Source organism: Parus major, chromosome 15, assembly GCF_001522545.3.
Source record: "Parus major isolate Abel chromosome 15, Parus_major1.1, whole genome shotgun sequence".
In the NCBI taxonomy this organism is placed as follows: Eukaryota; Metazoa; Chordata; class Aves; order Passeriformes; family Paridae; genus Parus; species Parus major.
In genome coordinates this window covers 8955319-9094606 of record NC_031784.1, presented here as the reverse complement: position 1 = coordinate 9094606, position 139288 = coordinate 8955319, and the positions used below count along the sequence as shown (strand labels likewise).

The 139288-nt window shown below is 44.3% G+C and overlaps 1 long non-coding RNA gene across 2 annotated transcripts; it reads right to left on the bottom strand.

The window, feature by feature from the left end:
* Positions 1–19295: 19295 nt before the first annotated feature.
* On the bottom strand, positions 19296–86064 carry LOC117245210. Of its 2 annotated transcripts, none has more exons than XR_004499622.1 (4): positions 85961–86064; positions 73803–73981; positions 36445–36515; positions 19296–19450 (listed from the first exon to the last, which is right to left on the bottom strand). It is a non-coding gene; the product is annotated as an uncharacterized LOC117245210 (long non-coding RNA). The 2 variants fall into 2 exon arrangements; XR_004499623.1 differs by lacking the exon at positions 85961–86064 and adding an exon at positions 76105–76330.
* Between the last annotated feature and the right edge of the window lie 53224 nt (positions 86065–139288).

Below are 139288 nucleotides of genomic sequence, written 5' to 3'. Positions count from 1 at the left end.
GGACAGACAGACAGACTGCCAGGCATCAGCACAGCCAGGTACCTGTGTGGCTCTGGGATGCTGTCTGTGGGATCTCAGCCAGCCAGGCTCAGAACCTCCTGCCAGGAGGAGCCCTGGGAGCACTGCCATTGCAAACTGTGCAGAGAGGAGTAAACAGGCATGAAAAACTGGGTTCATTTTCCCTGCTATCTCCTTTTTGTTCCTGTGGAGTGTGATCAGCTCTCTCCTGAGCTCTGAGCAGGCTCAGGTTTAGGAGCAGTCTCTCCTCCAAGCACTGAAGCAGCACAGTGGCCCTGCATCCCAATGGGATCAACCAAGGAGCTTTTTTTAGTGCAGACCAAGATAATTTGGTGGCCAAGACTTTTCTCTGGGGCCAGGTCCTGAGCAAGCTGTAAACATAGATTTTTTGACTATGCTGACATAGATTGAAAGGAGCTGAGGCTCTGGCTTCAAGCCCACTGTGCTGGGGCAGCCCACACCTGCAGCAAGGGCTGTGGAGCTTGAATAACATCGATTGCTTTGGATGTTCTGGCCCATTAGATGTCATTTAAAATACTGAAGTATCAGAGAACAGGAAGATCTATAAGATCAGTGGTAGCAGATGGATCTTCTCACTCATAAAAGTTGTTTGTTTGACTCCAGTGCTTACTCAAGGTTGTATTTAGCAACTAGCAAATGTGAGGCTTTTATTTATCCTGTTCTTCTGAGAGCTTCATGCAGCCAGCTCTTTGTTTCTTGATGCATTTGATAACATAGAAGATGCAAACAAGTCATTCCAGGCTCACTTTCTTCCTTGAACTCTTCAGATTGCAAAAAAATATATCCCAGGTGGGAAATCACAATAGAAAAGCCAAACCAGAATTAGACTGGGATGACCCAAACATGGAGCTCTGCCCAGACAGAGCTCCCTCTCATCACCATTTCTCAAACAGAACTTCAGGATCAGGGAAGTCAGACTCACTCTTCCTCTAGTGATTTATCTTTAAATATATATACTTAATGGTAGTATTTTAGAAATCACTCATCACTGCCCTAAAATGTGATGTTGTTTGAGGTCAGTGTTGTATTTTCCATTGGGGACAGTTTGACCAACGTTGAGTACTCTAAAATTTCCACCCCTACACACATATATGGAGAGAGAGGAAAAGAGACTGTAGGATGATACATGTATCTTAATGTACCATAGACAGAGACAAAACCCACATTTTTAATAGCTTTCTCTATTGATTTCAGGAGTATTTATCATGTGACTGCAATAACACACATTTGCCGACTTTAAAAACTCAAGCACTACTTCAAGAATGCTGGGCTTGACTCTAATCTCACTGTAAAATGGTAATATCTCCAATGAAGATAATTACCCCCATGTCAATGGGATCAGAAATGGGAAATTTTGCCTCATTGTGTTTAATTTTTAACTTTCTTTAAGGCAGGAAAGCATGTGGAGATGCAGTTTAGAACTGCTCATGCCTTTTGCAAGTTGGTCAGAAAAACATTTTGGAGATGTTTGTGCCCATCTCAGATCTGAATTTACTCTTCTTCCTGTACCTTCACCTTCTCTGCTGTCACACATCCTCACTCCTTTCAGGTTTTGTCTCTCCTGCTCACCCTGCACCCTGTACTTTGTATTGTTACAAAAGGAAGAATTCAGCTCAGATGAACTGAAGATTATCATGAGCAAACTCCCCTTTTGCTGCAGAACCCACCTGAGGGTGGTGGAACCCTCCTCTCTGTCACCCTCTCCAGTAGCAGAAATGTCCCACTCAGGTGCTCAAGCTGATCTGGAACACAGGCTGCTGGCTCCTATTCCCTCTAAGTTTATTTTTCAAAGGATGGGCCCTTTACCTATATTGCCTTAGAGAACAGACAGGGTTACATAAAAAACTGCACAGCAGCAGGATGATGAATTGCTATGGTTAATTAGTAATTTGCTAATTGCATATTCTAGCAACCAACCAGGATCTACACTCTACCAAAGTAAACCATTACTAAAAAGAGAAAAGTATAAAGAGAATGAATGGAGCAAAGTATTCCAGATTCCAAGATCCCTGGCTTGGACAAGATCCTACAAACACCATGGAAAGGGTAATTTTCCTAATGCTATAAATGAGAGAGTGACAATGACAAGATTTCCAGCAGACGTTTCCTCTTTCTGTAAGGAAAAAATGGCCACATATGTGAGGTGAGACTGTTTTCTCCTGCCATCAAACACAGAGCACAGGCTCTGGGACCACTTCTAAAGGGACCAAAACTGATAGCAGAAAACAAGGCAAAAAGCAGAACCACGGCCCTGGGGTTCAGCAGACTTTGGGCTTTTCAAGGATCTGCTCAGAGGAATTGCAAGGGTTACAGAGCTGGAGAAAAGAGAGGCCCAGAAATGCTTGTTGATTTGCACCCCTTTGAAAACACTGTGTGTTCTGTTGCTGTGGAGGAAACAGGGCCTGAATAAAGGAGGTGCTTGCACAGAGAAGGATGCAGGATTTGGGAGATGTGAATCACCTTTTCCTTAGTTCACACAGAAGCAGACAAAAGCCAAGATAGCTCTGATTAGACACTCCCAAGGTAGTCTCATCTCCTGGTGCTGCATGTTGTGTTAGTGGAATGCCAAGGGAAGCTGGAGGAACTAAAACACAAAAAGCCCTTTAAAACACAGGGTCCATTGTCTCCCCTGGCCAAATTTGCTTTAATCAGGTGCTGGCTCCATTTCACCTCTTGAACATGAGCTCCCAGATCTGCAAGGCAGACTGAACCAGTGAGCAGGCACAGCAGGAGGGGAAAATAACCAAACCTAAACTTCACCTGGCCTGAGATTACTCTTTCGCTTTAGTCTCTTTGCCAAGGTGATGAGATGCTCTCACCCAGCCAGAAAGCAAAAGAACAGAAATAGAAAAATCAAATGCTACCAGGAGGAAGAGGGAGCAATGTAAACTGCCTGTTGTTCTGTCCATGCTTTCTCCCCCCCTTATTTAATTTCAATTTGCAAAGACAGTGAAATGGAAAATGTGCCTCTAATTATTACCCCTCTGTTCTTCCTAAAAGCCTCTCTCTGAACTTTTAAGTCTCCTCAAGTTTCAGGTCCTCTTTTTCTCCCTCTCTCTTTCTCTCTTTCTCTCTCCCCCTTTTTTATTTAAACTAATCTAAAAAAGCTATAAAAAGCCTCTGACACTATAAATTCCCTTGTAAACCCCGGTTTTATAGGTTTAATTGCCTCATTTTACAGCCTTGCATGCTTTGTTCCTTCAGTATTTTAGAGAGCTGCCCCAGTATTTAGTACAAGCAGGCAACTTGGGGAAAGAGAGATCAGCTCAGAGCCCTGGACCAGAATTTGGCTGTGGTCAGAGCTCTGGCATGGTCAGCACCCTACAGAGACCGAGTCTGGACGTGGCTCCACTCAGGCTCTCGTGTGGGGGACACTGACCCAGCCAAAAGCAGAGACAAACCTCAGCACTGGGGAGTTCAAGTCCCCCCTGACAGGGTAAAATCAGGCTCACAGGCCTGGAGGGTATGAGAAAACCCACACAAAGAATCTCTCACAGGGGAAGGGGTGCTGGGGAGGATTCTTCTTTTTCTGTTACAGAAATAGATTCTCCCCTGAGCATCAGCAAAGCACAGTGCAAGAATCCCCCAGATTCCCAAGCAAGCAGCAAGGGCTCTCCTGTGGTAGGTGCAGTACAAACATGGACAAACAAGTGAGATCCCAGTCCAGGGAGCTCCCCATACAAATAATTATCCTCTTCAAATAAAGCAAGGGGATGAGTGTGCAAATCCTACCAAGATTCCTCCTGGATCCTTCATAATCTCTCAGTCACACTTTTGATCCCAAAGCCTTAATGCCCAAGCAATCAGCAAAATCCACCTTTGCTTCAGACACACACATTTCCTAATTATGCCACCCTCTGCTGAATGGCTTCCACAGATCTTAACCAGACACTGTTGCTGTTCCTCACCCTGAGGGGTAAAAGAGGAGAAAAGATACACAGGGACTTCATTTGGGGAGTTAAAGGAGCCTCTGTTTTTATTTCGGGGTTAGAACTGACAAATGGACCTGGAGAAATGGCCCATGTTCACAATTCAAGATTTTTTTTCTCATTAAAGAACATACACAACATGTTTCTGTGCAGGTATTGCCTCCACAGCCATCCTTACCGATGGCATGGAAGTTTCACTCCATGTCTTAAGTCAAAAAGTTGAATAATCAAGATTATTCATCTTGATCCAAGACCCTGATGTCCAGCAAAATGGAACAGCACAGACACTGCAGACCTTTCACCAACAGGCTGGGGTGCTTTTCTCCTCAGTGTTTCCAGAATCCATTTCCTGGCTCCCAGAGAACATGAAATGACACCCTTGGTTCCATCTGACTCTAGAGATTTTTTTTGCCTATTACATCCAGGTGATGTGTTAAGAAGAGCAGACCCTGCAGGATTTTATTCCTGAACTCCTTTTACCAGCTCTAATTCAAGCATGGGAAATAAAAAATACTAGAAAGAAGGGAGAAATAAATGAAAGCCTAAAAGCTTTCAAACAGTTTGGTTTTGGCTTAACTGAGGAAATGATAAAGGCATCCAAATGTGGGTTTTGTTGGCAAATTAAGGGTTTTATTTTTTTCTCTGTTTTCCTAAAGAGGCAAGGCTCCTGAATCCTGACGTGTGTGCAGCTTGCAGTACATTCTGGTTTATGGCAACTTCAGAAGATGTTGAGCATTCTTCACCAAATATGTCAGAGAGAAAGAAGTCTCAAGATTATTAAGTGTCTGTAAGTTTTATAAATACAAGTCAGCCAGTAAGGGAGCAAGATACAAATTTGTTTCCCCATCCTTAATCTAAACCATACATTAGATTTCTTTCTGCTGTTCACCAAGTTGCCATTCACTGAAATGCTTCCTCCAGCTCAGGGAAAGGGACATACACATTACATGAAGAACTCAATCTGCTTTTTGTACAAGCCAAGGTAAAAGTGTAACAACCTCTTTATTTTTCCGGACCACTTATGATTTTATAGACCTGTATTGTATCTCTCCTCAGCTACCTCACAGATCCCTGTTCTGTTTAACTGCCCTTCATAAATATGATGGTTTTTCCTCTCTTGCCTCTGCATTTCTTTTCGTAGCTGGGTCCTGTGGAGAAGTAAGAAGAAACATTCCCTATTTGTGAAAAGGGAATTTAAAAGTATGTTCACACACAGGTTACTCCCTGTGAACAAGCAGATCCTGAAAAAATACCCTGCTTGTTTTAGCCATTAAACTGCTGGCAGCAGGGCAGGCAAGAGGGATGGTGATGGGAGAGGCACTCAGAGGATCAAAATCTGCAAGAAAAGGAGGTTTAAAACAAATGAACTGAAGAAAGAACTTGTTGTTGGTGAAGTTGATCCTTCATGCTGCTCTGCTATCTTGTAAAAGGAGTTTTATTTGCCTTTTTGTGGGAGTCCTGGGAGGAAACTATTAAAGCCCCAGGCTTTAGGCAGTTTGTGGGGATGTGGATGCAGGCACAGGGGTGGGTGCGTGTGTTTGGGCGCGCACGGCTGGGTTTTCTCCCTCCCTTTTACAAGGGCCGGTCAGGTCACAAGGTTAAAGCCAGGGGGGACTTATTTTGTGTCATAAGAATTTTTACAAAGTGTAAAGGATCAAAGTAATTAGCTGAGGGTGAGAGCCCAGGACTGTCAGAGAAGCAATGCAGTCCCTGCCCGGGAGTTCTGATCGCAGCCGGCCGGCCTCAAACTCCAGATCCTGGGAATAACCTCACCCAGCAGGTCTGCACAGCACGGGGGGTGCTGCTCCATACCAAACTTGTAAGGAAGAAGAAAGGCAAAATTTTGGATGGAGCAACTGGAGAATGTTCCAGCAATGTGGCTGAATGAAACCCAGGAGCTTTGAGGTGTGAACATTTTAAAGCCAGCTGTCTGTGCTGCTGTGAGAGCTGCCAAACCTTGCTGGCACTCTTTGGAGAGCAGATCATTGCTTCCTGCTCCCAGCTGGCCAGCAAAAAGCATCCCAAAGTGAGTCAGGACTCTCAGTCCCTCAGTTTGATCCATTCAAAGCAAACAAGCAAGAAGGGAAGAAGCACACAGAATGATAAAGCATTAGCATCAGTGGATCCTAGGGGTGGATCAAAGCTACCTTCAAGTGTTAGCCAAGAACTTCCTGCTGGAAATCTCTAGTCTCTGTGCTGGCTCTCCTGCTGCCTGTTGTTCTTGGGATGCTCCTGATGCAATTCAAGTCCATCTGGCAGCACTGGCACTAAAACAAGCCAGGCCACAGCACATCTGCAGTGTCTGGGCAAAGAAACCCTCTATTGCACCATTGGCCTGGGCTTCCAAAGTGGACAGGCTGAGAAGATCTGAGTCACTCCCTTCCAGATGTTCACAGGAAGGAGCTTTGCCTCTAAGCCACATTGGTCATCTTGGGAAAGATCCTTTGATAACATTGATCCCCTGTGTCCCTTGAGGTAACTCAGGGTTTTATTCCTAGAATGACACGAGCCCAGCATCCACTGCACAGCAAGAAAATCAATTGCTCCTGACATTGCATAATCCATCCAGAGTGCTCCAGGATCCCTTTTTTCCTCTTGTTCAGACAAATATCCAATCCTGGGAAACATAAGCTTTTTTTGGAGAAGTTTTTTAGGAGGATTGGGATGAGATCTCTAACCAAAGAGACTGCCCTACTTATGCATGACTGCCACAGCTCCAGGGGTGGCTCACATGTGTAAAATGCCAAACTACACAGCACATGAACACAGAGTGCAGCCCTGGAGAGCCTCCAAGGCCCTGGAGTCACCCATGGTTTGGACTGGCACTGGTAACTGAGAAGAATTAGTTGTGTTTGAAATATAGACCAAGCTCTTCCAGATGGCCACAGAAGGACTTGCTGGGCACTGGCCAAGGCCACCAGATCCCTCGCCTCTCCCAGACTCATTCAGCAAGAAGCTAATTAGCTACCACTCTTAGAAATCAAGGGGATAGGGAGGAATTAGAGAGAGAGACTAGAAATCCCAGTTATCCCTGTATCACAGCTGGAAATGAACTGTGCATCCTCCTTCCCTGGAGCACTGAGAAGACAGAAGGAGGAGGCACTTCTACACCCTACCTGCAGCTGCTGTGTGGAAGGAGAATATTGACTTACACAAAAGCTTCTTTTTTAATCTACTGCATTAGTTTTATTAAATGTTTGGAATCTATGTTTCACCTTTCCTCCCCAAATTACACTCATCTTTGTGAAAGAATAAAAATTAGCTGCCTAACCACAGCTTTGGCTGCGAGCCGCCTCCAGCCCCGGCGAGGATGAGTTAGTGCTCGTGGTGTTATTGATCTCCAGGCACAGATTGTCTGGCTCACAAGCCTCATGTCTCCTATCCCACGCTGAGACCTGCCTCCCCTTGGCATCCCCCTGATCTGAGCCTACTTGAGATGCAAAATGCAGAGCTGGCAGGTGTGGCTGCACCATGGCCCACAGCCATTTATCACACACTTCTCAATAAGCTAATAGCCCTAATGTGTGAAAATTGATTTCTGGGGCGAATGCAAAAGTCCCAGTGATTTACACTCTATTTCCAATTGATGAGGCTCAATTGATTTCAACGAGTACTAAAATATTTACCGTAGTGGGAGGCAGAGGGAGGGGGTGTGGGGAAGGCTGGGAACAGGGTCATCACTCATGGAAAGTATCCCAGCAGTGCTGGTGAGCAGCACCATCAGCCTCTGGAGGGGCCCAGCAGAACATGAAGCTTTTGGTGGAGCAGGAAAACTACTTGGTCAGCCACAAGGAAAGCAATGACAAAAGAGAAGGAAAAACTGAGGTGTCAAACACAGCATTGCAGCATTGAGGTGAGCTAAGACTCATAAAACTCCCCTGATTTCTTGGAGGAATAACTCTGGGAAGCACCTTTGATGCTGTGTCCTGCCCAGGGCAGTTTGAACTCAGCTGCCTTTGTTCTCCAAGTCCCAGGGGCTCTGTGGGCTGCAGGACAGCACAGCTGCACTCCAGGTTAACAAGAAAAGCTCCAGTGGCTTTCCCAAAGCCACCACCTGCCCTGGCAGCAAAACCTGTCCAGCTACAGCTGCCCATAACACACACTTGTACTTCACAGTTTGATGGCTGGGACAGCCCAGGCTGAGTGGGACAATTCCAGCACTGACCCTAAGTGCCAATGTCCTCCCCAGTCACCCTGGCAAAGCAAACCAGGACTTCCAGGAGAAGGCAGACAAGGGCATGGGGGAGGCATGGAAGTTGAAGCACTCTCACCATCTACAGTATTTTCCTGAGCCCCCTCAGCTTCCAGCTGAGCTTCATGCAACAAGATCAGGTCTCAGGTCCCATTGACCTTTCCCAAGTCATCCTCCCCTTCCCCTATTTATTAATCCTCCCTTCTCCTCCCCTTCCCTCACCTCCATAGGGTAAAGTTCTCATTTACCAGATCAAAGGTTAGCCCTTGTCAGACCAAAAGCTTTGAAATACATCTCAGCAATGAATAATTTCCATGTTCAGAGGAGCCCCCATCTCTATGTAACTCATAAGCAGTTCAGAGTAGAGGTTTGCAAGCATTTCACACTGAATGCCAAACCCCAGTCTTTCAGAAGTGGGGTCAAGAAACAAAATGTTCAGATCCAAGTTGATGAAAAGCCCAGCAGTTTTGGTTCCCTGCCCCAAAACACTGCCCAATCTGACACCTAAGGAATGCTCAGTGTCCAACTGCACACAGATCTTTGTGCTAACACCAAAACTCAGCCCTTCATCAACAGACCAAGTGCAAACAGATTCCCCTGTGGCTGTTTTCTTCTCATCCTGGCATGCTAAGGCTGATCCTTCTGCAAGAAGAAGTTATTCACTCAAGCAAAAATACTTCTTGCTGCTGGAAAAGGTGTCCTGCTGGCAGGTTTGCTCTGCTCATTTCACTGCACTTGAAATGAGAAAGAGAAAAGGAGAGATAATAATGCTGTCACCAAAGGCTTTTTGGTAGTGATGAGCTAAATGCAACCGCTCATCTCGCTCATCCTACGATTTTTCAGTTCTCTGTTTCAAGTATTTCCTTACTCTTCTTCTTAGCTTACACAATTCAGTTCAGTCCTTCCAGAGAGACTAGGATGTGTCACAAAAGAAAAAAACAAGTCCACAGTTAAACCACATGCCAAGTGGGCAAACCCAAAGCAATTCTGCTTCCAGAGTTCCTTTTCCTCTGCCACTGTCCTATCCATCAGCCTCTGCTTTTTCTCACCTTGCTGAGAAGCTCCAAAGGTGCTGCTCTTGGAAAACCTGGGAGTTCTCATAGCACAAAACAGCATTAATTGTTAGTCACCTTCACGAGAAGATGATGCAGTGTTTAATCAGCAAATGTCCCCATTTGTGTTCTCCAGGTGAAAAATGATATGCAAGTGCAAAGTATTTCTTAAAAATATTGGAAATACATTTTATAAATAATGAAAGAGGAGAAACTTCCATTTTAGCCTGTGTCTGTTCCTCTGGCCATCCCCATTCCCCTCTCTCCTGCTCACTCTGCAGAGCTGTATAGAAAATCAGAATCCAATCTCAGCAAATCCTATTGACTGTCTCCTGTCACTCACCTGATTAAAGGTTCCACTTACATCCAAATGCTTCAAGCTCACTCTGAGCCATTCATAAAACTCCTATTGAAGGATTAGCTTTCACAAACTTTGCCTTAATGATTATGCATTCTATTGATCAGCGGGGGAAACTATAAAAATTGACACCAGAATAAACTTTGAAGGACTGCTCTCGCTCAGCAGAACTCGGATCAATTGGAATCGACCAGGATGATAGGGAAGGGGGGAAAAAACCTCTCTCCATTAGCTGGGTGTAATCCTGATTAGCTAAATGGTGAAGTTTTTTCCTAGCTGTCTCTGTTTAACTGCTGAAATCCAACAGCATCTCAGTGTGGTGCAGATTATCAGACCTTGAGGATAACAACAAATGCATTGGTGTGTGTTCATTCCACCTTTGCTCCACAGATAAGCCCTCCTTCACCACTGCTTTGATGTTCAGATTTCCTTATCCCTGCTCCCCCGTTAAAAACCATCCAACACACCACAGAGATTATTTTGTTCATGGAGGGAACAGGTATTAGTCACTGATAACAAAAGGAAACAGTGTTAATGTGGCATTCCTAGGGTCAGTCAGGAATTCTTTGGTTTTTACCCTTGGAATTCTTTTCCAAACCTTTTTGGGACAACACATGCATGCATGCAGGTATCCAGCTTTGGTGAGTCTGCCTGAAAAAGGTAACAACTCAAGAGAACTGAGACCAAAACTTTGTTTGCTTTTCTAAATATATCACTGGGTTTAACAACAGAAAAAAAAACCATAATCCTCTTTTGCCCATAAAATCTGTCCCTCACATCCTTAGACCATCATAGCTCCAGAGCAATAATGATTCCTTGTGTTCACTCTGCTGAGCAGTGTTATCCAACTTGCAGCTGGGTTGCACAGATATGGATACAAACAGCTCTCAAAAGGCAACTGCAAGTTACCTGAGGGTACCCAGCTCCAGTTCATGCTCTCTGCATTTTACTGCCTAATCCCAACCACTGAGGTTCATTTCAACAGAGCCCCCAGTTCCTCCCACCTGAGCATTCAGCACTGCCAGACTCCAGCAGGAGCTTCCTGAGAGGGTGTACAAGCAGAGCTGGTTCCAGAACTTGGCTAACATCTCCCATGAGTAGCTGTCCTATTCCAAGGAGGATGGATAACATCCAGCCTAGGAAAGCAGATGTTTTTAGTCCCAGAACTGACCTTCTCTAAAGTCCAGCCTTACAACCACTGTAGTCCAGCTCAAGTTCACATTATGGTGAGATATTTTCCCAGACTCTGTTCCAGGTGGTCACTGAAATCCAGGTTTCCTTCTTACTGGGAAATTACTCACAGGATGAGTGATCCATTTTCTGTTTAACAACCATGTACCCTTTCCTGCAAGGAATCCCAGAAAGCTGGGACCATCTTAGAAGGGGTAATTGAAAAAGAAAGCTGACAGTAATGGCTAATTTGAAGAAGATTCTTTCAATAAAATCATATAGCCAAGATATACTTTTCCATAAAGATATTTCTAGGGCTATAGAAACTTATAACTACGAGCAGCATACATCTCAGTTAATTTTAGCAGTCAGGAAATGAGGTCTAGCCTAGATAATCCTCCGGGCTCTTAGCTGAGCCAATGGCACAGGCACATCCCAAGGTAATATATCCCATCTGTCCCAGAGAACTTCTGGGGATGAAATAGCTCACCCTGTCAGGCTAAACACCACCTCAGAGTGCCAGGTATGGCCACCTGCATGGACATATACTCAAGGATATAGAAAGAGAAACCCAAGATGATGTCCTCGGTAAAAAATGTGGTCTGCTCCAAAGATAAAGTCAGAAGTAAAGCTGATCCTTGAAGGAAAACCCTGAGTGGATTAATTTGTCAGAAGCCACACCCAGACATACTCAAATTAGCAGTTAATTGCTCCAAAGCCATGGTAATTAACTACCACCACTTTTCTGGAAGTTATAAAGAAGCAGATTCAAAGGGCTTGGCTTCCTTTGCAGAATTCAGACTACACAGCACGTCCCACTGACCTCACATTTTTTTAATCTATGAGAAGAGGGTTATTTCCATGATTGGAAGAGAATGGCCAACTAAGAGAAGCTACTCTCTAATAAATGCAATTTCAATAAAGGCATAAAAAAAGGAACTAGGAGAAAGAGCTTCCATAAACAACAGTATTAACTGCATTGAGTTGTTAGTAAAGATCCAGTCAGTGTTTTTTAATACACCCTCTGAATGTTATTTACGTAAAAGTTCTGTCCAGCATTTGTTTGACTCCCAGAGTTTTCTAACAGTTTCTGATTTTTGAGTGGATAACATTCTCATTTAGATTGGAGGCCTGAAAAAATATATGGGAAATCATTAAGTTTTGCAGAAGACCAAAGAAAGAAATCTATGTTTGAACTTGAAAAAATAATAATAAATTATATTCCTAATAGAAGTGATCCATAATGGATGTGAGTTGGGTAAAAATGACCTAATTGCTGATCTAGGGAAAACAGAAACAATACTTGAAGTGTTTACTCCACACAGCAAAGCAGAGAGAAAGAGATATATAGGGATAATAAACTGATTTGGCAAAATTCATTCCAAATCTATACATGATCAATAAGTGCTTGTGGAAATTGTTGAAATATGAGGTTGCTGGCATTCAGCAAAAAGACATTAATAGACATCTAAGTGGCTAAAATCATTTATTAACAAGGTTGTTTCAGAATCTCATAACATGACTAAGGCTGTTGGAACAAAAGCTCCGCTCCATGCTGGCCCAAAGTATCCATCAGACTTGAAAGGAATTTCCAAAAGTGCTTCTTGTCTGAGCTTAACACACCCTGGGGCTGGCACAAAGGTGCTGACAGGGCAGAGTCCCTTGGATTGTCAGGAAGAGGAGGCAGGAAGGGCTCCAAGGGATGAGTTGCACAGAAAGCCAACAGGACAACACAGATGCAGGAGTCCTAAAACCAACCAGCTGTTCTGCTTCCAGCTCTTTTGGGAACCTCAAGACTTCTCCATCTTGGAACCCCAAACAAATTTTCTGTTTCCAGGTGTTCCTTGGCTAACCTCTGCTTACCTCAAACTACTGAAAAAGGATCTATTCAATAAAGAGCTGGGAATGCTGACCCTCCAGACTCTTATCAACAGCCCTGGATCCCCAGACTTGGGCCAAGAATGGAAGTTGTTAGGGAATGATCACAAGGAGATCATGTAAGCTTTTGGGACATCAGTGGATAGCCAGGTGAATATTATCTTTCTAAAGAGCAACAAGAAAAAAAAGCACATTCCCTTTGCAGTTGCCAGTGATAATGGATGCTGTGTTAGCTAAAAACCCAGCAGTTAAAAGCTACATTTATTATCACTCTATCTCACACCAGCAAATTTATGATCCCTTCCAGACCTAAAACATCAAAGCAGAGCAGGAGTCAGAGCCTTTTCAGACTGTTGGGTTTTTTTTTCCTTCTTCTTCTTTTCACATAGATTGCTTTATTTATTTTTTAAAAGGAGGTGGGCATTAAAACCAAAATCTGACCTTTGATCCCCTGAGGCAACTCATTACTTACAAGGGCAAATAGGGAGCTGAAAGTTTTTCCTGCATGAAACCGTAAATAATTCTTCCATACGCCCACAAATCACTCTAGGTTGGTAAAGTAAATAGTAATTGGTGGGTTTCTCCCTAGAGGCAGGTCTGAAGGGGGTTGTAGATTAGAGTTAGGGATTTTTTGGTAAAAAAAAACCTTTAGAAACCATGTTTCCCTCAGCTCAGTGCTCCAGATGCTCAGGTAATACATGAAGTTTTGGAGGGGTGCGTATGGGCAGGGGTGTGGGGAGAGGAAGGGTTTGCTGGTTTTCTTATGTTTAGTAATTTCTCATGCTGGAGTTTAAGAGATTCACAACCTTAGGGAAAAGGGGAGTATTAAAAAAAATTAAATGCCAGGTATGTGCAACAACCTTTTCTTGTACAACAGAAAAAGAATGTTTAAAGAAAGAACCTTCTTCCCAGCTCCTCCTGCAGCTCCAGTGGTTACTGGGAAGGAATAGCAGACTTGTCTCCCTGTTTTCTTAATGTGTTACTACATCACACATTATCAGCTTTCTCCGTTAGGTGAATTTTACCCAAAACACCTGAACTCTCCCTCACTTCAAACATCTTTTCAGCCATCCCTGTCTCAACTGTTATCAAAATGCTTTTATTCAGTAACAGTCATACAGGAATATCTACATAAAAGGAAACTCCCCATGCTTGGTACTGAAAGCAGTTGTTAGAGCAGCCCAGGGAATGGAGTGAGAAGCACATTGTTATTATCAACACCAGTGGAGAAGTTCCCATGCTGGAGCCACCAGACCTGGCTGTCATCAAACCAGGACTGCCCAGGACTGTCACAGTGCAGGGATTTTCTCTACTGGGAAGTTCTGCAAGAGCTGGCTGAGAGCCTGCCAAAGAAAAGCCATCAAATGCAGATTAGTCCTGTGTAAAACACAATAATCCCAGAAAAAGGGACATGGGATTGTTACACTTCAATGAGAGAGGTCCGAGCCATGAGGATAGAGAGAGAGAAAACCAGTAGGAAACTCAGAATTTATAAACACAAGTCTACCTGCATGAACTGACTGTAGCCACAGTTATTTGCAAGGAGAAAACTGGTCCCAAGCCTGGTTCCATTTCCAACAAAAACAACAGGTCATAAATCTGTATTTAATAATTGAAACAAACGGCCTGACTCCCAGCCCGGCTGAGCACAACACAGGGAAGAAACTTAAAAATATTGATTAAGATATGGGATTTTTCTACCTGGCCCCTGACTTCTTTGAGACCTTCGAAGTTCAGTGCTTAAGCCACAGGGAGTTTAATCTTAGACAAGATTATGTTGGAAATTCTTCATGTTTGCCTTCACAGCTCCTCAGTGCCAGGATCCAAGGGAACACCGAGGGAACACCGAGGGAACACTGAGGGAACACCGAGGGAACACTGAGGGCCCAGCAGACACAGCACCAGGGTAAGAGCTGCTCTGACCCCCTTCACAGCAGCCTCCCTTTTACACATCCTACATCAGACCCAGCTGGGAAAGGAAATGGCAGGAACTACTGAAGCTTGGAGCAGTGGCAACATTTGTTGTTCCACCTCTCTGAGCTCCAGCTTTCCACAAAGGATCCATGTCCCTGGGGCAGGGATGGCAAAGCCGTGCAGGAGTCACAGAGTCACTGAGGTTGGAAAAGCCCTCCAAGAACATCAACAGTTCCCTTGCCCTGCCAAGGCCACCACTGCCCCATGTCCCCAGGTGCCACATTCACATGGCTGTTAAATGCCTCCAGGGACAGGGACACCACCACCTTTCTGGGCAGCCCCTGCAATGTTTCACAACCCTTTCCATGCAGAAATTCCTCCTGGTGTCCATCCTGAGCCTGCCCTGGCACAGCCTGAGGCTGTTCCCTCTCCTCCTGTCCCTGTTCCCTGGGAGCAGAGCCTGACCCCCCCGGCTGTCCCCTCCTGTCAGGGACTTGTGCAGAGCCAGAAGGGCCCCCTGAGCCTCCTTTTCTCCAGGCTGAGCCCCTTCCCAGCTCCCTCAGCCGCTCCCGGGGCTCCAGACTTTTCCCTGGACCTCTGAAGCTGGTCCTGGGTGGCTGCAGTTCACACACAGAATTAGTCAGGTAAAACAAGCCAAGAATTGGTTTTAATAAGCTGGGTTGAAAAACACCATCCATTCCAAGTATTCTTCACAAGGAGTTCAGTCACTCCTCCTGAAATAATGGCTATGCAGGCCTTTATTTTTTAACTATTTAACAATAAAGTGATTTATTTTCAATCTCCCAGTTGAATCAGGAAATTGTTGCTATTCCTAGACAGGGAACAGAGACAAAGGAAGATTAAACACCCAAATATCACACTAGAAGCCTTTGGCAGAGTAGGAAACTGAACTCACCCCTCCTTTCTGAAACGTAGCTCAACTTCTTAACCATCAGCCCATCATTCCAGCCTCACGTGATGGGGAGACAAACCCTTCTGCGGGGCTCCAAAGCACAAAGGCAGCAGCCAGTAAAAGATTCCTGCTGGCCCAGGCTCAGATCCTGTCTGGACTGAGGAAACAGGTTTCTGGTTTCAAAAGGAGCAGAGTTGGAGTTGCTTTCCTTCAGTTGCAACCTTTTTAACAAAACAGAGATTTTTCTCCAGCAACTAAAGCCATAAATCAGGACATCTCCTGAGGTTCTTTTTTTCTTTCTTTCCTTTTTTTTTTCCCTAGTTAGTGTGCCCTGCCTCCCCTTTCCATCCCTCCAGACTTACTTCATAAACATTAGCTTTCAAGCATCTCTTCCCCCAGAGGACATATCATAAACATCATGTTAAATATTTAGAACAGGAAACCACCTCACTTTTCTAGCTACATAAAAGCTATCTTGGGAGGGTGCATTTTCTGTTCTTATGGCTTTTATTTATTTATTTCCTGGTGCAGACCAGTCCAACAATCACAACATTTACCAGGGATGTTTGACAACAGTGGTAAGAAGTTCCCCTGTACTTGGGCAAAGGAAAATACTATAGGATACTTCAGGGATATGCATTTCCAAAGCATCCTGATCCTTGAAGGACTTCCCCAGGACTTGGAGAGTCACTGGTGCAACCACAGAGCTGGGAAGAGGGACTGAGCTATAACAAACCTTGCAGCACTCCCATCACCCACTTTAATTTCCAGCTTGTTTTCCTTAACTCCTCCGAGTGTCCCCAGAAACCACTAAGTTAACACACAGGAAAGATATTTAATAACAGCCAAGCATTAAACACCACCGAGCACCATAAACACTGCAAGCCCTAGGCTTGGTTCAAAGCCAGGGGAGTCAAAGGGATATGGCACAAAAGCCTTTTTGACAACTCTCCTGTGAAATGCCTCGTGCCCTCGCCCTGGCTGGATTTATTTATTCAGATCCAAGGAAAAGGGTCCAGTCCCAGTTTCAGGGTGTCCCATCATGTCCCTGTCGTTCCCCACACACACACACACAGCAGCACCTCGGGACTTTGGGCAACTCTCTGAAATCAGCAATCCTCAGGACAAGGGAGAATGGCTTCAAATGGAAAAAGGGGAAATTTAGGTTAAATATATGGAAAAAAATTGTTCTTTGTGAGGGTGGGGAGTCCCTGGCAGGTTCCCAGAGAAGCTGTGGCTGCCCCATTCCTGGAAGTATCCAAGGCCAGGTTTGACTGTGGCCATACTTTCCACACCACCCCGGATTTGGTTCAGTCTCCCTTTGAAAACTCCTACTAGTACAGAGACCCCTCCAGCAGACAAATCCATGCCCAGAAAAACATCACCCTTTCCACATCAAGTCACATCAAGTCACCATTCTCAGCTCTTCTTGCAGCCTCTTATTCTGTCCATATTGCTCATCTAAACTAAATCTCCTGAACTCAAAACTCTTCCCCAGAAACTGAGCTTTGTAGACCTTCAGTATTAATTTACTTTCTCCTAAGCTTTCAGTTTTTGGTAACAGATTGCCCCAAATGGGATGCAATTGTTCAAGCAGAATCCAAAGCAGGAAAGCCATGGAGGAAAGAAAGCAATAATCAGCACTGCAGCCCCAAAACACCTTTTTCTTTCACAGCACATTGCAAGGCCACAGTAATTCATTCTCCACCCTCACCCCCTTTATTCTGCCTGGCTGAAACTCAGTCCAGCTTCAGGGGAAGGCAGTGCAACGGTCTGGCAAACCATAATGTCCTGCTTCAGTCCTGTTTTGAAGATTTAAAAGGTGCAAAGGGCTTGATGTTGCCTTTTCAGACACGGACAAATCTCACCCATTGTACATAGGTGAATCAAATTTTCAATGATGCAAACTGGAAATGCTTGCCAAGTATGCATGCAAGAGAAAGAAAAACAAAGATCATAAAGATTTATAGGTTGCTTTAAAATGCATTCACCCTAAACCATGAGCTGCTCTGAAAAGCACTACCAACCTGGCTGAGAAGTTGTACTTACATGAAGGACTCACTCTGCTGGAACGAGTGCTTTTGTGAAGATCGACAGAATTAACGAGCTAAAAACTTCAGGGTATTAGTTCAGTACCTCACAACAACAATAAAATTAAAAGTTTTATGCCTTTGATTTATATGTTTAAAATTAAGAGGGATATTTCAGGCTCTAAGGGCATGTGGGAACACAGTGCTCCAGTTCTTTATGCTCATGCATGACACTTCTCACAGAATTATACTGCCTGGTTTCTGTGAGGTTCCACCTCTGCCACTTCAAAAACAGAAATCCAGCAGAGCAAAACTTCAGTTTTGCAAGGCTCTAGATCTACTTTAATCAAACTCCATGCTGGAACAGAGATAAAAACCCTCTTTCCAGGAACAAATCCCCTTGCCACAGCTTTTTATTAGGCTAAAAATGACAAGAAACTGCAGTCTCTGCAGCATCACAGGCATGTCCACTTCCACTAAGTGGGATCATGAATAGAAGTGTGTGAAAATACAACAAGCAGACATGAAAAACAACAACAGATCATATTTTGTGATCAGTTTGTCTTGCACAGGAGGGCTGAGGCTGGTTCTAATTTGAATCGAACCAGTTGGCCAGGCCCTACCTTGTATATTATCTTTGGAATGTGAGTCATTTTGTTGGCTTAGTTATTTCTTCTTCTGTAACATGGCACTCCTGACTGCAGTGGTATGTGGGAGCTATTTTTATTGGGTAGTAGTGAAAGGAAGTGATGGATAGAGCTGGTTGGGAACATTTCACCATTTTTTCATTAGAATTTCCTAGCTGCTCCAGTGTGAAGTTGTTTACTCTGAAGCAGCTGATTTCAGATAATCTTTTAATTTGAAAATAATATAATAAAAAAAACCAAAATAGCCCATTCTGGTGTTTTGAAATAGAAATGTTCAACTGATTTGGCCAAAATAATTTAATTTTTACATTAAAGAGGAAAATTAAGCTGAAATATTATTTGAGCCAGGCCTGATGAAGGAGCCATCCCAAGCATGCAAAGCCAACTCTCTTCCCTGCACAAGTATGCACTTGATTTTTTTTTCTTCCTTTAAATTTTAACTTCTCTAAAGTTTTCATTTCAATTCAGAACAGTAGCTCCTTTTTCACAGCCTCTTCTAGAATTTCAGGAATATCAAAACCTTCCACTGTTTTTTGGGTTTTATTTTTTTGCAGAACAAGCAGCACACTGTATGAGCTTGGAAAGGCAGAATCCTTGGAGCACCTCCTGATCAAGGTCCTCCTGATACTGCAGCCTGCAGCCCCTACATGATGTGGTCAAATGGAGATGGTAAACCACATGCTGGAAACCTCCCAGTCCCAGGTGCCCACAAAAGCCAAAAATTAAAAGTGGGTATCCTCAATGGATGACCAGCCACTCCTGAGACCCTGCCTTTCCCTCTGGGGTTTTCCTAACAGCTTTCACAGGCACGGCCAGCTACAACTTAAGCAAAGCTGGCCAGTGATCTAGGAAACTCTTCAATTATAGATGAGCACCAATAAACAGCCAGTGATTTGCTGGAAATTATGAAGTATAAATAATTGAGAAGCAGGGAGCTGGCCCAGAGGTCCCTTCTCTCTTGCTGATTCGTCTTAATGCATTTCCTTGATGCAGCTCCCTGCTGTGTTCCTAAGACTGAGGGAGCACAGCAGGATAATGGCCCTGGCAGAATGTGCTGACCTGCTCGTGCAGAGTTAGAGATCTGTGAACACCCACCAGCCTCAAAGGTGCAGCTGAGGAAAGGGGTTTTACCCACCCCACTTCCAATATGGGAATCAGGGATTTTACCTGAGCATGCAGGGACTCTCCAGACACAGTGGGCGATGGTCTGGCAGCAGCTTGTGTGGAAGAATTTCACTCTGCATTTCCTGCTGCTTCTTCCTGGTGCCATTAAAGAGGAGATTCCACCACTGCAGCACAGGAGCTGCCTGAGGATGCTCTGAGCTGTGCTGGGAGAGGAGAGAGTTAACCTGAGATCCTGATTTCCAGCCTGGATAGCACTGGTCTGCAGTGGCTTTCCAAACAGCTGAGTGCCAAATGAGTCTCAGCTCTTGGGGAGGGCATGAAACCAAATCCAAACACCAGCCCTAAAGCTCAGCAGGACCCAAAAACAACAACACTGCAGTGAAATTCCTCTCTAGGAGAACACAGCTTCACCCAGAGCTTCACCCTTAAGGCCAAGGGAAAAATCCTTTGGGAAAATGGACCACAAGAGAGGATGTAATAGGATCATTTTCTTCTGTGCCACTAGGCCAAGGATAATGAAAAAAAGCCAAGGGGATGTACAACAAAGCCCACAAAGAACACCTCTGAGGGGATTTCACTGTTAAGATCCATCAGTTAACAGCTATCTCACATCTTCATGCTGATGCACTTTTAGTCTGTTTAATACAACTGTGGATGCTGCCACAAACCATATAAAATCTTCCATACTACAAAAATTGAAGTATCACTGGAGACTGGTAGCAATGGTTCCCACTCAGTAAACAAGCACTAGGCCTTAACCACATTTATTTTCATGAGTTTTAAATGTGTCACTGTTAACTTTAATGAAAATATTTTGGCTTTTGCACTGAAAATGAAATGCCTGATCTATCTGAGGCGTAAAAGATGGGAACCAGGAAAGAAAGATACTGGAAGATATAAAAGAAGGTACTTCATCAGAAGACTTTCAAAGCTGCTAAGGACACTGGCAATTAAAGCATGGGATGAGTCAAGTCTAATTCAGATGTATGAACCAAGGTTCAGAACTAACTCCCCTCTCTTTTCCTCATAGCCCTGGTAAATGAACGATTTACCTTCTTGTAAAATAAATATTTAAGACTTTATTAAGACTGTGCATATGAAGTGCCCTCTGGACATGTCAGGTTGTCCCCACTGACTCAAAAGAAATACCATAAAAAATGCTCACTCTGACTTTGAATTTTTTCAGGTAAAGGAGGACAGCAAACAAGATTATCTAAATACTCTAAAGACACATTTCCAGTTTTAACATGACAGACAGGTAAATGCTGTACTGCTCCTTTTCTGTCCATAAAACTCATCCACTGGGGAAAGGAAGAAAAATGGAAAGAGAGAGAAGGAAAGAAAGAAGGGGGAAATAACATATAAAAAAAAAACAGAACCAGAAAGCAAATGGGAGAGAGGCTGGGGATGGTGACTGCTTGTGACACTCGGGTCCATCTGACAGCAACCCCTTTTTACCAAGGAAAGCTCACCAAAAAAAAAAAGGGAATTTCAAGACACACACAGAATTGGTTGGCATGTAAGGAAACAGGGCTTCAAAGGTGTTTCCATTCATTTGTGGCATTTTTTTAACACGAAAAAGATGCCAATAATTTTAAAACACTCATCACCTCTTCACCCCATCTGCATGCCCCACACCTTACTGAACAAAGCCAGCAGGGTGAATTTAGCTCTTTTCCAGCATTTCTGATTACAGCAAAGAGAATCCATCCTGCCTCCACAAAGGCAGAAGTGGTCCCTGGCTCCCTCCTGCCCCACAGCACCGGAGCAGCCTGGGCAGCACAGAACGCTCCCGGTGCGAGGAGGTGGCTGCGGAGCAGCGGGAGCTGGCAGTGTCTGCAAGGCCAGCATCAGGGCAGGATGGGCTGATGAAGTCTGAGTAGATGCCACAGCTCGTAGCTTTTAAGATCTCAGTAAACAGTGTAAAGGGACATGGAACCAGGGCTCAGTATGCAGATTTTGCTCCATTATATTTTTGAGCTGCTTTTTCTCTTTTCACTCCCAGCTATGGAAGACGCCAAAGCTGTTAAATATCAAGCGTGTATAATGGGAATCCCATAAGCTGGGGGAATGGCCAGGATTCAAGGATATGTCCAGAGCAGAAAAAAAAAGTATCAGTAAGAAAGGAAAAATAAGAAAGAGAGAAATAAGCATAGAGACGTGGGTGGAGAGGGAGGAGGGGGAGAGATCAGGCCCACGACTTCTCATGGGCCATTCTCGTTTTTAGGTCACAGCTTAACAGCACTGCAATGACTTTTATTATTGTTGCTGTTACTATTATTGTTGTTATTAATTATAGTCCTTATCCCTTGTCCTAAGGATCTTTAAATAACACAGGTCATTTTATGACACACACTTCAGGGCACAATGTGCTCCCAGCCCAGCACTGAGGGAAGTGTCTCTCAGCACCTCCTACAACCCCTCCACCACAGGAATGTCACCCTAAACACTGAATGCACTCAAGGTCAAGGTGGACAGGGTTTGGAGCAACCTGGTCCAGTGGAAGGTGTCCCTTCTTGAAACTACTCCCCCCTGTGTCAGGCAAAAGCCTGCAAGAAATCCTTTTTCATAAAATAATCCATTTTGCTGCTTCAGACAAGCTATTGTTCATTTTGAACCAGTCCATCCCTCCCACTGGGAGCTCCAGATGGATTTACCAGCTAATCCAGTTAATAGGTCCTGCCAGCCATGACATTCCAACATCCCCTGATACAAAGCTGGGGAAAGTTGCCACGTCCATGTGTCTTTATGCACCTGTGTGTGTTCAGGCCAGGAAGGGAGAGAGTGACCAAGAAATTACATTAACCCAAAATCCCCTTCCCACTCTCCCAGCTGAGCTAAATTTCCAAGCTGAGTGGAGAAGCTCTGTCAGAAGCAGCTAAATAATGGGAAATTATACTAACAGCAAAGTAGCATCAGCCCAGCACCTCTTCTCTGTGACTCTAAAATTTCTGGTACTGGTGTGATGACAAATGTCTGCTATCATCAGTATTCTCACGAGACAGAAAATACAGGCAGCCACTGCAGAGGTTCATAGACTTTGACCACCAAGTCTGGTTCTGGTGGTATTCACTGACAGCCGTGGTCCCCTCACCCCCTGCCCACCAGCAGTTCCCTCTTCCTTCCCTTCGGCTCAGGCAGCTGGTTGCATTAATAATAATAATAATAATAATAATAATAATAATAATAATAATAATAATAATAATAATGTGGGTAAAATCAGAACTGATGTTGCCACAGCTGTTCAAAGGGAATAAAGTCACAACCAAGGGAAAAAAAACAGGCTGATGCTGCCTGTGCAGTGTTGTTGTGGCGCTGCTTTGGCCCACAGTGCAACTGAACGTAAAGCTACTGCTTTAATAGTGACAGTGCAACACTGGGGCCATACCTCCAAAAAAGCATCACTTCTCTAGGAAGACTATTTGGATAGCCCTGCCTCCAGATTCTTCCAGCTGGACAGCAGGACAAGACTGATGGAGAGGCTAGGGGAGCAAAGGAGGTTTTGGAAGACCACCTAAGGAGCCCAGGTACAGACACGGAGAGGCTGCATGTGCACATGAGTGAGAAAAGCACCTGGAAGTGTCTCCTTGGTGAGTGTGGAGATGTGCTGGAGTGTTCGTGCGCTGTTGCAAGCACCAAGAGTCGCTTCCAAAATGGCTCCATTTGGCTGGATGAAGCCATCAGCTGCTCAGCCCCTGCCACTCCCGGTCACTGCTCCTCCTCGGAGAGCCGCTGCAGCCGGAGCGGGAAGGTACCGCAGCGAGAAGCACTAAGTGGGAAATGAGCAAGTGTCACGGAACAAAATCAATAGCCTGGAGCCAAAGCTATTTCTCTGCCTTTCCTGTCTCTGATTTGTGTGCGCGTGTGACTCCAGGGCTTCTTTACCTCCTCCATCCCTTCTTCCCCCGCCGCAGCGAAGGCTGCGGAGCGCGATAATGAGCGCTGGTGTCCGAGCCACCAGACAGCCCCATCACCGCAATCAGCGCAAGCCGAGAGATCGGGGCCCGCGGGCTCATCAGCCTGTCCCGGCACTGGCCAGCCCCCTGCACATGAAGATGCCAATCTCGCCTCTCCTCCGGCCCTCCTCCTCCTCCTCCTCTTCGGCAGCCCGGTCTCCTCACCCTCCTCCCCCTTCCCTCCACCCCTGCTCAGCACCAGAGGAACGCCAGCCTGGGCCACATCCCAGCCCTTCTCCCTTAACGATTCTGATAGGAAATGCCCAGCAGGCTGAAGCTTTCCTAGAAAAGCAAGGGCAGGTCGGAAGGCATATGGTTGCTGTCCTCTAAGCTCCGGGTGACAAGGTCTGTGATGCTGCATCCTTCCCAGGCGGAAAGGGGGGAAAAAGAGAGAGAGAAAGAGAGAAAAATCGCCTGCTTGGGCTTTGGGAAATTACAGGCTGCTCCCTGTGGGGAGTGAACCTCTCCGACCCTGCGCCACACTGCTGGGCACAGATCACACCACACTGGCGTGGCAGAGGCTGGCCTTATCTTAAAATGAGAAAAGGAAAATGGAGAGTTGGAAATAGCTCAGTGGTTTTTAACACACTCCTGGTCCATAACAAATCTCTCTCTGACTCTTCTCCCTGACCCAGAATCACAGCATTTTAGGCATGTTTGCTATTAAAGCTGAAGAGCAAAGAGGACAGAAAAATACGTTGGTATTTTCCCAAATTTTACTGCTGCCATTGGCAAATGTTTTGCTCAGCTCCACTCCCAAGGTTACTTAAAGCCTGCTGGAACCAGGAGTTCCCCCTGGTTCACTCAGTGAGCTGTGCTGGATGCTTGGGCTGCTCCTCCTGGCAAGAGCAGTGTGATCCCTGGAGAACAAGACAACCCCACCCAGGAGGGTGAAGACTCCTCTTGGAGACTCTAGACAGCCAAATCCAATGGCTGGGAGGCAGCAGGATAATATTTCCTCCACTTGCTCTATAGAGTCCACTCCACATCCTCAGCCCTGGCCATCTCTGCTATCGGTATGAAGGGAAATCTGTAATTCCAGGTTGTGTCTTGCCCCGAGGTACAGGATCAGTTTAGAATATTACAGTGCAGGATTTTTACAGGGTTGTCTTTCAACAGCAGTGTGTTCCCATAAAACACAAAATGGAACAACACATATTTCCTCCTTAAATGAGCATGAGGGCTCTTCTTTCATACAAATTACTTCCTTCAACATATGAATTCACTGATCTCTCTTACTACACCAACATAAGGTTTCTTTCCAAACCATAGACCTCACCTTTAATAATCAATATTTCCTTTCCACTTGCTCAGCTTTCAAGGTCATACGTTGAACAGATTAATCACACTTTCAGAACTCTCTTCCTCTTGGGCTGATGCTAGCACTGGCATTATGTGGAATTTGAAGCAAAAACATTCTGAACAGGGCTTGGGTTTGTCTTCCTAATGGAATGTTAGGCCAAGAAAAAGAAACTGCTGTTTGTCCAGAGTAAAAGGGCAAATAAAATCATTTCCAGGCTCTTAAAGAAGCTATTACATACAGTGAATTAAATGAAAAATTACTTGATGACAGTGGCCTTTTAAAATGCTACTGAGAGCAGGAGCAATGAGCAGTTAGCCAAAGGCTATCTATATCCTGCTACTCCTCCATGTGCTCGTAGCTCCTGCTTTAGACAAGTCCATTCTCAATCATGACACTGTATTCATAACACAGAACAATTACCTGTAATCCTACATGCCATCATCTCCACTGATTCCACACGGGAGCTTTTAAAAATATTCCCCTAAATGGGATCCTAGCATGCCCTAACACTGCATTGGAATGCAGGGTGAGCTATAAGCAAAGTGAAACAGAAGAAAAGTTTGGAAACTTTTTTTGTCATCTTGCAAAGAAAAAAAAAAAAGCTTCTGTTTTCATGACGATTTGTGTGCTAGAAAGAGAGAAATTGAAAGAAAACCATTCTGGGAAAGCTGTGGCCACAGCACTGCACAAGATTATCTGCTACTGATGGGCTTGAGCCAGAACCTTCACACCTGAACTGGGAATGGTTGGTTTGGACAGCACTGGTTCTAGTGGGAAAACCCAGGAGCTTGCCAACAAAAACACCCCCAGTTTGTTCAGCCTCAGTCTAAGGTAGACTTCAGATTGGAATCTTCAAGCTCTGATACAAAACTGGAGGTTGCACCTGAAAATGCTCTGAATGGAGCTTACCCCACTGGAAATCCTCAGTGAGATTTTCCTTGTGAGATCTGACATTTTAACAGGCCGACATCTCTCAAGACCTCACTGGCTCCCCAACAAGGTTTGGCCTTAAGCCTGGGGTTTAAACTTGCAGCCTGACCACTGACTGCTCCGCTGTTAACCACTGCTTTACCTTCACCAGCCTTTCCACCCAAGGATCCAGAGCAACCCAGCAATCCCAGAGACAATAATTCCAATCATCTTCAGTCTTGGAGGCAAGTACGGCTTATTGCCCTGCTGTGGCAGAGAGATACATTACTCAGGGAGTTGACATGAGCTGGAGAAGGTCAGGCAGTAATGAAGTGGCCGTGATTTGGAGCAGAACCCAGGAGTCCAATAGCCCAGATCTCCATTTAATCTACTCAACTTGGCTCTAACCAGCTTTTGTTTCAGAAGGAAAAGCAGAAGAGTAACGACTGTGACTTCCCAAATGTCTAAACACGAGTGGGGGTTGGAAAGAAGCGTGTGAGGCTGCCAGACTATTCCAATGTGGGGAGCACTTCTGTGCTCATTTCTCTTGCCGTGTCACTAAGAATTACAACCTGCCTAAATGCCTAAGCACATTGAGAACATATAACAATAATTAGAGTGTCAGAATTCCCTTCGAGAGCTGAGCGAGATCTTGTTTCCTGGAGCAGCTCAGGGAGAAGAGATTGCAACTACAATTTGCCCATTCTTTGCTAAGCAAAAAATTTGGGATGTGTTTTCAGTTGCAGCTGAAGAGGCAGACAGGAGCCACCTGCACAGTGCTCCTGACAGTCATGACGTGTTCGTGACACCACAGCAAGGGCGAGTGACGATAGGTTCTGACATCGCTCCATAATGGAAACTCCAATTTGTGTCCAGAGCTCTTGGAAAGATGCACAATGAAAGTCTCAAATATATGAATGTTTTTGACCAATGCAGGTCACTGCACCTTCCCTCAGCCTGGCAAGCTTGTGGCTTATTTCATGCCCAGTCTCCTATTCTCATGATTTCTCCCTTTCATGCTCTGCTGGAGAGTGAGGCCATCCCTTGCCAAGGAATTTCAGCTCCCCTTATTCTCAGTGGGAAGCAAGCCCTTTCTCCTTCCCCATACACTGCCTGGAGAAGTGCTCCCTGAAAGGCCACGAAAAGAAGCCTTCCAGCCATGTGCAGTGTCTTATATCTGCTGTTTCCTGCCCAGGAATGGGTTAAAGCCATCAGGGCAACAACAAAAGCAAAGATCCTGAACATCATTTCATGCAAATGACCTTTCAGTGGCTTCCTGTGCTTCACTGTGCTCTTGTCTGCCAGGGCCCGGGGCCCTTCAAAACCTGGGGCTAGATTTTAACTCATCTTCCCTTATCTGCTTGACTGACTGTCAGCCTCGCACATCTCCCTGCTTGTGATGAAGGCCTTAATTAGTGCTTGTCTGTTTACCCTTTTCCTATTGCCACCTCTCTTTTCCTCTCCCTCTCGATGTTCCTCTCCTTTCTCTCTCCCTCTCCCATCACCCTGGGGCTTGTTTGCTTAGCTGGGCATCTCTTGTTTACTCAGTAGGGAGGTTATAATATATGTAAATAAAGTAAGTCCAAAACTCTATAAAAATATATCACATACATGATACAAAAATACCAGCACAGAAACATATTTTTGCTTTCAGAGACATTGCTAAAGCTGACCTTGCTTTTCTTCAACAAACTAAACCCTTTTGTTTTCTTCTGAATTCAGTGGCAATAAGGAAACAGAGCTGCTTTTTTCCTTCTCCTTTCTTCAGAGTCTTTAGCCCCACAAAGCACACAAGCAGTGTTTAGGGATCATCCAGCACTGCTGATTTGATGTCTTGGAGCAATCACCTGATTGCTCACCAGAGTCCAGAGCTCTCTATCCATAGAAGGGATTAAAAATGAAAAATTTGTTCAGCTTTCATAAGAAGCAGGAATAAGGGAAGGAAGAACCATCTCTTACATCCACTGAAAATAGAATGCAGTGTGCATTCCTACTGGGAAATCTTCACTGCAAGGTTTTCCCTGCCACGTCCCTCCCTAATAAAACCTGCTTCATACCCATAATGTGGCTCATAAAATTCATTTTGTAGCTGGATGTTCAGGGAAAGCTCTGCAGGGCTTTCAGGACTGAACTGTGACAGTGTGTAGGTGTGATGATCCAAGAGGAGCTATGAGTATCCACTCAAACACATGGAGCAGGCGAGCCCTGTGCTACTCCAGTGCTTGCCAAAGGAGTTTCCAGACTTATCAAACACCACAGGAAATAGAAAAGTTCAGGGGCTGCCAAGAGCAAAGGACAGGAGAGAACACCTTTCCCATTAGCAGGTAAAAGCCATTGGTTTTAACAGGAGTAATGTATTCAGGAGAAACAGGGAAAAGGAGCAGAGGTTTGATAAAGGAAAGCAGCAAAGAAAGCATGAAGAAAAAGTGGGAAGAGAAAAAACAGAAAAAAAAAAATTCTCTCTCTGGCAGGGAATTATCAGAATAAGATCATTCCTATTTGGGAATAAGGCACACACCGCAGTGATGTCTGAGGGAAGGGAGAGGGGAGCCACATGTCCACATAAAAATAGGAAGGAATGTGGAAATGCAGGGATACACGGAGACAGGGCTGGGGGATGTCTGGCAGACAGTCACAGACCTGGCCAAACATGTCCTGGCCCATCCAGCAGCCAGGTCCAGTGCAGAGCCAGCTGTGCCAGATGCCAGGCTGGAACAGGCCAGCGAGGCCAGCGGTCCTCAGGCCATGCAAGTGCTTGCTCCACTCACTGCCAGATCCCTCCAGCACTGCTGCCTCTCCCTTTCTGGGACTTCTTGGGGATTAGGATTCCCAAAACAGATTCAGAGATTCATGAAAAAATAGTAAAAAGTCAAGGGGAAGAAAAAAGCTGATAATGTCTCCTGTGACAGTTGTAGATATTTCTGGGTTAGTTCTTGGAGATCTGACATTTTTACACCTACATTTGCAGATGGATCTACTCCCAGCTAGAGTCAGATGACCCAAGAGCCAGAGACCCAAGGTCATTTTGAAATGGGTTCAGAGCCATTTCAGCACCGATTTGCAAGGAAAATGTGAATTTCAGAGAGTGTGCACTCATTAAGAGGGTGTGTGCAGGCACAGCATTCCCTGCCCTTCAGGTGATCAGGATCACCAGCTGCCTGTTGGGGCCTGAGCTCCAAGATCTCCTGTTTGTCCTGATGGTATCTCCCAGGCCTGCAGGTTGCAGGATTGCGTCACTGCAGAGCCATAAACCCCAGTGACACACCAGGAGAAACACCACACCTCGATCCCAGCAGGAACGGGGGTGTGAGCCCTCGCACGGAGGAGGTTCATCATCCAAGGTAAAGGGACGGGGGTCTCCTCACCACAAACCCCACGTGGGTCAGGACCAACATCCTGCAACCACTAAGGAGCAAACTGCATGAGCTGGTCCTTCTGCAGATGCTCCTTCTAGAGCAGGGGCCTTAGGGCACAGCTGACCCTGAACAAAAGCCCAGCAGGGATGAAACACCAGGATCTATTTCACAAACAGATCTGGGTGGCCCGAGAACAGAGCAGAGAGCAAAGGGAGTAGAAAAGGCCTGTTGGTTGGTTCCTCCTCTCTGCTCAGCTCCCCTGGAAGGAAAGGAAGCCACTGTGGGATGTTGGAGTGATCAGCAGGTCCACACAGGGGTTCTTGTGACACACTAATTATTACCTGGGCACAATCACTCGATGTGGGTCAGGGTCACCATGAGCTGCACTGGCAGCCAATAAAGGCTGACTCCAAGAGCTGCTCTTACATATTTCGCTTTCCAAAAAAATAAAAGTAAATAGGAAATTGCAGATAAAACACAGCATCAAACAAAAACAGCAAACCCAGACCGATACAGGTAATTAAGAATAGAATTAACAGATGTGGGCATCTACATCATAAAACAAGGCAGCAGTCCTAAAACCCACCATCCTGTCTCCATGACAGATAATATAATTGTTCTGCCTTTTATTGGGCATCTGCCAATACCTACTACCTCTGAAGCAAACATCAATGGCTTTCTGACCACAAAGCCATTTTTAGTTACCAGGTACTGAAATATAGCCCAGGAGCCAGTAATTTCTAAGACAACACACAGCACTCAACTGTACAGCTCAGTACAATCCTGTCTGACCCAACCCTGCCTTCTCCCATCTGTAAAAAGTTTGCCAAAAACGAAAAGAAACAACCAGCCAAGAAACCCAAACAAAAACTTTCAGAAATTACAATTTTGATTATTACTTGAAGAGCTAGAACAAACTGTCTCTAATAAACCACTAGTAAACCTCACAGAGTGTGCTTGTTTAAGTCATACCATGGATCTTTTATTTCTCCATAGCTCTTGGAGGTGATCCTTTTAATCCATCCGTATCCCCACTTCTTGGCACCTTCCCACCTTTATTACCTGAAAGAGTTGCAGCAGGAACCACTGCAAGGATTTACTGCAAAAGAAGAAAGATGGAGCAAAGGAATACTGAGCTGCTCTGGAGTTTTCCCTTTGATTGCCTCCCTTTCTTCTCCAGTGATTCAAAATACACCTTTAACTCCTTGATGTACCTCCTGCCCCTGAGAACCGTAAGGAGTTCTGGGACACACTTCATCCTTCCTATGCATTCCTAGTAAGTATTCCAGACAAAACAGGAACATTTTCCTCCACAAAATTTCCTCTTCCACCAAGGGTGAAGAGGGTTGTATCCCAGGTAATGTGATCATCACACTGCAACCCAAGTGTTTTATATGTATTTTACCTAGGTCCTCTTCTTGTTCTAAATTGCATGGAAAGATAAAATTGTGTCCCCACAGTTAAAATGCTTCTAAAGCAGACTTTGGTGAAACTGGTCTGGAAGCAGTTTCCATAGGAATCTTCATAATCAAAGAAATAAACTTCTTAACTACACTGAACCAGAACCTGAAAATTGTGAATTTCCCAAATCCAGCAACCCTGAGGGAATGACAGCTTGTCCCGTAGAGCTCAAAGGTTTCATTTTGATATCAACAGTTATGTTTTTACTGGATTTAATATTGACATAATAATAAATATAATACAAACAAATGGAATGTTTCCATCTTGGAGTTAGAAATTTACCATCCCATAAAAAACCTGAAATAGAATTACTATTGATATGTTTCAACACTGCCAACATTTACCATTCTGCTACTTGTTAAAATTAAGGATTTAGACTTTTCCTGCTGAAATCTCTCACTGAGAGTGACTGCTCCCCAGAGTCTTGGATTTCCACAGAACCCCACATTTTGTCAACAACTTGCTTCACTGGCCTTTTCTCCTTCAACAGTTTTTACTTGGGAAAATACATTTTTCACCCACCTCCTCACCTGCCATCCCCTCCCTCACGTGGGAGCTGTTCCAAAGGGAGCTGCAGTCAAGACACCGAGACTCTTTTGTTTGCACTCCCATGCCAGCCTTGCTGATGCCATGGCCCTGGCTTTGGGAATGGAGGTTGGGATCTCAGCCAGCTGGAGCTGCCTCAGCAGCATTTTCCTTCCTGGAGCCTGGCATACACCACACCAAAAAGACACTCTCCTCTCTTCGGAAGGTTGCAACACTTTGTGGGAAAATCAAATTACTTGACAACGTCCCTTTCAAGTTCACAATGGCTCACACTGAAACCTCAATTCAATATTTTCTTCCTGCCACATGCAATCAAGGATCACAAACTGCCTGCTTTGTTTCTGGCTTCTGGGTTTGGTTGGGGATGAAGGGAAGGTTCATTTTTTTATTATTTTTTTTGTTGTTAAAAAAAAAATCAAATTTATATTTTTTGTAAAATAACCAAATCAAACAAACAACAGCAAAGCCCCAAATCAATGAGCCAACAACAGCATAATGTAGGGAAAAAACAGGAGGAACCATCCTGGGGACAGGAGAGTCTCTCCACATGGACTGACATTCACTGCTATGTACAAGTCCATGCAATAACTCCTCTTGGGAAGTCAGCAGTGAGAACTTCTCCTTTGGGAAGAAGAATTGTTCCAGCAGCACAAATCCATCCTGCCTCTGTAAATGGGTCTTCAAGCCGACATTGAATCTGTCCTAGCACGTTAGTGCCTGTCCAGATCAGTCACAGAAGCATAGAATGGTATGGGTTGGAAGGGACTTTAAAGCCATCTCATTCCACCACCTGTCATGGGCAGGAACACCTTCCACTATCCCAGGCGGCTCCAAACCCCCTCCAGGCTGGCTTGGACTCCTCCAGGGTTATTTTCCTGCTGCCTCTGAGTCCCAGCATTGCAGTGCCACCGGCTGCAGGCAGAGGAGAGGGAGGAGGAGGGAAAGCTGTGAGTGTATCGGTGGAAGCAGCAGTCCCAGGAGCTCTGGTGGCTGGGTGTGATGCTCTGAGTGCAGCTGACAATGCGGGCGCAGGAGGGCCGGGCTGTTCTGTCACCCCCTAGAGCAGCGAGTGCCCTATATCTCACAGAGCCACGAGCCAGGGCTCTCAGAGCACGGTGCCAGCCTGAGCCAGGAACACACAAGTCTGACAATGAAAGCAGCTCAGAGAGGGCATTGCAAAAATCCAGCACATGCAGCCATTTCCTGAGCACATGGAACAGCTCTGCCAACCTAAAAAAGCCAAACCAGTGAAAGCAGATGGGAGAAACGTGGGATCCCCACCGATCACCACCAGCCTGAGTGCAGGGGTGTGATTAAAAGCTGTGGCTGTGACTAAAATCACTGCTGCCTGCTGGCTCCAGTGAGATCTCTGCTGCCTCTCATTCCCAGGGGATAACCGGCCCATGCAATCCTGACCCCCTGCCTCAAGTGAAGGTCAAATGGAGAGTGGAACAAGGACTGGCTGTCCTCCCCAGAGCAATGCTCTGACAGAAAGAAAAAGACTAATCAAGACAAAAAGAAAAAACGCCCAAGGAAAAAACAGGAAGAAATCCCAGGTAGGAAGGCACCTTCTGTGCTTTGAACAGAGGGCTGGAACTGTCAGATGTGCCTAAATCTACAGTGGCTTTTAATTCCCACTAAAAGGAGTTCTACAAATCCCAAGGGATTCTCTAAGCCTCAAATTTACTGGAGAAATATTTAATTGACTAGCAGCTACTGGAATAAGAGAGTTAGAAAACATAAACTGTGTTTAGGAGCTCCATCAATAATAAAATCCATATAAATGTTTTTCACTTCATCCTGTCAGGATGTAGCCAGTGACTGTATTTAGGAATAAGTAAATAATTTCCTTGGTAATTTTGCTGTAACTGAATAAAAATAAATTAAAATAATTCCAGGTTAACTGAATTGCCTTAAATATAGAGGCTGTGAAACACAGAAATAACAGCCAGGTCAGGATAGATCAGCACTTGGCAGGTTCTGAACTCACCTACTCCTGTTAAAAGTTGACACCATGTTCATTTTAGATTATATTCCTTTAAAGCTTCAATTAAATAAGCAGCTGCCAGAGTTAATCCTCTTGGCCCTTATTCTAATAAGTTGTATGTGGATATATTTGTCTTTTAACCTGATACAATAATACAATTCTCATAACTCCTAGTCTAGAGTTTTCTCTAAGGAACTACAGTAGATGCTAAATATCTAAAATGATATTCCCACACAGATTATTCCTGATCTGCTTCTGATAAAAAATAATGAAGATTCAAGTGCTGATATCAGGAACTGCTAATTCAACATTCATCTCCTATAACGCTGCAACATTCTGTAATTAGATTTTGCTGCCTCCATGTTTGTTGTCTAGAATAATGCTGGAAGATAGCAATGAAGAAATGAAGAAAGAAAACTGAAACTAAGCAAATTAGGAGAAAATACAGAGAAAAGTTCTGGGTATTAAGGTGGTGCAAGACACTTTAATTACCTGCTTCAAGTGTGTCAGTGCAGACTAACCCATAGCCCATACTACAAGACAGGTGGTCTAATGCCATGCTCATCTCCAAATACCCAAGTTCTTAATTAACACTGTTATTTGGGAGAGCTGCCTATCCAAACCCCAAGGGGACATCCTTATTGTCCTCATTTTCTATCAAACAGAGCACCCCAAGAGCCCAATCCAGCAGTCATTGTTACCTTCAACCTCCAGTGCACAGCCATCTCCTTCCTAGAGCAGAGTGTTTGCCAGAGGCCAATGTCCCTGTGTCTCCATGGGGGCTGCACTTCTCTGTGCCTAAAACTGGCCAGATCAAGGCTCCTGGGCCATTTACATTTAGCTGGGCTTGTGCAGACAGACTGTGCTGCCTTTTCTGAGAGGGTCTGGACTCCACCCCACAACCTGAACCCCAAGAGCGGGGAGGTGCAGGACCAAATTCATCCCAAGACCGAGGCATTTGCCCAGCACTGGAAGTCTAGGTCAAACGCAGAGCAGAACTGCCTGCTGCCTGATTTAAATATTCAGTGAACACTGCAAAGATTAACATTTCCTCTCTTGAATATCTAAATATTTCCCCACAATCCCCCTGCTAATGAGCAAAGACAAGTGCTGGTAAGTGGCAAGCAGCATCAAGCCTCGAGTCAATCAAACGCTCCAGCGGGCCCTTCAGCACCACCGCAAGGCCCAGCGAGTGACATTCGGAGCTGGTGGCTTGCAAATGGCCCTTCTCTCCCGCTAACTCTCCCCCCACCACACATCCACACACATTCCTCCCTTTCCTTCCCTCTCCACCCCCGTTTCTGCTCCATGACCCACTCGGGGGCATAAAAAACTGGTACTGAGAAACCTGCCAACTGCTTTAGACTTTGGAACATGAGCTCGGCTCTTGTCAGCTCTAAGCCTGCCACACAATGGAAAACATTACACATTTCTCTCGCTAACAACTGCGCTGCTCATTTACATGTCTTAGGCAAACACCAACAAGGTCGCAGCCAGAGAAGTGCGGTCAGGAGCGCTACTGCTCCTGGCAAGAGGCTGGTGCCTGGAAAAGGGCCGCACGGGAAGCTCTTTAAACACCTTGGAACATGTGCTAAGCTGCTGAAGTATGAGGTGTGGTGACAGCAAGGTGTTGAAACAGGGCTTTTAAAAGCTGCCAGTCATAATTAACACCTCTCCGCAGAGCACTGGCAGCCGAGCAAAGCCAACACCCAGAGCATCTTCTTGGAGGGTGGGTGGGGAGAGCGGAAGAGAAGAGGGAGCAGGTGTGGGGAAGACAAAGGAGGAATATAGAGTCATCCACAGGGGGTTTTCCCTCTTGGCCTCACGCTCAGAAATTGCCACCCTTGCTCCTCAAAGAGGTGATTTGGTTGCCGCTCTTCAGGAGCTCCTCTGCCACATGCCTGGACACCTGCAAGGTGTCCTTGTCCTCGCTCCTCTGGGGATCAGGTATTCCTATCGCTGCTGGGCTTTGGGAAGCAGCCACCACAAAGCCAAGGCACTGCAGAGCAGGGAGAACACACCAGCAGCCCCTTGCTGCAGATCCAGAGCAAGAGCCACGTTCAGATTTCCTGTTCTCCTGTTACTCCTGGGCCCCCTGCAAAGAGGCACAATCCGAATTCTGCAATAATGTCACCTTGTCCAAATGTTATACTTACTCATTTTTTGACAAAATTTTTATTAGTAATTTTTCCAGTTGCATGCACATCTTAACATTAGTCCAAACTTTCGAAAGAAAATGTTTATGACTTTTCTTGTCCAGCTACTTTATAGAAAGCCCAAATCACCACTGCAGACAAAATATTGAGCAAAACAGCACCAGCCCATATCTTTTCCTCAAAATGAAGTTCTTTTTTTAATAGTATACAGCACTATAAAGTAGCTGGATAGGAAAGTTTGTGTGAATTAGAAGAAAACAGCCCTGTTCAAATATGATTCAATCTCCTAAGAGTCTAAAACTGTATCACACATCAAAATCTTAAATATTTATTTGAAATTATGCACCCTAGTTATTCCATATTCTAAATCTCTGCAGCAGAGAGGCTGTAATTGTAATGGATTTAATAAAAGCTATCATATTTCATAATTCAGAAGGAAAGATTATGCAGAGCCCTGAAATGTAACTAAGAATAGCTAAGTTTCTTCTTGTTGGTGATTGTTCTAAGAACTAAAAGAAAAAAAATTTATACATTTCTCTTCTGCTCCTTTTTCTGTCTGAAGTACTCAAGAACCACCATGTCCCACCAAGGTGCAGAATACTCTGTTCCCCTCTTTTATGAGCTTCATTATTTCATTAACCCATAACAAACACACCATTCCTCAGCATCTTGCAGTTTTTATTGCCAGGTTTCCAGGAGGGAAGTGAATCCCTATGCAAACCTAACTCCCCCTAAAAATCCCACCTTCTGTGTCATGCTGATCTTACAACTTGAGGGCCCACAGTCCAGTCTTGGATAAACCTGATTGAGGGGCAGAGGTTTCAAATGAGTTTCCAAATGAAGGAGAGACATTGAAAACTCAGCATTTTCCCTGGCAGGAGCAGCAGCAGGACTTAAAAGCTCCAAATAAGACATTCCATACCTTTCCTGGGTGGTGGGGACACAGCAAGGACAGGAATGTCATGAGCTGGCTGGGTTGTAAGACACAAAATACAAGTCCATGGGGACACCAGGCTTCATTAAACCTGCTGCTCATGCAAAAACTTACTTTATCTTTTGCTTTTCTATGCACACAGGTTAAGTAAAACTGAAGCACTAAAAGGTAAAAAAGCACTATACTTTTAAAGACTTATTTTGGGGTCTAGGTACTGAATTACCTTTCAGAAAAGTCTAAGTAGAAGTGACTTGCGTAAAGATAGCGAAGAGATTATTGAATCACATCTTTCAGCACCCAGAATTTTAGCGAAACCACTAAAATGCTCTGTTAATTCTTATCTTACCTGTGGATAATCATTACTGGAGAAGAAAGGTGAGAATAAAAATAATTAATACAAAAAGTGGAGCTCCTTCTTCACTTTAGAAGGGGAGCCAGGGAGATGAAAAGTGACATCCAACTTTCCCCTTCTCCTGCTGTTTCTCCTGCACTTGCCCACACTTACACATCCAGTAAACAGCTTCATCAGGTTGATGGATATGTGCCACACCTGTTCCCAGCCCCCTTTAGGGAGGTTTTCCTCACTCACCTTCAAGGCAGGGGCTGTGCCTTCATTTTGTCTGCAGAGTCCTCAGCACAACGAGGCTGGGCCTTTAGGCACTGTAAAGACAATAAATAATCATAATTCAAGAGTGGGATGCTTTCAAATCTCAGACTCGCATTCTTCCGAGCTTCCCAGCACACATAAACACCCCCCTACACCCTTTTCCCTTTGTGAATGTGACCTCTGCTCCTCTTTAGAGCTGAAACCCTCAGTTCCTGCAGGCTCCAGCTCAGAGGGGGATTCCCCAGAAAGCCCAGTAGGCCAGGTGGGATGGGATGGCCATTAATCTGTTCACACCTTGTCAACAAGGGGCCTGATCTGAACACATCCTCCTTTAGCTCAGGAAATTCCCACAGAGGATGGCACAGGAAAACAGGGGAAGCTGTGCAGAGCTGAGGAGACAGTGAGGAACACCTGAGAGTGCAGGACACAGCTCATTAAAATCCTGGGACACAGCGTGACCAAGAGGAGTCTTCTCCTGCCTTTAGATTTGGGGCCACCCTAAGCACTTGGAAGGTGTTGATAGTGAGTCCCAGAAGAGCCACAGTCTCCTTTGTGTCTGCAGAGGGAGATGACAAACCCCAATGCCTTTGATAAGATTATGCCCTGTAAATGCACAATTGCTGCTTCAGCAATGCCTCCACTGCACCCTGCAAGTCCTCTCCTCTCTCCCCGTAATTCCAGCACTATTCTTGGTCCCTCTCTGCTCTTTTCTCTCTCTTAAAACTAATGGCTTTACCACATGTTGGAAGGCAGCAAAAGGAAGCGGTGAAGTGACAAATGGGAATGTTCATGCTTTAATTTATTATGACAGTCGTGCCCGGGTCCACAAAGTAAACTGAGTCAACAGAGAAGGACTTTGTGCCAAGTTATTTATCCACTTCACTAACTGGGGGATCTTTTTTTCCCTAGCCAGCCATGAGACTGGTTAAACTCATCAACTTTATTGATGAGCAGAAGCAGCAGGGAATTTTCTCACAAAATATGTTGCTGTTGAAAAACTTAGATTTGTCCAAACCAAAACCTTTTTTCTAGGAATGGTTTGGTGTCATTAAATTTCCAGACGCAAGGGGGAAAAAAAAAGAAAAAAAAATGATTTGTGGAAAAAAAAATCTCAAATAAGCAAAACACTCTGCTTGAACAGCCAGTGAACATTTGCTTTCTGTTCAAATGAGCTTTCTGTGCAGTTTAATTAAATTTTGAAATGTTTAGTTTTGATTTTTCCCTTTTTCTCAGCTATACATAGAGATGACAAAACATTTCAGCTGAGCAAAACTTAACATTTTTTCCTCTTAGTGTGTCAGCACACAACATTTTTCAGGATTTTTCACTCCAGCTTGGCATAAGGCAGTTTTCCAGCATCTCCAAATTTCCCATCCAACCACACTGAGGAATGCATCCCATTAACCCCAGTGAATTTTACCCAGCTACACAGGGCTGGCCAGGATGACTGGTGGACAAATCGGTCCAAACCCTTGACTCTTCTTCTTTGCAGGAAGGCCATGAGACTAAATCCTGCCCAGCCCACCAGAGCAGAACACAGCACTCATTCCTCAGTGTCCCTGTCTCCTTTATTTCTCAAACCATGTGAAATCATTTTGGGGGAGGCCACAGTTCAGCTCATCATCTGTACCCAACTGTGATAATGTCTAGGAAAGACCCGGTAACAGGAGAAGCAAGAATTGTCATTTCAGTTTTCAGAGGCAGTAGAGGTTCCTTTGGATTTAACTGCTTGCAAAAGATGTTTTTATAAGGAGTTTATTTTTTCCCTGCTTTACCCCTGTTTTTCTCTCATTATTACAGTCAGACTCAGGAGATATTCCCAGGGGCACCATACTCAATGGAGGTCATGGAATGACTTTTTCTGGTACAGGTAACTTCTCAGCTAACTAGAGATCTAATTTTCAGATATAGTGCATGTCAAAGGGTAAGGTAGACAAGAGTGGATAAACCCCACCAGAGATTAAAAAATGCTGAAGACCTTTAGAAAACAAACCCTCCACACGCAGGCTGAGAGAAGAGCGTTCCTGCACATGGAATACATGCCCTGCAGCCTTCCCCTCCCATCCCCGAGCAGGGCCCTGCACAGCACCCCTGTAAAACACTGCTGAGTCTTTCACACCGAATCACATTCCAACACCATGACACAGCCTCCAAAACAGCGTCTTAACCTGCTGGGCAAAACAAGCAGGCATTGTTTGCTCTGGAGCTGGAACGTGCCCACATCCGGGTGGACACAGGACTTCCACACACACATCACACCCCAGAGAGGACAACAGGCTCTGATCCCTGTCAGTCACCAGAACCAGAGTAGCCAACGCAGACTGACAGTCCCCAGATGATTTCTGTGCTCTCCCAGGGTATTTTTCAGAGGTTACAAACATTTCTGTTGTGGAGCCCTTTCTTGCTACACTGCATCAGCTGCTGAGCCCACTTGCAGTCCCTCTGAGTGCACTGAGTGGGATGGCTGAAGGGCTGGTCCATGGGTATGTGGGTCATCCTTGGGTTTTGGTTCTTCAATAAATAAAGCTTGGCTCATGGGCCTCAAATGATAATTCCTCAACACCCACGACAGAGAGTACTGTGGTGTTCACAGTGTGCAATTTGCCCTTAACAGGGTTCCAGACCTGAGTGAACCCTCCTGAGTTCAACTGAGCTCAGCTCCTACTCATTTTTCCTCAAATGACATTCCCCCAGGTTTTATGTGGCCAATCCACTACTGGCATTAAGGACACGGTGTTTGACAGGTGTATGTGGAGATCCCCTCATTGTCCCTGGGCTGAAGCAAAGCCAAGCTACATTCCAGGGAGAACCTCCATGGTCCTGCCATATACACATCTTTGTTATCTTGTCTCCAGGACAGGCCAGGAGGGCCGTGGTTTGCATTTGTTGAAGTTTGTGTTTCAGACAGGCTAACAGGCAAACACCACTCAGGCCATATTTTCAAACTTTATATCTGTGACAGTTGGAAATCTTGGAGTGTCTGTGACAAGGAAAGGAAAATGAAGTTGACTGCTGAGATCCATTGCTGTTGGATCACTACAGGTGAGACAATAAACTCCATTCCATTTTATCATAAATGGAAAGAAATTGGCATTTCCAAGCCATCTGATTGTTTTGGATGGCTCCTTTAAGGTAAATTGCCTCAGCATTGTCTTTTCACTGTTGCCAGTGAGGTTGGTCCAGATGAGACACTACAGGGGGTTGAGCAAAGCTGGGCAGCTGAAACCCAACCAGGTGTGAGGGCCTTGGATGATACTTCAGTTGGGGCTACAGCTCCTTCTCAGCATCCTCACCAACCCCAGAGCTACATCCTCAGAAACACTCCAGGGCCGCTGTTTAGTACAGCCCTAGGGGTTTTGCTCCATCTCTGCAAAACACATGTGCTATTGCCCCTTCCCAGATTTGTTTTGGGAATACTGTGATGTAACAGGTTTGATCTATGAGGGATTAAGATGAGGTAAAATGGGGAGGCAGATTATACAAGTAGTAAGGACCACACTAGGGAACCAGGCAGACCCCAGTGACAGCTCCTTTATTCCAAAATAAGGGCCTTTCTCAGTCTCCTTTTATTACTTCTGTAACTTGCTGTCCTCTGGAGGAGATGCTGGACTTCATCCAGTCAGTTCACCTGCAGCCCAACCTATGGAGCTGCTACACTGGCACGTGCACCAAGTGGCAAAATTTACCTTAGCTGCAACATCCTTCAAGCTGCAGCTCATATGGTGAAAAAACAAACCACTGCAATAAGATTTTCCTCTCTCCAATAACACTAAGGAGTTATAGTTCATAACTTCCAACTGACTTCACTGTACAGCCAAGCGTTCCTAATGAATTCCCCTAATGATCATGGCCTAATGTTTGACTTCATTATGTCACTTTTGCAATAGCTAAAGTACAGAAGAATGTGTCTTTCTTTCAGTAAGGATCACTCAACACTCTCCCTCCTCTTAAAGTGTATGAAAGTGTTGGCCCTGGGGAAGCCCCCTCCTTCCCATCCCCTGCCAGAAGGAAGTGACCTAGAGAACAATATCCCAGAGGAGGGGCTGCCAACTGGTCTTGCCCAAGCCTTTTCCCAAAAGGTTTCTTTCCTTCACATATCCTAAACAATACCCTTCAGATATCAGACAATGCCCCAGGAAACTTGGCTACTCATGTCCTTGCCTTTCCATCAGGGATGGTGCAGAAATGCATTCCTAGCTATTTCCAGCTTGGAAGTGCTGAGGTAGAAAAGCTCAAGGCACTTAAAGAGTTTCTTAAAAAAGAAAAATAAAAGTAAAAAAAGAAAAAAAGACCATTGTAGGGTTGAGAGACTCAGAATTAGAGATGCTCCTGACATTTTTTCCTGTGCATTACTCAGCCCAATCTGTTTAATGGGTCTTCATCAGAGACTGTGATTGCTGATTCGGGCTGGCGACATCATTCAATTGGACATGGCTTTGAAGCAGAAGAATAATTATTTCCCATCTTCCAAAAGACCATTTAATTCATGCTCCCCAATCTCTGGGAACAGATAACCCGCAGCCCTTTTAGTTCATTAACTCTCTGGGGCTGTCATCAAAGGATTGTCAGCTGTTTGGGAATTTGCACGAGAAGTGGCTGAAAGATGCAGTACCCCTTTTACCCATGGATTCAGCATCTCCTGCCATGGATCCTGCAACACCCAAACAGCTTCCCAGAAAGGAGAAGGAAAAAAGGGGAGAGACACATGACTTTAACTGCCTCCCCCTCTTCTCCCAGACCAGGATTAAAGCAGTGTAACCCAGCAGCTGCTGTGCTGAGGAGAATTCAATGCCAACAGAGAGAGAAACCAAAAGCAAACGCCAAAAAGGCCCTGGGGAAGACAGAGGGAATGACCAGCAGGAGCAATCACTGTGCTGGTGTTTAGGATTCAGCAGGACAGGCTCAGTGGGAAGATGACACCATGGCTCACAGGGAAATCCAGAATCCAGGCCATGGAATCACAGCAGGGGAGCTATCAGAGCTGGGCCATCTGCACCAAATCCAGAGGTCAAATAAGTGAAATTTAGCAGAAGATTATTTTTCTTATTTCCTTCCCCCTCTTCACAAATATCTGAATGGTTTGAAAAAAAAGGAAGACAATAAAAAAGTGAAAATTCTGCTAGCAGACAAGAGCAGAGATTAGTTCTGGGAGGAGCCAACACATATGAACCTAGTTCTTACTATGTGTTTTTCAAGAGTAGATTTAAAAACACTCTGCAAAGGAGGGAAGTGCCATCCTTCCACATTTGTGAAACAGGGGACTGAAGCTTCAAATGATGGGAAAGTACAAACCCAGTCAAGGCCTAACAGCAGGTGGGGACACACCTCATGTGTCCTGCACCCTTATCAACATCTGTCTCTGACTTCAGACACCTCCATCCCAGAAGCTTTGAGCCCTGAGTGCACTTGGAGCTTTTTTGTGTAAAATGGGATATGAACAGGCATTGCAGAGCAAAAGCTCCACCTCTAGCAGAGTCTGAGTGGAAAGAATTTAGCTAAGAGGCTCCAGTAAATCAGCCTGAAGCCTCCTTTCCTCAGTTTGTATTATTTATCTCCCTATCCCCTTGACCACACTAAATTCTGAAAGGCATCTTGGCAGTATGCAAACACAGAGGGGGAGTTTATTGAAAGTACTAAACATGTTCTAATTGTTTTCTTCTGCACTACTCTGCTAAAACTCACTCTGCCGTGAGCGGAAGCCGAGTTGGACAATTACTGGGGCACTTGAAGCAATCATGCCCTTGATATATGGGAAGTGGGGAAGTTTAGCAGAGTGAGGACCTCTTCAATTCCTATCTTTGCTTTGCAACCATTTTTCCAGTTGAAAAAGACATTGTCTCACTTCTCCAGCAGCAGCAGAACACAATAACCTTGTGTGTCCCTAATCACAGGATACTGTGAGCTTCGCTTGAACAATACTCACTAAAAAGCTTTGAAAGTGATAAAGTGCTATATAAATATTCAGTTGGACTGCAATTAAATTTTTGGCATGTGGTTTACATGTAAGTGCAGAAATACCATCAATAAAAGTCAATACACTCCTTTTCCCCTTTCTCTCCCTCTGCCTTTCCTTTGCTATTCTCCAGATCTCTGTCAGTGTTCACTGAATTTTCATAAGGGAAAAAAATCACTTCCTAAAATGTTCAAAAGCTTTCCCTTGGTTTGTTATTAGAGCAATTATCTAGCATAACACAGTGAAATAGCACAAAGTATTCTAATGGGAAACAAATGTGCCAAAGAAGTGACCAAACTTGGAATCTTTATTGAAAAATGAGGGGAAAGCGATTAGTTGAAGAGGCAGCAACGGAAAGATTTTCCACCTGGCCTTGGGCAACACATCAAACAGAGCTCAAAAGGGTGCTATTTATAATTGTTGTCTGGCTGTCTATGGAGCCCTGTCTGTCTGTCTGTCTGTCAGTCTAGGCCCTTTTCTCCCCTCTCCTCTGCCACGTGTTCCATCCCTGATGTGTTTATGCAGTGCAGGAAGGATGCTGCTCTCAGCCCTCTGCACTCCAGAACAGCTCCATGGGGTTCAGGGGAGGTAGAGGGGTGTAAACAACCACAAAACTCTGCCCCACACACGGTGGTCTCTTTTCCCCACAAGTGCTCAGCTTCTCCTGGAGTACAGAGGTTTTAGGGCTGCTTGTGTTAGGACTGCAGAAGGAGACACAGGCAGAGCGAGGGCTCACTGAATCCCAGACAATGGACAGTACCTTGCCTGGTCATTTCCTTACCACAAAATCAGTTCAAAGTGGAGACAAAAATGTTGCCAGATCAAGAAGGTCCAATTCCACCTCCACTCCACTGTGACATAAACACCTATGCAGCTTACAGGTCAAAGGCCCATCAATCTCAATGAGTTTGTTTTGGTGTAATTCAAGAAGCAAAGACATTTTGCAAATACTGTGATGATTTATAAGCACATCCAGAAAAAAATTTAGGACCTCTGGTATAACAGACAAAGGATGAGAAAAACTCATAGCAGCAATTTCTCACTACTCACTAATGCTCATTTAACACTCTCCTTTAACTGTTCCACTTAATTTAAATTGAGGAATTAAAAAAAAACCCCATTGAGAATCTAAATCCTCAGCTAGAAATCAGAAATCATCCTAATTTCTTACAGCTTCATTGAGGCCTTTGGAATGATAATATTTTACAGCAGCTGAAGAACTGCTTTTCTAGTGAGAGATAATAAACCTCACAATGCAAACAGAAATGGACCAGGAACTGAAAAGAGGGTCTGAATCAGTAAACAACGCTGTGGGCTAAAATTCACTCCCATAAGATATCCAGTAAAGTAAGGAGAACATTTCTATCTGAATAGAAAACAGAGTTGTTTAATGATGGAGCTGTGAAAAACAGTGGGCAACACATTGGCAAGGAGCACCACTCTCAGCAAGAGATTTGGACCTGCTCAGAGACCCCAGAGGCACACAAGCCCCATGGGCATGCCACAGCTTCATTAACCAAAACAGGCACTTTTGAAGTTCAGGCATGAAAAATAAAGCCTGATTTTATCTCTGCTAGATTCCATTTGCCCAAAGATGCCCAAACCTCAAAAGGGGTCAGATGTTCAGTACAGATAATCACACAAAGTTTGGGTGTGTAGTTGAAGTCTATCCAAATTCTCCCAGGCTCTTGAGGATGAAGGATGGGAAACCTCGTGAGAAGAGTTAAGAGACACCAACAGAAGCTATCTGGTACATTCTGCTTTCACTCTGATCATAAATACTGCATGAGCAACCTTCGCTGTGGTATTTTAATGTTTCCAATCTCCAAGTTCCCTCAGCTCTACTTAGGACAATGTGTTTCTAAGTGCCCACACTCTGCAGGTGAAATTCCATGCCTCTGTTGGAGAGCACTGTGCAGCAGGAAGCATCTCTCCTCTCCCTCACTCCATTTCCCACACAATCCCAGTGACTCAGGGATCACACAGTATCTCAAGTTGGAAGAGACCCATAAGCATCACCAAGTCCAGCTCCTTGCTCCCTGCAGGACCACCTTAAAGCTAAACCTGGCTGGGAGCGTTGTCCAGATGCTCCTTGGGGCTTGGTGCAGTGACCACTTTCCCTCAGGATCCTGTTCCAGTGCCTGATCAGCCCCTGGGTGAAGGACCTTTCCCTACTGCCCAATCTGAGCTTCCCTTGATGTAGCTTCACTCCATTTCCTTGTGTCCTATCCCAGGGGGGCATTGTGCCTATGCCACCATGAGGAGCAGGACAGCAAGACCAAAGCTCACCTTGATGCTCTGTGATCATGAGGGTGAACACAGTCCTCTGCCCATTTTGGTGCCTATTTAAGTATTCAAAGAAAGACAAAAACCTGGAATCAATCTCTGACCTCACAGAATCACTCTCTGAATAATATGGCTGCAGAAGAGAATCCAGGGGTCAAGAAATCTGGAAAAGAACCATCTGTTCACAATCTTCCTTCAGCTACAGGCCAAAACCTGTTTTTGTGAGTAACCTCCAGCTTCTTTATCTCCTTTCCTTACTGACACACCCCAAGGCCTTCTCCTTTCCCCAAAACCAACCTCAACAGCCCCCAGCTACACCTCACACTGAAACAGTCACATATTCATGCCTGGCACTGAAGGGTGACTGCACAGGCAGAGTTTGCCAGGAGACAATGGCTTTATTTTCTCTTCTCCTGACAGAGTTCATTATGGGATGGAATACGTCGTGTGAAGCAGAACAAATGTCAGCAGCACAAACCCCAGTGGAAACCATAAATCTTGAACTCATTGTCTGGATTCTTAATTCCAGTTGCAGGAGAGCAGCTCTGGCTGTGTAACTGCCTTGAGATGCTCATACTGTCTTAATCAGCCTTCTGACCACTATGTGTGCTCAGAGGAATGGTTCTACACCCAAAAAAAAGCACCTTTCTAGCTTTCAGAATTATTTTGGAACAAACAAGCATGGTCACAAAGGAGCTATAGGTCTCCCAAGCAGATGAAATGCTGTGAGAACAGCTCAACTAATGCCATGACCAGTCTGGAGTTGTTCTGTGATGTGGAACAGCTACTTCCTGCTTTCCTGGTCATCTCTGCTCAGGGCAAAGCTGTTTCATCTTGTCTTTCTTCTGACAGATCCACCTTTTATAAGGCCATCACTTGTGTGATGTTACAGCAAAGCTGCACTGGGGTCACCCCAGGTCCCCTCCAGTGAAGGAACACTCAGTAAAGAGGGACCCTGGGCCCGTACATGAGCACACCTCACTGAAGGCCACTAACTGCATCGGGGCCCAAGCTCCACCACAGGCTTGGTGACTATGGTTGGCTGAGCAACTGCAGCTTCTGTTTTCCTTCAGACTCCCCCATTGCTTCTGGTCTGTTGGGACTGCAAGCTCTGTAGGACAAGAAAAATGTTTCCCTGAGTGTTTACTCAGCAGCCAGGCTCCATCGAGGCAGGGCCTGGAGTCCCAAGGAAGGCAGAGAACTGTTATCTCACCAAGCTGTCCTCAACCTGCTGGGGACGGTGATTTACTGTCTGCAAGGGAGGTTCTGCTAGAGTGCACAGGCTCTGAACTGACTCCACACAGGGCCATTACCTCATGTGCTGGGCCCTGACTAGATCAGGAGTGCAGACAGCAAACCGTAAGTAGCTCAATAACTAAATAAATAGAGGAGCAGTATTTCAGTCACCGTGAATGTTTGTCTTTAGGGGAAACCTCCAGCTTCCTCTCCTGTTTAGGGCCATGAGAATGAATAGCAAACATCTATATTTTATTCGTTGTGGGATTTTTGGTATGTTGAATGTACCTGGTAACTTCTATGCCTGGTTCTCAAAGCACACTCCAGGCATTCACAAACACATACCCAACACTTCCATAAATGAAAGTTTCATCATGGTTCCCAGCATGTGTGTTTGAATGGAAGTGTCTCAGCACGCACATGGAAATCAGGAGTCACCTCACTGCTCTTTGCCAAATCAGAAGCAGGTAATAACTACTTAGTTAATACAAGGCCTTAACTTAGGAAATCAGGGGAACAATTAGCTCAGTTAATCAACTCTTTATGAGTAACTCCTACACTGTGTCTCCTCCTGAAAGGCACAGAAAAGGCCGGAAAGTTCCAACAATGCCATGACAAGATAAGGGAACTGTCACAATGCTGCCTCCAGCAACAAATCCACTTCAGCCACACTTTCCCAAGGGACAGTGCTGTGGGAAGAACAGACTGAGGAAAACCAGGGAGTGAGGAGAAGAAAAGGACATTTTTTTTCTTACACAGACACAAAGACTGAGGTCCCTCAGCTGCCAAGTCTGGGGAGAAGAGCAGAAACAGGCTCCTAAAATCTTTCCATGTGCAGAGAAGGCACAGCAGTTCCATCGGTTTTCCAGCATGCACCTAAGATGTTCTCACTGCTTTTCCTCCTTTCCCTCCATGGCTGCAACCGCTGAAGAGCTCACAAAGAGTAGCTCATTGGAAAGTGTCTCCCTTTGGGATGCTACAGGTTCTCCCTCCTCCTTTTCCCCCATTTATTTCACAGGTAAACTTCTAACAGCAATACATAAAGTGAATGGCCCCTCCCAGGAAACCAGAGAGACCAGTAAGGAATTAGAGCTGCAGGCAGAGCAGAGAGCTGCCTCCACACAGCCCTTCCCAGCCACGCTCCCACTCTTACTCCCAGCAGCAGAAATCCTGCTTTTTCCATCCCTGCTTTCTGATGGAAATGAACCCTGCTGGGTTACACAAACACAGGGAGCTCAGAAGATGTCACAAGTCTGACCTCTGCCTTCCTTTGCTGGATTTCTCAGCGTCTGACGCTGGCTGTCGAACAGAATAAATGACGGGATGCACAGAGAACAACATCAATGAGCCCAAAGGAATTCTGGCCAGACACAGAAGACAACAAAAGCCTGTGGAAATGATCTAAGGATGTCACTTGGCAACCTTACGATTATTGTCTTGTTTTGTATGTATTGGGTTTGAAAAGCTGATAATTGTTCTCGTGTGCCAGTGGAGATTAGAAGACCATTTGTGTTGGTATCAAAGGAGACAAAATCTTTTTCCAGTGTCTCTAAGAAGAGGGGCAACACCATCTTTCTACCAAGCAATGTCTCTTCTTGTGAGAGTCCAGTAAAACAATGGCGTTTTATTGGTGATGAATTTGGTCCGTTGTTTTCACAGGATTAATGCCAAAATGGGGAAAGCTGTGCTGCTGTTGTTTGCATCTCTAGTGTGAGCTATAAGGTAAATAATGCCCCAGCATGGTCTCCCTTCAGACAAACATCTGGATTTCTGCTGATTGCAATTATCTGCATAGAAAATGAAGGCATTATTGTTGCAAAAAGCATTAGAGGCTTCTATAGCACTGGCTATATTCAACTGACCTTGGGCAGAACCAACTTTAAAAGGTGGTTTTAGTGCACACAGAAAAAAACTTGAGAGGCACCTCATCAGTGCTACTTTTTATGCCACTTACTGGAGGGAAGTTCTGCTACATCAGCTACCAGACAGTTCTGTAGGATTTGGTGGTGAATGCAGCCAGTCTCTGGAGGGGTTAGAGGTCTGATACAGGGAAAAGAACAAAGTCTTACAAGTCTTGATGCCAGCAAACACACAAAGAGCTGATGTGCTGTACAGCTGCTTTGCTTGTGTGATAGGAACAGCCTCGTGCTGGAAGCTGAGCCCTCCAGGCCAACTTCAGGAGCACTTTTGTGTCAGGGGAGTTCATTCCCCATCAGCTGTTCCAGCTCCAGCCACAGCAGTAGCAAGGTCACTGCTGGTTTTCCATGCTATAAGCTCTGATCTAATTAGATTTGGACTGAGATCACCAACTCCTCTCACTCAAGTTACAGATCAACAGTCATTCATTTTTATCAGCTCTTACTATTTTTCTATTAGCTCTGTGCTGAGAATCCCACCCAGAAACTAGCCAGATACTGCATTTTCAACCTTCTGACAGGGTTATTTTTGGTTTTTTCTCTATGGAATAACACTGAACCAAGAATTCTCTTAAAGACACCATGCCTGACCCATGCTCAGACTGTAAACTTTACAAGAGAAATATGTTTTCTTTCAGTTGTACTCTTTCTTTTCCTTTCCTATTTTGAGGTCTTTGCATAGAGGTCAAAGACTGGGGGCCTCCCACGTGCTGGAGAGCTGCAGTGACAGTGCTACTGCTGGCAGCTCTGCTCCCCAGGAATGGCTCCACCATTCACGCCTGGGATTAATCCATGACTCCAAGCAGTCTCCAGGGTTTGCAAATTCAGCCTCCTCATTTTTCTCCCAAGACACTAAGTAGCAGTGTCCATCTTCCCAACAGCCAGGATATCAGCACTGTCCCCACACTCCTCCAGTTCAGTGCCTTGCAGATGTTTCTGACCAGAAAAGGACCTTTGGGGACTGGTGTCTAAACTTCCTGTTGGGGTGAGAATGAGATAAAAGAACTGGCCTGATCTGGACTGCTCTAATTTGATTCCCAAGGAGGGAAATCCCTTTTTATTTAATGCATCCTTATGGCCCCAAGCAGTGCAGCTGTGCAGTGGAATTAACCTTGGAGGACAGTGGGAGTTACACAGAGGAGCATCCTGCATGGGACTGCCCACAGCTGGACTTTCCCACTGCTTCTCTCCCACCAGCCACGGGAAGATGCTGCTTCCCCCCTTGACACTGCTCTGAGGTCAGGACTGGTTCCAGCATGAAGAGGAAGCAAGTTGTCGGCATTAAAACATAAACCATCTTAACTTATCACAATCACAGCATGCTGTTAAGTCTTCAGCAAGTTTTTTGACTTCACACTGAAGTTGTGAAAGATAATCTTCAGACTTCTGAAGTACTTTATGGGGACTATGAAAGGGACTCACTAGATCTTGTCTGCTTGGCTAAATATTCAGGTTCTGCCTTCAAACACAGATTTCTGTAAGACCTAAGCTGCTGCTAAAACACTCAAGATCATCTTTTTTACTTGCATTCTCAAATAGTACAAAGGTCTGTCAGGTCTGTTAGCAGCACACAGAACCAGGGACTTTAAAACCATAGTACGTCTGTCATAGATGTAATTGGGAAAAAAAAAAAAAAAAGAGAGGATACTAAGAAGCAAGTTCCGCTCCTGATTGTCACAAACATTATTCTTAGCCATGGAGTTCTTTGCCTCACCACTTTGCTTCTTTCTTCAGTGTTCAGTGGCAGTCCTGGTTTCCAGGGAGAACCTCTCTTCCCAAAAAAAGAGCCACATCACACTGTGGCTAGATCAGGAGAGACATTTCCTTCTTTCTGACACAGCCAGGGACAGTCACAGCTCCCAGACAAAGGCCAGGCCATGTACAAGTGATGGAAGAAGCATGTGGCTGTTCCAGTTTGGAAACGGTGGCTTAGCAGGATCAGGGGTGCCGTGGACTCACATGACTTTGAGCCCCACAAACAAGGCGTGCAAGACATTCAGCCAGTGGAAAGCAAAGTGAATTAACTGGCAGTGCTTGGCTTAAATTAAACTAATGCCACAATGTCAGGCTGACATTTTAAAATATCTACAGTCATCTGTTCTGTCCTGTCTTTGAGGGAAGCAGAACATGTAGGAACAATAACTACACTGGGGTCAAGAGTTGAGATTGTTGTTCTTTATAGGACTGGGACAGAGATCCCTGCAAGTCCCTGTTTAGAGAGAGCACATCCCAAAGGGAAGATGGGGAAAGAGAGGAGAGGACAAGGGCAGGACAGCAGGAGGGTCTCAGGAACAACCACTAACTCACAACCTGCCTGTTGGACAGGTCAATGAGAGGAGGACACACCTTGCTTCCTTCCCAGATGAACCTATTTAATTTTTTTTCTCTCATTCAAAATACAAACATGTAGCCTTTGTGCTTTAATCGTATTTTTGGGGAAGGAAAAAACACTCTAAATTTTTTGTTTCCCTGTATACTGCTCTGCTTTCCCCAGTTGGGAGAAAAAAATATCCACCTTGAGAAAATAACACCTTGTTCCTGCACATATTGGCACTTGTGCTGCTTCCGTGTCATGTTTGCTCTGTCAAAACAAGTTTTCCTCGCCCCTCAGGGTCAACCCAGCTTTTGAAAACCAAGCTGTCGTCTCCAGGCATCATCACTAGCAGTAGCCAGATAACAGACTACGAGTTCACATTCCAGAATGGTTATGACTAGTGATGAATGAGCCAGCTCAGAGACAGCAGGAATTTCCTACAGGTTACACTGACCTTCCAAGGAACACGTTTGTCTGACTTGGGGAAGGCGGCAAAGAGGACACATTAGGCCAGGGGGTTGAAAGAGGAAGGGAGAAAACCCTAATTACAAAGGAGGGGATGTACAGCACAAATCACTGCAGCTCGGGGGATCTATCTGCTCCCAGAATGCTGCAGGTGCCTTGTGCAAGGGTAAGTGAAATAATTATGTATTAAAACAAGGTAAAGAGACTAAAAAGACTTTGCCATTGTTAACAGAGAATGATTGAGGTAAATGTAGATTACAGGTAAATAGAGAAAACCCATGCTAAATGTATAATGGTTTATGGATAAATGCTTGGTCTAAAGATCACCAGCAGCAGGGTGACAAAATATCACTCCAATCAAAGCACCAAACCAAGTGTTCACTCTACATTGTCATAATCCTAATTGTACAGCTACAGAGACCCTTCCTGCCTGAGGCAGGAACCAGATTTTGGAGCCTGGAAAAAGCCAGAACCCATTGCTCGAGCTGTGTTTGGTACCTTTGGTGTGTCTGAACACAAAACAGACCAAATAAGCAATGAAATCCACCCCAAATGTTACATTTCAAACAGCCCAGTCCTACAGTGCTTGTATAAGATTATGACTAATCCATCAATTGATAGGGTCTGCATTCCCAGGATTTCAGCTGCAGTTCTAAACCATTCAGCATAGCTAATAAGCATTAATTCACCATTTATCACTTGCACTTGTAAATATGAAAACCCAGCCTTCCTCCATCAGTCAGCCTGAAGTAAATTTTGTCTCTACCCTACTCCAGGTACAGCCAGTGCTTGCAGCCTGCTGTGAGGTTTTGGGATGCTGAGAGAACCCCTAAAGGCATTTTGCTCTGCAGAGCCATGATGAGGGAACCCCATGAAAGAGAAGATATCACTAAGAGATACTACATTAAACTACAGATGCTGCAGAAAGCCCAGGACAAGATATTCCGAGGGTGTCGATCTGCAGAGTTTTCCTGATCCTGTATCAGCCATCAGCCTGAGCCTTCTCATTCATTGGCCCATTTATTAGAGACAATGTGGATGGAGCAGCCACTGAAAATGGAAAAATTATCTTTAGGGCTGGTAAGTTTATAATGTTTGGTACAGGCTGAGTTTTTGCCAAATTAAATTTGCTTATTTAACTGGGGACAGAAATGGAGACTTCAGGAAACAGTACCTGCTTCAGTCAGCTGCCAGAGCTGTATGTAAGACTCTGAAATTTGAAAATACCTTTAAAACTTCAGAGAAATTAGGAAGGAGAAAAATTAGGAAAGTATTTTTTCTTAAAAATTGCATTTTCCCACCCGTTATGACTCAATAATTCTAATTCCTCACTGAACAAGAAACATGCTGAGAAAAAAAGTTCTGACTGCTATTTTAGGATTTCCTTCCAGCAAGAAGCAGGGAGTGAGAAAAACCCCTTGAACTTCAATAAACATCTCTGAGGGAAAGTTCAGATCTGTTTTCATTGTTTGCTGACTTGATGCCTATAATGCCTGGTTTTAGTTTCATATTTAAAAAAAAAAAAACCAACAAAAAACCAAAAAAGCAGCAACTTGTTTTCAATCCAAAGAGACAGCATTAGAAATAAACAGATTTGTTACCATAAGCAAAGTTTGTCCTGAGATGTAACACAACATCTAGAATTTTTGAACTTCCTCCTGTAATGAAAGCACTTTTTAAACTATTGATGTGCTTTTAATGGATTTATATTCAGGCAGTTCATTAATGACAGGGTGACATCTATTTGTGACCATTCCTGCTGAAGTCCAGGCATTACCCAAATACCCCTCCCAGGAATTTAGTGACCACCTTGCCCCCAGCCTGGCACCAGGGCAGCTGCCTGTGCTGCTCCTGCTCCCAAGACTCATGGAAAAGTCCCCATGACAGTGTGACCATCCCAGAACTTTTCCTTAGGCTCTCACTGAGCGAGAGGAATGAATGTGTGGGCTGTGAATGAGCATTCTCTCCCTTGTTATCTCTCGAGTTTGTGCTTCATCACTTGCCATGGTCAACAAAGACCCTTTGAAGTCCCTCTGCACATGAGTGGAAAGTTCATTTGGAGTCTTGCTGCATGAGGAAAACACAGTTTGAGAAGCCCCTACTACAAATAGGAGGGAGCATCAGTTTGTGAAGGACAGATGTTTTGGAGCAGCAACAGCTCTGCAGGGACCCCTGACTTGAGTCCCTGTGTGCTACAAACACTAAATATAGCCAGCTCTCATGGATGCTGAATAAGCTGTAAAGAACGAAAGTATAAAACCCCATCCCAAAGTGAGAAAGGGGAGAGGATGAAAGGCCAGGATGTTGTCCTTACCCCCAGAAGTCACACTGCAGCACAGCACTCAGGTCAGCTGTGGTAACATCCATTTTTGCAGCGCTGTAACTGTTTCCACTCCTCTTAACCCTCCAAGCATCTCCCCCTCCCCACATTCTACATCCCATCATATGACAAATGAGTTTGACCCTTCTCCAACCCCTCTCTGCAGTCTCTCATGGCTCCGGCACCATTTGCTTCCTGCCTTTATTAAATCAGATGAGCTGTGTGTGCTCCAAGGCTGAGCCAGAGGAACACAGAGAGACAGGGAATTAAGGGCCATCCTCTCCCGGCCTCCAGGGCTGTGTGTCCTCCATTTCCTCACTCTCTTGCTTCATGATCGTGCCATTCCATCATTTTTTCTCACTCTCCTAATAAAATCACTCCTTCCACCCACTAGGAGAGAAATGCAGGGCTCTTTTCAGTGTCATTCTACACTCCAGGACTGCATTGTGGACTTTCCAAGGTATTTATTATTGTCATGCCTTATTTTGAAAAGGGTGATTCCTTATTTCTCTGCTTTTATATCTGCTTATTTCTCTTCTTCTTTCTCTTTCATTTCCCTGCACCTTTGACCTTTTTGTTCCTTCTCCCTGCCCAACACCCTCTGACAATTTGCCCCTCCTAACACCAGCTACCTGTCTCTCAAAGGGAGACCATTACCAAATCTCTGGTCACTAGAGATTTCTAAAATTTTAACTCTGACTTTTGAAGACCTTATTTGCTTCTTATCTCACTGTGTTGGAACAGTTGGAACCCTTTGCTTTCTCACTTGTGTTTGGATGGGATGAAGATTGAGAGACCAATTCAAGACAAACATTTCTTTTGGAAATTAATAAACAAAGATTCAGTGGTTATGGGTTGTTCTGCCTCACTTCTCATTTTTCTTTGAGAGCCTTGGCTGAGACTTCTGCAGCCATGAGGACCTGAACATTCCCAGCTGTGGTCTCTTAAGAAGAGCCCCATCACTGGGCCTGTTCCTGCTGATGGTCTTAATGCCTGTTAGTGATGATTTTCCAAACGTGGGTATTTCATTTCTAAACTGAACAAAACCAAATGCAAAAATATCTGCATCCTTCACAAGAGCTGAGTTACTTCTCTCTCCAAGCCAGGCAGCCCAGTGCTCTCACCACTCTGGTAGAACAGCACCAGACCCTCATGCACCTGAGGACAGCACTCACCTCTTGCCAGCCCTCACAATTTCTGACAGTTCAACATTCCAAAGTGAGAGATTTGTGTCCCCCATTAGAGTAAGTGGGACTTGAAAGCAGATCCTGGAATTGAATTCCACACTTTCTAGGGTGGCGGATGTATAAATACTGCATGGAAGCTCAATAAATGATTACTAGCTCTGTTAACAAGTGGCTAATGTCTTGTTACAGACTTTTACAGAGTCCAGTTGGTCAATAGGTTGCATTTAACCATGACTTATGATCACCTATATCACATAATAGCCATGCCTGTAATATGCTTACACAGTCTATTCATCATGCATTAATCCTTTTAAATTTATTTATGAATATACTCTTACTCTAATGTTTCACCAAATGGAGTAACAACAACTGGCCAAAGAAGCAGCAGAAGAGCTGTGCATTTTGCAGCCATGTTTTACCTGGCCCAAGGAACTGATTTTGACTCACAGGTTCAGTTCAAACCTACTCCTGGAGATTACATCTGATGCATTAGTTCAGCCTAAAAGTATTTTGAGACTCCCTGAATTCTGTGGGAGGGAAAACCATCAGCCATTTCAGACCTGGACAACAAGGGTGGAAAAACACCAAGATGTCCAGAGAAGCTGTGGCTGCTGTGCCCCATCCCTGGAAGTGTCCAAGGCCAAGTTGGATGGGACTTGGGGCAACCTGGGGTAGTGGAAGGTGTCCCTGCCCATGGCAGGGGGTGGAAATGGATGGGCTTTAAGGTCCTTCCCAATCCAACCCTTTCTAGAATTCTCTAACTTGATGATTCCTGGGGAAAAAAAAACTTAACCATTAATGAAGAAATTGAGGCACAGACTCCATTAATGAAACAAACTATTGCAAATTTTCTGTTTAGTGTTTTTGGAGTAGAAACTCCAAGTGTCTATGTGACAACTCCAGCTCTGCCTAGAAAGTCCTTCACTGATGTACCCAGCCACTTAAAATGAACCTTGTAACTCAGTGGGTCTCCCTTACTCCCTTCTATCATTACTCTTTCCCATCCTTACACTTTTTCCATCCCCAGCTTCCATGTCAATCATTTTAGGTTGATTTTGTTTTTAGGTTAATTGATTTAAATTTTAGTCTTATTTTTTTCTCAGTGCTTTCACCACCTAGTAAGTAGGAGAGTGAACCTAGCCAACAAACTCTGCTGTACTTTCCCTTAACTGTTAAACTTGATTTTGCTGATACCTTTGCTCTGAGTGACCTAAACCACTCATATGTGACAAATTGGTGACACAGCTGTGGCAGTGCAGAGGAACCCCTGGACTATCATCTCCAGCAATGGGGCCTTTTCCACACAAAGTAGATCTTTGTTTTAAGAGCTCCAGCTCATATCTCTTGATTCACTGTTCCACCTGTAAGGGATCCTGGACTGACTCATCCCAGTGTATTTTCACAGAACAGAACAGGTTCAAAGATTCAGTAATTTATATTAAAATCAGGGCACTCCACACCCTCCACTCAGCAAAGCCATTAAAACACAAGACTCAATATCTACTTTTTTCCCCTTCACATCTCCAAACTGGTGAGTGCACCAGCTATTGTACATATAATTGTGAGGAGTGTTAAGTTTTGCCTATCATCTTAAAAAACAAGTAGTTAAAGGGTATTTCAGAAATACTTAATGGGATTTTCCCACCAGTAAACCCTGTGCTCAATGGTACATTTTAATAATAGCAGAATCAAAATCTCATTTATGGACTAAGAAGGTTGTACTGAGGGTAACATTAGGGGAGGCTTTGCCAGAGAAAACAGAAGATTTAATAAGAGAAGGGCTCAAGAGTATTAGTAAGAAAAGTTGTGAGCTGCCTACAGGCTTTTTCTCTTCTGGTATCAGAGGGGAAGAAAAGCCCCTGTGGTTGATTCATTATGCCATTTCATTTCTTCATATATAATTTACATGCAATGTAAATACAGTAAATTATTATTTCTGGATTGCATTCTTGGGCCCTGATCCAAAGCCCACTGAAGCTGAGAGAAAGATTTCTAGGTTGCAAAAAATCAAACATTATTGAGAAACAGGCCTGTTCTATGCCAACACTCATTAGAAAGGGGTCCCAGCAAGGGTTAAAGACTCAGGACCCCGCTCAGCAAAATGTTAAGTACATGCTTAACTCTAAGGTTATGCTCAAATCCCAAGTGGATCTAAAGCACATGGTTAATTGCTTTGCTGAATCAAAGCAAGTACAGATTTTTATCTGAATTTAACTGCTGCATAATCTGGAATACAGCATGGCTGACACCACAAGGAACTTTCTTGAAGAGCTTTGGAACATTCTTATTCTGGATCCATCCAACCACACAAAAACCCCATCAGGAATAATCACAATGACTAAAATAATTTTCCAAGTCAGGGGAAGAAAAAAAAATAGTTCTGTATCAGCTTACTTATTAGAGGAAGATTTGCATCTGTTTTTCTTTTACATTAACTTCTTTGCTGTTTGTCTTTTCCCATCATGCTGCTCCAGGAGCTCAGTGGGTAAATCCTCCTACCTCAGAAGCAGCAAAGATTCTTTATTTGGGTGGCAAAGCAGAGCCAAGTCTCTGAAATCTCCCTGCCTTCTGATCCCAATAATCCCGTGTTGGAGCAGGATGACCTCAAAGGTCTTTTCAATTAAAATCTCACAGATGTAACAATTCTGTGTAAAAGCAGCAATTCAGATGCTGCTCATGGCCTATTCCCCACCACCTCTGGTTTACCTTCATTGTCTTGCAGCAAGGTAGAGAATATCCCCATGGACGAATGAAAGAGCTCCCTTCACCTCTGTAATTCCATGTGTTATATCCAGGGTCTCTATCATTTCATTCTCCCCACACCTGAATTTAAAGGCAACTTCACAACCTTTCATCCTCTCAATGCTTTTTGTCAGGTGACAAAAAACAATTAGTCCTGTTTCTGAGGTGAGGAACTCAAAGTCTGGCAAGTTTAGCTACAGCAGAACCAGTTGCTGCTCAAGTTACTGTGCAAGTACAAACAGGCTGGCCTGCTCCAACACGGTGGCCTTGGTTTGTAATGGTCTTTTTAAAACATACATTTCAAAACTCACAATCCCAATCACAGGAACTTTTAGCATTTTGCATGAGATCACAAAGAAAGTTTGTGGCAAAGCAGTAACAACCACTTAGTCATAAATCCACCAATTCCCAGGTTTGCATCTCAACATTGAATCATCCAGTCCATGTCCCTTGGGTTCAAACTACTGCCAGCAGGGCTTCCTCAGAAGGACAGGAGCATGTCCTGTATCCCAAGGGCTCCCAGATTCCTTGGTTTTCTCTCTACGGTGCTCTCAGAGCAATTTCAAGGTTTTTTCCCTGCTAATTTGCAAGTAAACACCAAGTTTGAAAAGCACAAAGGGCTGCAAATAAATGTTAAATAAACTTCCCATTTCACCTGTGAGCCCCAGGATTTCACTGCAGGTTCCCTGCCCAGGCATTTCTGTCCCCCTGGGAACACACAGTGCCCTGATATTTCAGCTCTCCTCAGATGGCCACGGCTGCTGCTGTTGCTTTGGGGAATCTCTGGAGAAATCCTCCAGAGCTGTACAAGGATTTGGTAACGTCACCAGCAATGAGGAAAAATTGCAGGGGAGAATTCACACATATTAAAACCAGAGAGACAACTCTGATATAGGTGCTGGAGGTCTTTCAAGGTTACCATATGCCACTGGATTAATCCCAACAGTCTTAAGGTAGAGGTGAGAAATGTTCAAATTATTTGATTAACTTCAAAAGGAAAGATTTCTACGCCTCTACCTCTTGGCAGCCCACCTCTGCTCTCAAGCCAAGAAGAACTAGAAACCTCACGAGAAAGCCAGCTCCATACCTCTGACCAACAGATTCCAAAAGTGTTGCAATCTTGGCTCACTTAAATCAGTCAGATTTGAGAAGAAAAAATCTGTGCCAGTGTTACAATAATTGCGTGTCAGGAACTTCTTTATCGAAAAGCCTATTTGTTTTCCTTTTAAGTGGAAATTGGGACAGCCATGGAGAAATATCAAAGCTCTATTTTGCACCACTGAGAGCTCCTGACAAGCAGACAACAACCAATTCCCTTCCAGTTTCACATTTGCTGTAACAGCCTGTCAGAAACACACTGGGGCTGTCAATGGGAGCCCACAGAAAATGATTTGTACTGACCCACTGCAGCTGACCAGGAGTCAGCATCTGCCATGAGACTGCAGGATTGTATTCCAAGTATTCCCATTGAATTTCTTTTCTCCCTTCTTGCCCAAATGAAAGTGAAGCAGAAGCTGTCTCAGCTGCTGGCACTTCTCCTGCATGGAGCACTCCAGGGCAGGGCAAGCTCTCTGAATGGGGCAGAGCTTCCGACCTCAGGAAGCCACAGTGTGAATAATTCTCCTTCCAAGTATTCCAGCAGAACTGGGAGCCTGGAAGCACCAGCCACTGGATTAAAACTCCTCTTGGAAATTTCTCTCTGTTGTACAATCAGGGACTATAACTGCTCTAAACCCCCAATGTATCCCATGGCATCTTTTAGCTGTTCAAAAGGAGCAGCAATCCCACTGTAGTCCAATCTGTTCCCAAAACTCTACTCTGCAATCTTCCATAGCCACAGGTTTTCCTCCAGCTGCCAATGAAGAAGGGAGAAAGAGCATTCCCCTTTTACAGGAACAGCAGATAATACTCCATCCCTGAAGGTGCAAGAAGCTCAAACCAATAAATCAGGGAAATTAAACGCGGAGGTTTGTGTAGGTGCATGGTTCATATCCCATAATGCCACTCCAAAGGGAGCTTTCCTGCTGCCACTCCTTAGCAACCCAACAAGCAGCTTGTTTTATGAGTCCCTGGGTGCCTTCAGGTGTGCAGGGCTGAGCAGGGTGTTGTGTGGGCCATGGCACGATGAACACTTGGGCTCTGAGGGGCTGCAGGTGAAGTCAGGGCACAGACACACCCCGAGGAATGTTCTCCATGGGCAGGAATCCCACAGCACGGGGCACAATCCAAGTAGTTTCCAACCTGAATGGCTGCCTCACGCTCCCAGGGAATGATGCAATGTAACACACTGGTTTCCAATTTCAAAAACCTGGAAAAGAACCTTCACTGAGGTATTTTGAATTCAGCTGTCTATAGTGTAAATAACATTCCACCTAAATGTGCATTTTAATTCTCATGGCAGCTGATCAGTCTGTTCAGATGGTGTAATTCTCAAGTAATCTGTGAGGCAGTATGTGTTATAAATTTGTTATTTTTATGTAGTAGAGTATTTTTTCCTATTGAATTGTAAAAAAAAAAATCCACACAAGCTAAATCAGAGGTGTACAGAGGGCTAAGCCAGGAATTATTATTTAATTACTGGTGCACAACCTGCGGGTCCTTGGAAATAAATTCTTTCTTCACAGGAAAGTATGAAAAGCATGAAAATTGGGGGATTACTGAACAGAACAAAGATTTCAAAACAAGAAGTGCACACAACCTAGAAATTTAGCTTGGCAAAGCTCCTTCAAAGCCCACCCTCCCCAGCTGCTCCTCCCAGGCCAGTTTTCCAATGCATGTCACAAGAAACTGCTGTTCAAGAAACTGCTCGGAGGAGAAAACACTGGGCTGATGCCATGTCCTGGTGCTATTTTGGCCACCAAAAGAGGCTGTTGTAAGCAGCAGTTCCAGGATAACACTCACACCTGCTGCTCCCTGGTCTCACCATGAAGCACTTTTAAACTACTCCAGAAATCCTTTCTATGTGCAGACACGTTGTCATACAGTGTGGTGTGTCAGACAATAATCCAGGTGCTTATTTGTAGGTGTTTTATGGATTCCAAGTTCTTCCTACAGAAGCACAGGAACCATGCACCTCTTGAAGGATCCTGTGTGCAAACCCTGTACTGGAACAAGCAGGTTTGAACTCACAATTTCCCTTCATTCCGTGCCTGGCTCACACTGAGCTGCTGGTCCCAGATCCATGCCAGCTGGGGAGGAAATCACACTGTACTTCTCTCGTGCCAGCTTTTAGGTGTTGCAGATTTACTCATCCTCATACCATCATGCTGACACGTTCATGATTTGCCCAGACTAGAGCTGGCATGGCTTGGGGAAAGACTTTACTGGTCAGCTCTAGTTGACTCATTCCCAGTGGCTGTGAAGTCAACAGAACTGACACACAGACATCCAACACTGAGCTTCAGCTTTGCTTTACCTCTGCTGGAACAGAAGTGCTTTCTCATCCCTGCAATTGTGCACACTCCAGTCATCCCTTCACACTGCTGGGACACCTGGTTTCTTATATTACGTATTTTAGCAGATTTCCTGTTATGGGAAACTCATTTTCATTCAGTGTTCTGGCCCCTTAACAAGGGGCATCATACAAAATAGTCCTTGACTCCACTCTATAATGGAGGTGGTAGAGTCACCATCCCTGAAGGTGTTTAAGGAGAGACTGGATGTGGCACCCAGTGCTTTGGTCTGATTGACATGGTGGTGTTGGGTCACAAGTTGGACTCAAATCTCAGAGGTCTTTTTGAATCTAATTGATTCTGGGATTCTCTCTAGCCTGTTCCCACCCTCATCAAGCATAGATCTCTCAAACTTCCCCCTTCATTTCATTCCCCACAAAAGTGTTATGCCCCTTCAAAATCCCTGTGGGTACACTAGCCAAGAACATTCCCATTAACTATCCAAGCTCCAGTGGACACTTGAAGTCTATTTGGACCTTTTGGCAACACCACTCTCATGCTAATTGTGTTTCCATACAGTACTAGAAATACAGAGACCCTGAGCTCACAGAGAGGGGGGACAGATGCCAGCAGTCCTTTCAACCATGCAGGGAACACCCTTGATGCCAATTTTTCAGGGTGCAATTCCTAACACCCAACTAGTGAACAGGGAAGCATATGCAGATAACTCCCCTCATCATGCCCAAAGTGAGACAAATGCCCCTCATGAATCCACCCCTCTGCCAACTGAGACAGCAGAAAAGCCTCCCTGGTGACAAGGGGAAGCTGGAACCACTGCTGACCCTGCAAGATCCATTCATCATCTGAAGATTCGAATCCTTGTTCAAACATTAGGGCTCAGGAATACCAACTAAAGTTAATGGAAGGAAAAAATGCATTTTGTGTACAGGTTGCAGAGCTTCATTATGGTGAATTTACATGCAATGCCCATCTTCTTGGAGTGAACTGTCACTTACTGTTTCCTAAGACAGTATCAAGCCCAGTGTAAAAGCTGGATCAGCCAGACTCCCCAGCTCTGCAGGACAATGGATCACAAGGAGAAATAAATCCTCATCTGCAGCACAAGTTAATAACAAAGCAAAAGCCAGGATCAATATCTCCAACACCCAACGCTGCATGAACCAAGACACCAAAAAGCATTTCAAGGTTAACATCTGTCACTCTGAACTCTGTCCAAAACTGAAACATGGAGTCAGACTATTGAATGAGCTGAGAGTCAGGTTCTTAAAGGACTCAAACCCATCAAATCAGCACCAGACTTCCAATAACTGAACATCTACTGAATCTCTTAAAGGGCAGATTTCCAGAACAGGGCTGGATACATAACAGTCTTCTCATGTATTCAGATGGCTAAACAGGAATCAGCACTTCTGAAACATCCCACTCTCATGTCTGGCAGTCATGAAGAGATGCCAAAGAGACAACCTAATTAGTGACAGGAATCAGTTAGTGATGCAGTGATGGGATTCATCAAATCAAACCAAGACTCACTAAACTACACCCAATGGAAACAAGTAAAAAGTGACCCCTGAATTCTTCTTTATCTCATACTTGTGAAAACAGTGAGACACTTCATGGCCTCAGTTTTAGACGCCCACCAATACCATGTTGCTGGGATTTTAAGCCCAGTCCTAGCCTCATGTGCCTGGAGAAATTCATACTCCAACTATTTGTTTGCCAGCCCAGCCTGACAGCAGCTGTGAAGATGCAGGGAGATGACACAGTGAGACTGTCAGTGGTGCTGAGCATGGTGGAAGGAAGCAATCCAAAAGGTGTAACTTCTGAAGAGCAGAAATTAATAAAGGCAACTGTAATTTTTTCAGTCCCCCATACTTGATTAAATCCAGTGATGCCAATGCTTACATGAAAGCAACTGAACTGCACATTTATAGCACACTTCTCCACAGGATGCACTTCTCTGAGGCATGAGACTTGCAGGAGAAGAGTCCTTAAACACCTATCTAATAGTCAGGAATTCTGTGATGCAGGGATGGACCTTTCCACTGCTCCCTCCAGATTCCACCAACTGCAGAGAAGGTCAGAGGGCCAAAGACCCCATTCCAGGGATCTAAGCTCAAGGTGCAAAGTTTAAATCAATATATCTGCCCCCGGCAGAGCTTTCAGATGGGTTCAAATGCAGCAGGTGAGGAACTCTCTGTACTCAATCATCCTTAGGTGTGTAAATGCTTTTGGCTTTGCTATTACTCACCTGACTCAGTGCTTTGTGCTCTCCCCAATACATCAATATATAAACAGAGGTCACAGACAGATGGGTGTTACACTGCTTCCCCAAATATTAGTGATTTATTCCCAGTCCCTCGGATATTATTTTAATACATCTTACTTTGTCAATATAATGGTGATGGAATGCACCTCCAGGTGAAAAGCAAAGCACCTCTATTCAAAGCAGCAGAGAAATGAGGGAAAGCAAACGAGCAAGATGTGTTAGATGCTGTCTCAGGAACACCTGTGAGCAACAGGAGTTAAATGGATGTAGGTACAAGGTCTCTCAGGCTTGGATCTCACAGGGCTCTCCCACCACACGCCAACACACTGCACAGCCACAGCAGGCCATGCACAGGAACAGACACTGGGCTGTGCTTCTGTGAGGAATAAAATCTACACTCATTAAACTATTTGCCTTACATATTTTAGAACAATACCTGGAGAAATCTTCTGGAAAGTGAAGGCTTCTTGCGTGCTTTAGTTCTAAGGTGACACATATTAACCTAGATATTACAACATATATTTTATAAATGTGAACAAGAATGTCAGGTAAAAAATCCCAACCACACAAAAAAGCAACAGATATAGTGATACAATTTCACCATTTTAAAAGATCCCAATGGAAGGAAATGCAAACACTGCTAATAACTATAACATTCATTCTTTCCTACAGCATGAGTTGTCTTACACATTCCTGCGTTTTCTGCTAAGTACAGGACTTAATATAGTATTCTCTCCATGAAAAGATGTTTATCAGAAGACAGACATGACACACAGTCAGCCTGAGTAAACATCAGGGTTCATAATTTGTATTTTTTGACATTTTGTGCAGCCTTAATGTTAAATTAATCTTGTTTTATTGCATTTAACTGAGCAGTAGTTGGAGCTGACAGCTAAGTTGCTACCACCATCAGAGCTCTGGGAACTGAATTTCTTTTCTCTTCATTTAAGCCAACCCTCTGCAAGCTTCACTGATTTGGTAGAGGAACTACCAGATCATACCTTCACGGTGACAGAAAATGAGGCTCAAAGTCTTTCTGAGAGACTTTCACCAAGTGACAGCTCACTCATTTCATTAGAGAGAAGCAGAGTAAGTACCTTAAAATCTCTGGGCTTCCCTTGTGGCTTCTCCCAGCTCCAAACCCTAAGGACTTCCCGAGCATCTCCAGATCCAAGTAATGGCCATCGAAGTCAACAGCATCTTATGGGAAAACAGCCCCAACTGCCTTGATCTGCAAATTGGACCCCGAAGTTCACCTGCCCTGAGCACGGGGCTGCATGGCCCAGGGCAGAGCAACACTGACCCTCTCACAAAGCCCTGTTTTGTTTTGATTTCTCGTTCAGTGGATTGCTAATGGACAAGGATATGCAGTAAGGGATAAGAAGAAGAATATAAAATGTAAATGCACATATATAGTTTTTCGTTAGATTCTGCCCCCCCCCTCCATTTCACCCTTTATAAACACAGCCTCCCTCTATATAAATATATAACCATGCATCTTTGTGTACTGGAGCCCAGGGCTAATGTTGAGCTGACAATAGTGGCACTAATGCTAATGAATTCTGATTATTCGGATCGGTCATTAAACTAATAAGCCCATCTCCAAATTAGCGTGGCTGCTTCAGCCAGTGAAAATTTAATCAAATCTGCTTCATTATTTCAGACGTGGTGCACTTGGCAAAAGTGACTGCAGGAAAGGAGAATGGGACCCTCATCTGATAATTTTATCACTTGACTGCCAGACCATGAAAAAATCGGTGTGATGAATTTTTTTTCTCTGGGGGGTGAGGGTGTGGAGCAGAGGGTGTGTGCATGCGTGTGTGTGCGAGTGCTCTTGGAGCTTTCGCTCATGTTCCCTCCTAATTAAATGGAACCATCCTCCCTTCCTCTGCCCTGGAACTGTTTTGGTTTTTCCACATCTTCCCCCACCCCCTTCAACATCTTCTCGCTCTTCCTTCCCCCAGGTCCTCCTCTGCCTCCATCTCATCCCCTTTGCACGCATGACCAAGGAGCAGCTTTCAGCATGAGACAGAGGTTGATGAGACTTTCTTGAGCTGCACAGCAGTGCAGCCTCTGTCTTCCCCAGCCCAAGCCTCCTTAGGCACAGATTTTCCCCCCTTTGCCTCCTCATCCTTTTTTTTCTCTTCATTTCTAAAGAAAACAAAAGCAAATATATGTCCTGGGGAAAAAACCCCAAATTTCTGTTTTATTTTTATTTGGACTGTGAGCATTTCAAATGGAGGTTCACAATCACTCTAAAAACAAAACCAAGCCCACCTTATCAAAGAATCCCAGAATGGTTTGGACTGGAAAGGACCTCAAAGCCCATCCAGCTCCACCCTCTGCCATGGGACACCTTCCATTATCCCATTATTTGCTCCAAGCCCCATCCAACCTGGCCTTTGGATGAACTTCCACGGATGGGGCAGCCACAACTGCTCTGGGCAACTTGTGCCAGGGGCCTCACCACCTTGGCAAGAAAGACTCACCCTCTACAGAAATCTATTCCCTCATATGTCCATAAGGCAGAGATCCATTAATTCCTCCAGTTACTAAAGCTAAAAAAACAACAAAGTATTCCCCAAACTAAATATGGATATAAAAACAACATTCCAAAGTCAGAATACAAATAAATTATTAAAAAAAGGATCGGTCCTCACAAATGCATGAACTTCATCAATGTGCAGCCATGTTCAGTGCTCTTTTCTCAGTAACAAAGGTTAGTGTTTTGTTTAGAAAGACAAATCTCACTTTTAGTACTTGATGGCCCTGCTGGCAATGAAATAGGACAAGACATCTTGTAAGTACAAACACAGTAAAGCAGTGGCCATCCCAATAGCCAGGAACAGCAAAGGAGCCAAGGCAAAACACCCTTCTCCAACAAAGAGCCAACATCCAAAATCTGGGAGTATATGTGAAGAAAAGCAATTTCAAACAGCAACAAATATTTCTGCCACAGAACACGGTAGATGTCTCAGGACTTTACTGGCAGTGATCTGAAGGCACCTGGAGGTCTTGCATTATTCCCAGACATACTCAGTCTTCAACCTCTGGCACAGATTTCCTCTCAAAAGTTGGGATTCATTTCCCATGGCTCACAGCACCCCAGATCTAAATTAATCACCTAGGTTCCCTTTATCTGCAAAGCACAGAACAGCTTCCAAAGGGCTACTCTTTGATTTCAATCACAATCTTCCATTTCAAGACAGACAGAACACTCCCCACAGAACAGCCTGGTTTTCTCCCATGGCTATATTAAAAACACAGACAGTTCTCTTTGATTTGACCAAAGTTATGTCTAAAATTAAGTACGATGAGCTCTGGACCAAGGAAACAATATCTGTGATCTGTCTTGGCCTGACAAGGTTTGTGAAGGTCTGAAGCATCTAGGTGCACATCTGATCTGCAACAGAAATCCTTACAAGTGGAATCAGACACTGAAGATAAAGTTGACTGGCAGCCAACCAGGCTGTCAACAGCATCAAACCCAGCTGTGCAGATGCCTTCTAAGAAAGGTACCAGAGTGATATCCTGCCATCAAGCAAGTGAGCTCAAAATGCTCACAGGAAAGCAGAAAGGAAGACTTTGGATCTTATGCCATCAGTTCAATGAGGCAAACAAAACATATGCTCTCTTAGTAGAATCTCCAGTAATCTCTTAGTTGACATCCAGCTCTGTTTGCTGCTCCCTGGATGCCAAGCTTCAGCCTGTGACATGCTCCACTGCACTAAAGTGCTTTTCCTCTCCCCTCCCATCACCTCCTGCTTCCATGTCCTACCCATTCATCCCCCGCCATCACCTCCTGCTTCCATGTCCTACCCATTCATCCCCCCTTAGGCAGAGCACAGCATATGGACCTTCTGTGGACAGGTATCTCATCCAAAGGCTCTTTGATTTAGCACAGAGAGTTCTAGACAGACTGGGCTTACCCCAAACAATAGTCAGAGCTTTCAAACAGGATCTCACTGCAGTCTCCTTTCCCCAGCCTTATTTAGGTTATTTCAGTGTCTCAGAGTGATTCTGCTTCTTCTCCTCCTCCTCACCCCTTCTGGAGCTCACTTATCCAGTAAAACACTCCACCTAATTTCAGAGCTGAAGAACTGCAAAGCTGAAAGACAATTAATCTGACTGAGACTATAGAAGATAGTAACTAGGAATGGAACGGGGATCTTGTGACTGATAGTTTTAGCAATTAGACAGCTCTTCCTTCCTTCAGGTTGATTTAGTTGATTACACTTAGAAAAGGTTCTTCCTTACTGGCCCACCAGTGACAGGTACACACATCCAGGTGAATTAAGAGCGGAGGTGAAAATACTCAGCGGAATGCAAAATACAGGTGTAACACAGGCTTTTGGATATTAGAGGAACCAAAGAACAGAGAACTTGAAAGTAAAACTCACGCACTGCAAAGCAGCCTTGCTGGGCCAGAGAGACCAGCAGCACCTCAGCCATCACCTCCCATGGCACCCCTCTGTGAGAGCCATGTCACAGAAAAGGAGCCAGAAACACTCCAAAAGCCAGGGCCATGGAAAGGCATTTCAAAAAACATTTATAAAAACATTGCTCTGAGCAAGGCTGGTGACCCCACTATCCTTTCAAACCAACTTTGCAGAAACAATTCCTTTTCCTTTCTGCCTAGGAATTAGTGACAGTCAGGATATAGGTGCATACACAGAGAGACACAGAGCAGGTTTGCTACGAGAAAGGTTCAAGCTCTCATGTCCTATTGCCTGGAGGAGCACAGGACATTTAGATCATCCTCTGTGAGGGCCAGTGAGACCTTTAAAAATGACACACAGTTTGGGAGCCCTGAGATTCAAAGAGACAGATACTCTTGTGGCCTTCTCAACTCTCCTTTCAGTCGTCAGGACAAAAGTTGGCTGCAGCCATGAACTATCCCCTCCTGGAAAAGGCCTGCCCATGGATCTGTGTCAGCACTGATTAGCTGTTGCCTGGCACGTCATCCATTTGCCATTTGTTAGGCCAAACATGCCAACATTGGTAATCTAATCTTTGGCCGGCGACGGCCTCTTCCAGGTTAAATGTATTAAAGGAGTCGAGGAAATGGGGCTGATTTCACAGGCTGTGGCCTGCAGCTTTCCAGCATGGCCTGACCCCCCTTCCCACCCCCTTCCCTGGAGATTGCCGGGGTCAGGACCTCCCCAGCATGGAGCTGAGTAAAACACTAACAGAGAGAGATGAGAGGATATTGGAAACATATTCTCAAGGCCTCAGTGCTTTGGAAATCTGAGAAGAACATGAGGCGTTAACTTAGAGCTTTCACTGCTGGGTTGTGTCTGTGTGTGTGTGTGTGTGTTTTTTTTTTTTTAAAAAAAACCAACATGTTTCCACAAGAATTTGATAAAGATATCAGTAAGACAAGGTTGAGGGATTTTAATCCAGCAGCAGCAAAAAGTATAGGGCTCCATTCATGGGAGAATCCACAAAACACCTTAACACATAGCTCATGTTCTGGGAAGAGGGATACTTTGTTTTTAAGGAAATATTTCAAGTATATCAAGTACATCTTATAAAAAAATAAAATAATTCATTTTTATCTGCCATAGGTTCCAAGGTATTCAGAACAACAGCACTGCTTGGTGCTCTGGCAGGGAGGGATGCTCCTGGGAATCCTTAAAACTGAGAATTAGGGATCTGAAACTGAGATCTGAAACAGCCATCAGGATTCCCAGTGTCAGTTTTTTCCCCATAAAGGTAAAGGAATTCTCCTACAGAGGTGCCACATAGCTGGGTGTGTGGCACCCCTTGGAGCTCTGTTAAGCAGACTGAGGTCCCCTTATGAGATCATTCCACTAAAATTAGGGATTAGTAATGAACTTAACTCAGATGTAGGTGCAGAAGACCAACACTAAATCCCAGGGACAGGTTCTGCTGTAGCTCAACACCACATTATAGATTAAAACACTTAGGAACTATTTCCTAGAAAGTTCTCTTGCTTTGAAAACAATACTCAAATGACCCAAAATAAGAGAATTTTCTCTGGATTTAGTCCATCATAGCAGCCAGGGTTGTGTTGGTTCCCAAAAAGCTCATGGACACAAGCTGCCCATTCTCATTATTATCACTGCTTTATTTGCATGTTTCTCTCCAAAGATTAGCTTAGGACACATTTCCTCTGTCCTGTCAACATCCATGTACTTGGAGAAAATTTCATATTTACATAGGAAAAAAAGATAGGTTTGCAATGGCCATTCTGAATGAAAGAAAATTTACTGATGGAAAACCTTTATTTTGAGTGCCTTACTATTCAAAACAATATTTGTGTGTCAGAACTGGTTCTTTCCTTTGGGAAAAAATTTAATACAGCTCAAATATTTGTGGCAAAATGTAGCCTGTCCCTGGACACTGAGAGTTCCCAGATGGTACTGAATGCTCACGTCAGGAAGCCAATTCCTTCTTTGTAGTTTGCTTGGTGCTAATGTGTATTTTTTATCAGGCATTTCTTCGGTGCTAATTCATTTGACTTCAAATAGGCTGCTGACACCGGCCAGTGGGGTAGGAAATGGATATAAAGGTGGAACCAATCTGGGAAGGGAGAGTGATCAGGGCACTGGGCTCTGCTGGCAACTCGGTGCTAGGCACAGACAGAACCTGACACCCAAAAGAAAGCATTTAATCCCACTGATGCTGAGTGGAACGGACAGCACAGAGCAGCTGCAAGCAAATTTCACTTTCTTTAATCCTGTGTTCCTGCTTAGCATCCCCTTTAAGAGAAGGATGGGCTGGGGGAGATGTCTATGATCTGTCTGAAGAGATGACAAGCAAGAGGAGGCTTCAGGGGGTTGCTGAAGGACAGACACTGTGGGCAGGGAAACACAAGTGCCAGCCCATTCACCAGTTGTCCTCAGCACAACAGCTCAGGCAACCAAAAATCACCACAGAGATTTAATTCCCACTGTTCTGGCCTGCTTTCCCCAATACCAGTACTGGGAGAACAAGGCATTCAAATGAGATCATCCTGTGATACTCAAATGCAGCAAAAACCCTCGTTCTCTGAGTTTTGCACTTTCTGGTTCAGGCTTAGAAGTGGAAAAGTGTCAAAAAGCACTTTAGCTCACTTTTCCCAGTTGTTTGACTCAATTTAATGAAAATCCCTCATGGCTGAAGGGCCTATTTCACCCAGTGAGTCAAACCCACACGGAGAGGCCACAGGGCCCCCTGAGAAAGGTCACATTTGGGTGTGATACAGAGCCCTGAGAGCTCTGGGAAGCATCTCAGTTATAGGAGGACTTGGGAGAGACTGCTGCAGAGTCCAGCTGAATTTTCCAAGCAGAAACCCCTCAGGACAGGTCCTTCCTCAGGTCTGGAATCTGGAAAACACTTGCCTTATTCACATTCCCTTCAAATGACCTGCAAGATCTGGCTCCAAGGCTTACCTCTCCCTTAGATTTTATTTCTCCCCCAGAAAGAGAAGTTAAGTGAGTTCAGGAAATGTTTTTTATTTTGAACATGGTTCTATTTCCCCATTTATGGCAGGAATTCTCTATTCAAAGCCAATGCTGTATCTGTAAATACGTTTTCTTTACTGAATTTGATGGGATAACTCAACATTTCCTGATCTGGCCCAAATCCATCCTTCAAAATATCATTTTCCTTGCAGTTCTCTGGGTTTGAGGTTCTTTTCTTTCTGTTTTCCAAGGAACAAGGGTGAAACACACTGAAACCTGAACCAGACACAGTTCTGAGACCTGCTGGTGTCAAAGACGTTTGGCATCAGATTTGTACAAAGATTACTGCAATCAGTGTTTACTGACTGCCGTGCATGTTGGATCCTTGAACTCAGGATGCTTTTTTCCAAAGGAAGCTGTTTAGGGCTCTTTACTGCTGGTAGGAAACAAAAAGGGAGCTGCAGTGGTAAATTATTGGCATGACATTACTCCTGGGACCCCAAAAAAGAAATCCTATTAAAGAGAGTCCTTGTGATCTCATCGCTGTGTATTTCATGACTCTTCAAGAGGCTCTGCTAAAGTCATTCCCAGAAAATTTCCCCTGGAAAGGCTCAGGGGAGAAAGGGGCTGGATCACCCTCTGGTCTGTTTACCATTTACTGCTTCTGGAAGCAAAAGAGATTTTTTCCTACAAGCAGCTCCACTGTGTAAAGAAGCCTGGAGATTCCAGGAGGAGAAAGCCAAGGCAGCCAGGATGCAATATTTCACAGCTCGGTGCTTCATGGGGAGCCCTCAGGTCACAGTGCACCTTCACATGTTCCATGGACACTGCTGACACTCTGCCCTCTCCAACAATTCTGTTTAATAGACACAGTCAAAATCAAAGTGTGAATGAGGACACACCCCACTAAATGCCTGAAATCTTAAATAATCATGAGAATCCCTAAGCAGAGGGTCAGAGAGAGCCATCTCTAAAGGTCAATTTTAATTTTTATGGAGGAATCCCAAACCAATGCACTCCCCAACAATTAACAGAGAGGTTTTAATGAAGTTTTCCTATACAAAGAGTTCTGTGGATAAGAAACCTGCTCAGTATTGCTGTAATCCCTCTGGATGTTTCCTGTCTGTTACAGACCCTGGTTACTGATCACATTAATTCAGCAATTGTAGGAAATTAATTCCAACCAAGATGTGATCTGGAGTCACTCAGCCTTTCTTACTCTATTATCTTTTCTCACTCTTTTCAAGCACATCAGGCAGGATAAATTCAGAATTTTAAAATGACTCTCCTTACAATTTGCACAGCCAAATTCAAGTCTGGGGTACTCCCAGACCCTAGAAACAGTTAAGTGACCTGAACCTGCCCCAGTGCTCCTTTGAAGGCTCCATTTCAAACCCACAAACCCAATCCATGCAATAAGGAACAGGTTAGTCTGTTGGAACATGAAAATTTAAACAAGTAGCCAAGGATTGGTCTCAAAAGCACAGTAAGACAGAGCAGGATGAAAAAGTGAAGAGCTTTTCGAAAAGAGTGAGTTCATTTCATTGCCAACTGCTCTGGTATCTTGATGAGAATACAGCAGAGAAATCCCAAAAATTTTATCAAGCTATATATCCTTTAAATATAATTTTATGTATCTTTATATTTAATGAAGAAAATCACTCACTGAAGAGAAACTGCAAAGAGAAATATTCAAAGTTAAGATCATGATTAAATTACATTCCATATATATAGTCAGCACTATGCTTAAGAGCTACACAAATGCTGCAGCTTTACAGATTGATATCAGCACAAGGGCTTGGGCTTTATTTTACTTTCACACAGTTACAAAGGTAAAAGCCAAGAGAAGCATTTTCAGCTGCTCAGAACTGTTGAATCAGAGCACTGTTCCATACAGATGTAGATGAAGACCCCTTTAGAAATAGCTTTTCTTCTGCACATTTGAAAAGTACCTGCGATGTTCTGTACAGAACCCTTGACAAATAGAAAAAATCAATTTATTTCTGCCCAAGTTTCTTCTCCCCACAGTCCCAGGCTGAGGCTAGGCTGGAATGGCTCCTCAGAACAGGTATTAGCAAAGAGCTCCTTCCCTTTGACCTCTCCTGTGGGGTTTCCCCTCCTCTCACAACAGAATTCCATGACTGGCATTTAAATGGTGACATCAAGTCAAGAAGAATTTGAATAGTAAAGAAATTTAGCAACCAAACACTTAGCATTTTCTGCTTTGGGGTTGTTTTTGTCAATACTTAATACTATTAATATCAACATATCAGACATAAAAACTCCCATGTCTCTCCAGTTAAGATTCCAGAGCACTGAGTATCTCTGGCAAACACAACCACACTTCCAGGAAAACAGAAGTAAATTCATATTTATGGTATTTTCAAGACTCAAGTAATATACTTCTTTTAGAAGTGTAAAACAAATAGAAACAGAGAATTCTTAGAGGCTTTCATAATAAAGAAGCAACTTGGGTCAACCTCAAAAAATAATCAAACACACAAAATTAAGGGGAAGTCTTTTGCAGGTCATTTCAATCACAGGTCTGGTCCATGCTGTCTGCACTAAGTCATCATAGTAAAATTCCTCCTTTCATGGAATGAACACGAATTTTACAGATATTGACTCAAACTGTGCTGGATTCCAGCTCCATCACTATCCTCTGCAGAGGGTTAGTACAGGGAAGTGAGAGAAGTTTTCTCTTCATTTGAAAATCACCCTTTCTCTGCAATTTATATTAAAAGAAGGGACAAAAAGAAGTGCTTTGTGCTGGGAAATACAAAGCAAGATATAAAATATACTTGAACTGATAAAATCAGATCCAGCTCCAGCTATGAAGTTGGGAGCTTCCCAGCTGGACCCAGCTCACACTGGATTTTGCCTGGATTATGCCTCTGCCATGCAGAGCCCTCCAAGTGCACCTCCCATAGTGTGATTTGTGTGAGACATCAGGGTCAGGAAAATTGGGCTTTATCCCCTCCTTGGGATTTTTTTTCTCTTATTTTTTTCCTCTTTTTTTGAGGGGAGACAAATTTCTCAGTGCTGTCAGTCTTGGGGGCGGATGTGGGGAGAGGGAAAAGCAGGAAAGAAAGGATAAGGATATAGTTCACTGGGGTTAGAAAGTCCCAGCAGGACAGAATATTCTTGGGCTGCTCCATAGGCATTGTCTAAAGGGTTTTTCCCTCTGGTAATCTGTTCCTTCCGGTGAGAGGGCTCCATACGTGAGCTTTGCCTGCAGCTCCCTTCCCATCCCATCAGGAAAGATGATATATCCTAAATACCTCCTTGATATATGGCAAAGAGCCACTTTCAGTTTGCAATCACCATCCTCACTCCTGCTCAAATGCTGATTGGAACCTCCTCTGAAGATGTGCATTTTTATTTCCCGAGCTGGTACAAAGCAGGGAAGCTCCCAGAAGTGAACTTTCGGAAGGATTTAAGCAATGGCTCTAAATTACAGCTGAATGGAGGAACCTTCCATAGAAACCCGGCACTAAATCACCTCTCTGACATCTCTGAGGCCACTGCAAGAGCAGAGGAAGGTGAGATATCATACCAGGAGCAAAAGTTACAAAATATTAAGCTGAGAAATGAGGCAAAGGAGGATGACTAAAGAAATAAATGGAAAATTTAATTTGTACAGAACAAACCATTTGTGAAAATGTCACTACTTGGGGAATGTCTGCATTTAGGAGAGGAAAAAGAGTGAGGAATCCTGCTACTTTTTAAAAGAAAGAATTCTTAGCAAGGCTGTCTCATTGTCCAGGATTTTGTCTTGCCCTGCTACCCCACCTCTCATAGGAAAATACAACCAGTTGTAGCCTTCACTCTACCTGTTTCCAGCCTGTGGAAGGTACAGAGGAATTTTTTTCTTCCAACTGTTGCAGTGTGAGGAGTGCGATGCTCTCAGGATTATTTCAGCACACTTCAGACTCTTGTTGCTCCTGTAAATTCTTTTACAGTGTGGCAGGGATTTCCCCAGACTCCCAGAGCTCAGACTGACACCATGATCCTGTATCCAAAGAGAAGGAACTGCTGAGACATTTATTCCAGCTTCACGTGACCTCGAATCTCAGCCCAACACTACCAAGGTGCAGAGACTCTATGATTTTCTGTGAGAAAACACCCCTAGCAGCTCCCAGTGCCCAAATTCCCTGCTGGAATGAGCCTGAAGAACAAGGTCATCCCTGGGAAGGAGAGTGAGGCAGACACAAACTGAAACACCAGATCCGAACGCATGTGACAAATGTGATCCCAAACACTGTTTCATTTCAGCTTCACATCCTTTCTTCTTCCACTGACTCCTGCTCACAGCTGCTCTTATTAGAAACAGTCAAGAGATGTTATTTAAAAAATATATACCTTGAAAAACGCACTGGTTTTCTTTCCCCTTTGTTTTTTTCACATTATGTGCATGCCTTAAAAGATTACCATCAGAATTGTCAGTCACTTCCATGCAATTCCAATTAAACCATCATTAAAAAATGTTCATTTTGTCATTCACTGTTTTCTTGAGAAGCAAAAGCAACAGAGTTTAACTTATAACACACATCCAAAATCCATATTTGTACAAGAAATACAATCCATCCTTCCTGACCTGCAAAAATTTTGCAATATTGGAAATATTGAAATACCTTAAAATTTGGGAACACATCTATTTGTTAATTTATTATTTAAAATTAGCCAAGCAATTATTATAACCCTTTTCATGACCTCTAGCTAACAAATGACTTGTTATTAACCCTTCAAACTTTCCACACAATTAAAAAATGATTAACAACTGATGAATGGGCTACAATTGAAGAAATTAGGTTGCAATTAAGAAGACATTTAAATGAATGTTTAAAACTACTTGGATTATAATTAGAACCAGATCAACTACGAAGGTCACTTTTGAGTGGTGTTCTCATGGCATCAGAGATAACTCAGCCAATAAAGCTGAATTTAGTGGTCACTATTGGCACTGTCGGTGCATGGCAAAACCCTCCCAAAGGATTAACCAAGCCTGCCAAAGCCAGAGGCTAAGCCTAAAACTGACCCCAGGCTCAGCCCTTAACCTGAGCCTTGTCAGTGTGGACATTTCAGAAGTAAAATTGCTGCATTTCTCTCAAGACCATCTCAGTGTCCCACACAGAAAGGATCTAAGGAATATGATAATATGGGAATAGAAGAGACACCAGAATCCATGGATTTCTCTAGGACACAGCTCCAGAGCCTCTGCTCAGCCAATGCCACCTCAAGGAGCCTCTGCTTCTTGAGCCACCAAAGTGGGGTTTTAGTCATGGTGACAGAGCCCTTCAATGTGAGGTTAAAAGCAAGGGAATTGCACTTGAAGTGCTGGGATTTTTTTTTTAATTTTAATTTTAATTTTTATTTCTACCATCAGCTTTGCCAATCCCAGCCCTATCTCAAGGCACTCGAAAGGATTGGTTGGACACCAACAGCAACTTCAGGCAGATTTGAAAAATCTCAGGAGTTAAAACTTAACTGACTCTGCACATTAAAAGCTGTCCCTCACTCTAAAAAATTACCATCAATATTTATTCAGTTTATCATCTATGCACACAAAGCCAGTAATTACTAAATTAAAGGCAAGCAAATGTGAAGATTCATGACCTTCGGGCTTAAACAGGAAACTACACAACACAACAACTAAGAAACACCAAGAAAACAAACAATTTCAATAAAGTTCTTCAAAAAAGTAACCAACTGCTGTTAGCAGACACAAGAATGTGGTCTGTGTTTAGCTTTGTGGTCATTCCTTGTGGATGTTCCACCTGGCCCATTGCCACTGACCAAACATCACCTTTTCCTGCACTCACATTTCCATCACGATTGCTTTTCTCTCCTTCACCCTCAAAAAGAAACGCCATCCCATTTTTAACGAAATTATTACTTCCCAAGACCTCCTCTCCTGTGGCTCCTCTCCCTTTTTCTGCTCTGGGGGACCAGCCAAGACTTTCTTTTGCATTTTGCCCAGCTCCCAGGGCCCAGCTCCCAGGGCCCAGCCAGGCCCCACCAAGCAGCAGGACAAACAGCTGTCTGTCCCCACAGCAGTCACACAAACCCAGCTCCTCACTAGCTACCCAACAGCTCAGGAAGGGTAACACCAATGGTATTAGGGATTTCTCTCACCTCAGGATTTCCAGACAGACAGAAGAGATGAGTAAACACCACCAGAGGCAGCTGCTCTCAGGCACTGACCGAGAGGTGGGTGAGCAGCCCACAGCTGCCCCTGGAGCTGCCTTTCCACTGCTTCTGGGAACAAACTGATCCACGAAACTCCTTGAATCTCACTTGCTTCTGGGTTTGTTTTTTGTTTCCTCAGGACACAGGATAAAGGCTCTTGCTTACATTTCAAACCTGTAATACTGAAACATGAATTAGCTCATGACAATGCCTGGTAAGGACACAAGTGTTGAGGTGATTTCCAGACACTTGGAGCCTGTGCTGGAGCTGCACACCCAACACAGCTCTCAGGGAATCCTGCCTGCATGCTTTGAAAACTGAGGCCTGAAGATGCACACAGTGTGTCCAGGGATCTGTACAGCTTCACCTGTACTGAGCTGAATTCAGAGCTTGCTGCAAGTACCACCTCCCATCCTTAGGCTTGTGCCACAAAAATGAAATAGCAGCTGAGGGCGTTTGCCCTCAACAGGAGTTGCAGATTTAAAACAACAGACGAGGCTCAATAAGGGAGCTGCAGACCAGACTGAGGTTTGATCTGGGGAAGATGAATCTTAAAATGGAATAAAGAGAGGGGTGATTTACAAACCAGCACAAATAGGAATTTCCGGAGAAAGTGGAAACTAGTCAGGACAGGAATAATTATAGATTAATTAATTCATGCAGTGGAGGAAGAAAAAAGTTAGTTTTCTAGACAGAAACTCAAACTCTCTGCTCTCCCAGACCTCCTAGAAATAGCATCAGCAGCCCTTCTCTTCCCATATTCATCAAATTGGTTATTAAGCTGCAAAGGGTGGGTGGGAAAACAGAGTGTGACCCTTTGAGACCAAGTGCTGATGCAAAGCCTGTGGAGTGGTTCCAGCTTGCACTAGGCCTGAGCTGAGCTCCCACCATGCACTGTCCCTTCTGATGTCAACTTGATGGATTACAACTTCCTAATGCAGGACTGATACATTATGACATCCTAATGTTGGGACGATTGATTGTGACTCTTTTTTAAGTATGGCTTACTAGGCAATTATTGACACCATCCATGCATTAGAGTCCTAATTCAGCACAAAAGAGCTGACAGGCCAGTGCTGGGGGAAAAGATTAACCTATTCCAAATTTTATAGATCAGGGTGAGACAGGGCTTGTTCTGGGACCAGGCCACCCTCTCATTACAGGCCTTCAGAGACAGCAAAACCTAAACAGTTGATGCCACATCTCCAAGAAAATTGCTTTATTCCTTCACCTCTAAGTGGATTCAGACGCTGCCAGTTGACTTGGGAGTGCTTTGGGGTCAGTGCACACACGCCGGAACACAGAGAGGGAAAAAAATCCAAGGAAAGGAAAGAGAGGTAAAAGCCAACGCTGTCAGCTCCTACCCTCCAACATCTGTGAATAATGGAAGTGCAGAACCCAGGCTGGGAATGGGGAGGTGAAGGGAGAAGAGGATGGTTGTAACAGTGACAAACAAGTCTAAGGGGACTTTTCTGCTCTCAAATGTCACTGGGGGAAGCAGACAGGAGACGGGGGAGGTAAGGAAGAGAGAAGGTCACGGCTGTAATACCCAGAGAGAGTGGACAATCAAATGTTTGCAGCTGGGCTAGGAAATGGCAATCCAGTTGCAGAGCACATCTGGCTCCCTTGCTGCGCCACGGGGCCACCTGTTTTTAATCATGCTGGGATCACCTTTGAAAAACAGAACTTAATCATAGGCCTAGTCCTAGCAATAGTGTTACATCCAGACTTCTCTCCAGGGGAGCAGAGGCCAGGAAGGGGGGAGAAGATGAGTTAAAAAAAAATTTGCTCAATCAAGCCTGAAACTTTGTCAACAATTTCCTCTTTGTCAGGTTAAAGGGAGTCACTTTTGATTTTCTACCTCTTTGCATTTGATTCCTGCTTAGCTTACACTTTCCTTATTGTTATTTGGACAAGTCACATGTGTGGGTGCTAATGAGCACAGCAAGTCAAGAAGCAGCTATTTAAGGAGTCACTGCCTTTCCCCCACCTCATCCCACCACAGAAATGGACTTTGGATTACAATGCCCTTTCCTGGATGGTCTTCAAGAACCCAGCTGGGAGTGCCACGAGGACAAGCCTCCCTTGGCTCAGGAAAGGGCAAACAACCTCATCCTTCACCATAAGAATGAAAACAAAAGTCTGCCCGATCCACTTCAGATGGAGGTAGCAGACATGAGGTTCAGAGCAGCAAAAACAGCATCTCTTTACCCAGACCCTTGATAAATGGTGGAACTCACTGTCATGAGTTTGATAGACACTGAAAGTTTACACAGATACAGAAAAGATCAGAAAAGGTCAGAAAAGAGGGAGAGAATGAAGGCATCAATTTTGACACCAGAGCATCCAAAAGACAGAGACAAAGGTACTGGAACCACAAAGTCCATTAACAAAAATCAAACTTTGAATTCCTGCTGATAAGTTGCTGGAGGTAAAAAGCAGCTTCATGAACCACAGGTTCGTAGAGCCAAGGTTTCAGCCTGGTTTCCTTCCCTTCATATAGAAGGAAAACTGAAGTTATTTCTAGGTAACTTTTGCTTGAAGAAGGAAATAATCTTGAAGATTTCTTGAAACCCAATCCAAACCCATTCTATGATTGTAGTTAAAAAAGAAAAAAGAGAAATGCAAATAAAGATTCTTCAGTCTTGCAGACACCCTCACAAATCCTCAGTCCAGTTCCTCAGAGCTCAGTCTGGACTGCAGGACTGAAGATCCAAGTGTGCAGAGACACTTCACACCTTCTGTTAATGCAAAGGAAACCTCAAACCTTCAGCCTCACCAAATATTTCAAATAAGTAACCTTTCTGTTAGGGGTAAGATTAGATCATGGATAATCTTCAGTGCATGTAGTTCATTTTGTCACAGATACTAGGGTTAGAATCCTTGCAGTGCTTCAGCTACTTCACGCTGTTGTCATGCTGCAAACGAGCTTTCAACTCGGCTTAACCACACCAACCACAAGTTGTTTTATATCTTATTAGAAAAATGACTTAATTTCCGGTGTAATCTTGTACAGGAGCTCAAATCTGCAACAGCAACAGCATCAGTATTGTAATATAATCTGGAAGTATTATAATAAAAATAAACATAGTCAAAGAACATTTTACAAATGTTAATTATTACTAGGGGAGAAAATCCTGTCAGACAGGTATGTGATAGTAATAGTTATCTTATTTTACAGGCAGAGAAACTGAGCCAGAGATTAAGAAGTTAAGTGACTTGCCCAAGGCCATGAAGAGAAGCAAAGCAAGATTAAGGACTAACAAGCAGGAATTCCCAGCAGCCCTGCAGGCTACAAGGCCCTTTTCAATCCATCCTTTCCACAATTCCCAAATCAAATTTCCACTTGATTCCAATGGCTTCAGAAAAGATTATCTGATAAGGAGACAGAGAATACATTCAGAGGGTGCAACCAAGATTTCAACAGTTATCTTGATTTTTAAGAATTTTTAGGAGTTTAGGAGTTTAGCTGCACTCTCTTTTTCAACTTTAGCTCAGTAGTATCATACGGGCATTCAAAACGTCTTGATGCAGTAAAAAGAAAACGATTTGGTTTCTCTGTTCCTGCCTAAAGCAAAGCCCTGGAAGCAGCCCGGGAACAGACAGGATGTTTCAGCAGCCAGAGTATCACTCCAGTCTCTTTCTCTGTACTGAAGGTCTCCCCCATCCCAGCAGCTGCTGCACTGCGAACCGATGGGAAGGGAAGGCAGGGACTGCTCCCGTGGCTTGGAAAGACAAGGCTCGCTGTGCCACCTGCAGGGCTGGCTGGAAAAGATGCCTCTCGTAGGGATTAGCACCGGCTCCAGGGCCGGGGCCACTGTTTCCATCCAGGATGGAGCAGCCTCACAGCAGCTAATTAGTGTGGTAAGCACCTAGAGAATGATCCTGTCTCATTCCATTGGGTAGTTTCACTCCACTCCTGCCTGCACTCACCTACCTGGGGAAATTGGTGTTCTGTTGAATGGGGGAAACTGAAAAGCAAACACAAATGAGAATCAAATCTAAGTTATGCAGTTTTCATACAAGTTCCGTGGAACTTTTCCTACCTGTACCTTGCCGTTTCACCCTGCACTGAGCTGCACTTCTTCACCAGGACACTCTCATTCTATTCTACTTCTGATTTAACGCAATCATCTCCCCATAATGTCCAAATGCACACCTTTCCCTGTGTTTTTCTGGAGCAAACAATCTTAGCAAAGGAGTTCAAGAACTGGCCAAAATATACCTAAAACGAATCTAGGAAAATATCAGAGTTTGGTGGGAAGGTTAAAAATCCATGTTCCATTTTGGCTGAGGCCTTCTTTGCCTTGTTTATTGGAGGAAAGCAGCAGTCAGAAGCTGAGAGAGATCTATTAAGTCATTGTGCCTTCACTCATGGTGATACTCTGCTGGACAGGCACTCCCAAATAATAAAGTCCTCTTTATTTGATCCTTCTGCCAACCTGCCCTTGCTCTCCACCACACTGATTGCTCCTGCTTTCTGCAGTGTGTTTTAAACGTCCCAAGAGATGGGGATTCTACCACTTTCACTAAAAAATCGTTTACACAGCCTGGTAGATTTGGCCCCTGGGGAGGCTTTTTTATTGTGTTTGGTTTCAGTAAGAGCCTCGGAGGTGTCGGTCAGTGATTGATTATTGTTTGTATTGTGGTAACACCTACAGGCACCCGCTGAAACTGCACACCTGCTCCAAGGTGCTGCCGAGCCCTAATTCCTGCAGGAAGGACAGTTCAGCCAAGCAGAGGCACAGGGAGAGAAATGGATTTCCCAAACCCAAGCAATGGCATGTAAATGCAGTGAGGAGTGGAGACAAGCTGCTCTAAACCTGAGTCAGTTCCTGCATTCCCACCTGGGCACAACATCCAGAACAGCACCTTGAGCATCCAGGTGATGTGTGCATGCCCACAGGAGTTGTTCTGATGAAAGGAGCACAAAAAATAATTCTGCTATAGAGTGAAACAATAATCCCATAACAACCAAAGCCCATTAGGGCTGAGGGTGGCTGCAGCACAAGCCACGTGCACCCAGGGTAAAGCTCCACTGCAGGGTTTTCTGTCAAGCCATGGGGAAAACAGAGAATTCTGAAGACAGCAGCAGAAATGAAGAAAAATAAAGTAGGCATCAAAGGTTAAGCCACCAGATGAGGTTGCAGGAGGTGGTAGATTATGTGATCTCCTTGTATTTTAATTCAGTTCTTCCCTTCCCATGTTAGACAAATCCTCTTTTTTGGACACCAATGGCCTCTTTCCATTTATCCTCAGACAAAGTTTGCTGTGAGAAGCAGCACCTGGACTAAACCATCATTCCAGAGCTAAAACAAATCATTTGCTGACTCCTCAAATGGCGAGGGGGACATTGTATTGAGACCAAGATTAACACTTTCATTCAACCAGGCTCTTCATTCAGTTGGGGAATCACTCAACAGCCCAGCAAACAGAACCCAGCATCCCATTGACCTCAGGACTTTCTTCCTTCGCTGTGCAACTCTTAAAAGCACAGAAATACAGCTCTGTGTCTGAAGAGCAAAAAAAAAAATTACTGTACTGTTGTATCTGTTAATCTGATGGATGGTTAAAACAGAAGCTAAAACTTGAGATGCATAAATGACTGATTTTGTATTTTGCTTGCATTATAGAAAAAATAAAGGAAGAGAGATTAGTTGGGCAGCAGTCCAAAATAAACACTATTTTTTCAGAACTTTTTTCAGTGAACTGAAAAACAGAACGATGTAACATTTTGGCCTCAAACAAAACATTTAATTTGACCCAAGGAAAAACACTTAAAAATAACACTGAAGTTTATTCCTAAGTTTCTCATTTGAAACAAAAATACCAAAATGCTTTTTTTTCCCCCAGTTTTCTGACTAGTTTTAAAACTGACAGTAGGGTACATGGTGCTTTAACCAAAGTATTTCAGCATCTGTTTTTTAAATACTTCATTTGACCAAAATCTGCATTATGTGAGTAGGAAAAGAACAGAAGAGATTTGGGCCAACAAGTGATTGTGCTTTGGTCAGTACAAACTGCACTGGAAGTTTTCTATTCAGGACATCCCCTATTTCCCAAGGACATTCACAGTATCCCTCAGAGCATGGACAACCAGAGAACACAAGAATCTCATCAAAAGATTAAAGCTCCATTTCTTATGTCAATATAAGATCACACTGGAGAGGACACCGACTTACAAGACACACACTGCAATTTAGCCTGAAAGTTCATGCAGGACAGAATGTGAGGAAAGGGATGCTTTTATCCCAGAAGTACCTTGGGAGAATGTCTACAGTCCCAGCATATGCCACCATCCTTGGATTCTCCCATCTCATTCCTGAGGCGTGTTTATGAGTCTGAGAAAAGCCCACCATAATCCATGGGCTGTCTAAAATATCCACAAGAGCCCTCCTGAGTCACGAAGATGACAAATGTGTGTCCAGACACGACTGCTCTCTGCTGCTTCAGTTTCAGCAGCTCCAAATGAACTTTTAGAGCATTGTGACCCGGTGAAGCCAAATCGCGCATCCCTTGAGACCTTCTCATTCCTTTCTCGCTCCCCCTCGACCCCCTCATCAAATAAAGCCCAGAGTACGTGCGTCATTCTGACACATTCCCTTCAGGAAGTGATGGGAAGAGGATAGATTTTCTTCCTCCTAATGCCCCGGCTGTGTCCCTGCAGCACGAGGTCCCTCATTCCCACACTAACAGGCCTCCCGTGCGACGGGGCCGCGGGTAACCCGAGGAGCCATGACCAATGTGATGTCGGATTAGCATCGCCCGGGGACACTGTCAGCAGCCTTCTGCTGGGCTCTTTAAGAGAATATCCTGCTGTGATTCACAACAAGTCCTGTGTTCCAGAGACCAGAGATCTCATCCAGCAAATTAAAAGCGCTACAGTGAATTGCAGTATTCCTGCTCAGAGCTCTCTTGGGGTCTGACCTAAATGGTGTGTGCTCTATCAAGGGTAAAAGCCACCTGCTACACAGAGCCTGGGCTGCAGAGCACTGAGACCCACCTGTGACCACAAGGGACACAAGGGACTGGGACTGCAGGGCTGCTGCTCAACTTCTCCGTGGTTTGGCAAAGTTTGGTTCAGCACAGCAATTTGTCTCAAGCGTGTTGAGTCACGTATCGGTAACTCTTCAATACGTTCTGCAGTATTCACTGACACATATTTTTTATTTTAATTACTAATTACAAAAAGGAGGGTGACTGACTCACAACGTGGGCTGGGAAGACCACTGGTTTGACCAGCCTTGCTAGCTGTATGATGGGCTGGGAGTTTTGTGCATGGCTGGCTGGGAAGGAACTGCAGCAAAAGTCTGCTCTGCAAGTGCCTCCTTCAGCTGTAACAGAGCACCAGGGACCTAGCCAGGGACAGAGCAGTGACCTGAAACTCATGGAAATATTCAGTCACAGAATGGGTCAGGTTGGAAGGGGCCATAGTGGTGCCACCTCCCTGCTCCAGCAGAGCACAGGATTGTGTCCAGAGGGTTCTGGAATATCCCTAGGGAAGAGACTCCACAGCCTCTCTGGGCAATCTGTTCAGGTCTCAGTCACTGCACAGGGAAGAAGTTCTGCCTCCTGTGCAGGGGGAATTCCTGGGATTAGTCCCTGCCTGTTGCTCTGGTGCCATTGCTGGGCCTGCAGAGCAGAGCCCTACAGACAGCGATACCCAGGGCTGAGGGCCCCTCTCAACTTCTCAAGGCTGAGCAGCCCCAGCTCCCTGGGCCCTTCCTCATAAGAGGAATGCTCCAACAACACTCCCTATGTAAAACTACTCAGCAGTGTATGTGAAGGAGTGCAGGAGTGATTTGCATTTCTGCTTGATGAATACCATAATGCCAGAGAAAAAAGTTGCCTCTCTAAGAAACAAGGAAAAGGGGCAGGTGGAAACAAGGAAGAGGCAATTGGGAATTTCATGGGAATACATCAAGAATACAGGGATTAACTCCTTTTCTTGTAAAATGGATTTTGTATGTCCTCAAATATCAGAACCATGGCTTTGCATCTCCTTGGGAAGTGAATGCTGAATGCAGCCCTGGTGATTCCTCCCCATTTAGCCGAAAGCATGGAATGCCATCAGCTGCAGCACTGGGTGTGAGCTGTAACTGCAGCAAATCCACCAAGGAACTTGCCACTAAAGCAGGCCTTGCTCAGTCTGAGGGAGCAAAAAATATCCCAGCCCAAGGTAATGTGCCTCCAAACACGTTTTGATTACACCAAAAGAACAGGAACACTCAGCTGTGCCATGGCTCCTCCTTTTTTCTCCCTCTGGCCTCCCACATTACAGATTAAAACAAGAACAACAAGAACGCATCTGGCATTTACGGAGCGTCAAAAACTTCTCCAAGACCTCCTGGAACAAACAGCTCCTCAGAGCTGCTGATAGGTCTCCAGCTCTGTGCAAGGGGTCAGACTTAGGAACTGTCAACAGCTTCCTAATGTATGCTCTTTCTCCAGGAAAGGGGGTCCCAGGTTTTATAGCCTAATAGATTCGTTAATCGGAACACACACAGGCTGGGACAGCCACTGTTTGTTTTCTCTGACAAGTTTGGCATTTTCCTCCTGGGAGCCAGGAAGCTTTAAAGACATGAGGCTCTCCCACTTTAACTGGACAAGAAAACCAGTCTGGACAAACTAAGACATGTCATCGTGGCTACTTCATTCTGAGCCAGAAGGTGCCATTTTAGAGAGTTTACAGTAACATCTATGCCAGGGCAAAGGAAATTAAATTCCTCTCCCTCTCCTCCCCCTATGTCTCCATTTTCTCCAGGCTTTCACCCCAGTACTTCAGGACAGTCTGGCTCATCAGAGGCCCAATACACGTGGTCATGCTGATAATGATTTTCCCATCAGGAAGCTGTTCCAGAGGGAGTGCTCCAAGCAAAGCAAGCCTGCCCTGTGTGTGGTGGCAATGGGCCACAAACGGCTTCTGTTCACTCGTGACAGCAGCTTAAAAACCAGAAACATAAAATGGCAAACACAGCAAGTAAAACTTCTAAATGAAACTACACCCCCTTCAGATCAGCAGCTCTGATGCCTCTGCCATCAGAGTAAGGACTTACTATAAATAACTCCCAGACAATCACAAAGGGGAATTCCAAGTGTTTCCAAGGAGGTGTAGCCCAGCCACTTAAAAAAGTATCTTAAATCCCAGAAGCTGCCATAATTTATTACGCTTTAATGGCCTAGATGAGACAAGAAACTTGTACTCTTAAGACTTTATGCCATCAAGGAGGAACCAACAGGAGGATTTCAGCAAAAACCATTTCAGCCTCTTTTCCTCATGTCTTGTTTAGCAGTGAAACTCTCTCCTATGAAATCATTCCAGCACCAGGAGGGCTGCAGGGACCCTCGCTGTGTTCCTGGCAGGAAATAACCATACAGTCCATAAGTGTAGTGTCCAGCTCAGCATGTCCTCAGGCCACTGACTCCCACTAAGGAAGGGAGTTTCTCCCATTTCTTAAAATTCTTCCTAAGCACCTGCTGTAAGGCACTGTCAGACACAGTTTCTGGAGACAGATGAATCTTCTGGCAGTTACAGCAGTCACAGGCCCTGCTTCATGGGCACATTCCCATTCTTCCTTCATGGTATTCCTCTGTCCTTCCTCCCTTTAACTGGAATTCTTGATCTCCACAACCTCCTCTGGCTCTAGTACTGCTCTGGCTCTAGCACAGATATTAAAACACTTCACGATGGGAATAGCTAAGATTCCCTTTGCTAGGAAGGCAAAGGGGTGCTCAGTCCAACAGTGATACCTTGCAGGAAGAAGGCTCCATTATCCTTCTTTAGAATGGGAACTCACCTTACCTTAGCATTTTAAGCACAGCACACACACCCACGCCAAGTCACACAGGCATTTCTCCTGTCACTGGCTGGAGCACTGCTTCTATCTTGCTGAAGTCAAAGCATGTCCCATTGAAGTTACAATGAAACACTGTGCTTAAGTGCTTTGCTGAATCAGAGCCATCATAACTATCCATTAGGCTTTGATCTGGTTAATGTTTGTCCAAATATGGCCCCACAACGGGAAAGCAATGAACCATTATTAAAAGAAAGAAGAACAGCTGGAATTATTTTAGTGTACAACTACATGCACAAACACACAGCAAGTAACAGATTGAAAGCTGTTCTTGTTATTCCTCAAATTATTCTTCTCTCATTCCCTTAGTTACAAAACTATTAATTAGGGTCTTATTTTTGTTCCATCCCCTCCCCCCAAATGTACTCAGTGCTCATCCAGTTTACACACAGAGTTTATCTTGGCAAAAAAAGAAAGGGAAAGAGAAGAATCTCTGCACGGGGGTGGAGGGGGGAGAGGTGTTTGTTTGAGGGGAGTCACCACAGTCATCACTCAGTCACAGTACAAGAGAATTAGAAGAAATACTAAGGAGGGCTTAACTCTTCATGTTATTTATACACCAGAGACATGTGTTGTGTATAACTGAAAGGTAACTGAGCACTTGCCTCTTCTTTACTCACACAATCTATACTGTCTATTTCTTGACAAAAAAAAAAAAAAAGCTGGCCTGTTCTGGTCTAGTTTCTTGAAAAGCAAGTTCATTGCCAGAATATGTAGAAAGAAGACAAAATTAGAAAGAACTGACTCCACCCATGACAACAAGCTCGCACTAACGCAGGGTCTGTGCTCAGTGAAGTTGGTGACTATTCCTCTTTCTGATCTCAACATTCCCTGCTGTACCTGAGGTTACACAAGTCTCACAGGGCATCATTGCCGGCCTCTGGGCTGTTCAGGATGAGTTGGGGTCACCCAGCACTGCACACCCCATCTCCTGCAGGCCAGCACTAGCTAAGAGAGGAGCCAGATCCACCTTCAGCAAGGGCAGCCCCAGCACTTCCAGCTGATGGAGTGCAGCAGAATAACACCATTATTTTCTAAATCTTCCTGAACTCTCCCTCTGATGACAGGGCTTGAGTACTTCACCTTTCCCATTGCAAAGATACCCTGCGTTCTGTTTGGACAGCAGAGGTTTAAGAGATAACCAAACAGACTTGGTGGCATGTTCTGATTAGAAAACACAGGTAAAAAGGCTCTCTTGATGTGCCTGATTAGGCTATTATAAATAAGATGGACAATCTGTTTCCAAACCAGTTTTCCATTCATCCACAGCTGATAAAGAGCAGTTTCGCAGAGGAGCAGAGGACTGGCCATTTCTCCTGACATCAGTGAGGGCTGTGTTTCTGTGAGTGAAGGTGTGTGTGCACCCACGTGTGGGGATGTGTACTCAGCCCCCCAGCAAACTCCTTTTCCAAATGGAGCCTCCCAACACTGCTCCAGCTCAAGGAAACATAAATATCAAAGGCAAGGTTAGAGTTGGTGTGAATAAAGGAGCTGTTTGCCCTAAGTCTGGCATGGACAGGAGGCACCACCCTGCACGTTTCCTGTTTTCCACTGGAGCAGAGCAAGGAACTGCTGTGCCCTTGCCCAAATCCCATCCCAGCAGCCATGTTTCACACGCACTGCCCTGGGATCGGAACCTCAGCACACGCAAGCCAGGGCCATCCTGCTCAGAACAAAGCCAGGAGGGACACAGGGATTTCCCAACGTTCTGGCCAGGGCTCCTGAGTGGGGCTGGTGGGGCAGGAGTGATCTCCAGCTACTCTGGTGACACATGGTGGGACACTGGGCCCTGGCAGCTGTAAAGGCAGCACAGCACCTCCTGTTTCCCAGACTTTGAGCCCCACTCCCAGACAGAGGGAGCAGCACCAAGTATAGCACCTCTGGAAAGGCTTCCAAAGCCAGAGGGCTGAACATCCACATTATCTCACTCTAAGTTTGGATCCTCTCTCACCCTTTCAGGCACAACCACCCAAGCAATGATGGCAGAGCAGATGCCAAACCATTCCATGGTCCATCATCCCCTGCCTGCACTGGAGGGAGAACAACACTTGGGACTGCTGGGTTTGACACAGCTCTGGCTGAAGCAGATGGAAAGACCAGCAGTCATTTCAGATGGAAAGACCAGCAGTCATTTCCAGAGGAACACAATGTATTTTCTTATGGATCAGTCCCGCAGTCTTAGTTTCACTTAACTCAGTATAATCTGGATCATTTTCTTTCACAGGTTTTGCAAAAAAATTATTTTCCCATTCAGATTACAAATTCTCATTTGCAAAACAGAACTATAAAACAAATTGGAAAGTCCTCTTCCTCTTTTCTAACACTATGGTTTATTCTAGTAATGTATTTTTAGACCTCTGACATGTATATAAAAACATATGTTCCCAGAGGAATTTCATACCACTATGCAATGGGAACTTGTTAGAGCATTTACTACTGACACACCCAGATTTATTGTTTCCCATGCTTGTCTATAGTTTATTTTTTGATGTAAAAAGAAAACAACCAAAACAAACCCATAAAAATAAAAAGGCAGGTATTTGTATGTTTTGCTAAAAATAATTACTTTTTTTAAGCTGTACACTGATATAAGATTTATCTTCTCTGTATACAGTTTTTAGGCCAAACCCTCTTCTTTTTATAGAGACTTGATAAAAATCTAGATATGCCAGTATTTTTAAAACAATACCTTTCTTGCTTCTTTTTGTGCTGCTGAAAGCCTAGTGTGCATAGAAAATGAAGAATTTTCCCACAGAAATAGTCAGGATTCTCAAAACCACAAGATCTGATTACATTGGGACAGCTCTGAAGATCTTAATAAAAGATTTATATATGAAAGTCCAAAGTTTTGTGACATCTGTTCTGCCTTCATCCAAGTATTTTCAAACTTTCCCTCCTGATTTAGAGGGCTGAGCACATCTGAAGGGCAAACTGTCGTTTTAACTAAAAACTTGGTAACAAATCTTATTTCAGTGGAAAAAATGGACAAACATTTTGGAGGACACATGTACCAAGATTTGTCTCAGGTCTTGATCAGATTCAGCAAGAGGGGATGGACAGAGAATGAAAGAAGGCAGGGAAGAGAGCAGGGAAGGCAGGAACTGACCATGGACACAAGGCTAAAACAAAGCCATGCTGCAAAGCTTGCAGCTTTTCTACCCAGAAAAATACAGATGTGGAGCCCCTCTGCAAACCACACCCTTCATTCATTTGAACCCTCTCCCACAGAGGGGGAATATTCACTGTAACTCTAATTACACCTTAAGACCTTTGGAACAGAGAGCTAGAGGTGCCCATCTCCCCATCCACTCTACCTTAGTACCGGTATTGCCCTGATTATATCTGTGAGTAGGAAGAGCATCTTTCTAGGAAGCACAAATTCCATATGTAAGATCTTAATTCAAAGGGAATCTGGAACCCTATTGAATGTCTCCTCCTGGCCAGAGCACCAGGTCAAGTACTGCAAGCTGTGATAATGAGGCTTGATTCTGACAATTCTGACCAGTAGCTGTTGTCATCCTGACTGCTTCTAAACCATCAAGAAGACACTGAATGACTTAGGCAGGGTTTATTTTTGGTATACAAATGTAAAGGAAAATGAAATTCAATGTCACAATTTCTGCCCCAGTCTCTGAGGAAATGTGATTTCAGCAGCACATGAAGAATCTCCCCAGCCCACAGCGTGCCTTCTCTAACCAGATTTCCATTTCTCAGTCACACGGGTAGGAATTGTTGGCTTTTTTTTCTTTCTTTTTTTTTCAGTCCAAAATGCTTAAAATTCCACCTTTCCTACTGAAGGCTTTCTGCCCTGAGGGAAAATCCTGTCCCGAGTTGATGTGTCCATCACATCTCAGCAACTGACTACCTACCAACAACAAGAAGCTGCCTCTGATGTCCCAACAGAAGGAAAGTGGGGATTAGGAGACACAAGGGAGTGAGAATACTGACTGCAGCCCTTTTCCTCTGCCCCCAGCATGTAAATCACATGAACATGCCCTCACTTCCATCCCTTTGCAACACTCCCAAGCAGTGCCAGTAGGAACCAGCAGAGCTGTCATTACCAGCCTCCAAGAGGAATGAGCTTCCAAAGGCTCCAAGCCCAGAAGGCTTTTAAAAGTAGCACACAGTATTCTGTCAGAAAGAGTCAAATGAGAGACAGCCTGGGCTAAGCTGGTGTGGTGTGTAAGACACCAGCAGTTCCAAGAAGGAATAAGCCAGGAAGAGGCAAAATCCATGGCATTAGACCTTAAATTGGACATGCAGACCAATTTCAGCTCTGTCACACAACCCCTGTGTCATCAAGCTGACTGTTCTTCAGGCTTCCCATCTGTGAAATGGCAGCAAGAATTTCACTTTTTTGTTTTAAAAGTGTGATTTTTCCATTTTTGAGGCCATTACTCATTCTAGGTGCATAAAACAGGGACTTGATCTTAGTTATGGCTTCTAGTTGCTTTTGTAATAACTTCATATTGTGGTGTGGTTTAAGCCAATAAATAGATATTTGCCCACACTAACCCAGGTTTGTATGGGCAGCTGATGGCTGCAATTCAGAGAGCTTTCCACAGGTAAGAATAATAGACTCTGACTGTATGAATCCCTCTGTCACCTCAGCACTAAAAGCTGCACCTTAAAACACTGAAAATAATGTCCACTGTGCTATTCAGAGTGTCATTGTTCAGCAGCAAGGACATACAGAAAAAGAGGGAAAAGGATAAACTTGCCAAGTGCAAAAACTACAGTATGGATTATGTTCCTGTCATTTACCTCTTATGTTTTTGCTAAATTAATTGACAGAGGGAGAAAGAACACTACCCATTTATTTCTTTAGGTTATCTACATATTTATCTATTAGCCTTGAATTGAAAAGCTTGCTCATTGCATTCCTGTTGAATCTAACATTTCAGAACACTGTAGAAGCCCAGGAGTATCACCACTGAATGTCTGATTTAATCTTACATGAAGTTAAATTGTAATGGCTTTAGACCAGCAGAAGATGAGGCTCAGGTAAGTCAGAGCTCTTCCACTGCTCTGCCACAGTACATCATTTATCTGTGGCAGTGCAACAAAGCCATGCTCTTCCCAAGGCCATCACTAACAGAATCATGGTTGCAGGTCCATCCTGCCCCACCAACTGCATCCCTAGAGAGGCTGCATCACCTCAAAACCTCTTGCACAATGAGTGTGAATATGAAAATTACAGGTAAAGTCCATCATGACATTCAGCATGGCTGCTTCAACTGAATTGAGGGGCTGAAAATTAAGTTTTGCAACAAAGGCTGCAGCAGAATGGGATCCCCGTGCTGCATCGATCCTACCCAAAAATCAATCAAATGTAAGGCTTCATAAGCTGTGGCTAAAACCTTGGGCCATCTCTGGTGTAAGGCAGGTGAACCTCCTCGGGGCAATGCAGTAACATTTATTTTCACCTCTCTCAACAGCATTGGAAAGCCAGGCAGCAACACAAGACCCCAGGACATCGAAACAGATTCAAGGACAGATAGTCAAGTGTTCTTCACCCAAAATCTGAGTTGATGTTAGAGTTCAGATCCTTTGGAGCAGTGAAGACACTGCATTATCCATGTGAAAATAACTCAACGATGCTGAGAACATTACCAGACTGTTCTCAAGTGCTCCAAGTGGGATGCTAAAATATTTACCAGCTGCATTACTTGTCTTGTCACATCTCTTCAGGCTCCAAGTAAGACATAACGGATTCAAAGAATACATCAAAGGAACAAGAACTGCAAGAACAGCCCATACAACCCCCGGTAGATGTGTTTTACTACCATAACTATTTATGATTCAGAACAGTGGAACAAATGAGGCATAGGAAGTAAAAGAGAAGGAACCCAGGGGAATAAAAGGGCAAAGAGATAGAGAACATAATTTCTCTGCAGTGAAATCCACAGAAATGTTGCCAGAAGGAAAAGGCTCTGGGGTGGCAGAACAGTTGCAGGCTTTTTTTCAACTAGTCATCAGGATTATTATTCCTAACTTCAGAGGGAACAGTACCAGGCTCATATCCCAGAGCTTGTGCTGCCCTTGGTTACACCATTATACATCTCACCATAAATCAAATGTCACCAAATTCAAAACAACTCTGAGTGCTGAGTGTGGAGCAACCCTGCACAAACGTGTAAGGAAACACAAGCACAGTCATTCCATTGAGGCAACCTCTGCTCCATGCAAATGCCTGACACAGGACACACAGGAAAAAGGCCCAATATGATCAACAATGCTTCTCCTGTCACTGGGATGACATCTACTCCCAACCAGCCTTTATGATGGCACCAACAGTTTACTTTGCCATAGGGTGAGAAGGAAACAGCTAATTAGGCAGTCTTAAAAGTCTGGTTGTCAGGACTTAAACCATGCTTTACACTGAGGAGACAAAACTGCTCTTTGCAAAAACTTGAACAAGACTGGTCTGGAGAGGGATGTGAAAAGAGAAAAAACAGGAAAATTGTTCTGTTAAACTGTCCTCCTTCTTTCCTCACCAAAATCCCTGCTGTACCCCTCTTTTTCACACTCTCTAAGTTCAAACTTATTCAATGCTTGCTGAAGCTAAAAATCGCATTAGGTTTTCTTCCTTGGGATTTGTCACCTGAGAAATGGATGCTCTGGGGGTTGACATAGTGACCCAGACATCACAACCCATATGATAACAAGCATGATGTCAAACCAGAAACAGGGAGAACTTTTTTAGTTCTAAGGGTGTCAGATTCTTCTCCTGCCTCCACTGAAAGCTCCATAGATCCAAAAGCAAAGCCCACAGCCAGCATCAACCCTCTGCATATACCCAGGATTATTAAGAGCTTTTGCAACACAACCACTTGTGACTTGGTCTCTCCCTATGAAAGGCAGATCCTTGAAGATCCAAGACAAGATAGCCACAAATCTCTCAGTAGTATCCAAGACTATCATAAAAGTTTATGGGCCACACCCACATAAGCCATGGTTGTGATCTCCATTCAGATTGGCTGCAGTTATTTAACCTCCTTGTTATCTCCAGATCAGAAGCAAAGTGCTGAGGCACTAACTGGTGTTTAAACTCTCACCCAGCTGGTGGGTTAAATCATGACTCCACAACATGGCCCCATATCTTTAGCTAAGCTACAGGAGGGAAGATATCAAACCTTAGAGATGTTATCCCACAGCTTGCATATTTGGCCTAGGCATAAATCAGCTGTCTTAAGTAGAGTCCCAAGCACAGCAAAAATAAAAATAGTAAGAAAATAAAAAAATAGCAGAGGTTTGTTTGAGGTGCTGTTAAAAGGGAAACACAATGGTTTAAAGAGGAAGGAAAACACTTCACTTCAAAGACATGGAGCATAAACTACCCTCACAACCAGGCCTAGTTGGATTGAACTGATTTTCCACTACTTAAGTAATTGCTATGTGCATTTAAGCACTGGACTTTGAACTCTTCTGATGCCTTGGGTACCTACATAGGAGAGGAAGGATGGACCAGTTATAATTGTCCTGTCTTTCTACTGTCTCCCAAGAGATCCATGATCAGATACTAGGCTAGCATCTCCCAATATGGGAAACTCTTATCACTCCAGATCACAGATGCATGAAGGGTAAGGAGAGACCTTCACAGCATGGCTTGCCCACTGGAACCTCCTGAGACCTGAACCTTCTTGTACCAGAAGAGCAGCACAGCTCACATACTACCAGGCACCTCTGTTCTCTTGCCTTAGGCAGCCCTGCTCCTAACAACACTAAGCCAGCAAAGCAACACAGCTCTGGCCAAGACCAGTTGGTCCACCCCATATTTCCTCTTCTGCTCATCACTCTTTGATCTCATATCTACACATAGAACAAGCTCCTCCATTGCCAGGTCGTGGGCAGGGTGTTCAGGAACACACCACTGCTGAACAGTAATCCATGTGGTGTTGACTGGGTTCCCTGAAGAAATTCCTCAGGTATTTCATGTAAAGGAGGCTGACCTTCCCTTTAGACTCCAAACAAGCAAAGCTTGTCTCCTTGTCCAGCTCTGACACTCAAAGTCACGTGAAGCCAAAGGTGCTGTTAGCTGAGGATTAAAGCTATACAGCAAATGGTTTATAAAGTTAATCAGGAAGCAGTAGGGTGGCATTTATGTGGTTGTCATGTGGACTTGCCCAGAAAGGTCACTGTCACTGAGCAATTAGCTAATGGAGCATTGCTAGTTACTGAAGATTGTCATAACTCAGTATCTCAGATCTATTCAGAATTCCTGAGAACAAAGATTACCTACAGTCTACAGAGAAATCAGAAAGTATATTTAGAAACCCCATTTAGTAAAGCACTTCCTACAGCAAGGGGAAGGGCAATTGGTGTCCGCATTAAGCATTGCTTTTCCTTTTGAATCATCTGTCATTTCTGTTTCCTACAGTACTGTCACATGGTAGCACCCCTGGGATGAAGAAATGCTCTGATAACTGGTCAGAACAAAAGTCAAGAAAAAAAAGAAAAAAGAAGGTTTTGCATTTCCAGGGACTCAGATCACACCCCCATGGCCCTTCTTTCTGAGCATCTCTCACTTCATTACTGCTAGGAGATTATTCATTCCTTTCTGAGTGCAATTCCTTTCTTATCTCTATCTTCTCTGTAAACTCAACTCTGAACACATATCTGTTGACAGTATTAGAAGATGGTTCCTGAAACTGTAAAAAGTGCCATCTCTAATTAGTGATAAAAATCTGAAGTGTGGTGTTTTAATTGAAAAAAGATGACCTTCAAGAAAAGGTTGTCAAAGAAACTGAGAATCTAATGATGATCTTTATATATATTCCCACAAGATCAGACAACCCAATTCTGCTTCTGGACCTGCCATTAACTCTCTGTACCTCTTGATATCACAACACATGAAAAAACTGGAACACAGCTACTTGATATATTACAGCCCCTTGTTTCTCATGTCCCCATGATTAGTGTGCTACAAGATACTTGACTTGACTTAGAACCACAGCTAGATTGGCAAAGACAACCTCAGCCTTGAAGCTGAATTGTCTCCCTTGACAAATCTGGTAAGACCAATCTGGTAACATAGGTTCTGGTTTTCAGAGGAGTGTCGGTCTGTGAGCAGGACAGTCAATTTCTGCACAGAGCCTTGAAAAGCCAACACACAGGCAGATGCTCCTGAATTGCTTGGTGAATGGAAACCACCATGGGAAATACTTTGGGAGGATGCATAGGCTGCGAGGAGGAACACTACTGAACAACTCTTCCCTTGCTTTGGTTTTGACAGGGCAAATACAAAAGGAAGACCTGGCAAATGGAAGCAAGGTGAAAGTTCACCCTCCCCCATAAAGGAGGGTAGGTGACAGCAAGGGCTGGCACTGGATGTCACATTGGGTGTTGTTTACTCATCGCTGTGTGGGTGAGGAGCCATCTGAGCATGGCCCTCCCTCGCAGGCCACCGAGCCACCCGCGCCAGCCCCGCCGGCGCCAGCAGAGCTGCAATAACCTGCTCGTTGCCACAGTGCCCAGCCCAGCTCCTATCTCCATTCACACTCCTCCTCATTGCTCACCTGATAACCACGGCCCTGACGGAATTGCCGGGCTGTGCTGCGCACTGGCGGGGAAGCGGATAAGGAGTACCTATCCCTTCTCTTAGCACAAATGTGTAAAATTTGTTCAGGGCTTTATGAGGCGTGGAGCAAAGCAGCTGCTTTCACTGTGAGCTGAAGTGTTAACTACTGAGGTATTGTGGGGTGGCTCCTGCCAGCCCACCACATCTCCCTGGACAGGCCAACACAAAGACTTCTGCGTCAGCCTCAAACAGGTGTGAGGAAGGAAACTATTTTATGATGGAAGGTGGGACAGAGGGACAGATTTCTTCAAGTTTTAAAGGGCTGGAAAAACTTGCTTTCATTTCAGGCTTCAAACACAGTGTACATGCCTGGAAAGGGAAAGCTTTCCCTGCCAAGTCTCTGGTTCTCCACCTCTGCCTGGTGTTGTAGGCCTGTTTCCAAAACTCCAAGAGGAATTCATCTAACTCCAGATCTACAGCATGTCCTTCCAGGTTGTCAAGCTTGAGAGTGATTCTGTGATACACTTGCAAGCCCTGGAATGTTCAAATTGAGATTTTGGACTCATTTTGTATATAGGCCACAGAGCAGCTGTCAAGCAGTGAAGTGTCTCGGGTGTAGGAGCCAGGCCTTAAACAGCTGAGAAAGCTGGGATTTGAAGCACAGGCTCATAGTAGTGGGCTTTTAATAGTGCCTGAATGTATACACAGAAGGATATTTCTCATGTTTACTGGACACTTAATCCTGTCACCTGGGGAAGGCAGGTGTTGCAAACTCTATTAAGAAAAGCCAGAAGGAGGATTTTCACCTCGTTTTGTCTGTACTTCAAGCTTATGCAAAGCTAATCCTTGGTCTCTGTTGAGGCTGGCCACAGAGCTGAAGGGATGGTGTGTTTTTGACAGTAAGGCCAGCCCCTGGTGTGAGATCTGAGAGGCACCTCACCAAAGCTACCAAACATGTCAGGCAGTAGAACATTATAAATGAAGAAATCATGCTGGCTACAGCAGGTTTCCAGCTGTGCAAACAGACTCCTAGAAGCTTGCACTACAAATCCTAAACCAGTTGGAGAAACACAGCAAGAACTATTATCCCAGCAGTTCATCAGGCCCCTTTGCCCAACACTTCATGTCCTACTACTGTGGGACTGAGCATCAACATGGGACAGTACAGCCCGGCATCTTTGCCTGGGTAAAAGGGATTTGGGGATCTTGGTTTTCTCCCCCTGGTTTAAAGAAGATATGTATCATATATATCATATGTATCATATGTATCATCCTGTGGCTTTAAATCATAGCCAGCTGGTGACTCAGATAGTTTTTTTGTTAACTCCCAGAATATGACCAGATATTAATTTTATGTGCAGGACAAATGGGGTTACAAAAGCTTGGAACTGTAAGGAAAGTGAAAAGAGAGAGAGGTTGTGGAAGGAGTCAATTGCAGAGGCAGAAAAGTTGAAGAAAAGCTGGAATTTCTGGGCACTCCAAGGGTAGGAGATCAGCTGGAAAAGATGGTGCAAAAGGGACTCTTGAAAAATGGTGAGAGAAAGTGTCAGGTGAGAGAAAATAAAAAAAAGTAAAGGGAAAAAGAAGAGGAGGAGCAGCACCAGAACTACCTCATAGTGGGAGCATGTAACACCCTAAGACAGGTGCCTCAAACCTCAAACAAGCAGCAAGACTGTGAGCCTCTGAAAACTCTGCCCCTACCCTGTCGTAAATGAGACCGGTTCTGGACCAAGGCTGGAAAATACCACCTCAGGGCAATAAATCTTGCATTGATAGGGTCTGGCAAACACAGGCCTCGAGAAAGGTTGAAGTCAGCTCTGAAGTCTATAATGACTCACTGAGGATTGAAGGAATTAGAAGGAAAGGTGACACTCAATATAACAGCAGCATTAATAAGTAATCGTTGCCTGCAAACGTCTGGGCAGTTATAAAACATTGGCAAGACAAGCCTTAATCTCACAAGTTTGGCTCAACTACATACAGCAAAATGTTCAAGTAACCCTGGGGAAAGTCCTTCCAAGGATCCATGCTGATAGAGGATCACAGGTATCTGTAACACCTCAGCACACACCTCCATAAAATCCTGTCACCCAGTGAAGTCAGGACCTTCCCAAGGTCTCCCTCAGCCTCTTTCCGGAGATGTTTTGTCAGTTCTCCCCCACTTGCAGGTTTGGTCCCATAAGGGAAAATTATTTCTGGCCAACTCCTGCATTTTGCACTGTGTTTAAACAAACCAAGGTGCTGGGAAGTAACACACAGCATCGGTGTAATCTGAGAAATGAGCTTTTTGGTCATTAGAAACGCAGCTAAAACAAACAATAAATACAGTGCAGTGACATTTATGGTGAAAGCCGCCAGAGCTTCGGAGATTTCCCCTCCTGGTGCTGTAAAGGCCTTCCCAGCACCAAAGGCATTTAAAGCTAAATTAAAATCCTCATTAGCTGCTCTTGAGTGTATTTGCATTGATGAGGTCCCTGGTGGATGTGGTTTTATGGGCACGGAGGTAAACCTGTGTGGCATAACTACAGAGAGAGCTTTCAGCTGCACTGATGTAACCTGTGTGTGATATGCCAGTGACTGAGCTATTCCATCACAAGCCAAGCTCATATGAGTGTTCCACACCACAAAATCAAAATAAAAATAACATCAAATTAAAAAAAAAACAAACCCACACAATTGTCTCTCCGGTATCTGATTGAGAAAGGAAAATGGACATTTAAATACAAGTGAGGATGTTTATCCTTACACCCAATACATGATGATCTCAATGTTTATGTTTACGGCAAAAAGACTGCCCAGGACATTTTGTCCAGCTCTAAAATGACACAAATACAACCTGTTTGGATGAAGAACAAGTGACCACAGTCACTTGACCTCCTCAGAATTTTTCACACCATATACTTTTGAGCATCAGCTGGATTTGAAATCTAACTTTAATGCCATCACATGACAGTGATAGGTAACATAAAATCCTCAAAAAGACAGACTTGGCATATCAAACAGAGCCAACCAGCTACAATTAAAAGAAAAAGAAAGTGCAAGAGAAACTGCTGGAGCACCTTTTCAACCAAAGAACTCTACATGTGAGTTGGGATGAAAGGAGAAAAACACTGAGAGATATTGCAGGAACTGTGGCAAAACAAGCCCTTTGGGGACTCCTAGATGTGTGGTTTGATACAAAACCCCAAGATAACTGTTTAACTGGGGGTGTCTAATTTCATAAGACAAAGCACTGTATCTTGCACATATATCTCCATTACCATGATGAAATAACCCTCTCAACATCCTGGCCAGGTACTGAAGATGGAACTCCCTCAAGGGGGAATATCCACCTGAGGTTGTGCTACTTTGTGCAGCAAAGAGACTGAGTCAAACTACAACAAACAACTTGCAAGAGAAGCTGATGTTTAAATACAATTCAGAATAATTACATTCTAGTTATCTTTCTTCAGCTCTTGGGATACAGGGCTCTGCCCTCTGGCTAAATAGTTTTTACACATTTTTGTGACTCTTGCCAGTTTCCATCCCAAAGGTGGCTGCCTCTGTGCACAGGGCAAGCACCTGTGTGTATGCATGTTTTACATCCATACAGCTTTATAGTGCCCTAAATAGGCTCATAGTTTGCAAAATGGGCTCCATAAATCATTAATTAATGATAATATAAATATAAATAATGTAGGAGACAGAAGGGCAAGAGTCACCACTCCAACACCACTGTGGATGCTTGAATAAGCACTGTACCCACAAGAGCCGTCCCTGCCAAGAGCACCATTACTCCAGAAATGCTGAAGAGTCACAAAAGATTGCAGTGTGTACCATGGGAAATGAAAGGACTTCATCAATAGTATGCTAATGCAGAGGATTTTAACCCTTGAAATCTTGCTTTTCAGTGCAGTGAAACATTTCCCAATTCCTGTTCCCTCAGCACTGGTTCCTTCTGGCTCATGGAATTACGAGATTCTGCTGTATCCTGCTGTTACAAACTGAACTGCAACTTGTGAGCTATTCACAAGTTCACAAAGGGAGTTTTCCAGCCTTATCTTTATTAACTGTGAATTTATCTCCCTTCCCAGATACAATGTTGAGAGAGAAGGTGAGCTGGAAGGGGTCATTCCTGCTGTACAAGGATCAAATGCCATAAACGGCCCGGAGTGTGACTGTGTTCACTTGTGCCCTTTTAATTGCCCCCGTTAAAGCTCACATTAAACACGCAATCTATGTGACCAAAGGTAACAGGGAGTTTGGCTATAAGCAAGCAGTCACTCGATAAGACAACAGCATTTCAAAACACCATAAATTAATTCCCTGGGCTAATTTCCCTAAGAGCAATGAAGATAATAAATCTCATTGTTGGCGTTAAGGGTGACTGGAGAATCTGCTTCATGTGCCTGCCAACATGCTACCAGAGCAGTGCCACAGATCTGCAGCTCCCTGGCTTCTCCCAGGCAGGGAGAGAACAGCAGACATGTAAAAACATGCTGCTGCCTGGGCTGCTGGGGCAGGTCATTTTTGCCAGGGAGAGAGGATGGAATAGGAAAAGGAATGTTCCACCAAATGAAATCAAGCTGGAACATTGCACGTGGCAGACGGCAAGAGATGCCAGAAGAACAGGGACTGAAAATAATTTTTGATGGCACAGGATATAAATTTAAATTATGATGGATTAATGAGTCAGGAGGAACAGGTCAGAAGGGATATTTAGAGACATAGACTGTTCTTAATCAGTGTCTGGAACTCCCCTTGAAGTTTAACAGAAGACCCATTGTCCATCAAAGTTACAAGAGGTCTATGCATGTGTCCACACTCACACTCACCACCTCTTCTCCATGAGTGTAAAGTATCTCCCAGGTCTCCCTTCTTCCCTCCTGTCCTTCATATGTCTGCACTCACAGACAGACAAGGTGAAGCAAGAGTGGATATTGCAACTTGGCAATTTGTTATGGAATTGTGGAGTAACCTGAGTTGGGAGGGACCCATAAGGATCACATCCCATACAACTCCTGGCCCTGCAAACAGACTTCCAACAATCCTACCCTGTCTCTGAGAGCATTGTCCAAATATTCCTGGAGCTCTGGCAGCCATGGTCATTCCCTTGGGTAGCCTGTTCAGTGCCCAACTGCTTCTTCTGGGGTTACACTGAACCAATTTTTTCCCCACAGTGGTTCAGCTCAAAATGCTTTGCCCACTAAATACAAGGGATGTTACATTAAGTTCTCAGTGGGAAAAATCAACACCCACCAAGTTAAAGGGTAACTCTAATTTCCCTTCTAACACCTTAGATTAAAAATAATTTAGTTCTCAAAAGCCCTTATGTTGGCAGGATGGGATCAGCCTGTCAACTCCTTCTTCCAAGTTACCCCCATGCATGTTTTGGAGAAGAAAGTCTGCCCCTTCATCCCAACACCACCTTGGCTGTATCAGCCTTTGCTCAGACCTCTCTCTCTCTGAACAGCAGAGTTTCCTACTGTTGAAGTTGTTCAGAAATCCACTGGAGTCTCCTCAGAACTGGAGGGCTGGCAGGAGGGGCAGAGGCACAGAAGGAAAACACAATTTGGAGGCACAACTTAAACACTTTTCTTTCAAGGACAGGTCTCCAAAAGCCTGAAGAATTATATTCTACTTCCTAAACCTCCAGAAATCATACTGAAGAAGCTGGAAAGTGACAAGTCTGCACAGTCCAGGACATGCACAAACAGAGCTCTGCAGCTTCCACCCATGTCAGCAATGACTTGATTTTAAAATTCAGGGTTGTTTTTTTTTTTTTGCTTACATTATTAACATCATCATTTAGGGCTAAACAACCCTGGATTTCTGGCATGCATCTGGAAGGTCAGCTGTGTGTTAAGAGAATGAATAAAGGAACTCAAAAGGAAAAACAATATATAATCCATTTATATACACACATATATAATACATACATACATTTAGGGGTATGTATTTCCCTAACCATATTGCATAAATATATATTTATTAGACATACTATGATACGTATATATCAAAAGGCACTGAAGATTTTAAAAATAATTTAGAAAATTGGCCAGTTTCCTTACAATTTAGCTTATATGGCACAACATAATGTATTTTAAATACCACGGAAAATGGCCAATTTTCCAATATTTATATATTTGTGTTATATCATTACAAACATTTTACAAAAGAAACATATGGCAAATTTTGAATTCTTTCCAGATGAGTGATACCCAGACCCTCTGATATATGAATGACCTCCAGAGCCTCATGCATTTTCCCTGCCTTGAATGCTTTGCTTCTGGTTTGGAGTCTGCCATTGAAACTTTGTCAATTAGAATGAAATGTTGGGTCTCTAAAATGAAAAAGCTGTAGGAGTGACAAGTGAGTGGTTCAGAGGGGTGTTTAGGCAACCCATTCATTCAGTCCAACCCAAAATACAGTAGTAATTACCCTTAGCCCAGGCAGGGCATTCTATTCCTGCCCCCAACAGTAATTCCTAAGCCATTGTGACCATTCAGTGCCCATTTGAACAGGGAAGTACAGGATCCCCTACAAACTCAGTTCCTCTTCTTTCATGCAAACAAGCAGCAAGGTAAAAAAAGGAATTGTACTGTTGGCTCACTTGGAAAGACCAGATCACAACTCACCCTCATCAGAGGAACTGTGAAGTAGAGCTGCTCATCCAGGGGCTCAGGGAATGACCTGTGTGGGCCCAGCAGAGCCAAGCGCTGCTCCAGGGGCACAGGAACACTGGGAATGCACAGGATGAGGCAGCACCAGGGACAGATGTCACAGGAAAATGGTTATCTGAACACAGACACAGCAGCAGAACAACTGGGCAAGCTATTCCATAAAACCTCACGTCCTACAGGTACAAAGGACTGCAAAATCATCATCCAGAAGAAGAGATGCACTTTCTTGGGGAGAGAGTTGCAAAAATAACACATCACAAAAGCTACATTCAACTGTGGAGTGAGAAACCCCAAACTGAAAGCCTGAAGATTTTACTCCATGCTTTAAAAGTTGCTTTCCAACAAGAGACAATGATTTTTGAAGGAAGGAGATACCTTCTAGAAAAATGTTCATTTTGAATGGGATTAATTTTCCTTTGAGAGTGATTTCAGTAGAATTCTTTTTTTTGTCAATGGCTCTGGTACTTTCCATACCCTAATGGCAGGCCCTGACTGCAGTCTGCAATATCCAGGTAACAACATTAACTCGAGAACAGGGACATAAATGAAGGCAGGATTTTGTTCTTTATTTATACTCCCAACTCTTTGCCATCTCCACCTGGCAATTCCCTCTAAAGAAAGCATGCATTTATGCACAAAAGACAGTGGAAAAGATGTTCATTCAAAGAGCTCTCTCTCTGTTGACCACACACACAAACACTGAGAGCTGCACTGACCGGGTTTTTCACATGTCACCTCTGTTGGAGGAGCTTTTGAATCCTTTACCTTCCCTACAGACCTGAATCCAGGCTTACCCAACACTGGGAGAAGTGAGAGTCTGGCTAAAATCATGTTCTGACAAGGTGTGAATCAAGTAGTGGATGTGACAGAAGGTGATAGAGGTCAGAAATTTAAAGATATCGAGGAACTAAGATAGGAAAATGGCCCTGGAAAAGGAATTCTGTGTCATTTTGGAATTTCCACGAAGACCAAGATGCCAACAAGACAGGAGGAGCCACACGCTTGGCCCCAGTAGTTTCTCCTGAGCACAGGAAGGAAGGACGTATTTGAAGATGTAAACCAGTGTCAGACAATAGACAGGCGAGTCCAGCACTGGAACCTCACCAAGGTCACCCAGAGGGCACCGGTGCAATAGAATGTTAATTATATCCACGTGCAGGATGAGCAACAGAGATGCCAATCTCCCTCACAGAGATAGGCAAGGTTTTCCCTCATACAGGCAGAACCAGGCACCCAATTACAGGATTTGTTTCTGACTCCCTCTACACCTTTTGTTTAGAATATTCACTCATCTAAATGGCAACTACATTGAAACTGTTTCATAACAAGGGTAGAGTTCCAAATGAAATTCTGGGTCTTCCACAAGCCCACAGTGAGGTGCAAAGGACACCACTGGAAACAGAGGAACAACAGTGGGAGATTTGCTGAAGATCACCAGTGGAGATAGATGTGGTCAGCCTGTTCCCCACATTCATCCCAGATTAAATACCTCAGTGGGATTGTAGCTGTGCACTAGTACTGCATTGATGATAGATCAACCTCTAACAGGTTTGGGTGACAGCAGGCAGAAGGTAGCACTGCACAAGTTGTAGAAATATCTGTATCTATGAAGTCCTCCAGAACTGATTCAAAAGAAATGAAATTTTAAATATATGATAATGATGTCAAAACACAAGTTATCAAGTTCTGCCTCTGCCAACTCAGACTGAGCACACACTCACACAAACCAAGCAACGTGACAACAAACCCTGGCACAGAGAAGCTGCGGCTCCTCCATCACTGGAAGTGCTCAAGGCCAGGTTGGACAGGGCTTGTAGCAACCTGGGATACTGGAAGTTGTCTCTGACATGGCACGGGGATGGAATGGGATGAGCTTTAAAGTCTCTTTAAGGTCAGGAATTTCACTTTTCAAAATGCCTAAATATCAGACCTCAGAGACCACAAGCCATGTTGGGTTCTCTTACTGCAAGTAGCACCTGTATCTCTGTTTTCCTTAATTCTGCAGCTTTCAATATCTTCCTATACCCAAACAGCTGCACAGGAGCATATGCACAAATAGAAATCTTACTTATAAATGCTGTGCTTCCAGGTTTCTCTCAGACATAAAATAATAATGGAATGGTCAGCCTCATCCTACCTATAATGTTAAACGGAGATTACCTTTCTGTACTATTTAAGCCTTACATGCATTGTAACTTTCCAATTCTTTCCAAAGGGTCGGTTTGATTTCCTGAAGTGCTTTGGTATTGCAGGCCAGCTTCACCAACTGCTCAAGAAATTAGCAGTTTCAATGTTTTTGTTGTTTTCCCAGGAAGGTATTTTCACTGACCAAGAGGCCCCTCCACCCCACTCCCACCCACTCCACCCCAAATCCTTTGGGATCCTGGGAATCTGACTGTAAATGACACTACCAGCTGAGATGTAATGGGTGTTGGAGCAGCAGCCGCTTCCTGTCCAGCAGGAACCCGAAGGTACAGGAATGTGGGAAGACTCCAGTGAGCCTCCTTAAGCAGCCAGAGTGGGCTGGGAACTACAGAAGAGATAAGGGATGCCCTTTCCTCCTCCACCCACTGCAGCAGATAAGCATCATATGCCTCAGACATCTTGTCCACTGATCTGGGCTTTTCTCCCATGTCTCAGTATCTGTGACTCTACCTTCCTTCCTCTGCGGAACGGGCCAGCCCGCGCCGTGCTGATAACGGGGCCTGGTGCCTGCCCAGGGATGCAGCGGGGCTGTAAAGGCTCTGCAGCCAGCAGACACCTGGCTCTTCCGGGGGAGGGACACGGATAAGGCACCAGGGCTCCACAGAGAGCAAACCTCTGTGTTTGAGGAGACAGGTGTGCTCCAGCAGACGGAGTCAGAGCCTATTTGCTCAGGCAACATCCACAGGCCTGGCTCCAAAAGCAATTCATTTATAGTTTGTTTGGACACCAACACAATCACGAAATTGCAAGACCTTGCTCTGCAAACTGCACCAAAGTGCCATGGCCCTGTCAGGGGAGTGACAGACAAACAGGAAAGGAACTGAGAGGCAAAAACTGGGGTTTAAGAGCCGTGTACAGTAGGAGAGATACCGGTGCTGCAAGGAGTGTGCTCGGACAACGCAGGAACAGGACATGGGGCAAACAAGAAAGCACTATATTAAGAGGATCCAAGAGGCACCAGAAAATACCGACCACAGAGTCCAGCTCTCCTGTCTGTGGAAGCAAGGCACTAAATAACTGACTGCTCTGCCTCACAAGCTTGCAGGCTTCAGGACAAGATAATGACAGTAACGCAGGCTGCATGTCATCCCAGAGCATCCCATGGTGCTGAGACAGAAGGCAGCAGCCAGTTAGGCAGTAGGGGAATTTAGGGCCAGGAGAAACTCAAGATAAAGAAGGAAAATCCCTAGAAAATGGATCTGGGGAATTTAGATCCTGCAACAAACAGAAATAACCTTTCTACCCGGTCACCTCCCCCTGCTGCCTCCCTGAGTAATACAATTCCAAAATTATCCCAACTAAAACAATCCTGAATTTATCTCTCTGAAGATTCAGAGGATCAGAAAGCCTGGGCCTTTTACACTCTTTCAGGTTTGCTTGTTGCTCATCTAAGTGTTTGTCAGGGAGATTGTCCAAAGAAAGAATTCTGAGTCCTGGCTTATCGTTGGCCCTGCTGCAGGAGCCAGAAGATAAGAGGAGGCAGGACTGGTCCCAAGGAAAAACTCTCAGTTCTGGCACTGAAGTTTTCTTTCTGGGTGAGGAATTACTTGAAACTAAGGAATGATGCATTGATTTCAAGGGGAAAAAACAAAACAACACTCACACAAAAGCAAAACCAATCAGATTAAGCAACATTGGAATGTTTTCCTTTGGAAAATGGGAGAATATAAATTTTAAATCATCTTTCCACATTATCCCTTGCTATAAGCCTTCCTAGAAGAAAAAGAATGCTATTTCAGCTCAAACCTTGAGTTACTTTATCTTCAAAGTTTCATTATTACTGAAAAATTACAGAAATCCTCCAGACCCTGCTGCCTTCATACCATGCCTTGGCCTGCTTAAACATCTTTTGCCTGAACTGACTGCCTGCTTCAGGAATTCTTCCTCTTCTGTGTTTCACCTGACATAAAACTGGAAGAGCTAAGATATTGTGAAAGAGGTGGGGCCCAAGAGCTTTCAATTTCAGTTTTGTGCAGCCAGCTTCAAAGATAGGCAGTAAAAGACAATCCTTATCTGAGCAAGTTTTTCCATGTGATGTAGAAGCTCATATTGAGCTCTTCTCCAATGATAAAGCAAATTATTCAGCCTTGCACATGCAAAAGTGTGTCACTGAACACACAGTGCCCAGCCCCTGCATTGAACTGGGACCCACAGGCAGCACCTGAACCCTTCCAGGAGCAGCCTGCACCTACCATGAATTCAATAATGTATTTTAATTCCCACAGAGGGGGTCACTTGCTCTTGCCTGTCCATTTGCAGTGATATCCTGAGAATCAGGACTGGCAGCAGTCTGTAGGACAATGGTATTTGCTGTCTCTGCTGCCCCCAGCCCTCCCACACAGCCTCACACATCCTCCTCGCCTTTGGCTCTGATTGACAGACTCCTGAATTATGAAAAGGTAGAAAGAGCCTTGGTGAAGCTCAGAGGTATTTTTATCGCAGTTTGTGGCCCCCTATCCCCATCATATATATCAGAATAAGAATGCTTTTACACAGGGAAAAAAAAATAAAATCTATAGAGCCCTCAAAGGAACAGTTTTTCTACTCCTCTCAGCAGCCTGTCCTTAGTCTGGTTCCCTTTTCAATGGGCTGCTGGCTCCTAGCTGTCTGCTGATAGGAAGGATTAGCTACAGAAATGGCACAGGGAAAGAGTCAAAACTTGAGGGGAGCACAGCCCTCCAGCCCACGGAGCCATGTGTGTGCATTCAGCCACAATTTGATAAAAGAACAAACTGCAGGTGCTGCAATATTGCCTTTCCTTCTGGCTGGGCGATCCCTATTAAAGGCAGGAGTCAATCAAGTATGCTCAAAAATGCTGAGAAAGGTTAAAATTAAACAGAAAATTTAAAGTTATTGATGTAGTCATGCTTTCTCCCTTTCCCATAATTTTTCAGTTTATGGACTAATATTTCACATTGTTCTTTACAAACATGGACAGATATTCTAATCTGTTTTCACACTGAATGCTGAGAGGCAGTTTCCAAACACAGATGCCAGATATTACAGAGACAGACTTCACAATCTGAGTTAGTCATTATTCCTGAAGTGTTGAGCATTCCCTCTCTCTGCCTTCCACAGGAATCTTGGGAATCTTAGAAGCCAGGTTTCCTTCTCTGAGACATACAAACATAATTTAGGAGGTTACATTTTAGGCACCAGCTTTTCAAATGAGACCCTGCACAAGGCTTCGGAAGAGCTCTTCCCCAGATGCAGGCAGGAGCTGTGAGCCCTGGGAACCAACCCCGCTGCACCAATGGCTCCCTCCATTACATCCCGACAGCCAGCACTGCTGCATCTGCTCCCCTCCACACCACACAGAACAATACTTTTTTCATGTGCCAGAATTGTTTTGGGGACAGACTTTCCAAAAAGGCACTAGGTACCTAATTCCTGTTAAAGAGCATGAGGCCTAGAGAGTTTCAACCTTTGAAATTGTCTCTTGGCTCCAGCAGGACAGTGGTTGTATACACACCATGCAGTTTTATATTTATTTCCCAGCAGTGTAAAAAGTCGTCTTCTCACCCTTTTTAAGTACATGAGCACAAGTAGGCCAAGGCCTGCCTTCCTGTTTTAAGAAGTGAAAGCGCTGGGGCAGACTGCCAGAGGACTTAATATAGTCTCAGATCTAAATTTAACAACAATAACATGGCTCCAGTCTGACCCTACAAAGAAAAGTTTGGAGAGACAAAAAAAAAAAAAAAAAAAAAAAAGGTAATTCTTCACAAATTAAGAAAACAATAAAGGTCCCTTTCAAGTGTCAAGGAATATTCTTAGCCAGCCTGCAACACCTAAATCAAGAGAGAGGTTGTTAAAATGGCATAATACCAGGAAATTCGCCTACAGGGTCTACTTCCTCCTTGGAGACTCCAGCCTGGAGTGCCGGAGTCAGTGTGCTCGCCGTGGGGGAGATGGGAGGGAGGAACAGGGAGCTCACTAAAGCGACTCTATAAAAAAAGCCCAGGCTGGGTATCAACACCACCGTCTCTAGATCTAAGATGATACAAGCAGCCTTCCTGGCCCGAGATTCCGAGTCACATCAATAGGCTCTTTAATCCTTTCCCACCCAACATTTCCTGACAGCGACCGCAGAAGTCAACAAGTTCAAGCCCAGCACAGAAATTAGCGCTCGCACACAATACAGCCGGGTGATAACGCGCCTGTATTTATAGCTCAGAGCCAGCCCCCTCGGAGCACTCATTAAAGATCCTGGTGGGAAGAAAACACAACTAGAAGAAAGTTATTCAAGTAAGTTAAAGATACACCTGAACCCTCCCTTCCTCTCCCACCCCTCTCTGAGGTCATAACATCACAATATAGTCTCCTAAGCAAGGACGTTCCTCCGGGACGCTCTGATAGGGAAAGTGTGAACAACAAAAGCCCATTGTTAGCGGGGAACGGTGGTGCCACTTAGACCCTCGTTAAGCTCCCCAGGGGCTGTGGTTTGCGTTATGCAGGCTTAAAAATAAAAGGCACTGGGACAAGGGACAAACAAATAATGAAGTCATTTCCATTTACCTAGACCAGCACGGGGGTTGCCAAGCAGGGTAACCGGTTATTGCTGGGTGTTAGCAGCATCTCCACCCTGGGACTCCCACTCCTCTCCTCCACGCTTCTCCCAGCAAGTTTGTCATACTGAGTTCCACTCCATCCCACAATTAGACATGGATGGCGCCCACAGACCACTAGCACATCTTACAAACCCTGTGTATTGGGAGATTCTTCCTTGTACAACATCTACTCATCATCCAAAGAACAGAAACATGCTTTTTAAAAGAGCTGCAAGGTTTTCACTGTGCATTACTCCTGAGTTCAATGGAGATTTTTAAAAGAGTACCTCAGCGGCATGCCACAGTTAATTAGCTCATCTTCAGATTACTACCCCTGAGCCATAAGTTTGAGCAGTTACATCACCTAATAACATTCCAGCTACTGAAACTGAAATTTGCTTGCATGACAAACATGAAGTCTGGGCACTGCTGAGCTGTTCCACTGACTCCTTTCCAGTCACCCTCTGGAGAATTTTCCATCATACTCAAAGAGGAAGGGCTCAAATGGAGTCCCCCTGAGTCAAAGGAAGGTGTTAGTGGCTTGGAGGTGCATTAACCAAACACCAGCAGCTCCTGGTTCCAAACCTTTGGATAACAGCACTGTATGGAGTCTTCCTGTGTGAGAGGAGCTTGTGCTGCGGGCAACACAGGAGATGTGAGCTGATAGTGCAATGAAAAACCTTTAGGGCTTCATGGTCCCAGTACTGCTCCCATCCCTTCTCTGTGATGCACAAGACCTGTTCCAAGAATCCAAACAGCTTGTTGGAGAGTCCTCACAAAAGGTAACTCTTGGGTAGTACGGAATCCTTGCACTCACCTCCTCATCACATAAACCTCTTACAGCCTAGAAAGAAGCTTTTCTGCATTGCCAGGGATTAGTAAATGCCTGGAAATCAAGATGGTACAGAGCCCTTTAGCACCTGCTGGAGCTGCTCTGAGAGCTGCTCCAGGTCCCAGCGGGAGCTGCCTCCTGCTCCTGGCCCTGTGCAGCTGTGAGCTCTAATAACTAATGCTTGTACCTGGGCAAAGGAGGTGCTACAGCCACCACAAGAGTGCTGTTTGTTTCCTTCACCTTTGCCAGCTGCAATCCTCCCTCAATCCTTGCTTCTCCAACAGCCTTTTTAGCTAAATGCAAAAAATTAGGGAAAAAAATATAGAATAAGGATACAGTGGGTCTCTTTGAAGCCTGTAAACTGAATACTTGTGAAGTTAAGTCTTGAGTTCATTCCAATCAAGCCACTGAAGAACTCCACTTGCCATTTCTGTCATTTGATCTAGGATTGCATATTTTAACATGTGGGTAGTTATAGCCATTATTATTATTATCAGTAATCAGGAGAAAGTTGCCCACTTTAATCCTGAAAGAAAATCATAGAAAGTAGCTGTTGTACCCAAAGCTAGTTCTCTTTTTTCCCAGCAGCATGAATACTCCACATGAAATAACAATACTTAGACTTACGGTGCCTTGGTAGGAAGGATTGCCAAAAAGCCAGAGAACAGCCTCTAGCCTCAGCTCTAAAATGGTTTGTGACAGTGATTCACTTTTTTCCTTTCCTTCAGTTCCCCAGTATTTACTTTAACCTTGGGTGGGCTGGAAAATACAGTTTTAAGATGCTCCAGCATGCAAATAAAATATTTATTCATGATAAGTATTATTTTATTTACCCTTGCAATAGTACAAGCAGCTGTGGCCAGATTAAGGCTGCACAGCAATTTGCAGTTACAGTGGAGATCTCCTCATGAGGGAACACCACACTGGGTAATCAAACCTTTACACAATCCAGGACTGCAAACAAGACATAAAGTTTGTTTCACATTTACACTAAAGTTCCTTTATACTGTTCTGGCAGGAAATAAAATGAGATTTCAAGTGTACGTAATACTTCAAGTCTCTCTGGTACTACTTGTAGGAGGCACATAGTAGTAAGGACTGAATATTTGAGTAGCTCACAGTAAGTCTGCTGAGGAGATGCAAAAACAGATGAGTTTTAAATGGGACTTGAGTTTGCTCTCTAAGGCTCCTTTAGGTACCAAGTGGCTCTACCCACGAGAGGCAGACCCCAAACACTGATACAAAATCTCAGACAGGAGCTGTTCTTCTAATAAAACAGTCATAGCTAAGTTCTTTTACACAATAAACATTTTCTGCCCAGGCTTAGCATTGCTGACCTCCACAGCCAGGCTTTCCAAAGCCTGACACCTAGACCTGTTTCCAAAGCTCAAACTTTGACTGCAGAAGCCTCAAATTTTCTGATCATAATTTTTGAATCACTGCAGAGCTTCCTCTCAACTCTGAGCAAAAGGAAGGGTTGTTCTCTACAGACAACTGTCAAACACCTGAGAGATGACTTCAGGAAAACCTCTGCACAGACCCACTCAGGGTGACAGACACAGAGCCACAGGAGCAGTTCCACGGGGGAAATTTCACATGGACCTGAAGGAGCTGCACTCTTTTACCTTTATTTATATTCTCATTTATTTAGAAGTAGGCCTGTGAATTCTAAGGTCACTTTGTAAGTCAGTGGAGCCTTGTGCAGTCAGTACCATGGCAGCTGGAAAGGCAGTTCAGGGGTGGTTCAGGATTCACACACAGTTCCGGATATGAGGATCAAATGCGCCACACAATGAAATACATTTGTTAAGGAAATTGGCACTGCTAAAAAAGAAACACTCTGCGGAGAGCCAAGGAACATCTAAGGCTCCTTAACCCAATTAGCTAAACACTCTTCTGCCACTGAAAAAAAAGAAAACAAAAACCGCCTCATGAAATTGAGCTGAGTTTGGGGTAGAAAGTGAATATCTTGATAAACTGTTGGTATCTTTGCCTGCCAGAGCTATTAGCCAAGAGTCTGCTGAGTCTAGACAAAGGTTTGATTTTGAATTGAAAGGGGAATCATTTGCAGAGAGTAAAGCAATTTAGGTTTTGAAAAACAACCATGAATTTTTAACTATTAACCCAAAAGAGAGACAAGGAGCCTCTGCAGGCACATAAGGCTTTTAAATGTTATCCGCTGCCACAGGAGGTCATTGAGAGTAGAGTGATTTTAAGATCAGAGAGCTTCATTAGGCCAAACCATTTAATGTACCCGAGGGCTGGAAGGAAAAGATTGGTGGAGCTAGAGATGCTGAGGGAGAATTCTGTATTTGTCTCATTTATTGAAATCACTGGTTCTGCTCTGTATGATACCAGCAACAAGCAGCTGCTGACAGCCAGGAACTGCAGAAATGACAAGCACAAGGTACCAGATTGTCCCTGCCCATTGTATGACTGCACAGAAAACATGGACTTAAAGCTTGTTTCTTAATTTGAGTTTCAGAGTGGACTCTAGGCAGGAATTATTTCCCTCTTCATGAACACAGACAGTACTCAGGCTGCAGCTGAGTGGACAGGCTGGTGGGCAGTCACACATTCCTCCTGCAGAGGAGTATTTCAGGAGGAACTGGGACTGTTCTCAAGTAATTTCTTTAGATCCCTTATCAGCAGAGAAAACCACTTTCTACAAGCTTTTTACCACTTTCTACCACTTTCTAAAGCTTTTTACCAGAGCTTTCAAAGCAAAGCAGATGGAAGGAAAAGGCCTGTCTGAGGAGATGCATATGAGACCCAGAGAAGCACCAAGCCCATCTCAGCATCAGCACATTATGGAGGAAGCCTGATTGCAGTTAGATCCCCCATGATCAATCAGCAGATTGTCTAATCGGTGCTGCAAAAAGAGCTCTCTGGCTGCTATCAAACTGCCAGCTGGGACTGGCAGTGAGGCTGCTGTGCCAGGCTGTGTGTCTGAGGCAGGGCCTGCCCCGACCGCACGTGCTGTTTGCTGCAGCCATGGCAGCTTGTAAAATTAGCACATGAGCGCTTGTTTTCCTTCAGGCCCCATGGCAAAATGTTCCAGGAGGCTGGACACGAGAGCAGGGCGCAGAACAATGGGAAACCAATGAAATCGTGAAGGAACAGTTTCTTCACCTTCTGTGGCTCAGTGTCACACAGAGGAGCCTGAAGGCATCTGGTTTGATCTTGGTTTCCTAAAGCACGGATGTGGTTTGACCAACTCCTTTGGTGACTTAATAACATCCAGTTGCTCTGTGTCACTTTGGTCACTATTTCTCAGAACACTGGGAAACGGGGAAACTGAGGCACGGGGCGGGGACTCTGATGATGTCACCCCGGTGAGTGGTGGCACCCCCGGATCGTGCCCTGTCCAACAGCGCCTTCTGGTGGAGAGAGAACGTCTGTGCATGGCCGGGGGTGTGGGTACCAAAACCGCACAAAAATCCCTCCTTAGGGCCAGCCTCTGGGCACGTGGCTCCGCTCCTGTCCTCTAGGAATTGTTCCTCACTTGGCAATTTCGCTTTACGTACTCAAGCCAGGCTATTTGAGACAGCAAGGAGTCACTTTGGCCTTTGAGGATCCCTGGCAATCAAGCATCAGGAAGTCTTTGCCTTAGTAGCCACCAGCACATGGCACCCTGAAGGTCACAACAGTGCAATGGGACAAATATATTCTTCGGAAGGCACAGGGCATTCAGTCTCTGCTTTTGTGTTCTCATGACAATGATTCTAATGACGCAGCTGGAGTGGGAAATGGCCTAGCATAAATCCATCCTGGCAACAATACTGTGCAACAAGAACTGTAAAAGGAGGCAGGCATGTTTAGGATAAGTTGGAGATAGCAATCTGGTTATTTTTTCAAGGCCCCAGTCAAACACTACACTGAGGAGATCCTGATTGTGTCACCTGGGCCCCATACCGCACATATCCTTTGCAGAACAATGTAGACAGGAGTCTCCTGGCCCATCTGAAAATCCCTGTGGTAATTCTGCAAACAGGAAATGACACCAGGCAGAGTGTCTGCCACAGCTGCTTCAGCCAGGAGGCACAGTCCCATCTCCTCTGCCACACTGAGCACAGGCAGCAGTGCTAGAGTCAACAGGAGGAATTGCATCCATGGAAAAGAGCAAAAGAAACTGCCATGAACAAGGCCAGGACTGAAAACCACAGCTTCTAAATGGTTTAACTACTGAGGAGGATGTATCTCATCTAAAGGGAGCTCTCTGGGCTTCTGCATAAGCAGCTCATGTTCACATCTCAGAAAACTGAGAAAGTGGGTAGAGGCAAAACAACTGGTCAGTGGGGAGCTGGCTAGGAATTTATTGATGAGATCTTCTATGGGAAAATTCAATTATCCAAACCAGAAACTTTCCCCTTTCCAAGGATGAAGCATCATTGGAAAAAATGTAATAAGAGCAGCATTCTCAGGTTCATGAGTGAACTTCTACTCAGGAAAAACCCCCAAAACTCAGAATAGCTGTGAGCTGCTGCTCAGAAGAGGTTCTTGAGCTCCAGAAGACTCTGGTTTGCAGCTTGTCTTCTCTCCCTCAAGAAAGTCCTGGGTTTTCACTTATTTTGGGGAACAGTTGTGCCAGTTTGCTCCCAAGGAGGCTTTTGCTTGTCTGCTCCAGTCTCACCCAGTACCTGGCAGCAAAGGCTTTGATTTCACACCTTCCAGGTGGCCGCCTTAGCCACCAGACTGTGCTGTTCCACACCTCAGAAATTCTTTCCCTTGGGCAATGTTCTCTTTGGTGTTTGGAAACAGCTTAAGTCACTTCCTTTCACAATAAATATTTCCTACCAAAAATAAAAACACCAATACAAAGCTTTATGCAAATATAACGATGCCTTATACCACAGCAATTTATTTCCCATCCCATACAGGATCAAAGAGGTGAAAATCCCCACATAAAGACCACAGTAGCCACCACAGAAAGACTTTCTCCATTTGATGTGACAAATACAGGCATTGAAGCTTGTGAGATCATCTCACACAGCCTGGCAGGACAGATCACACACATCTCTGCAGGGCTTCCTTTGCAAGCACTAATTCCTACAGTTTTCTTTCCAGCTTATCAGTGAGCCATTGGATGTGGTGCAACAGGGATGGTGTTTCAACACTGACACAGATACATAGAGATACTTCTGCTGGTGCAATTAATTTTTAATAAGCCCTTTTTCATTCTGCTGCCACTGCAGCCACACTGAAAAAAAATGATCTCCGTTGAACTGTGAAGTCAAATTAAGAAAAGCTGCATATCTGCCTACCATGAAAGCAGAAAGAAAGATTCCATTCCTGCTTAACTCCTCCAAAAGGCAGTAACTTAGTACGTTTCTCTAACAGGTTGAACTCACAATGGAGAAGGTTTCTCTGTTCTTAACTTTGGGACTTGTCTCTTGCCCTTGGACTAATTCTTCTGGATTTGCATTTTGTGCTGAGTGTTGTCACCTCCTGCTCCTTGGCTGAGTGCGTTGTGATACAGAAGAGGTGCTAATCCTCTAGTAATTAGCACCTCATTGGGAGGTCAGGAAGAGGTCATGGAAGTGGGCTTGTTTATTTTTCAGGAGAATTCTGGTTTGCTCCTTGTTTTCATTAGGGATGTTGAGGTGTTCCAGCTCCCAGCAGGCTGATGCTGTTCAGAACACAAGGGCACCACTCGGAGCAGCTCATCTCCAGGGCACAAGGGGTCTTGGAAAACAACCATGACATTTTGACATTCCTAAGCCCCCTCAGTCACTGAGGACAGGATTCTGATGTACCTTTGAGTTCTGTCTGGCGCTGGTCTCTCTCCAACTTTCTGCATGCAGACAAATGTTTGCACAAACTTTGTGTTATGTAGTTTGGCAGAAGTACATTCACCTGATCAACAGGATCATAGAATTCATCACTCCTGCTGGAGACATCAATGATTCATTCACACAGTGGGCCAGATTTAGGACTCCAAATTGGCTTAAATGCTTTTTCCTAACAGAGGAATTGGAAAATTTTAAGAATCAAAGAAAACTCTGTTCACCTCCAAATCAGGCAGGAAGGTCATCTCAGAGGACAGTGGTCATCCTTTAAAAGCTGCTCTCTGGGCGAGGTCTCCATGCTCAGCTGCTGACGTGGTCTAACCTTGGATGAGGAAGCCAAGCCCTTGCTGGTTCCACCAACCAACTCTCAAACAGAACCGGTTCTCCTCACAGGTCTTCAGATGGCCTTTTTATCATCTCTAAAACACTCATCTCTAACTTAGTGAGATCATGAATTTTCCTTCAATTGCCATCACCAGAAATACATTCCCTGGCAACACATAACAGGTCAGCAAAGCAGACCATCCCAACCCCAACCAGAAGCATATCCAAAGGCTTCCATCTCCACTGGGGATCTCAATGCTGCTACAACATGCAGGGAGAGAAAGTCCTGGATCCTCCATGGCAAAACACCAGGGTCTCTTGCCCCCCACCTTTCAAAGGTATAACAATACACACAGAAAAACTCGAAAGGTAACCCTGTGTCATGCAGTAAAAGGGCACTTCCCAGAGGATCCAGGGTATCCAGACATCTCTGGTCTTACCTAGAGAATGCTTAGGAATGCCTGCAGGGGCTAAGAATAAATGGAGATCCTTGTTTTCATGCAAAGGCCAAGACAATTGCATTGTTTCTGGGGTCATATCACGGTTGAATCCTCAGCCTCCAGAAATTTCTCATTTCTCTAGAAATTGCAAGCTCCTCCATCTAAGAGCTGTCGTAACCACTCTCACTCCCACTTTCCCGTCCATTCCCAGGCTAATCCAAAGAGACTGCAGAGGAAGAAATGCTCAGACTTCAATCAGCACCAGCAATGCCGAGGGAGCCGTTACTGTTGGAATTCCCCGTTCCTGAGTGGTCTCTATTAAGATCAATGGAGTCCTGTGCTGGGCCCAGCACACAAATTACGAGCCAGCAGCCAGGTTAACTCTTACCACAGTGTCTGTAATGACACAGCATCCATGATCACTGGTTCCCATCAGGAAAAAATAAAGCCTGGTTAGCATTTCCCACATCTTCATAGCAAGGTTCCTTGCTATCTATTTGTGAAAATGATTTTTAAATATATAATATATAAAACACAGACCTAAATTTTTTACAGATTTGGCCAGTTTTCAATATTTTAGTCTATGTGGAATGATCCAAATATGTTTTCAATATATTTCAACACATACAGTTGTCATATTCAGACCTGTATATTTTACTTATTAGCAAAACTGGCCAAGTATGTGCTATTTTTCAATATAGTTGCTCTATCGCCTCATATATTTTAGAGACATGATTGTACAGCACATTTTAGGAAAGATATTACAAATGAAGAAAGATCATTTTTCTCTTACAGAAAGGATGTGGTTTGCTAAACCATTTGGAAGACAGAACTGGATTGCTTTGTCACTGGGAATGGACTCTGGGCAATGCTACCTTGAGGGTTAGAACCAGGGCAGATGTTTCTGTGGTGCCCACACCAACCTGTGCATGTGCTGCCCAAGAGGTTTGGATGCAAGACTAAGGAGAAGAATAACCTGGTGTATCTCCTCAAAGCAGACTGTGGGTTCAAATAACAGGGAAAAGTCTGTTGTAGAGGATATAAACCAACACTTCTAAGTTAAGTTGGCATCACGGTGTGACTGATCCCACATGGACACCTGATCCCAGCATTGCTCACCAACTTCACACAGCCCACAGACCCTACAGTCAGCATACAGGAAGAAATTGACTGCTCACTAGAAGAGGCCTGCAAAGAAAGTTGGAAGAAGAAGGCCTCCAGACCTCCCAACAATCAGCTTTGAATCCTAAACTGAATCCAAAGAAAGCTTCAAAGCCTGTAAAACTCTTAAGTCTTTTCACTAAATTCCACAGACTCAGCCACAATTTTTCTGTAAGACTTGTATAGGAGATGGATAATTAGATTTGTCCACATCTGTAGATGTGAAATGAGTATGGCCAACCTGTCCTGCATGGGATTAATGATGCTGCAGCAGAGGGTCTCCAGATGGTTCTGAGCTGAATTCTGGACACCAGCAATCTTGAAATCATCAAAAAAGAAGGGCAACAGAGGAGACTTAAAGCAGTGGTCTCCAGGAAAAGAGAAAAACAAACTAAGAAACACAAAATTTCCTCAAACAAAACAACCCAAAGGATTTTCTATGTTGCTGGTTCTCGTGGTACCCTGAGGAACTTGGCAAGAGTTATATTCTGAGAGACAGCATCCCTTCTTTCTCCTCACCCAGCAGCATTTCACAGCTTTTCACAGACAAGCAGCACACATCAGACAAGCTCAAGATTTATGCTTTGCCATGGAAAAGCGGCCATCCCAAGAGCTTTGTCTGGCTTTTGCCCTTCTCTCTCTTGTTACTTTGTCTTGCAGTAAATTGGTGACATATTTGAAGGCTCTTGGTGGCACATGCTCACATTTTCTATTGCCTCCTACACGTTTACCAATGTTTCAATCACTTACCTGTATCTTTACACTGTCCTCCAGATGACTTTCAATGCTCATTTTGAAAGAGGTCCTTATGGTCAGAGCACAGCAAGAACAAGGAGAGGCTGAACTTTGCCACCACATGAACAGAATCATGAAACTGTAAGATATCCCCAGCTATTTAGATTTGAAATGAAGCCACCAAAAAAGCCCAGACTTGTTTAACTTGCAAATTTTACACCATACTAAGATGAAAAAAAAATATTAAAATGAGGCAAAAAGCATTTTGCTTAATACAAAATATCTTTCCTTGATTTATTTTCTTTTACCATGAACTGAAGAAGCAAACATTGGTTTTCCTTAACCAATGTTTCACCTGATGTGATTGTGAGACTTATGCAGATCTTTAAGTCAATTACCGGTCACTCCTATAAGGCTATTGATGGCTACAGTAAAAACAAGGGTTTTTTCTAGCCTTGCAAGTTCCTCCTTCAGTTGTTGCCCTGTTTTAAATCCAGAAGGTACAGGTAAGGTGTGTATGCCTACACCTACATCCAGCCTAACCAATGACAAACCTCCATCACCCTGCAATGAGCCCTTGCAGCCTAAATCTCAGTGAAGGGGGAAGGAGTTGTTCCCAGCAACACCTTGGCAGCATCCTGTGTCTGCTGGTGTGTCTCCCATATTCTGGGATGCCATCAGCACATTTCAGTTGCTAGGATTATCCTGCAGCTGCCAACCTGGGTCCCTGTGCTCGCTAACCTGAAATCAGGTGGCAGATGAAGGGGCTGCAGAGTTGGCAGCCCAGAATTCACAGTGTGCCAGGCTTCCACGCTCTCTCTGCTGCATTTTCTGAGCTTTTTTTGCTTCTCAAATATTCTCACCACAGAGCTCATTGGAATGATGTTTCATGTACTGCTGTCTGGGTTATGGCCCTCAAGGACACCATCCTTGTAAACTCCAACTAGCTCTTTAGAATGAAAAGTATTTGCAGAAATGCTGTTTTAAGCAAAGCACTGCATTCTCATTTCAGTAATGAACGATCCTTTGACCTTACTTTGACATAAGCTTACATCCACAAAGTAAGTTTTAATAGCTGCCTAAGCATAAGGAAAAAGAAAAAAAAAGATTCTCAGGTACTATGGAAGCTTCTTTCTTATAACGAGTGAAGAATAAATTAAGAGTTTGAAGAGTTTCAACTCTGAAACATATCCTGAAGGCATGGTACTCTATTCTGGAGTGTCTCTTTTTCTTTAGGTACAATTCAGTAAGGTACTAGGGCAGTCATTAATTCTGTGAGTTGAAAGATAATTTTAAAAATGAGAACTCATTTCCTGAGAACACTTAGCTGGATAAAGACTGGGAAAAACTAGTTAAGCAGAAGTTATGTTGGCTACATACAAATAAGTGCTGCTTGACCTTCCACTGCTGATGAATTTCACCAAGGATCTAAAAACTCAAAAGCCCACAAAATCATCCATGAACCTACTCAAGAGGGGCAAACAGAGACATAAAGGCATGAACAGGGAACACAATATAGGGGAAGAGAGATGTCCTATTTCTATCCTATCTTTTAGCAGCAGTTACCTTCAGGACCTGAAACAACTGAGTAAAACAGACAGAGAAAATAAACATAAGCCACAAAACCTCAACCCTCACAGAGACCATTTAGAAGGAGAAGCTCATAGGGCTTCTCCATTCCACCTCACCCTACTCATTAAATATTGACAAGGAACAGCAGTGGCAGTTGTTAGCAAGAGCTGGTAACGGAAGCATGAAAAGTAAAAATCAATGGGATTTTTTATTTTGATGAAGAAAGGCAACTCTGTGTGCCATGACTGGGTGTGCTGCATGTGGCCATCAGCATTTCTCTGGGAAGTACAGGGTTAGACACACTGGGACAGGATTTGATGCACACAGACACAGGGTAATTTCTGTGGAGTCACATTTCTACAACCAGTGCTGAAATTGAGGAATGTAAGTGCCACACTTTGAACCTTTGTGTCTGTGCCTTCAGAAGGACAAATGTTCTGCATGGTCAGGAGGGACTGTCCATCAATCAGCTGGGTTGAGTGGCCTTGCATGTAGGGTTGTGTTTGTTGTGTTGTTTCTTGCTCTGAGTACAGAGATGCATTTTCACTTTATGGGTTTGCAGAGACACTCAGGAAACCTCAGACATTCCATCCTTGCAAGTGTAGCTAATGAGCTCCTCAGTCATTAATATGCACCCACATTTAGCATTCTAGCTAGCTACCCAGCTTTCAGGGAGAGTAATTCCAGCAGCAGTAATTAATAGCTATTTACCATGTTAAAATGATCTGATTGAAATGCAGTGCAAGCAAGCCCTCATAGCAGTGATATCACCAGATGCACCACACACTCTGAGCAGCTCAGTGAGAACTGGTGTTTCCAAAAGGGAAGACAGAGGTGACACCACAACACATTTTGAGGTCTAGGTTCAATGTCTCAGCAATATCACACAATGGGTGCAAATTCTTCCACTGCCTAATGGAAGAGTGAGGTCTTGGATTCAGATACTTCCTTTCCAGTCAGAATTACAGTAATCACAGCCTTACAGAAAAGCTGATGACCTCTCCCCTTTCAGCCTGGGCTGGTTTGAAGTAGGAAGCTGAACAGAAGGTGTGAAGCATCAAGCCTGTCAAACCAATCTCTTTCAGCACCAATGAGTTCACTTAAAATGTGTGCAGAGGAAAGGCATGGGATGGAGGGAGAGGCTTTAAAGGAAAAACATTCTGCAATATAAGACGGTGGAACTGGGATCCTCCCTTTATTCTTTGGTCAAAGCAGTACTGAAACATAACATGCAGGAATCCTCTGAAGGAAGAAAAATAAGATCCATATTGATAGAATGGTTCCATTTGCTGCACTTGGCACTGACCTATTGAAGACAATACACAAAGAAGAAATCACCTCGTCCTCTGCTTAAAGGCCTGGGTTCAGGCCCTCTGAGATGAGCCGAGACAGGAATAGTTTTGTTCTGGGGTACTAACCCACTGGAAGTGAGGAAGCAGTTGCTGGTACTTACGTTCCATTAGAATGGCAGCTTTTCTTTGTTTCCCAATTCACAGAACAATCAAAAACCATCTGTTTTCTCACACAAATAAGCCCCACACATATCCCTAGGCTGACCTAGAGGAAATTCCTGGGATATTCTCTCTTCCTAAAGCACAGATAGATGCAAAGGTCCAAGCATGATGTCAAAGGGGAGTTCTATGCCTGAGGATATGGATTATGATTTCTGGGAGAGAACTGGGCTTAGTCTCTTGTGCTGCACACTTGGAAGCTGGCAGAGGACAGAAGTGCTGCAGAGACCCTGCCCAAGGCTCCACAGCTCTACAGACATTCAGCTGATGTTCCTTTGCACATATCAGCAGGTCCAGTCCTACTCAGCAAGGCACCAGTCCATGCCCAGCTGGAAGCACTTGAACCATCAGACCATTGGCACTGTCCGAATTCAGATGCATCAAGGAGATCTCTTCCAGCACATTGTTATGCTCTTTTAGTGACATAAATTAAGAATTAAAAAGAAATAAAAATGTAGGTATCTAAGCTTTCAGCTGGAGCAGTGAACTGGTTTACCACCCCTCTGTGAGATTACCAGTGTTGACTCAAGGGAAAGCACAAAAAGCCACACTAAAAGGAAGGAAAGAAGAGAACATGAGCGCAGTCTCAGCAGGGCTCACACCAATGAGGCCACAGCATTTTTTCTTTGTTTCCTAGGAGCTGGCCTGGCTATTTCAGCACTGCACTGAAGAGTTAGGTCCAGAGGGATGGGGAGAATAATTAATTAATAAGCAGAACTGAAGGTCTGGTGCTAAAGGTACTTTGTACACTTTGTACACCCTGTAGGATCCATCAGCAGCCCTAGAGTAAGTGCCACATCATCTGTGCAAAGGATCTGATGAACCCTTACAAGCCATGAGCTCTTTTGAAGAGGAAAGTGAAGAGAGAAAGGAAAGCTTTGTACAGCTTTGTTTTGTACCTGGTACAAGTCTGGCCCAATATATCCCTGGCCTACAATGGTTTGCTTTTCTCCCAAGCTTACAGGCTCTCTTAAGGATGCCATATTCTAGAAGCTGGTGTCTGCATGGAAGAGGTAGGCATATTTTGATTGTAAGACAGAACTGATAGCTCATGAGCTTGGGATTTGGAACTTAGGTTTTGAAACAAATCACTGCAGAGCTTTCACTCACTTTGTGCCTGCCTTACTAAAAGTGACGTGCTGTCAAAGGAGTTTAAAGGCCTCATACATCAGTTCTGGGATTACATTTTGAGAGAAAGAAAGAGCCAGAGAACTTTGGATGCCTAAGCCTTTCACCCAAGAATCTGCACATTGTGATAATATATAAAAAGCTTAAAATTGCCTAGATATCAGTACATTAAAAATTAATTTTAGATTGAAATTGTTATCTGAATGCAGTGGTCTGTGAGATATGTATTTGGAACATCCTGCCCAGAGAACCTATTAAAGTACTTTCTGCAATTATTATTTAATATTGAACATTTTATAGCAGCAGTGCCTTGAGGCCAAACAAGTCATCATTGTGTTACACACCAGACAAATGTAACACAATTAAAACAGCTCAAGTTTAAAGTTATTTACGCATTGTTTGTTACAGCACTGCAAGGCCCACTATGGTCCATTTTTAGGAGGCACTGGGGATGTGAACATCTTGTGATTTCTAATAAAGATAAGACACTGATTATTGCTTCTCTCTCCCCTGATCACACCTTTCCTTCTTTGAGAAGAAATGATCCATATAAAAAAACTGGATCATGTAGAAAATTAGCAGTAAACTAAGAAAGAAAATAATTGCTCTCAATGGGATGAGGAGATTTTGTTTTCCAATGCAACTCACAATCATGGAATTATTTGGAATGAGAGGAACCCCCAGGCAGGATGAGCTTGTACCTCTGTATGGTGCTTCCCACAGCCACACAACAGTCACAAAACTGCATTACAAGGTTCCAGGTCCTTCAAAGTCAAGGCACAGGTACCTAAGTCACTTTGACTTTAAAACACTGAAAGGAAGAAAGTGTAAAATATCTGAACATCTACCACCTTCAGCTCATGACAAACCTATGCAGCACCTGGATCTGAGAGATGGTATCTGAATTCAGGTGGAATTGGCTGCACCTCAACCCGCAAGTCAAGCACAAGTTTCTATCACTTGGACTTTGTAAACAAATGGTGGCAGCCAGCACTCCCAGCAGAGTTCCTGACATTGCTAGCTTGTTCCCAGAATATATCAAAGGCTAGTGCATCTTATCTTCACAAAAATCATTCACATTGGGTAGAGTGAAGAGCATTGTCCTATTGTCCTGAAGCTCCCCCTTCACCAGCACACCATCACAGCCAGGTCACCTTTCAGGAGCTCTGCTTCCAGCACAGCACAGCTTAATTAGACTTTCCCTGCCTAGTTTTGAGATAAAAATCTTAGAAGCAAGACAGCATGCAGGTACAATTCACATCTGCACTGGTGGTCCTAGCCCAAGTGAGTATTACTGAACATATGTCTTATTGACTCTTGATGTGTGCAAAGTTCTACCTCCAGAAGTCTGACTGGATGTTTATAAGAAACACCAGACAGTCCCCACTGCTCATCCTGGCCTTGCATGTACAAAGCAGACCATCTCCAATTTCAGGGTAATGAGCCTGATCTCTGCCTTGGCTGCCATTCTGCTCAGCCAAAATTTCCAAGTGTAAATATTGGGTGGGCGTGAATTTGGAAAAGATGAATGTTTGAAATAAAGAATGAAGGAGATGCAATGGCAGAAAGCAGAGAAGGTATGAAGAGGAATAAAGGATCATTAGCAATTCTCCCAATTAATTAAACAAAGCTAAGGAGGAAGAGGAACAGAGGCCTTCAGACAGCTCATGGCTGGGCTGGAGGAAGGGGTTGCTATTCCCCAAGGCCTTTTGTGGGTTACCACAAAGAGAGTTCACAGATCCTCCACTCACTTAAATATTTGATATGAAATTAAAGCCCTGTTCCAACTTGTATGACCACTGTCTCCCTGGCTCTCCCCTCCTCCTATTCCCAGCAGACCTCTTCATCCTTCACATGCCTGTCCTCAGCCCAAGACATGAGCACAATTAGCACCAGCCCACTGGCGCCAATTAGCAGCCAATAGTGTCTATATTGTGGCAGGGGGGGCTGAGGCAGCGGGTGCAGTGTCTCCAGCCTGCCTTCACACTCAATTACATTAAGTGGAGTCTCCTGGCTGGGCCTGGCCGGACAGTTGGTGCAGTAATTGTGTCCTTTCTGGCTAAAGGCAATCTCCTGCAGGCTCTCCCCACCCCACTGTTGGCTCCCTGCATTGTCCACTTACATCATTGCAGTCATCCTCCGAGGGAAGAGGGGCAGGGCAGCACACAGCAGCAGAGGGGGCTGAGCAGGAGAGAGACCTCAGAGTCTTCGTTTGAAAGTTTGAGAGCCTGAAACTCTCGGGCTGTGTGGCTTTGGCCTCTCCGGGGCTCAGCTGTGCCTGCTCCCTGTGACTGTCACAGCTCCAGGAACATCTTCACTGGATGCAGCCCCTTGGCATCTCACAGGGAGCCCGGTGTCCCTGCGAGGAATGGAACACTAATAATGTGTTTTTAGCTCAGAACCAAGCCTGACCAGGAAATGAGCTGGTGGGCTCGTTTTGCTGGGAAACGAGCTGGATAATTGGCAGACCTGACTGTACCACTGGAGCACTGCACAGTTCTACTGTAACAGTCTGACTTTGCAGGCATCTGATAAAACCAAAATTCCATCATTTTCAATAGAAAACTAAGAAAAAAAAAAGTTTTATATGTGTTTCCAGTTAATTTAAAATTCCCTTCTTAAATGTTTTAGCTTTTGTACTCAGTTTCATAACACACTGCTCCCAGTGCTGCTACAGGATGTACTTTGATGGAATACTCTGCCTTCATTTTATTTTTAAACATGTGAAGGACGACTGCTACTTAGCACCAACATAAATATTTCTTCTTCTTGTCTAGATTCAAATATCTTCCTGTTTTTAACAGCCCAGTGTGACTCTGAATAGGAATAATTTCTACTTTAACACATGAGTTGAGTGACACTCTGGAGCTGCTGATCTCTTACTGCCTCCAGCGGAGCTTTGGTGTAGGATCATGAGAAAGCTGGACCAAAATGAGATAAATCACACCTTGTTGGGACATTGTGTGGCACAGTTATTCCAAGTACCGCTACTGAGATTCAAACAGGCATAGGAAACACATAAGAACTTTAAAATGCTATATCTGAAAGGGAAGAAGCAATCTTCCAAAATAAGATTTTTCATAGAATTTAAAGTAACATCAGCACATGCAAAATGGTCAGTAATAAAATAAATTATTGGGAAAGGTTAATAACACCCCCAATCTGTGAGCAGGACCTCTTGATGCTTCAACAGTAATTTTGTTGCAGAGAAAGGGTGAAAGAACTGAGGATGGCAGTAAGAATGAATCATCTTCAAAAGACATAAAGCCATAGTTTTATTGCTGCCGCTAATGAAGTGCTACACATTCCTGGACAAATCAGCTGTTGGCTTCTATCTGTAAGTCCCAGGTGAGAGCTGCTGCCTCAGCTGGACACTCAGTAGTTGATGTTCATAGTTTGTGCAATACATAAAAAGGATTCTCTTTGCTTTATGTCGAGACTGAGGATTTTCCTGGAGATGCTGACACAAAGGAACACTCCAAGAATAAGATTAAAAATATTATATGTCAGATATACTTTCTGCCCCTCTTTTCCCTTAACTTCTCTAGACCCAAGACTCCTCTTACGGATTATATATTCTTCATCATTTCAGGCTTCTCAAGCTGTTCTGTGAAAAGGATGTAGTGGGTTAAGCACTACTCTCCACATGCTGATGCTTTTTTCCATATTCCTTTAGCCCTTTTTCTTCTGGTCCGTTTCCAGTGTGCTCTCAGTATCTCTCATCTCAGGACACTTCCACCTGTTTCTCCATTTCTTCTCTGCTCCATCCAGACATCCTCATTTTCCCTCTTTTGCCATGTGTTCTATTTTCTCTTTTCCTTCTTTAGCTCTTTTCCTTCCAATTATCTCCCTTTCCTTCCTATTCCTCCCTGCCTCATCTTCATTCCTATTCCCCAATTCCTTCACTTCTGTCTTCCACCTCTTGTACTTGCTTGTTGTTCAAGAGTGGGTGTTGTGAAGATTCCTGGCTCTTTGTTGTGCTCAGGAAACATTTACTGACATCAGAAACATCCTCATTAGCTCTGGACAGGTGGGAACCATCTTTGTTTCCTGCAGGCACCATCTCCTGTCTGCTCCCTAAGCCTCAGTGACAGCTGCTCGGCTCTGACGTGGAGACATCTTCTCCTTTCCACCAGTTACTGGGGACCCAGCTCAAACCCCCAGGTGCTGAGGAGGAAGAGGTTGATGGGCAAAGATGACCCCAATTAAATTCAGTTAAAACTCTTTCCTCTCCTTTGGACTTTGCAGAGATTGGAAGGTCAGGCTCAAGGGCTAAACATTACCAATCTCTCCCAAATGACTCTTGTGGAAGGACAGAAGTTGAGCAATTAATAGTGTGAAAAACAAACAAAGGAAGAGAAACAACGAAAGATTCAAATTTCTGCCTTCAAATAAGTAGTAGAAAATATCCATTTTTAAGCTTGATCTCACTGTAATGTTGATAACAGATCAATGAAAAGGATCTGCTGCAGATCAGGATCTGGTTGTGTTATTCTTTATCATATCCTAAGCAGGAAAACTGCAAGGAAGTTGGTTCATTTTAGCAATTTAAACTGACAGCAGAATTAGGCAGGTTAGCTCTTTGCAAGGCACTTTCTGTTCCATGGTGCATGTGTTTCCTGTGTGTTCACTGACAAGGCATTGGAAAGTACATTCTAAGATCCACTGAGCTGTTATTTCTTACAATTACAATTCACTATAGAAAATCTAATTCTGAAAGCAATTTCTTTTCCTTCAGGAGTTACTCACAAGTCTTTGGTATCAGATTTGCCCAGTGCCTAATCTTCAACTTTATCTACAACATCCCTGGAGGTATGGGATACAATTCACCACTGAAAGGCAGCCGATTCATCCCATGGATATTTTTCTCAGAAAGAAGGCATATATTTGACCAAAGGATTTACTGATCTGGAGATGTTCCTGAAACAGAGCTTGCTTCAAAATCTGTTTGGGAAAAGTGTGTTTTTGCTGGTTTCACCTGATTTGGGATCACACCTATGGATTATGGGAAGATGACAGAATTAAAACCCCACCATCCCCTGCCCTTTCAGTCCTTACATAAATACAGCAGCCCTATTCCATATTGAAAAATTACTTCAGACCTCCTGATGAAGCTGCTGCTATCCCCCTCTATGAACCAGGGCAACAACTTCCCTTGTGAAGCAGGACCCACAGGAAAGGTTACCTTTATCCTAAATGCACTGCAAAGGTATCTCCAACACATCTTGTCAGCACTTAAACATCCATGACAAGCTTTCCTGCAACATTTTCCAGGTGAGCACCCTGGCTCCTTCTCTCGTGTCCCAGGCTCATCATTCACCACTCAGACACGGCGGGAGCAGCCTGTTGACATGGTTTCTCTCACTTTTCCTGCCCCCTGCAGCTGACCTCCCGTCTCCCCAGCTAGATCAACTCCAGGAGACTGTACTTAGGGCTGGGTCACTGCAGGGTGTTAAAAGCCTTTCTCTTCTCTCAGCAACCAAAGTTAGAAGGTGGCAAGTGGGAGAGAAAACACTTCACGTTGACTTTCCTTCAGGAGATGTTCCCTGTCAGATGGGAAAAGCTCCCAGGCACAGTCAAGGGTCTTGAAGGGTTTGCAGAATGGCATTTTCACACCTCTGGAGATTTAACAACTAGACCAGATTTTCTTCCCTCTCTTCGCTGCAGCTAAAGCAAGGAGAAGCGATCATATGTGGAAAGTTCCCTAGTCAGGGAACTTTTTTTTACTTCTGCTTATGAAAACTCAAGAAAACACCTTTGAAGGGAGGCTAATTAAGTTCCAGGATGTTCCCTCCAAGTGAAATTTTCTGTTTGCCATGCCAGTAGTTCAAAGGGATTTCAGATTTGATTTTGCCACATAAAACAATCCAAGTTTGTGTCCAAGTTGAGTTTAATAATCAGCCACTGAATTCCTGACAGAGAATCTGACAAAACACACAATGCAAACCAAACACTCCCGTTTTTGTCTGTGCCAAACTGGTAAGGTAGACATAAATGTAATGTTTCTCTTCATGCTTTCCTAAAGGTGTTCTCCAAGGCAGATTTTAGTCTTGTTTCCTTTATGTCAGCAAGAACAACACCTTTCTATTGTACTATTTATGAGATAAATACAATAGAACCAATCAGGAGTGGGTCATCTGAAGAGAGCAAGCCTTGCTGCCTTGCAAAGAATGAAGACTCTACCCTTCTGCAGTTTCCATGGTTGAATGGCACTGTAAGATGACTGATCTGTCCATCATAAAACCATAAGACTGTGCTTCAAACAGTAAAGAATCAAGGAGGGTGAGTCATATTTCAATCTAGAAATTAGTGTTCTATGTTTTCTCAGAGAATCCTTCTCTTTCAAACCCATTGCTTCCAATGAAGCAGCACATAATGCCCACTGTGGAACTGATCCTCCCCTGCATCACCAGCTCCCTGGGCTCAAATTCAAGCCAGAATGTTGGAGTATTTCTCAAAAGATTGACTGAAAATACCTTCACAATCTGGAGCAATTTAGGATCTGGATTCCACCAAGGAGCACATCTGTATTTTTTTTTCCTCCATCACATCATTTTTCCTCTGGCCATTGCAGGTAGAGGCATTTCCCTTCATAAAGTGGATCAGTAGCTGATCCTCATGTGAGCTGAAACTCAGAGCTTTGCCAAGCTATACCACAATTTCTGATCACATAAGCCCCCATCAGGACTCAAGGCCAAGGAACTTCTGCACTCACTGTGTTCTGTCAGCCACCTCTAACCATGCTGCTTGTTTTCCATGCAAAATGCTGGTTTGTAACCATGGAAAAATCTGCCTTCACAGTGGGTTCCCCCTTCCCAGAAGGGATAATCAAACAACACTTCTATAGAAGCCATCTCATGTGTGGCTTCCTTCCTGCTCAGAACGTGGTTGGGACACTTCCTCCTGCCCACAATCTCAGAGCTTTAGAGCATGAGCCATAAAGTGTATTGGCAAGTGAGCAACACTGCAAACACTGGAGCGTGTGAGCATCCAGCATGGCAGATCCTTAGTGGCTTGGCATAAACAGGGAAGGTAAGAAATCCCATCTTTTCAGCAGTCAGACAGATTTCTCAAGTGGCTTTTTTAAATAGGTCATGTGCCTCATTCAGCAGCTCCAGCTGATGCTTCCAAAAGAAACCCATTAACAGACTCCCCTATGTGTTCCTTATTGTTTGCACAGCTTTAATGGCCCCATCTGGCATCATCTTAAAGCCTCCTGGTCAGAAGCAAAGAGCAGCTTCTGGTTACAGCAGCCTGAGAAGTTGTACTTTGCAGCCCCTTTCTCTGCTCACAAGATCTAACTTTCAGGATAAATAAATGTTTGGAACCAGGCAAGGGTGGGAAGGGACCTCCTGCAACCTGAGTACACCACAGTGGAGAACTTTGGTTATTTTCCTCTTCCCTCACACTATGGCAGTACCTGCACACCAGGCACCTCCTCATCCTTTGTGGTAACAAAACAGTCTGTGGTACCTCTGAGAGACTCATTCCATGGAAAGAGAAGTGGGAACCAAAGCATATCTCCAGTGACGAGCAATTAAGGAGGAAGCCTCTGGTACCCCAGACCCTCACTGGCTGAGCAGATTCCAGTACAGAGGTATTACACTGCCTCTCAGAAAAGCCTGAACATCTGTCACACAGTTTATTTTATTGCCAAAGGCTGCTGAGGTGTGATGCAATGATTCTTCTATGACAGAAGTGTTCGGGTTACCCTTGGCATCTCCCAGCCAATGCAGTAAAGATTAGCAGGACAGGCTGCAGCACACCTGAGGGCAGCAGAGCCCCTGAGTGGCACCTGCTGGTTTGCTGTGGTGACCAGATATGACTGACTGATGGATGGTTTTATCTGATTGCTCAGACATTCTGACATGGGGCACATCTCTCCACTTGGGAGGTCTCAGAATGGCTCTGGGCTTCCAGATAAACACAGTTTATCAATAACAGATGCTGTTTGGATACTCTTCAGAAGGTCATATCCTCTCCAGGCTTGGCTTAATTTATGCTGTTATGGGAGCTCAGCGCACCTTTTTGAGGTAAGCCTCAGCCTAGCCAAGCATTTAAAAGCACATATGTCCTACTGTCCATATGCATGAATTCCCTTGGAAAGCCTTATCCTATAGGCACCATCTGGAACCACACTCCCTGCCTGAAGAGGTTCCAGCGTGCTTCTGGGAGGTGCTGCCAGACGAGCAGGGCTAGCACGGGAGCGAGAGCCAAGGCAGGAAGCTGTTAGTTTGTTCTCTACCCTCTTCCCTTTCTTCTCAAACACAGTGTTGCTGAGAGCCAGCTGAAAGGCCAGAGACAGTCTGCAGTCGGCTGGCCTTTACTAAACAAAAGTTTACTTTCATCCACTGTGCCACAGCCGCTGGAGTCGCTTCCTCCTTCCTCCAGCCTTTCTTCGAGGCGAGAAAACAGTCGGCTCTTTCAGCACGTTAAGAAAGCCATTACAATCAATTTAGGCAGTGCACAGACAGACTCCGTGTCTACTGTATTCTGTTACCACAGGCCGGGGGAGCGGGGGGAGCGAACCCACTGCCCAGCTCCCCTCGCACTCTGCTCCGTAATGGAAAGGATGCCGGCGCCGGCAGCTATTGGGATCTCGCTAACAAATGAAGCTGTCATCAAACACCTCTTGGGGGAAGCGCTGGGCAGCGGGGGGTGCGTTCTTGTGCTGGAGTTGCCTCCACCGCACTGGTCCTGCCGCTAATTGCTCAGCATGGAGAGCACACACTTAAAGCGCTATCGGCCTCGTCAATAATGGGGTATTAGGTGCCTCCTGGTTGGCGTGGCATTGATCTGTTCCAGCTTTCCCCTGTTGTTGTTGTGTTGGGGTTTAAGCGTTTTTTTCTTTTCCTTTGTAAGTGTTTTCTGAGCCTGTGTTTAGCGTGAGTGCTGCTTAAGTGCTAATTGTTACACCACAGATTGATTGGCGACAAGATGGCTTGCCAAGTTTCTTCTCCCATCTCCCCGGGTGGGGTGTGGAGGAAGGACAGAGGGTGGGGGCTGAGAAGTGGGGAGAGAGGGAATCCTTTTGCACTTACTGACTTCCTCTCTCACTGTCTTTCTGAGCTGGAAACTTTTGGCCTTTCCAAGCTCCTCCTGCCAATTTCCATTCCTGTTTTGATGCTCTCTTCCCTGCTACAGAAACCGTCCATCTTCCATTCCTGGCAATGTCTCTGTTACAGTGTCCTTCGGCCTAGATGACTTGGTGGGTAAAATGAGTGCTGCAATGACGGGAGAGGGTCTTGCCCTTTTCTTTAAGGAAAAAAAAAAAAAGAAAACAAAACAACCACAAAAACTTGAAAATGTTCCATGCCGCCAGATACTCCCTTTCTCCATCACATTCATGCTTCCAAAAACCTGTAGTGCTGAGGCCAGTGGTGAGAGAACTGCATAATAAATGACACAGCAATGCTATGACTCTCTAGAATCTGGAAACATCTGGGCAGGTGCCGGAGGGAAGATCTGAAACCCTCCCAGAGAACCTGGATGGAAGCTCTGAAACATACAGATACTGGCTTCAATACCTACACTATCCTGGCTAACATGAAACATTAGGAATGTTCCACCTAAGATTAAAGAAGGTGAAATTTAAAACACATTTTCTTGCAAAAGGTTCATCTGTTGCTCAGCTGAAGAAGTTCATTAGCCAACATTTTTTATGATTTCAACTAATTTTCCAAGGAATCACAGAATATTCTGAGCTGGAAGGGACCCAGAATGATCATCCAGTCCCACTCCAGGATACACTGTGTGCAGAACTGCCATTTGTTCTGATTCCTCCAGCACAGCAAGCAACTCACAATAATCATTTTGATTGCTACCAGTGCCACTGGTCATGCCACTGGGAAAGCAACTTCGTAACATTAACAGAGAAGCAAGCTGGGAATTGAAAAAGCTGGCAATGGAAAGTACTACTTGAACTTTGCTTTTACCAGTTACATGAAACTTTGAGTATAAAGCTCTGCTCTCCTGATCAATTTCTGGTGACTGAACGAAATAGAATTGGATGTTCTCATAGTATAAAAAAGTTCCAGCAAAAGACTTAAGTTTTGTTTTCTAATTAACATTCACACTAATAACCCTTATGTAATTGAACATGACCAAGAAGCAAAGGAAAGCCACACACAATTGAGTTGCAATTTGCTTTTCAATTCAAGCAAATCTACACAGGCATTTTTCTCACTGATCCCTCAGATCTGTTAAAAACGCTGAGGTCTGGCAGTTCCCCAGCTCTGGAAAGGCTGCAAGAAACAGCTTTAACATTACCAGCAGCAGCTTGTTGGTGACCATTCACTTCCCTCAGGAGGTTTAGGACATCGAGAACTACACTACGCCATCTTTCTAGGAAAAGCAAAGCACACCCCTCAGAAAGCAGTCAAACCACACAGCAGAGGGAGAATACCAGTCCTTTACACCTTACTAAGTTTACCCCCAGCAGCAAGTGTAACTCCTCTAGCTCTGGCTGCACAGTGAGCAACAAAATAAAATCAGAAGCAAGGAACATTCTTAAAATTAAAAATCAACTAACTGAATGTCAGAGGCACAGGTAGAGGAGAAGGAGTAACACGGTGAAAGAAGTAACTGAGGAAGCAGGAAAATGAGACTTCCTGGGTTCATATCAGGTAGGGTGTTTTGTATCCCATTCCCTGTGGATGGTATGACAGAAAGTTAATATCATGATGTTGGTAAGGTGAAAAAACATACAAGCATAATAGTCATTGCCTAATTCTAGTCTGATAAAGACACCAAGCACCTGAGGTTCTGCTTTTCTGTGGGCCTTCAGTACCTTTGAAAACAAATCTAAGAGAAGCTTCGATGGGTAGAAGATGGTCAGAGGGGAGGAATGAGGATGAGAACCTTCTTAGCAAGGTTTTCTGTATTTAACTCTCAGTTAGAGTAGCAAATCTGACCTCACTTGGTTTCTAAACCCAAGGACGAATTCCAGACAAACTTTTCCATTCCCATTTGTAAACAGTTAACTTGGACTCCCAAAAAGCATTTGCTCTGAGCTTCAGCAAGTCACAGGCAGTGACATCATGATGGAAGAGACCAGAATGTACAGTGGATAAATGAGAATTTAATCACACACACACACAAAATAGAGAAAAACACCCAAACACACACACTGAAGAAAAGACAGCCATGCTAACAGAGCACAGACATGGAAAACTGTTTTCTGACCTACTCTTGTCCAAAAACCACAGAACAAATTGCTGAGGCTTTTCCCCACTGCACAAAGTGCCTTTTAGCATCCCAGGTTTTCTCCTGAGGGACAGGAGAAAAAGGGAAAGACAACTGGCGTCGAGCTGCATATTGTCTGAAGATGCTGTCAAGAACATCATAAGGAAAGAGCTGTGTCTGAGGTCATCGGATTAGAGGAGAAACAAGGAACGGAGCAGGGGCTGGGGATGGAGAGGGAAGGGGGAGGCATAGTGACCTGGGTGACCTCTGCTGCACTAACTTGATATAACAAATAGTTCTGAAAAACCAAATACTGTTAACCCTTTTAAACTGGGTCATTCCCTGCTGTGGATGGCTCATGGAGCAGAATCCTTAACTCCTTCCTCCCCATACACTTCCAAACACCTACACTTGGCACTGCATTAGGTCATAGTACATTTGCAGCTTTTACTATTGGCAAAATGGATTAAACTAGAATCTCTGTCTACCCAAATGAAAATGTGTCATGGATTTCAATTCCAAATTTAGCCAGCTTTTTCAAGGCAAAACACGGTCTCTGCAAACATAAATGGGATCCATTTTCCTATAGAAAAACTCACTTTTGGATGACAAAGTCAGTGTTTCTCTCTGCTGGTATCTTCACTCCCTCTGACAAAGGGACGTTCTTAAGACCTTTGATAACATCCAGTGAAAAATCTCTTCTTATGAGGGAAGACAAAGGCAGTGACTCTCCCAACCTGCTCTACCCTCTTTAGAGCAACAAGTGCAACCTGATGGGGAGAAAATCTTCAAGCCTTTATGGGGCCCCAGTCACAGAGACCTCCCTGCCACCCCAGATCCTGGTTTTGACCCACTCCTGACTGCTGTCTAACTGCAAACTATAGCAAACCTCCCAACTCTGCAAAACTGGGCTCCAGACCTTGGAGGAAATTATTAACTTGTTTGTGATTTCTAGTACATTTTTACTTTGGCTCACAACTCCAAATGCTCAGATAAATTGTGAGGCATCTTGGTCTTTCTGGTTCTATTCCTAACCATAAATTAAAATGGAAAAAATTATCCAGAAATTTCAGAACCCTACAAACCAAGTTTAAATTTCACTCTGGTTTTGAACCTGGATAAGCATTTCTAAAAACAGCATAGCTTATCCATTACTATTTTTTTATTCCTTATGAAAACCCTAAGTTTTCTCCTTCTGTTACTGTGCTAACCACTTTTTAACATAGCCAGCACTATAGCTTTGTGCAGTTTTTGACTTGAATGAGTGCCATGAACTTCCAATTTTGAGGCTCCAGAAGCAAACCCAGCCCACCTCTGTTCCACAGTTCCACACAGAGGTCACACAGCCTCCTTTGGCCACAGCCACTGCAGAAAGGCCACTCCAGCAAGGAGGGCTGGCAGGATGCAGCAATGCTGACTCCTGGAAACCCTAATGGGAAAAGATGGTTGTATGGGATTAAGGATGGAACAGGATTCTTAACTGCTCTCCCCCTCTTCTTTGAGTTTGGATAGTATGACCTCCAAAAATCCCTTCCAACTTGTATTATTCCACAGTTCTGTAGGAGCTAAGCACTGCTTTGCAGAGCAATATGTTGGTCTGTATCAGGTGTCTAGATACAGAAGATTAGGTCTATTTTCCTAGGACTAGTCTAGAAAACTGTGATATTATCAGTAAGCTCTACATGGCACCACGGTTAGTAGAAGAGAAAAAGACAGAAAAACCTCCTTGACCATTTCAACACAAGTGCACAAGGATCTTCAGAGTACTCCTGAGGCACTGAGGGATGCTTTCACTGCCTGCTCATTTACACCCCACTTCTCTAAGTCAGGGAAAGGATTTCTCCCTCAAGTCTCTGCAAATGGAAGAGGGAGGCAAACAGGCTCCTCCAAAGCATTCAGAACAGAAGCACAGCATGTGTGATTTGTGTGCTAGTCTTATCAAAGCAGGTAAGATACCTCAGAGCTCTGTAGTGAATACACCCCATTAGTCCCAAACATCAGCAGATTCCTTCCAGAAAAACCATCTCTAGTTTAATTACAGATGAGATAGCATGGTAGATGAGAAGCAGAAGTCTGTGAGAAGGCCAGCAGATTGCCACTGAGAAAAATGACCTTCAGTCTTCCCTGCTTCATTTGTTGCTCATCTGAAAGAGGAGTGATGAGAGGATGGGAGGCATTCAGTCACTTTTGAAAAGCTCCTTCTCTGTGTCCATGAGAGAGACTGGGCAAACCATGTCAGAAGCTGGGAATGGCTCAAGGGTAGCATTGTCTCCAGGCTCTGTCATTCTCAGCTGCTCTGCTCAGCCTGACAAAGAAGCTGAGTAGAGGAAGTGATTTAAGGAACCAGACAGGAAAGCTTTACACTATAGAACTGGATTTTAAAAAGGGTTTCACTGACCTTAGATCTAGGATTTTGTCTATAGAGACTATACCCACTACAAGAAAACTGTGGGCATAGTTCTCCAGATGTAAGATTCCATCTTCCTGACTCTGGTAGGGTTATGAGGAAGTCTGTCTAGTTTTTTCCACTTCATTTCAGTGGCTACAGGGAAGATGAAAATATAGTCCATGTCCCATCTTTTCATTTCAGTAGGAGAGAATTAAATTCCTCCAAACCCACTGAAACTGTTCTGGAACAGTTTGCTGTCTGCCCAGCTTACCCAGGCACACAGGTAGGGCACAGGGTGGCAGTGCCCGGAACAACAAATGACAAAAGTACGAAACTGGGGGTGATAATATTGTGGCCTAACAATCAAGCTCTCTATAAATCTTAATACCAGTGAGTCCCCTACTCACATGGTCTAAAGTATCACTGCTGGAGTGTCCAGTCATACCCCACACAGAAACACTGAAAGGATATTCAAGTTTAATAGAGATGAATCATGTTGAGAAGGCAAGTCTAACATCAAAGAGGAGACTTTAAATTGAGGTTTAAACAGAGGTTTAGCACCTCTGGAGTCTTGAGCAAGGAAAAGGTTAAAGTACTGCAAAAGCTGGTGGAGTCTTAATCATTCAGCAGTGACCATTCCATTTATCTGCATGGTCATAATTGTGCAGTATCCCCAGCACCATGAATGATTCCCATAAATCTGTCAGCAGGAAGCTGTGCCAATTTCTTGGCATGGAGCAGAGGAACACAGGACACTGCAGTCCAATACTGGTATCTACAGAAGCAAAACTCTGCTCCAGCTGTAAGAAGGGTTCAGAGCTGTTCCTTTCTGCTTCTCTCCCCCTAATCCTCATCCCCCTGTTTCCACCAAGGAATGTCTCCTAAACCCAGCATGTGAGGAGATCTGCTTGGCCCTGCCTCTCTAAATAAAGGAGAAACTTCTCAGTTGCCTATTGCGGGCTGACTGAGGGGGAAGGGAGGCTCTCAAGCAGCCTGGTGAGAATTTACAGGTCGCCGGCTCCCTTTCCCCGCTGTCAAGCGGGGGCAAGCCCTTAATGGGGCGGAACGGGGAGCGCGGGGCTGGCTGCCGGCTCAGCTCCTAATGAGCGCCGGCGGCTCGGCCCGCAGCTCGTTAGGGAAGGTCGGGCTCTGCACAGAACGGGAGCGGGGACAGGGGCACACAATGGCTCTTGAGGGACCAGCAGCCGCAACACTGGGGCTCAGGGGACGGGGCACAGCCACCCCCTCCTCCTCTGCCTACTCCTTGCCTCTTAAAACCCCATTACCTTCCTTTTATTTCACAGTAGAGACTGGTGGGAGGGAAAGGAGGGGGAGATGTCCCGGAGAAGCTGCCTCTGTCTAGTGCCTTCTGTCAGCAGAGGTCGGGCCCATAGGATCAATTTTTTTCTGTGGATGTGATTTTCTTGTCTCCCTCTCTTTTTTTTTAAAACAAGAATACGGGCGCCAGGCTTACAAGAGGTCCTCAAGAGATGTCAATCAGGGGCATGAAATATTCAGAGAGCTTAATCTTCTTAGGAGATCTGTAGAGACCCCCTCATGGGGTCTGAATGCTCTTCACGAACCTGCAAAGAATGGGGAAGGGGAAGGAGGAAAACAAACACTGCTGAAAAGAATGAAAAGAGAGACATCCTTAGACAGACACCCTCATATCTCAGTGAGGGGCATATTGTAAGAATTTAAACAGAATAGAAAAGACCTTTTAAGACCCAATTAGTGGAACAGTCTCCTTTCTGACTGGGAACCTGGAAAACCACCTTTGGGTACTCTTCATCATGGCTACTTCTTCCTTCTTTTGCTCAACAGGTAGCCCAGTTCATTGGCATTCCCAGCTCAGCCATGACCTAGTTTTTGACCTTATACAACTTCTGCTTCTCCACAGACTTTGACTTTCATGTGGTCTGGCCAATACAAAGAATTCCATCGATCTGCTTAGTTAAAGGTCAGGAACAGGTACACTGGCCTGGTGGGTAGTCTGCAAGCTGCATCAATTTCCTTTGCAATCCTAGGAATTAGATGTGGATTTTTTAGGGTATTAGCACAACCGAAAGACAGTCTTGAGATACTTAATTTCTCTGGGCTCACAGTAAGTACCTCTATTAAAGGACACTAGCTCAAAAAACATAGCTATGTGAGCAATAAAATCCCTTACAGAGAGATCTAAGATAGATGCAGATCATTACGTTTTAAAGTGAAAACTTGGCCATCTATTTTTCAAAGACAAGCCAGGGACAGGCTGTTTCCTGTTCAAGAGGTATAGTATGTTTTCTGAAGAGACTCCTCTCTGATTCTCTAACTCTTTATATCTCTACTTAAACATCTTAAGGAAATTCTGTGTGAAGAATGAATGCCGTAAATAAAATAACATGTATCAAGTTATCACCCTCATGAAGTCAACTGTGTCTCTGAAATTTAAATGTCCCATGTCTGCTGTTTGAAGGACTTGTCCAGCATCTGTGACAAGTCCCTGCAGCCCCCAGAGAATCATGTTCACCATCTCACTCCAGCCCTTAAGAAACGAATTATTAAAATGAGCAGACCAAGAAACCCCCTGTATTTATCCCTTCTATTAGCATCCAAAATGCAGAAAATTATTCCACTGCTGCTGCAAATTCTATGAGAGGGAAAAATTTCAAATCATGCTGGGAAGATGGCCCAGCAATTAAATACACTAGTTCTGTAAGCGTTATGGGTTTCACATAAATGTCTTGTTAACCATTGGGCCTTACTTAAGTCAAGAAGAACAAATAGTTTTCATCCTCTAGCTGGTTCAGTAAATCCTAGTTTGGGAAACAACTCTGCAGCAGTATGTGGCACCTGAGCATCTGTCCTCCTTTCCCCACTGACCTGTGCAATCACTGCCAAAAAGGAGCAAGGGAAGGTAGTTTTCAAGAGATGTATCCATTTACTGCTATATACTGGGATGAATAAGAAAAGGATTGGTACCTTCCCTCCACACAGCCCTTGAAGGAAAAACTATCTGTGTAGCAGTTTGTGTTCGTGCATCTCATACAAGCTCTGGTGAAGAACTGTGCACAAAGAGTTTTACATCTGGAGGGCACAGTGAGGTTAGAAGTGTTTGCTTATTCATCAAGGGACAACAGCTACAGCTCTGCAGAGGGGACAAAATGGATAAAGAGGAGAAAATCCAGTAACCAGCCATTGAAACCTATCAAGGGAGAGCTTATGGTGTAGCATTTAGGAAGAGAAAGTGCCAGGGGAGGTCGAGAGAGGGGGCAGTACAAGAGCAAAGACAACG